General features: G+C 53.6%; 1 protein-coding gene across 3 annotated transcripts; it reads left to right on the forward strand.

Annotated features, from left to right (window-relative positions):
• Nucleotides 1-29,419: 29,419 nt before the first annotated feature.
• SHF (Src homology 2 domain containing F) lies at nucleotides 29,420-103,128 on the forward strand. Of its 3 annotated transcripts, none has more exons than XM_073363257.2 (7): nucleotides 29,420-30,004; nucleotides 58,562-58,691; nucleotides 72,158-72,376; nucleotides 75,822-75,959; nucleotides 86,778-86,851; nucleotides 88,343-88,527; nucleotides 102,026-103,128. In XM_073363257.2, the coding sequence occupies exons 1-7, from the start codon at nucleotides 29,582-29,584 to the stop codon at nucleotides 102,210-102,212; spliced, it is 1,356 nt and encodes a 451-aa protein (XP_073219358.2). In that variant the 5' UTR covers nucleotides 29,420-29,581; the 3' UTR covers nucleotides 102,213-103,128. The 3 variants fall into 3 exon arrangements, with proteins under 3 accessions (XP_073219358.2, XP_073219359.2, XP_073219357.2); XM_073363256.2 differs by having other exon boundaries at nucleotides 29,435-30,004; nucleotides 86,778-86,931; nucleotides 88,408-88,527; XM_073363258.2 differs by lacking the exon at nucleotides 75,822-75,959 and having other exon boundaries at nucleotides 29,430-30,004; nucleotides 86,778-86,931; nucleotides 88,408-88,527.
• Nucleotides 103,129-121,896: the final 18,768 nt, after the last annotated feature.

Raw genomic sequence — 121,896 nt, forward strand, 5'->3', positions numbered from 1 at the left:
AGTCATGCCTGACCAACCTGATTGCCTTCCATGATGAGATAACTGGCTCTGTGGATATTGGGAAAGCAGCAGATAGGATATATCTTGACTTTAGCAAAGCTTTTGACACGATCTCCCACAGTATTCTTGCCAGCAAGTTAAAGAAGTATGGATTAGATGAATGGACTATAAGGTGGATAGAAAGCTGGCTAGATTGTCGGGCTCAACGAGTAGTGATCAACAACTCAATGTCTAGTTGGCAGCCGTTATCAAGCGGAGTGCCCCAGGGATTGGTCCTGGGGCTGGTTTTGTTCAACATCTTTATTAATGATCTGGATGATGGGATTAATTGAACCCTCAGCAGGTTCACAGATGACACTAAACTGTGGGGAGAGGTAGGTACGCTGGAAGGTAGGGATAGGGTCCAGAGTGATTTAGACAAATTGGAGGATTGGGCCAAAAGAAATCTGACGAGATTCAACAAGGACAAGTGCAGAGACCTGCACTTAGGAAGGAAGAATCCCATGTACCGCTACAGGCTGGAGACCGACTAGCTGAGCAACAGTTCTGCAGAAAAGGACCTGGGGATTACAGTGGGTGAGAAGCTGGATATGAGTCAGCAGTGTGCCCCTGTTGCCAAGAAGGCCAATGGCATATTGGGCTGTATTAGTAGGAGCGTTGCCAGCAGATCAAGGGAAGTGATTATTCCCCTCTATTTGGCACTAGTGAGGCCACACCTGGAGTATTGTGTGTTTTGGTCCCCCCACTACAGAAGGGATGTGGACAAATTGGAGAGAGTCCAGCAGAGGGCAATGAAAATGATTAGGGGGCTGGGGCACCCGACTTACAAAGAGAGGCTAAGGGAACTGAGGTTATTTAGTCTTCAGAAGAGAAGAGTGGGGGGAAATTTGATAGCAGCCTTCAACTACCTGAAGGGCGGTTCCAAAGAGGATGGAACTAGTTTGTTCTCAGTGGTGGCAGATGACAGAACAAGAAGCAATGGTCTCAAGTTGCAGTGGAGCAGGATCTAGGTTGGATATTAGGAAACACTATTTCACTAGGAGGGTGGTGAAGCACTGGAATGTTACCTAGGGAGGTGGTGGAATCTCCATCCTTAGGCCTTGGCTACACTTGCAAGTTAGAGCCCATTAACTCAGCCCCGGACAACCTATCTTCTGAGGTGTCCACACTGGCAAGGCACGTAGAGCACCTGGACTGTGCAGCTGGAGCGCTCCTGGTAATCCACCTCCATGAGAAGCATAAAGCTTGCTGCGCCCTGGCTGAAATGCCCGGGTGTCAGTGTGAACGATGTGTTGCATTACTGTGCTGTGATTGGCCTCCAGAAATGTCCCATAATCCCTTGAAGTCAAGTGGCCACACTGGTCATTGTTTTGAACTCGGCTGCAGGCATGCGGATATCCCCTTTCAAAGCTCCATTTCTGATAGCCAGCTGCTTCTCCGCTCTGGGACAAAGCAGCCATTACTGTGGAATGCTCCTGCTGCAGAGGCAGGCATTTGTGCGTGTATATGTGAGAGAGAGGGGTGGGGGTGGGGGCTGATGTCGGGGTTTCCCCCTTCCCTCTGTCGCTGTCTGAATTTACAAGACAGCCTGCTGACACAATCTGCCCCCCAAAACACATTCTCTCCCCCCACATACACACAGCACACTTCCTGTCACACGCCACCCCCCCCGATTTGAAAAGCACACTGCAGCCATTTGCACACTGGGATACCTACCACAGTGCACTGCTCTCTGTGCGCTTGCAGCTGACAGTGTGAACACACGGCAGCGTTTTCCCTGCTGCAGTCTCCGAGGCCTGGTTTAACTCCTGGCACTCTACATATGGAAGTGTAGCCAAGCCCTTATTGGTTTTTGAGGTCCGGCTTGACAAAGCTCTGGCTGGGATGATTTAGTTGGTGCTGGTCCTGCTTTGAGCAGGGGATTGGACTAGATGACCTCTTGAGGTCTCTTCCAACCCTAATATTCTATGATTTTATGATGGTCATCCAGCCTGATCTTTTGCATCACATGGGCCTGAGAATCTCACCCAGTAAATCCTGCATCGAACCCATAACTCCTGGTTGAATGAGAATATGCTCTTTTTTCATCCAGTCTTGAGCTAAAGACAGAGACTTCCTCACTGTCATAAATATAAAGGGAAGGTATACCACCTTTCTGTATACAGAACTATAAAATCCCTCCTGGCCAGAGGCAAAACCCTTTCACCTGTAAAGCGTTAAGAAGCTAAGATAACCTCACTGGCACCTGACAAAAAGGACCAATGACGAGACAAGATACTTTCAAAGCTGGAGGGGAGGGGGGGAACAAAGGATCTGTCTGTCTGTGGGATGCTTTTGCCGGGAACAGATCAGGAATGCTCTTCATAACTCCTTAAATTAGTAAGTAATCTAGCTAGAAATGCATTAGATTTCCTTTTGTTTAATGGCTGGTAAAATAGCTGTGCTGAATGGAATGTATATTCCTGTTTTATTGTCTTTTTGTAACTTAAGGTTTTGCCTAGAGGGATTCTCTATGTTTTGAATCTGATTACCCTGTAAGGTATTTACCATCCTGATTTTACAGAGGTGATTCTTTTACTTTTTCTTTAATTAAAATTCTTCTTTTAAGAACCTGATTGCTTTTTCATTGTTCTTAAGATCCCAGGGTTTGGGTCTGTGTTCAGCTATGCAGATTGGTGAGGATTTTTATCAAGCCTTCCCCAGGAAAGGGGGTGTAGGGCTTGGGGGGATATTCTGGGGGGAAGACGTCTCCAAGTGGGCTCTTTCCCTGTTCTTTATTTAACACGCTTGGTGGTGGCAGCATAGGGTTCAAGGACAAGGCAAAGTTTGTACCTTGAGGAAGTTTTTAACCTAAGCTGGTAAGAATAAGCTTTGGGGTCTTTCATGCAGGTCCCCACATCTGTACCCTAGAGTTCAGAGTGGGGAAGGAACCTTGACACCCACACTCCTAGGTAAATCATTCCAATGGTTAATTATTCTTATTGTTAAAGATGTGCACCTAATTTCCGAGCTCTGTTTGTCTCACTTTAGCTTCCAGCCTTTGGGTCTTGTTATGCTTTAATCTGTTAAATTAAAAGAGCCGACTACTGTCAGGATTCCTATCCTTGTGTAGTTACTTACAGATGGAGATCAAGTCACCTCCTAACCCTGTCTTGGGTAAGTTAAATAGATTGAGCTTCTTTGGTCTTTCCCTGGCAGGCTGTTTTTCCAGCCCTCCACTCAGTCTTGTGGCTGTTTGCTGCAGCCTTTCCAATTTTCCCAGCCTCCTTCTTGTTTTGTGGACACACCAGAATGGGATGCAGTATTGCAGCAATGGTCTCCCCAGTGCTGCATATGAAGGTAACATCACCTCCCCTGCTCACACAGCCAGGTCAGGCTGGATCTGTCTAGGTGCCGCTGATGGATTTCACCTCTTTCTGCTCAGGAATAGCCCAGGACACCTTAGGACTTTCTCAGATTGACTCATTATTCAAAGTTATTTGCCCATAAGTTTGTGGAGAATTCTTGCTTTGCTGGTTTCCTCTGACCCATGCCTGTTCCATGAGTTGTGGAGTCCTCCCAGGCCAGAGAAGTGGGGGTTCCATAGGGGACTAGATCGTATTTGAGAAGCGATGCTGTATGTCACAATCTCAAGTGAGGAGTAAATCTGGGGGCTGTGGGGCAGGGCTGAGCAATCAGATCAGCAGCTCTTGGCTGAGCTGCAGCCTTTGGGGAGGGGCTAAGGGCTCCCCAATTCTCACCCCACATGATCCATGCATCCTTCCATTACCCCAGCTTTCCAGATGCTCACTGCCCTGCTCCCCCACACACACACCTGACACTGCTGTCCCAGTGGTCTTCATCAGCTGCTCCCCATGCTCCTAGCTCTGCCCCATGCTCCCCTAGACACCTCACCCCACAGACATCCTCTGCTGCTCCCAAGAGCACTCCCTGTTCTGACCAGCTCTGCTCCCCCACAGGCCCCTCAGCACCACATCCCAATAGTGCAGCCTCACCTGTGCCTCATACCTCATACCCACCCAACCTGCTACTTACATGCTCAGGATAAACCACTGCCTGTACACATTCTGCACTGGCCCACTGTGTGACATAACACACCCCAAACCCCATCCTACATGTTCACCCATGGACCTTCCCCACGCTCCCTGAAACAGCTCCTCACAGCATTGGTCCCCATGTGACACTGGGGCTCACCCTAATCCTTGCCCTACACGCGTGACTTTAGGGCTCTGTCTCGTGCTCACTAGAAAAGCTCGCCTGTGGCAGAGGGCTGGATAGCTGCAGCTGAACCAGCACGCTCACCACAGCTCCAGTGACAGGGCCTGGAAGCAAGGGCGTCAGAATAGCGGGGGCCATGGCCCTCCCACTTTTTACCAGTCTTAAGGGCGAGCAATGGGGGAAGGGAGCAGAGAGGAGAGAGTGGGGGTGGGGTCTTGGGGGAAGAGGCAGAGCAAGGGTGGGGCCTTTGGAGAAGGGGAGACACAGGGGGTGTGGCCTCAGTTCAGGTGCCAGTGACCCCCCCACTTTTAGGAAACTTCTAACACCCCTGCCTGGGATTAAACCTGAGGATGACGGTTGTGCTTAATTGACAGGGTGGGGATGGGCTGGAGTGAGCTGCGAGACTCATTATCTCAGAGCTAGTCCCAGGAGAGGGCTCCTTCCACTCCTCTCCTTGGTCTAAGGGGACAGGAATTATGTCCTATTGTAGATAAAGCGCTGCACACAGCTGCAAAGGCGGCAGGGAACGGTAAGTAAACCACAGTAGACAGTCTCTGGGTGGTCTGTGCATGCACAGAAGACAAAGGCATGGAGGTAGGATGGGACTGCCTACAATGGCATGTGGCCCATCTGCAACTGATGGTAGCAAATATCCCCAATGGCCAGTGATGGGACAGTTGATGGGGAGGGCTCTGAGTTACTACACAGAAATCTTTCCTAGGTGTCTCGCTGCTGGGTCTTGCCCATATGCTCAGAGTCTAACTGATCACCATATTTGGGGTTGGGAAGAAATTTCCTCCTGGGTCAGATTGGCAGGGACTGTTGGGATTTTTGCCTTCCTCTGCAGTGTGAGACACGGGTCACTTGCAGGTTTTCACTAGTGTAAATGGTGGACTCTCTGTGACTTGAAGCCTTTAAACCATGATGTCACCAAGCCGGCTAGGTCCAGAGGCCCCTGCTGGGGACTTCACGGCCCTGCCACACTCCGCCCCAGCAGGCAGCAGCCAATCGGGGCCCACCTGGCTAGTATGAGAAGAGCTGCAGACTCGGTGAGATCAGTTCCTTGCTGGACCTGGAGAAGAGTGGATAGTGTGCTTGGCCGGCTGAGGGAGCTACAGGACCTTGGACAGAGCAGTGCTGGTAGAGGCCCGGGGAATGGGAAGGCGTTCCGGGCTGGCTGTTGGGATTGCACCAGGACAAGGCCCTAAACCCTGAGGGGTTGGCAACCTTTCAAAGAAGAAGAGCCATTTTTTTGTGTGTGTGTGTGTCTTTGACCAAAATATTTTGAGATCCGCATCAGACACAAAACTACTTGTACACATACACAAAGATAGCAGATATACTGCAAGGGACAAACAAATTCTGACTTAAATAAACAAAATAGGTGATGAAATAAACTGGCCTCTGGGAGGAAGTTTGGTACAGGAGGGGGCTCTGGGCTGGTGCAGAGGATTGGGGTGCAGGAGGGTGTGAGGGGTGTGGGCTCTGGGAGGGAGATTGGTACAGGAGGGGGCTCTGGGCTGTGGCAGGGGATTGGGGTGCAGGAGGGTGTGTGGGGTCTGGGAGGGAGTTTGGGTGCAGGAGAGGGTTCTGACCTGGGTCTGGGGGTTGGGGTGCAGGATTGGGTGAGAGTTGCAGGCCCTGGCTGGGAGTCATTTACCATAAGCGGCTCCCGGTGGGTCGTGCAGCAGGGCTCAGGCAGGCTGCCTGTATGCTGTGGCCCTACACTGCTCCCGGAAGCATCTGGCTGCTGGCATGTCTTGGCGTGCTCCTTGGTGGGGAAGAGGGCAGCGGGTCTCTGTGTGCTGCCTGCTTCCGCAAGCACTGCCCCCGCAGCTCCCATTGGCCAGGGACCAGCCAATGGGAGCTGTGAGGATGGTGCTGGGGGCAGCTCATGGAGCTGCGTCCCCCCTGCCAGGGGTGCGCAGAGACATGCCAGCAGCTGGCCACTTCTGGGAGCGGCATGGGGCCATGGCATGCAGGTAGAGCCTGTGAAGAGCTGCAAGGGGGCAGCCTATAAGCCGCATGCAGTTCCAGAGCCACATGTTGCTGAGCCCTGCCCTAAGGGAAGGGTGAAGAATGTGCTGGAGCCACGGGGAAGTGGCCCAGGGAATTAGAGCAGTGGGTGCGTCTTACATAAAGGGACATGGCATGGCTGCTATCTATAGGATCCTTGGGCTGGGACCTGGAGTAGAGGGCAGGCCTGGGTCCCCCTTCCCCCCAGGTCACTGGGAAAGTGGCTGGGACTTTGATATACCCCAGAAGAGGAACTGAACTGTAGTGGCCCTGCTGAAGAGATGGGGCCAGAAAGGCCCTGAGAGGGTGAAGACATTGCCTCCAGGGACGGAGCCGTGGGGCACCGCTCTATACTGGAGCAGGGACAACTTGAGAGAGACATTAGAGGGCACTGAGAGAGGCCCCTATTGAACTTGTACCCTGGAGGGGGTTTGCTTTGCATTTACCTCACTGACAGACTGTGTATGCCTTGGCTGGGGAGGGCTGAGTCAGTGAAGACCCACCACAAACAGAGCAAGAGTGCAGGCACACGCACTGAGAAAGGGGGCGCTCGTGAGAGGTCAGTGCACCCCATTACATATGATTTGAGGCCTTCCGTAACTCTCCAGAGGTTAGAGGTCTATTAAAGGAGTGGGAAGGTGAGGGTCTGTGGCCTGCAATGTGTAGGAGCTCAGACTAGATGATCATGATGGGTCCCTTCTAGTCTCAAAGTCTATGAGGACCTGCCCTGTTACATCCCCACCACCACCACACCACACACACATGCTGAATAGCTCCTCACCCTTCACTGTGCTCCCACAGCTCACCATCCACAGAGTGCCCCCTCCGTTCATGCTGATCTGCCCCTTGCATTCTCTCCAGACCCTTCCCACACCTCCTAACCCCCCTTGGTCAGTGCTCACTCTAAACTCTTCCCCATGTGCTCTCCCAAGACTGGTCCCTTGAGGCTCCCCCTGGACAATTCCTCACATGCTCACCTGATTGCAGTACTTCTGCCCATGTGCTCTCCCTCATGCACCTCCCGGCCCCTCATGCTCAGCTTAGCACAATAGCTCAACAGCTCACCCTAATCTGCTGTCCAGGAGCTCTCTGTGAATGGCCTCCATGTTGCTTATCCTAGAGTATTCCCCACATGTTCAACCCACACCAACAAGGACAGCAGTGAAAGGAGATGCAGCTCCAGGTTGTGACGTTGCACTCTATATGATTTTATGAAAGTATGCTGATGAGTGTGAATATAATGTAACTAAAATATGCTTCATGCAAAAGGTCTCTTGTAAGGTGTCATTACAAAGCTTATAATCTGAGTGTGGTCATCCTATTTGTATAAATGTATCACTCTTGTATCTGAAACTAGAAATATGAAATATAACTCTGAAGGCCTATTGCAATTATGCAAAGTGTGGGCCATTAATGGTGGTTTGGAATCTTGATGGCTCCCATCAACCAGGACAATTGACTGTGGTTGGCTCTGTTTGCAGGCAGGCCTCCCTGTGAGTCAGGCTGGGAGGAATGAAGGCTTGGGGTCCTACAGCGACATGTGATCATGTCACCTGAACTGGAATCCATCTTTAACCTGGTGTTTTTCCATTGAGAAGGAGGGGTGGGAACAGAGGGACAAAGGATTCCCTCCTTGTGCAAAAGATATATAAGTGGGTGGAACAGAACAAATGGGGCGGCCATCATGAGAAATCCCCTAGCTACCACCTGAGCTGGAACAAGGGTTGTACCAGGGGAAAGGATTGTGCCCAGACTAGGAGGAAGGTGTCCAGTCTGTGAAAGAAACTTATTGAAACATCTCTGAGGGTGAGATTTTATCTGTATTCAGTTTTATTACTGTACTAGACTTAGACTTGCATGTTTTATTTTATTTTGCTTGGTAATTCACTTTGTTCTGTCTGTTACTACTTGGAACCACTTAAATCCTACTTTCTGTATTTAATAAAATCACTTTTCATTTATTAATTAACCCAGAGTATGTATTAATACCTGCAGGGGCAAACACCTGTGCATATCTCTCTATCAGTGTTACAGAGAGTGAACAATTTTTGAGTATAAGCTTTAAACAGGGTAAAACGGGTTTATTTGGGGTTTGAACCCCACTGGGAGTTGGGCATCTGAGTGTTCAAGGCAGGAACACTTCTTAAGTTGCTTTCAGTTAAGTCTGCAGCTTTGGGGCATGTGGTTCAGACCCTGGGTCTGTGTTGGAGCAGACTGGCGTGTTTGGCTCAGCAAGACAGGGTCCTGGAGGCCCAAGCTGGCAGAGAAAGCAGGGGCAGAAGTAGTCTTGGCACATCAGTTGGCAGCCCCAAGGGGGTTTCTGTGATCCAACCCGTCACACAGGTTTCTCCCTTTGTAGGAGCCTTCATCCTGGATCCCCAAAGAACTCCATAGCAATTAGCCTGGTAGTCTCAGCACATTACATCAAAATGCCTGGATAAGCTCTGCTTCCTTCCAGCCTGATGTGAGCCAGTGAATCTCTGTGGCAATGATTATGGAGCTCAGAATACTGTAAAACTCACAATTTCCTAACTACTCTGCTGTATGGATCAGAGTGAGGGCTTTGTAACTGTCAGAACACAGGAGTAAAGAGACCCTTCCAAATCCCACAGTTCTCCACGGAAGACAGAGATTAGCTGTAGGCAGATTTGTTTGCAGGTGCCCTGAGAGAGAAATTAATGGGAAGCAGAGAGCTGAACACCTCCAATCAATGCCCGCAGTTTAGGGGATCAATGTGTCACCTCTCCATGGATCTAGTGTGATTAATGAAGCTCTCTGTTTATTATCAATTAATCCAAATTATAACCATCATCTTGCGCCTCAAGGAATGGCATTAAGCTTCCTTCATTGGTTTGCAGAGAGCAGTTATCCCTGCATGCATGAGCCAGGTTTAGCAGCAATTACAGCAAAGCCTGCATGCTTTGTTGCCAGAGGAAATCTGGCTAATGGGGCTTTGTCAGCCACATTCCCACCATGTGGTTGTCCTCCTGCCTGGTCATAGGAGTGCATGGCTCAAACTGCTCCTTCCCCTGGCTCCACCATTGCTGGGCTAGGTTTGTGTCTGCAAAATCCAGGGGTCCGGTCCAGGGGGCTTTACACCGAATTCCCTGCCTCATGTTTTCTTCTGCTGCACTGCTGAGAACTCGCTGCTGAGATGCTGCCACCATATTTCATTAACAAAGAGTGAAGCCGAATGCAGGTTGTCATGTGGGCTGGTAACAGAGCTTCCACCCCAGAGAAAGATTCATGAAGGTGTGTTCTCTTTAAGAGCTCTTTAATACACTGCGGGCTCTAGCTCTGAGCAGCTCAGATAAGGAATGCTACACAGGGCACCACCTAGTGGCGAATGGTATTATACAGTTTAGCGTGTCATTACATCCTCCCCCTTAAGTTTTACATTACTGCCATAGGTGGCAGGTATAATAGGACAAGGGAGGCTAAGCGTCCCCTCGTGTACCTGCTGCCGACCCGCTGCCAGTCACCTGGGCCATGGTGGCTCTGCCTGCACTCCGCCTCTTCCCGTCCCTGCTTCGCCCCTTCCCCAAGGACCCCCCGCTGCCTGGCTGAGTCCCTCCTCTCCTCCACTCCACCCTACCCCTCACCTTTCGAGGTCCCCGCTGCTTGCCGCATCCCTCCTCTCCTCCATCCCCCTCCCCCGCGAGGCCCTGCTGCTCACTGAGTCCCTCCTCTCCTCCACTCCACCCTACCCCTCACCTTTCGAGGTCCCCGCTGCTTGCCGCATCCCTCCTCTCCTCCATCCCCCTCCCCCGCGAGGCCCTGCTGCTCACTGAGTCCCTCCTCTCCTCCACTCCACCCTACCCCTCACCTTTCGAGGTCCCCGCTGCTTGCCGCATCCCTCCTCTCCTCCATCCCCCTCCCCCGCGAGGCCCTGCTGCTCACTGAGTCCCTACTCTCCTCCATCCCCTTCCTCCATGAGGCCCCACTGCTTGCCATGTCCCACCTGCTGCCCATGATTCCTACAATTTACAAAATTTTTCAAAATGTACACTCATGCTATCTTTGAAGTTCAGTATGTATCAGTCTATTAAGTGTCTCTGAATCATACTGGTTTTCTAATTACACAACCAGAAAGTGTAACAACTTTGTCATCTGGCTGACCATTAGTTGCAACGATGGGCTGTGGTCATTTTGGAATCTTTGAATCTTCTTCTTCTGCATCCATCATCTGTAGAGTTTGCTCTGATGGTTCTTTCTGAGGAACAAACTGTAGATGTGGACAGTTTCTGCTGAATTCTCCACTCTTGGTCTCAATCACATATGATCTGGATGATGAATTCTTTTTCGTTGTGACAAAGCTGGTGTTCTCCCTCCATTTCTCCGTCCAATTTGACATGAACACAGTCACCAGGTTCTAGACCCGGCAGCCCTCTGACTGACGTCTGTTGTAAAAGTGTTCATATGCAATTTTTGCCTTTTTATCCAATTTGGCTACACTCTTCGTGTCTGGCCACTTTGGAGATAGGTTCTTGTCCCAAATCGGAACAGTAGTTCTGAGCTGTCTTCCCATCAGGAACTGTGCTGAACTATACTCAGTAGCTGTTATCGGTGTTGATCTGTAGCTCAGAAGAGCAAGGAATGGCTCTTCCTGTCGTAGGATTTTCTTGGTTGTCTGTATACCTCTCTCAGCCTCTCCATTTGCTTGTGGTTAATGTGGGCTGCTAATAATATGATCAAAATCATATTTCATTTGGAATTACTTAAATTCCACTGCAGGGAATTGTGGTCCATTGTCCGTCACTAGTTGTTGAGGAATGCCGAAGTGAGCAGAAGTGCACTTCAGTTTCTCTATAACACAGTGATGTGTTGTGTGTTTCAAGTACATTATTGCTATATACCTGGAAAAACAGACCAATGTGTTCAGGTAATGATGTCCTCTGAATTCACTTACATCTGCAGTTGGTCTCTTCCAACATCTGTCTGGTAAAGGTGTTGTTTTTAAAGGTTCTTCGTATTATGTTGATTTGTTAGTTCTGCAGATTCTTTATGTCCTTGCTGATGCCTGGCCACCACACTGACAGAATGGCCTGTTCACAGCAGTCAGTTAGTCCTTGATGTCCTTCATGGAAGACGTTTAGGATTTCTCATTTAATTTTGAAATTTATGAGGCACTTGCCTTTAATCATGAGTCCATTTGACTTGCTTAATTGTCCATGTACCGCAATTGTCACTTCCTGAGATACTTGGGCCACGCGGCTCTAATGTAACTTAGAACTTCTTGAAGTTGTGTGTCAAGGTTGTTTGTTGTACAGTAACTCCTCACTTAACGTTGTAGTTATGTTCCTGAAAAATGCGACTTTACGTGAAACAATGTTAAGTGAATCCAATTTCCGCATAAGAATTAATGTAAATAGGGGGGGTTAGGTTCCAGGGAAATTTTTTTTTGCCAGACAAAAGACATTATTATTAAACAAGCAATTTAATACAGGTATTAAACAGGCTGGCAGCCCCCCTATCAGTTCCCCAATGCCCCCCCAACGCCTCCTGCCCGCCGGCGGACCCCGTGGATCAGTGCCTTCCCCCTGCTCCCCCCACCTCCTGCCCGTGGCAATCAGCTGTCTTGCGGCATTGGGGAGGCTGGGGGGAGGAGTGAGGACGTGGCGTGCAGCCTCCCCCCTGCCTCCCGCCCATGGCAATCAGCTGATTTGCGGTGTTCAGGAAGCTGGGGAGGGATGGGGGAGGCTGTGCTCCACGTCCTCGCTCGTTCCGCCAGCCTCCCCAACGCTGCAAGACAGCTGATTGCCGCAGGCAGGAGGCAGGAGGAGCAAGGGGAAGGCGCTGATCTGCGGGGTCTGCCGCTGGGTGGGAGGCGCTGGGGGTGGGGCACGTGGGGGCTGCCAGCCAGGGACAAAGCTGGCAGCCAAATGACATTATAGGGGAACATTGCATGTTCTGTAATGGAGCAGGGACATAAGATGGAAACAACGTTAAGTGAGAAGACGTTAAGTGGGGAGTTACTGTAGCTGGTGTAGTGTCTTTTGTGACACTAGTCTGGATGCACCTACAGCAGCCACGTGTCTTCATGTCATCTTCGAGCTCACAGGTAATTGAGTGCAATGTTGGGCTCTGTGACAATGTCTGCTATTACCATATTTTCCCCAGGAACATATTTAGCAATTGGGTTAAATCACATTAACCTTATTGATAGACATGGGCATCTTAGGACGTGGCTCAAGCACTGCTTTCCATTGATGAAGGTGATAAGCAGTTTATGGTCTGTTGTCAGTGTAAAGGAATCCAGTTCACACAGATATCTGTCAAAAGGAATGTATGCCCTGTGCTTGACAGGCACTCCTTTTCAACCTGTGCATGTTGTATTTCTGTTTCTGAGCGCGTGCGGGAGCAAAATGCAACTAACTTCCACTCAGATCCATGTTGTTGCAACAATACACCACCTAGGCCATAGCTGCTTGCATCCGCACCAACAATTGTGGGTTTGTTCACATCATTGTACTTGAGAACTGGAGCTGTTTAAATCATTTCTTTTACCTTTTTGAAGACAAATTTTTCCTTTGGCCCCCATAGCCATGATGCGCTGGACTTCAACAGATCATTCAGTGATTTTTGTCACTGTAGTAAGTTCTTGTAGATATTGACCAATGTAATTTACCATCCCCACTACTTGTCTCAGTTCTGGTATATTCGTTGGTGCATTCAATTCTCAAATTGCTTTAACTTTCTTGGGGGCTACGACTAATTCCATATTTGTTTATTGTCTGTCCTAAAAGCTCGATTTGGTATAGGTAGAAAACACACTTTTCCTTGTTTAGCTTCAGTACAAACTGACCGATTAAGCTGAGAACTTTGAGGGTTTTGTTCTGTCCCCTGGAACAGCCCAGACATAAGAATGGTTGTACTGGGTGAGACCAGTGATCCATCTAGCCCAGAATCCTGTCTTCTGACAGTGGCCAGTGCCTGACGCTTCAGAGGGAATTAATAGAACACGGCAATTTTGAGAAATCCATCCATGTTGTCCAGCCCCAACTTCCACTAGTGGGAAGTTTTAGGGACATCTGCAGCATGGCCCTAATCACCTTGCCTATTAGCCATTGATGGACTTATCCTCCATGAACTGCTCTATTTCTTTGTTGAACCCAATGTCATGAATGCACAGGATCTGTGCTATGCCCAGATTTTAAACAGCCTCTGGGAGGAACCCCTTTAGTGTGCCAAGGAGTCTCACACTTCCTTCACGGTAGGCCACCCCTGCCTTCTAGACTTTGCTATAGGGCTCCAGCATCCCTGCTTCATGCCATGAACTCTGTTCAGCAAGTCCAGCTGAGACAGACTTCTGGTAGAGTCTTGTACACTCTTCAGGGCTTAATTTGTGCCAGGGCTTAGCCCTGGGACCTCTAAGCTTGGCAGTTCCTAGCCCTGGGACCTCTAGAATTTGCGCTTGCCTTTGGGCTTGCCACATCAGTTATGAAAGTAAAAAAACTTGCTTGAGCCCCGGCACCTCTTTCGTTACAAATTAAGCACTGGGACTAACACCCAGGGCCCGCTCCAGTGTTTTTGCCGCCTCAAGCAACAAAAAAAAACAAAACAAAAAAACCTTGCCACCGAACACGGAGGCGAAGTGATGGTGCGGCCGCCAAATTCCCGCTGTCGCCGAGGGAGGATTGCCGCCCCAGAGCCCGAACTCCTGCCTCCCCTTTACATTTGCCGCCCCAGGCACCTGCTTGGTTCGCTGATGCCCAGAGCCTGCCCTGCTAACGCACCCAGCCAGTATTTTCAGTGACACTCAAACACCATTTTCAAATCAGAGTAGGATTTATTAGTCCGCTGGAACATGGCACTGGAAGTCCTTAGGTTAGGATAGAGAAATGAAGGTTAAAGCATAAGCCGTTCTGGTCAAACCAGAGCAAGTCACCAGCAGCTGTAGTGAACTCCATTTTCAAGTTCTGTGTCTCTCTCTGACTTCCTTAGTCAGTCCAAAAAAGAGCAACCTATTTCTTCCAGAACCCATGTTTTCACTGCTGGACACATCTGCCCTTTGCTCTCCAGGCAGGGCCATGCTGAGTTCACAACCCCCCTTGGCCAGAGCATCCCGCTGTTGAGTGTTGATTCATGAGTCATTGGAGGTTGCATTGTCTCTCTGGACCACTTGTTGATCTTGGTTGATTTCAGCCAGTTCTTTAATGACTCTCTTCATTCCACCCAGTCAGGGAGGCAGGTGACACCCCCCCCACGCCTCTGAGACTTTGTCTACACTACCAAGTTTTGTCGACTACACTTATATCGACACCCAAAAGTCGACTTAATAAAAATCGGAAAAGCTTGTTCACACTACCCCCTCTGGCGACAGATCACGTTCACATTGGGGGCACCATCATCAACAGTGTGAGTAATGCACTGTGGGTATGTATCCCACAGTGCAGGGTGACACCTTCTGTCGCTAAATGTTGTGGGAAGGCGGAGTGGATTGCAGTACATCTTGGAACCGTGCTAAATGTCCCATCATGCATTGCTTTGTGTCTCAGCCCTCCATTGGCTTCTGACTTTCTTTTGTGCCAGTAGACGGCTTTGCAGAGATGGATTTCCCTAACTGGGGAGGGGCAATAGATGGCACAATAGATGTGACTGGGGTCCTAGTGGGGAGCCAGCTGTGGTCACTCAATTAGGGTGAACTGCAAAGAATGGGGCACACAATCCCCATAAAGCTGGTGGATATTCCAATACTTAGATTCACCAAGCCAGCATAAAACAGCTTCTTTATTACATTACTGGTTACTCAGAAGTCCAAACAACACAGTTCCCTTAAAGTGATCCAGCCTCAGGCCTCCATACAGGTACCCACGTCAAACATGATGAAAATTTCTGTAAATCTTATTTCATCATATAAAAGAAAAGGTTCTACCAATCCCAAAGGATCGGACACATTACATCCCAGATTAATGAATGTTTCAGATTTTACCCAAATACGTGCTATAGCCAATTCTTATTAACTAAAATAAAAGTTATTAAAAAACAAAAGTGAGAGTGTATGGTTAAAAGAACAATATACACACAGACATGAGTTCAGTTGACTGAGGTTCATATTCACATTACAGATGATGAGCTTTGTAGTTGCAAAGAGTTCCTTTAGAATTCAGTTCATAGGTCATAGTCCAATGTCCAAATCTCATATTCAGGGTGTACCAGCATAACCGGGACCTCAGTCTTGCAACTCAAACTTCCCCTGATGAAGTCTAAGCAGTCTGAGATGACAGACTCAGGACTTAAGGATCTTTTATACAATTTCATGTCTTTTGACAAGTTGAAATTCCTCAGGGAACAAAAGGTAATTAGGACGACTCTGAAGGAGATCCATCACTCCTACTTAGCTATACGAATTAACATACGGCCATTTGCTTGTTCCTCCACCATTCACAATACATTTCAAAGAGAGAAGAATACCAAGATATCCCATGTTTACAATTCATTTAAATGATAGGATGTTCTTGTGACCTCTGAATTATCAGAATACAGCATAGACAGGGACTGTTGATTACACTGTCGACCCTACTCATACATATGTAAATACACAAAAACAAACATTATCTCCCCACATATCTTTTGAGGGTTATTTATTTTGCAGGATGTTTAGCCCTTTCTAGCCATGCTTCTCTCACACACATATTCCAATTTTAGCACCAGACCACCTTGCAATAGAGTACATCAGTAGGAAGCGTACTTCTCCATGGTGTTGCAGGTGTTTGTGGATTATCGTGGGCATTTCACAGACATCAATGCGAGGTGGTCTAGATAGGTGCATGGCACATGCATCTTCAGGAACACCGGCCTGTACAGAAAGCTGCAAGCGGGGACTTTCTTTCCAGACCACAAGATTACAGTGGGGGATGTAGAAATGCCCATAGTGATCCTGGGAGACCCAGCTTACCTCTTACAGCTATGGTTCATGAAATCTTACTGGACAGCAGTAAGGAGCATTTCAACAACAGGCTGAATAGGTGCCGGATGACAGCTGAATGTGCCTTTGGCAGATTAAAGGCACGCTGGCGCTGCCTTTATGGCAGGTTAGACCTTAATGAGGAGAATATTCCCATAGTTATAACCACACGCTGCACTTTGCATAATGTCTGTGAATCTAAGGATGAAATGTTTGCTCAGGGGTGGAGCGCTGAGGCAGAGCACTTGCCTGCTGGGCTTGAGCAGCCAGATACCAGGGCTGTCAGAGAAGCCCAGAGGGTGGCAATTGAAATCAGGGACACTTTGTGGAAGCACTTTGACAATGAGCAGCAGTAAAGTATATCTTTCTTAGAGTAGCTTACATGGTGCATTCCATGTTTTTTTCCTAGGAGGCTATGCTGACATTTGGGGCTGCATATCCCAGTAAGAAAATGATTAAAATGCCTGTGCATGTACTCGTAGTGATTGCAATGTGAATTTGTAGAAAATAAAATAAAGATGATTTATCATTATAAAACTTTGCCTTTATTGATAAAAAAAAAAGCACAGTGACATTCACCAAAACACAGATACTTGCTGGGAAAAGAGGAATTGGGAAAGAACAGGCCCTCACAACTGTGTGTAGGTCCAGCTATCATTGTGAAAGTAGTGGAGTGAAGGGGAAACTGAGGAGTCCCAGAAAGTGGAAAGGAATGTGCAGGTGGACTGGGGGGGTGGGGGCTGGTAAAAAATTGTGCATGTGCTGCAGTGGAGGCCGAGTCCAGACCTGCTCACTCTGCAGCATTTTTAAAGACTTGAACATTTCTGTTTGCTCCTCATTACTTTTATCATCTGCTCAGTTGTGTCCCTAGCAAATGCTTGATTGTCTTTTCTGTCCTGCTTTTTGGCTTCCCAGCACTCCTTTCGTTCCCTTTTCTCTGTACTGGAGCACTGCAGCACCTCCTGGAACATGTCTTCTTTGCTGCATCTTGGTCTCTCTCTTATCTGGCGGAGACGCTCGGCAGGGGTGCGTGAGGTGTTCTTCAAGGCCACATCTGGTGATGCACAGGGGACAATGCACAGAAGTAGGATTGTTAAATTCAAGCACATCATTGAAACGTTTCACTTATATGCACCTTTTGCAACATACCAATCACTTTCTCATGGACCCTTGCCAGGCACATATCTCTGCAAGCACTCAAAACCTAGTGAGTGTTGGCCAGGGGAGGGAGGAAAGGGGTCTGGACCCAGACAGAAGAACATACAGGTGTTGTGGTGGTTTTTGCAGGGGTTGCAGTGCAGCTTTACAGGGAAATAATTTTAAAATTATCCCACACTTTTCCACAGGCAGGGATCATTCTAGCAGACATCTCACTGCTGGGGGTAAGCAAGGAAACCAGAGTATATCTACTGCATGTTTGTGGCTTCCGTCCCGCTCTATATGCAGCTAACCTATGTGCTGCTTTGGTCCTTGCACAAGTGATTGCTGAATGGCATGGGACAGCATCCTACAATGGGGGAAGGAACAAAACTGCACTGCCATGCAACCTGCGGCGGAGAATTACCAAGTACTTCCAGGAAAGTTTCCTGGAGATCTCTCTGGAGGATTCCCGTGAGATCTCAGCATGCATCAACACCCTGTTTCGTCATACCAATTAGCTACACAGGGAAATGTCCAGCTCACAGAAACACAGCCAGGCTCTCACATTTCTATGCCCTGAACCCACCTCTGCACTACACAAGCCACAGCCACTTAACAGGTGTCTCCTCTCCTGCTTCTTGCTCACCGGAGAGCAACTGCTGAGACTGGTTGGGCACCTCTGAAATGGAGAACAGTTCCTGGCTGCCTGCCCCACCGGGCGACCCCACCGGGAGCTCCACATCCTTGTCTAGCTCCACCTCTTCATCAATAACTTCATCCTCCAGGTTAGGTCCTCTTTCTGCCACCTCCAGGCCCGCCGAAGTATCCACGAGGCTCTTGGTGGTGGAGGTGGGGTCACCACCAACTACACCATCCAGCTCCCTATAGTAATGGCAGGTCTTAGGTGCAGCACCGGAGCGACGGTTTGCCTCCCTTGCCTTATGGTACACCTGCCGCAGCTCCTTTATCTTCGCTCTGCACTGCAGTGTGTCCCAATCATAGCCCTTTTCGCACAAGCCTCAAGAAATGTGTCCATAGGTATCCCAATTCCTATGGGTCAAGTGCAGCTGGGACTGCACAGACTCCTCTCCCCATACACTGATCAGATCCAGCAGCTCCGCGGTGGTCCAGGCAGGAGAGCGTTTGGTGCCGTGGTCATCTGGAAAGACACGATGAGATCTTCCCATGCCGAGACAGCAAGCAGGAAATGGAATTTAAAATTCCCAGGGCTTGCAAGGGGGAGGGGTGGATTGTTGTCTACCTGGCTGCAGGGCAGTGGAGTTCAAACTGCTGACCAGAGCAGTCAGGATGGGCATTGTGGGACACTTCCTGGAGGCCAAATAAAGTGATTAAAGCAGGTGTGGTGTCTACACTGGTTCTTTGTCAACATTAAGGGAAGGGAAAAGAAAAATGTCTCTCATAGGGGTGGAAGTATTTTGTTGCTGAAACCGGGCATTTTTCCCAACAAAAGTTGCATCGCAGTGTGTATACATTCACTGTTTTGTCACCAAAAGGCAGTTTTTGGCAACAAAACTTGGTAGTGTAGACAAAGCCTTAGTCTGCCAGGAGAGCAAATGTAATCCTTTTTTCCCACACTGGGTAGCAATGCAAAGTAATGGGGAGAAACTAAGGCATGCATAGGATTCATAAAAATATTACAAAAAATTCCCACTTTGTCACACCCAGTTATAATTTTGGCCTTGGCTACAAGGCCAACGGTATCAGGTATATTTAGGAGACAGAGGTGAACTAGAACATTAACTAATGTCTTAACACAGGGCCTACACGGCCAAACAATGAAGCTAATTTAGCTCCCAGAAAGGGATGTAGGAGGTGTGACATAAACAGACTCTCACATTTGTGAGCCAGCCTATCACTCCCAGTTCAATGTCTTTGATTAATGGAAGTCAAAAGGACTTAGTCCCTGATCTGAAAGCCAGACACTGTTAGTGGGGCCGACAACTCTGTCAGAGATGCAGCAGAGATACAGGCCTTCCTACCTGCTGGAGCTGACCTACGTGTATGGTGCACCCCGCCACTAAATACAGCTGCTACTTCCTGAGATTCGGCAAGCAAGGCTGGCTGCTGATAGACATCACCCTGGGCATCTAACTGGGGACTGCAGGGAACCAGAGTCCAGGGGCCCCAGAATAGGTCCATGGGGATCACCAATGCCTTTGTGAGCCAGACCAGATCTTAGCCACTAATGTGGGCCAAGCCCGAGACAGACAGAAACAGAGCTATGACAGACACGCTGGAGCCGGGCCACAGGCACTGCGGGATCGGATCCTATTCAAGTAGCAGAAACGCTCCAAATTGTGTGCAGCCTGGGGCCGCAAACCGCACGCTGTCTGTGGGATCCCTACCTTAAATGGCCGGTATGCAGGACCCGAGCAGAGGCTGCAGCTAGGCCGGAGACAATGGTCCACTGGAACATGCTCAGGCTGTGCCACTTTGACCCCAAGCCAGAGAACAGAGTCAGGGAAGGAGATTGTAGTCACAGTCACCAGGAGGCAGGGCCAGGAGTCACTGGACTCCCACTAGTGGGGTGGATTACCCTGGAGGGATCCCACCAGAAGCATCCTACTCTGATTCTGGCCCTGAGGTGGGGGAGGAGCAGAGTAGGCAGGAGGCAACCAAGCCTGACCATGGGGCAGAGGCAGAAGAGAGCAATGAAGCAAGAGCACTCCATGGGGCATGCCCACTACCTGAGGACAGTGGTGGCAGCTGTGGAGCTGGCGAGAGCGCCCCTTCCCCCTTTTCTGTCTCCACAGCAGGCTATGGCACACTTGGCCCTATGCGGGGTGCTGTCCTAGTCAGGAGGTTGGATTGGCACCCCTGGCCTGGCCCACTGTGGCAGTTTGGTCCAACACTCCCACGTCCCTTCTGTCCCTCTGCAGCCAGAGGGAATCCATACCCTTTCAAAGGAGATGACTAGATGGCACCTGCTCAAGCCGCCACCTGGGGGTGCCACTCTCCACTCTGGTTTGGTCACTGTGGAGAATCGGGACACGTGCATTTTCCTCCAGCAAGTCTGGAGTCATCCCTGCCCTGTTCAACTCCCACATGTCCAGAGCCCTGGCAGCCTGGTCACTCCAGTGCAGCATTGAGGCCCCCTGGTGCCATCTACGCTTTCTTGTGTGTCATTATTTATAAACCTCGTTCATCAGGCCCACGTCAGGGCACCCATTAGCTCTTGGAAAGATACGGGGGGGTGTGTGTGAAAGAGGGATTGGGTGGCTGGCTGGCTGGTGAAGCAGGCAGTAGCCTAGTGGTTTGGTGGGTGAGTGTGATGGGGTGGACTAGGTCCAGAGAACCCTGCTGGAGTGGGGGCCTGCCTCACCCTGCCCCAGAAAAGAGCAAAGGGGAAGTCCTCCAGGCAGCCTAGAGTGGCTGCAGAGGAAGCAACTAATCAGAAAGGCTGCAGGGAGCAGCCAGTCAGGGCCCAGGAGGGCCCTATGAAAGGGAGCTGCAGGGCTAGCATAAGATCAGTTCCTTGCTAGAGCTAGAGGAGTACAGCTGGTGCTCCTGGCTGGCTATAGGGAACTGCAGCACAATGGACAGCTCAGTGCTAGTAGGGACCAGGGGAGTGAAGAGGGAGGGAGGGAGTGCCTGGCTGGCTGCTGGGCCTGAGCTTAGAAAAGCCCTGAGTTAAGGGTAGGGCATCAGTGAAGGCTGGGCCTATGCGGAAGCTGCCCAGGGAACTGAAGACAGTTTTGCTAGGTGGACATGGTGGTGCACAGCTGCTATTATTAGGGTCCCTAGGCTGGGACTCAGAGGAGTGGGCAGGCCTGGATTTCCCCCCTGGCCATAGGCCTTTGGGGAAGGGCCTACAACTGGACAGTAGTAACCAACACCCTCTCCACCCCTGTGAAGGGAATGAAACCGTCAGGAGGCCCAGCTGGAGAGCTGGGGCCAGAATGGACTAAGAGGGTGAAACCACTGCCTCCTGGGATGAAGCCCTGGGGGTATAGCCTGAGACCAGGGTGGGGACTGGTTTAAAGACTGCAGATACACGTGATGAGAAGGGATGCTTGTGGCAGGTGTGTGCCATGCTGTTCCAGAGGGACAGTGTGTGCGCAGTGGGTCTGTCTCAGTGGGTGGGAGGGGAAGCAAGCAGCAGAACTCTGAATGGGAGAAGAAGCGGCAGAGCCCAGGGAAAGCCCATCTGGCCCTGGGGGACAGTGTGCCCATGCAGAATTCCTCAGCCATGGGCATAGAGTCACAGATTCTAAGGCCGGGAGGGACCATTGTGATCATCTAGTCTAACCTCCTGTATAACACAGGCCAGAGACCTGCCCCCAGATAATTCCGAGAGCAGATCTCTGAGAAAAACATCCAGTCTTGATTGAAAAATTGTCAGTGATGGAGACTCTACCACTACTCTCAGTAATTTACTCCAATGGTTAATGACTCTCGCTGTTAAAAAAATGTACACCTTATATCTAGTCTGAATTTGTCTAACTTCAGCTTCCACCCACTGGATGGTGTTAGACCTTTGTCTGCTAGATGGAAGAGCCCATTATTAAATATTTGTTCCCCATGTGGGTACTTAGACTGTGATCAAGACACCCCTGAACCTTCTCTGTGTTAAGCAAAAACAGACTGAGCTCCTTGAATCTATCACTACAAGGCAGGTTTTCAAATCCTTTAACCATTCCCATGGTTCTTCTCTGAACCCTCTCCAATTTGTTAACATACTTCTTGAATTGTGGGCACCAGACCTGAACACGCTATTCCAGCAGCTGTCACACCAGAGAAAAAATATGGAAGTAAAATAACCTCTTTATTCCTACTCAAGATTCCCCTGTTTATGCATCCCAGGATCCCATTAGCTCTTCTGACAACAGCATCACAGTGTGAGCTCATGTTCAGCTGATTATCCACCACTCCCCTTTAATCTTTTTCAGAGTCCCTGCTTCCCAGGATAGAGTCCCCCATCCTATAAGTATGGCCTACATTGTTCCCAGATGTATACATTTACATTTGGCTGTGTTAAAATGCATATTCTTTGCTTGTGCCCAATTTACCAACTGATCCAGATCCTGTCCTCTTCTCTAATTCCCACTGCCCCAATTTTTGTGTCATCTACGAACTTTATCAGTGATGATTTTGTTTTCTTCCAAGTCATTGATAAAAATGTTAAGTAGCACAGGGCCACTAAAAACAGACCCATTAGATGACAATTCCCTTTTACATTTTGAGACCATCAGTTATCCAGTTTTTAATCCATTCAGTGGGTGCTATTAATTTTATATTCTAGTTTTTTAAATCAAAATGTCAAGTATGCCCCCATCTTTTGCTGCAGTTGCTCTGGGGAGAACACACGGCAGTGGGTTTGCCCCGTGTGAGCCGGGCTGTGTTCTTGGCTATGTGCTGAATGATGCCTGTCTCTCAAGGGATGGGGGTGGTGTGAGCATGGGAAGATGAGGGGGAGGTGCCGTAACAGGAAGGTAGGAGTGCTCCCTTACCCACATACATGCCTCCTGGGGCCCTGCAAATCCTTGTTCCCGCGTTCCTCCCTCCCAGCCAAGCTCCAGAGACCTTCATAGTCTTACCTATCCTGGGGTGCTGAGCCTGGGGAGACAGGGCTCACCAGCTGCCTGGAGCGTGGTTTTCTCTCTCTTTGCACCCCCACTGCTGGCATTGGAATGAGCATGTCCTCTCAGCATCTAGAATCATAGATTCATAGAAACAGAGGGCTGGAAGGGACCTTGAGAGGACATCAATTCTGGCCCCCTCACTGCCTTCTCCTGGCTCATGGCCACACACCAGGTCCTGTGCTGGAGCAGGCTGTGCCCATGTGGAGCCGGCTGACTCAGGGCTTCTCTCTGCTCAGGCTGTGGAGGTGCTAGCTTCATCAATGCATAAGCACAGTCCCTGACCATAACCATGCAGGGCTGGGTGGTGCGTGGCAGGTCCCAGGGGAAAGTCTCTGCACCAAGCTGCCCTCTGCCTGGGCTGGGGCAGGTGCAAATAAGGATGCCTGGACCTGGCAGAGAATGGAAGTAGGTTCTGCAGTCAGTGCAGTCTGGTCCCTCCATCTGATTGGGGCATTAGTGCTCCTCAGTCAGGCAGGGAGCACAGGCAGCCTCCTCCTAGTCCCTGATTACCCGGCCCATACCGCTCCACCTTGCCCCACAGGCCCTTCCGGATTCCCTTCTGCTCCAAGCCTGGTGCGGAGACTGTCTCCCCCCAGCCAAGTCTGTTAGTGGGAGCTATTGCAGCCTATCCCAGATGCCTGAGAGCTGAGCCCCCTCCAGGGGAATGAACCACTGCCAGCAGCACCTCCCCCTTCTGGTGAAATTGTACTGCCCTGGCATTGGGAATCGTGCCCCTGAGTATCCAGCCAGGTGGGGAGGGCATTGGAATCCAGGCTATCAAACCCGTTATCAAACGGGGAAACCTGTTATCAACCCCGCACCAACCCCAGCTCCACCAGTCTCACTGAGCAGCGATGCCTACTGCTTGGTGCCAACGGTCACCCTCCCCAGCAAAAGGTGGCCACTGTGGGGCCCCTCGGACTCCCCACAGGGGCTCAGATATCCAGTCACCCTCTCCCCATAGGCTCAGATACCCGGCTGTCCCCGCCCCTTCTGTGGGCTCACCCAGCTGTCCCCCTGAGGGGGAGGCAGGCTCAGATACCCAGCTGTCCCCATGAGTGGGAGGGGGGCTCGGATACCCAGCTGGGAAAGAGGGAGGGAAAAGCAAAGCAGAGAGGGAATTCGGGAGTAGGATGACGTGGGGTTTGTGCCATATCAACTCTCCTGGGACCGCCTCAGCCAGAGCTGCACGCATCCCCTCCACCGCAAAGTTCCCACCAGGGGATCAGAAACTGAGTGACCCATTCCTGTATCATCGCTGATTGCTTCCTGTGTCCCACAGGCCCCAGCCAGGATGCAAGCAAGCAACACCAAAAGGCGCCTGCCAGGCCAGGCCAGGCCAGGCCAAGCCAGTACCTCAACCATCCACGCAGGAGTCACTCAGGACAAATCCAAAGCAGTGACCGGCACCAGGTCACTACTCAGAGCTGTCACCTTGCCCCAGTGATGGGCAGAACGGAGGATGGCACTCACCAGATAGAGACTCAGGGATACCCCAGAGGTGGGAGAGGGAGACACAAAGTGCAGCACAGGCCCGGGGAGCCACTGCGCAGGCAGGGCCACTGAGACCGAGACAGCATCCCAACGCAAGGCACTGCAAGATGTCTCAGTAAAGAGGGAGCAGGAAAAGCTGCATCCAGCCTTGGCATGTGGTGCTGCACTAGGGGTCACCTGCTGCCAGGTGAAGGACAGAGGCCAGTGACACCTGGGCTGGGGATCAGCCTCCAAGGGCAGCAAATGACCAAATGGGGATAGCGGAGGCTGACAGAGGGTCTCTTGCTTTGGCGGCACTTGTCTAGTTTGCTTTGCAGTCAATACAGTCCCTCTGGGCTGAGTGAAATTGGCCAAAAGGTGGCAGTGTGACAATGTCACCTGCACACGGGGTTTCCTTGCACCTCTTGGGTCTGTCTCAGGGTGGGCTAGTTACTCTTGAAATGCTTCAGTGTAGACAGTATCTTGGCTGACAGGAGGGGCTCTCCCATTGGCATAGGTAAGGCACTTCACTGAGAGACCGTAGCTAGGTGGATGGAAGAACTCTTCTGTTGACTAGCGCTGTCTACACTAGGGATTAGGTTGGTTTAATTAACTCAGGGGTGTGGATTTTTCACATTCCAGTGACATAGTTTCATTCAATTTTCTAGTGCAGACCAGGCCAGTATGGTTAGGCTTCAAGGTGGAGGTGTAATTTCCAGCTCAAGTAGATATACCCACTAGCTTTGATCAGTACCAGGTTTACCGTGGCTCCATGGCGCCAGGCCCACACTCAGAAGTGGCCCCAGTGTCCGGACTTTGGTCCCACCTCTCCAACCCGCTCTGCCTGGGTTCTGCCCAGACAAGGCCCCACCCACCACTCACTCCTCTTCATCCCTCTCTCTCCCACGTAACCCCTGGGGTGTGAGTGGTGGGCTGGGCCTGGGCCAGGCCCCTCCAGGCATGTGGGTCCTGAGGGAGCCTGGCTGGGGCAGGCCGGGCTCCCGCTCTGTCCTGGTTCGTTGAGCCGCTTCTGAGGGGCCAGAGGGATCCGTGACCGGCCCTAGCAGTGCTGCAGGCTCAAGTAGTCGCTTCCAGCAGGCCAGTGAGTGTGGCTGGGTGGCAGGAAGGGTGTGGGGGAGCGGGTCTCTGGAGGGTCTGTGGGGGAGGAAGGGGCACTGCGTAGTGGGGTACTCCTGGGGGAATGAAAACAGATCCCCTGCAGATTTCTTTGCTTCCCTTTCAAAAGTGACGGAGAAGCAAAGGGATGGGGATGGCAGCTGAGAACGCCCGTGAGCTTAGTTTGGGGGGCAGTGCCCTCGAACAGAAGCAAGGCATGGGGGCACATGGAGTCACATGCCACTGCCTCCCCCGCTTTCTGCAAGCAGCTGAAAGAAAGAGGGTGCTGCTCAGAAAATGCCACTTTCTGGGTCCTAGTGCTGGTTGAGCTCCCCTTCTGTGTGCTGGGAACCATCCTGTTTTCTGTACAACAGTGAGTGCCTATGGTGGGGAAGGGCTGGGGCTCAGGGGAAAGAGGCAGTGGGGAAGGAAGAGGGTGGGATGGGGAGGAGATGGAGGGTGGGGAACGGGCATGGGATGGGGAAGAGAAGGGGACAGGGGAAGCACGGGCAGGGGGGAAGGAAGAGGATGGGATGGGGAAGAGATGGAGCAGTGGGGAAGGGGCATAGGATGGGGAAGAGCAGGGGATAGGGGAAGCAGGGGCAGGGGGGACACTGGAGCCCAGCATGCAGCATCTCCTTGGCAGAAGCTGGGGCTCCCCTGTTAAGCAGGCCCATCGAACCCTCACCCTGACAAGCCCCACCACCCCTGCATCTGTACGATCCTGATGAGACCCCCCCAGACACCCTCCCCACTGAGCCCTAACCACCTGCACCTGGACCCCCACCCAAATGAACCCCACCTCCCCTGCCTCTTGACCCCCTCCCCCCCACTGAGCCCCAAACACCTTAACCTGGATCCCCTGCAGAGTCCCATTGCCCCTGCACCTGGAACCCCGCAATGAGCTTCTGTGCATCCAGATCTCCCACTGAGCCGCCCGCACCCAGATTGCCCCACAGAGAACTCTCTTACCCCCACCTGGATCCCCCCACATGAAGTCCCTCTGCACTTGGATCCTGCTCCCGGGCTGAGCCTGCTCACCCACACCTGGTGCGCCTGGCATAGGGGGGCAGGGCCCCAGGGTGTTTCTGGGGCAGGCCTGGCCCTTGCACTGTGTCAGGGTCGAGTGCAGCCTCACTGCCGAGTCCCTGTCCCAGGGTAGGGTTGGGGGAAGCTGCAGGGTGATCTCCCACCTCCATGCAACCAGTGGCCTGTGCTCCCCACTGCCATGGGGGAGCCTCCACATTTATTTATTGACAAATAAAATGTGCAGAATTTTAAAATATTGTGCACAGTATTTTTAATTTTTTGGTGCAGAATCCCCTCAGGAATATGGGGTATTGTGCAGCTGTGATGGCGGGACTGTGAGGAAGGTGGTGGGAAGGTCTATGGGTGGGGGGCTCTGGGCGAGCGGTGTGGTGTGCAGGGTGCTGAGCAGTTGTGGTGGGAGGCCAGCGGGGGAGGTCTCTGGGAGGGGTGGGGGCTGGGCATAGAGATCTGTGGTGGAGGTCTCTGGGCGAGGAGGCACTAGGCTAAGGGTGGGGCACTGGGCACAGGGGAGGTGTGGTGCGGGCCTGCCCTCAAGGGGAAGGGGCTTGCTGGTAGCACAGGGCTGGGCAGACCAGTGTGCCTCTGGCAGCTGCAGATTTGTAAACCGTGCCCTCCTGCTGGGCTGCGCAGAGCGGGGCTGCTCCCGCTGCGCTGTGCTTCATTGCCCCCAGCCCGCCCTTCACTCTGGAGACCGACCATCCCACCCCCCCTGCACCTTGCCCCATGAAGGCCCACAAATATGTTTGGCACCGGGCCCACAAAAAGTTAATCCGGCCCTGGCTTTGATGGAGGGGGCACACTAAAAATAGAAGCGTAGCTGCTGCGGCACAGCTGGTGGGAGGGACTAGCCACCTCCAGTATGATCCTGACTCGAGCTGCGAGCCCCTCTCCTGAGAATCAGGGGGCTCTGGCTGTGCAAACTACCCCGGAATAGCTCTACTCAGTCCAGCTCCTCCACTGGGACAGTGACCAGGGAAGGGGACTCAAAGGAGGAGTTTCCCTGGAGGGTCTGTAATAGCAGCGCCTCACTCCTGAGCCAATTCTTTTAATCTCTGCCCTGTATGCATTGCCTGCCCTCCTACTCCAGCCCTAGGCTCCCATCCATCCAGCTCTGCCAGTGCTCCTCAATCCAGATCCACACCCCCTCTATTATTCCAGCCCTGGGCTCCCCCTCAGCTCCGCCAATGCCCCTCAAACCTCCCCCACAGCCCCCCCCTTGCAACCCTAAAATGCTGCTGATGCCCCATCTTCTGCAACATCTGCTGTTTCAGTTCTGGGTTTCCCTTGTGGGAAGACGCCATGTGCCACTGGTGGCAAACAATGGTATTCTTGCAGACACCAAGCAGAAGGATGCCATCAAACTGATTTTCAATTGCGTCTCGAGAAGCACTTTTAAGGCAGCTCTCCGGAGAGGCACACCCAAGGGAGTTCTGCTGCAAGCCAGTGCTTCTGCAGAGCCCCACCGCAAGACTGTGTGCCTTGGCAGGTGGCCACAGAACCCATTTCAAAGCAGTTAGCTATTGTGTCTGTGTGTGTGCATGCATGCTCCATAACTCCTGCATTCTAGAACTGAAGGAGAGACAGGGACCCTGTACTCTGTGGCCAATGTGACTTCTGTAGTGGGACCCTTGGAGTCTATATTCTGTGGTGCTCCCGAGCAGCAAATGGCATGCAGCTTTGGGCAAGTCCACAGCTGCACGTTGTGGTCGAACTAAATATGCAAGTGACTGATGCAGTCATGAGACTTCCCTGGTGTAATCTGATATGCAAGGCCAATTATTTTGATGCTGCTCCCACATTTTCAATGTGTGGCAGATTTATACATTGAGGTGCAGCATGGTACAGGGGGCGGCCCTGGGAGGCTGTTTGGGGTTGTGGGAGAAGCATGTTCTGCTGTAGTGTTCAGCAGCGAACTGCTAGTTAACTCGGTTGACATCTCCATCATTAGGTTTCAGAATAAACACCCATCAAGGTGACTGACAGCGTTTGCTAGGCTGTTGGCAGACTCAGGTAGGCATCACTGGAGCAGTTACAGAAGCCCTTCCAAGTGAAAACTGAGTGTGATTCAGAGACCTACATTCTTGGTCCCTCACTCACCAGCATGTTGGGCAAGTTAGGTGTTTTCCCAAGGATTAGGGAACAGCGTCATGTCTTGTCTGAGTCACCAGCCCTGCCAGCTCCCCAAGGCAACAGCACCTGGAGTAACAGTGACCACCTCCGGGGCAGGGGACAGAGGAGTGGCCCAGCCAGAACCAGGACCCTTAGATAGCAGCTCCGGTGCCAGCTGCCCTGCATGGGGCACACAGTGGGAGGGCTGTTGTGGCGGAGGGAGCATTTCTAACACTGTGAGTGATTGCACCCCACCCCCTAGCACTGTCCTTGACCCTGTGTGGCCCTGGGTAGCCAGTGACCCTTGTGCCAGGGCTGCACCAATCATTGTTTAGATGGGGTGCTTTGGGTTGAGGGGAGATGTGGAGGGGGCGCCAGGGTGCCCAGTGTACTTGGATTCAGGCAGGGGGCACACAGAGCAGTATTTGAGTACAGAGCATGTAGGGGGGTACAAGAAGCCGGGTGTTGGCGGGTGCAAGGATGGGGCACAGCAGGGTACACGGGGACGAGAGGGTTATAGGTCAGAGGTGGTAGTGCGAGAAATGGGTGTTGTATAGATAGGACACACCCAGAAACTTGGGGAGGGGGCAGGAGAGTGCATTGGGGTGTATGGCATGCAGGGACCAGTGTGGGGCACAGGTGAGCCTGGGGGTACAGTACGGAGGTGCAGGGAAGTACCGGGGTGTGGGAGCACAGGAGAGGGGGGGTGTTAAGGGTGCAGCAGAGGAGCGCGCGGGAGGCACTGGGGGGCGCAGGAGCCTGGGGACGCAGGAAGGGCTGTGCGGGATACGAGGGCGCAGCGCAGGTCGGTGCAGCAGGCGCCACGGCTCCGGCAGGTGGCACTGGCCGCCTCCCCTTGGCCGCCTCCCCCGCTCTTCCCCCTCCCCGGCCGGCGCCGGGCTCCGGGCTCCGCCGCCACCGCCTCGGCGCTCTCAGTCCGCCCGTCCCGATGCTGCTGAGCGGAGCCGCGGCCGGCTCGGAGCGCGCCGGGCCCGGGCCCGGACACGGACCGGGACCCGGGGGGGCCCCGCAGTGCGTGGGCAGCATGGCCCGCTGGCTCCGGGAGCACCTGGGCTTCCGCAGCGCCAAGCCCGCGCCGCCCGCGCCGCCCAAGCCCGACTACCGGGCGGGCCTGCCCCAGCCGCCGCCGCCGCCGCCGGGGGGCGCCCCCGCCGCCCCGCTCTGCCCGGCCGCGGCCCAGCCCGACATCCTGGCCGCCTACAAGCTGCAGCGGGACCGGGACTTCGAGGACCCCTACACGGGGGCTGGCCCGGGGGGCCTCGCGCCCGACGCCCGCTACGGCTCGCCCAAGCACCGGCTCATCAAGGTGGACGCGGCGGAGAAGGCGCCGGAGGAGCCCGCCCCGGAGCAGGTGAGAGCCCCGCGCCCTGCCCAGGATCGTCCCGTCCCCGGCTGGCTCGCCGCTGAGTGCGGGAGCGGGGCTCGCTGGCTCGGAGCCCCTGGCCAGGGGCCAGGCTCGTGGGGGCGCGGCGCCCGTGGCTTCCCGCAGCCAGCCTGCGGTGCCGGGGGAGTGAGCCCCTCGCGGCGCCCTGCCCAGGGACGGAGAGTCCCTGCAGCGGGATCCGGCCCGAGCGAGCGCCCTTGGGTGACCCCGCTGCGGTGCGCGGCCGGCGGGGAGCTGCGGGAAGGAGGCCGAGCGGGGGGCACGGGCTAGGCCACATGTTGCTCTGCGCGTTTGTTTACTCCGCTCCTGCTCCGGCACTGCCGGGCGGCGGGGTCCCGTCAGAGACTGCAGCAGCGGCAGGATTGCTTAACCCTTTGCTCGCCAGGCAGAGCCGCTCTGAAGCAAAGACCTAGGAGCTCCACCGACCTGCCAGGTGCTCCTAGCGTGCCCGCCCAGGGCGCTGGAGCAGTTTGTCTAGTGGGGGTGCTGAGAGCCATTGACCCAAACTGTGAACCCTGTATATGCTGGAAACCACTTCAAGCCAGGGTGTGTGGCTGCACCCCCAGTTCCAGCACCTATGTGCCCGTCCTGGAGCCAGGCTCCGCCAGGGACTCAGGTCTTCTGGCAGGGGCAGAGTGGGATAGGTGCCACACATGGGTAAGCCATTAATGGCTACTTGATACCGCAGCCTGCAGCTGATCTTGCACAGAGGGGCTTTGCCAAATAGGGGCTGAGAGTGAGTCATTGCTTGATGACATGTGGGCTTGGTGGTTGGAAGTGATGCACGGGTCTGCCCGTGGAGGTGGGTCCGAGAAGGGATTGCAACAGCCCCTCCTTATCAGCTTAACTCCATAGTTGCTGACCAGTCACACCTCTTCATTTTCTTTGAGGTCAGCCCTGTTTTCTCATGGGCACTCTGTGAAAGTAACTTTTCGAGCTGCCAGAGCCCCCTGTGCCTGCTGGATGCTGCTGAGCGCAGCCTGGAGTACAGGAAGGTGGTGGAAGGGGGCATGGCTTTGTCTCTTTCAGCTGCTGACCTGAGGGCTGTTGCCCTGGCAGAGAGCCTTCTCCTGGCCAAGTGGGGTTCCTTTTGGCAAGCTGAGAGCTGCCTTTCCACAGAGGGATACTACCTCCCATTGTTTGAGATCTCATTAAGAGCTGCACTTGTGCCGAAATAGCTCACAGATTATGTGTGAGCTAGGGCTGGAAGTGTCACGCCTTCCATCCATTGTCCTGACAGCAAGAACATGCCACTCAAATGTCAAACAGCAGCTCCCTGTATGAGGCAGAAGCGGCTCTGGCAGCCTCCACCACCTCCTCGCCTTAAACGGGTAGATTCCCCAGAAGGGTAAGTGTGCTGGATGAAATGCAAGTGCCTTGGGCCCGTGGCCCCCTTGCTTAGTGCGGTGGCAGACGAAGCCTCGATTTTTGCATGTGCTGGTCCCCTTTACCAGCCCCACTGTATTCTTGTTTGTTTCCGGCAGTGTGCTCAGTGTAAGGACAGGCACTGTCCCTGCCTGAGTGTTGGTTTCCACCCTAAGCAGGCTCAGCGCCGCATGGTTCGCTCTGTTAGCATTGTCCCATGCAGCGAGCCAAGTGGCCTGTCACACTTTGGTTTTCCTTTAATCTCTGCTCGGTAGCACAAGAGCTTCCCTGTTATGTCTGTGTCATGCCCCATCTGCCGGTGCTGTGGGGCCATGTTTGATCCTGACCGGGAGGGTGCGTTAGTGCTCTGTCCAGGCAGGGTGTCAGGGGCGCGAAGCAATGGACAGCCTCATTCGCTACATTGTCCTGTGTTGTACTTCATGGCATTTGTGCTGGTTCCTCAGGGACTGGAATTAGGCAGGACGTCACCACTATCCCACCCTCTTCACTCTGCCTCCTTCTACATACGCTCCCCAGCAGTGTGTTGCCACTGCCCAGAGGGCAGCCTCATCTATTTCTGATCTTGCAGGGACTGCCCAGGCTTCCATCATTTTCACCCTGCTCTGCACCATGGTGCTCAGCAGGAGCTTAGTGCAGAGCCATCTGATGCCACAGCAGGAGCAACAGAATAACTCTTGGGGTAACATGGGAGGGAGCAGAGAGGCTGGGTGTGGGAGAAATAATCCCAGGCTGGGGAAGAGAGAGCCTCAAACTCCTGGGAGAGCACGGGAGGAGACTTGCTGAGACTGGCCACAGTCATGCCAGTATTTAAGAAGGGTAAATGGGACAGGAGCTGGGCCAGCCTGCCACCAGTCCTGGGCTACAGAGTGGAACCGCTCACACGGGATTTCCCCCACTAAACGGAACTAAAGCCAATCAGCACAGCTTCACGGGAGATAGCTTTTGTCAAATGAACTTGATATCTCCCTTTGACAGGATGACAAGTATGGTTGATAGAGGTAACTGTGTGGATGTAATAACATGCTTGGGTTTAGCACCACATGCCATTTGGATTAAACAAGCACTCTACGAAATCCAGAGGGTGTATTTTAAATGGAATAAAACTGGCTAATTGATAGATCTCTCTAATTGGTTGTTAACGAACAATCAGCAATGAGTGCGAAGTTTCTTGTGGGTCCCTGCAGGGGTGTGTTCTTGGCCTGGGGCTGTTCAATTTCTTTATCAATTATCATTGCTGGGGAAGTTTGCAGACACACAAAGTTTGGTTGGGTGGTAAATGACAAAGGGGACCAGTCCCTGTGACAGAACCATTTGGATTGCTTAGTAAAGCAGGGTGCAGTCAAACAGCATGCATTATAATCCAGCCTAATGCAAGATCGGGCTTCTAGGACAAAGGGGTGCAGGCCATATACCAACAGGATGGGGACTGTATCCTGGAAAGCAGGGACTCTGGAAAGGACTTAGGGGTCATTGCAGATAAACAACTGAACATGAGCTCGCCATGTGAATCTGTGGGGAGAGGGGTGGATTTTTTTAACAGAATACTGAGAAGAGATCGCCTCTGTATGTGGCACTAGTGAGACCATTACTGTATTCTGGTTCTAGGAGCTACACTTCACAAAGAAAGTTGAAAAATTGGAGAGCGTTCAGCAAAGAATATCTGCCTTATAAAGCAAGACTAAAGCGCAGTCTGTCTTCTCAAAGATAAGGGTATGAGATGATTAACTCATGGTCTATAAGCACCTGTGCGAGGAGGAGACTTTCACTAGCAAAGGGCTCTTTAATCTAGCAGCCAGAGGCAGAGCAAGGCTGGGAGTTGAAGCTGGACAATGTCAGACTGAAAATACAGTGCATATTTTTAGTGGTGAGTATAATTAACCATGGGAGCAGGGTTGTGGTGGATTCTCGATCACTTGGAGTCTTTACAGCAGGTTTGGGTGTCTCTTGCTAAAAGATCTACTGTCACTCACCCACCAGCTGTTGAGCTTGATACAGGGTTCACTGGGTGAGGTTGTCTGGCCTCTCGATGCAGGAAGTCAGAGTGAATGATCAGAGATGTTTCAGACTGCCGCTGTGGCTGTGCTCGAAGGCCAGCGCGTGCAGGACTGTATCACGTGACGGCATGGCTGCAGCGTTGCCCGGAGGCCAGCGCATGTAGGACTGTATCACGTGACGGCATGGCTGCAGTGTTGCCCGGAGGCCAGCGCGTGCAGGAGTGTATCACGTGACGGCATGGCTGCAGCGTTGCCCGGAGGCCAGCGCGTGCAGGACTGTATCACGTGACGGCATGGCTGCAGCGTTGCCCGGAGGCCAGCGCGTGCAGGACTGTATCACGTGACGGCATGGCTGCAGTGTTCCCCGGAGGCCAGCGCGTGCAGGAGTGTATCACGTGACGGCATGGCTGCAGCGTTGCCCGGAGGCCAGCGCGTGCAGGACTGTATCACGTGACGGCATGGCTGCAGTGTTGCCCGGAGGCCAGCGCGTGCAGGACTGTATCACGTGACGGCATGGCTGCAGCGTTGCCCGGAGGCCAGCGCGTGCAGGACTGTATCACGTGACGGCATGGCTGCAGCGTTGCCCGGAGGCCAGCGCGTGCAGGACTGTATCACGTGACGGCATGGCTGCAGCGTTGCCCGGAGGCCAGCGCGTGCAGGAGTGTATCACGTGACGGCATGGCTGCAGCGTTGCCCGGAGGCCAGCGCGTGCAGGAGTGTATCACGTGACGGCATGGCTGCAGCGTTGCCCGGAGGCCAGCGCGTGCAGGAGTGTATCACGTGACGGCATGGCTGCAGCGTTGCCCGGAGGCCAGCGCGTGCAGGAGTGTATCACGTGACGGCATGGCTGCAGTGTTGCCCGGAGGCCAGCGCACGCAGGACTGTATCACGTGACGGCATGGCTGCAGTGTTGCCCGGAGGCCAGCGCACGCAGGACTGTATCACATGACGGCATGGCTGCAGTGTTGCTCGGACTGCAGGTATCACAGGTTGTTCTCCTGAATCTGAGCTTTCTTTTTAATAAACTAACCCTTTTTAGTCCTGGTTGTGAAGAGAACCTTGACAAGGTACCCTGAGTGCTACGTGTTCAGTAACATCTGCCTGACTTTGTAGAGAGCCTGACACAATCGCTCTGAGACGGGGGAGCTGCTTCATGTCTCTAGATAGTTTAAGTCTCTATCCTAAAGATGACAAATTAATTGTCAACATTAACTATTTTAGTGCTGGTCATTGTAGCAGAAACATTCAGCTAAATTTCCTCCCTGGTTACCCCATGACAATTGCTGCGGTGTAGTTAGGCTGTGCAGTATGAATGTGTGTGTGTGTTTGGAGGATGGGGAGACACAGGGTAAGAAGCATTCAATTTAATATCCAAATAACATGAGAGAGTGCTCTGCTGATTGCATTATTCACCCTCCTATTTAATTAAAACCTGGCACTTTGATTTAAATGAACCTGCCACAGGCTCCCTGGCCTGGTACCCCAGAGCGCTGCAGAGTCTTGCTGCAACATGTAGGGCTCCTCTGCTTGTGGGGATGAGAGGGGAGTCCCTGATGATAGGCTAGGACGAGGTCCATTTGTCTACGTTTCCTGGGTAGATAAACCCAGAAACCAGCTGGAAGATTGGAGTGGAAAAGTCTCCTCCATGCATTAATGAAAATGAAATCCCATCCTTCCCAGGCTGGTTCGTTTATTAAGGAGGAGCAGTGGCGACATGGCAGGAAAGGAGGCAGCAACGTTTCCGCTGAAAGCCCAATTTTCTCCCCACTTCCAATCTGATGTTGCATGTCAGCTTCAGTTAGCAAGTTGGTGTGGGAGCCCGAGGGCTGGGACAGGGAGCCATGTGAATTGGGGTTGTTTGGTCAAGGGGGTCCTGAAATGCAACATAGCCCCCTTCCCTCCTCCCCGATTTGTTTTCTAAGTTACAGCTGCCTGTGCGGCTTTCTTGGGGACACGTAGGGCAGCAGAAGGCAGTGCCCACGGAAGGCGCTGCCTTTGCTGAGATCCAGTGCCAGACACCAAGAACCAGCTCCAAGACCTTTACAGTGAAAAGCTGTTGACTCTGCAGGGCCAGCTGGGTTTGTAGCCACACAGAGCTCTGTGAGTGCCAGCAAGACCAGTCTTGCTCTACCAAACACCCGGGAAGGTGCTCCAGCCTGGGAGCCCGGAGAACATCAGGTCAAGTCTCCTCTTCCCCTCTTCTGTACAATCACAAGCTTTTATTAACCAGAGCCTCCCGTCCCTCTCTGTGTGCCACTCCTGGCTTTGAAATGCACGGCTGGTGCCAGCACTACGGGACTCGCGTGGGTCATTGCATATCGTGTCAGAAGCCCCAGATGAGAATTTCTAAGTAGAAGTCCTGTTTGAGGTGTGTTCTCGTTGTGACTCCTGGGCCACAGTCCATCACAGGAACCAGCAGGGGTTAGGAATGCAGGAAGACATTACCTGGATTTCAGAGACTGGGAAGCTGCAGGGTTAATGTGATGCGCCCCACAGCATCAATGCTGCCCCATCCACTCTGACGGATCACAGCACCCCCACTGGCTCTTTCACTGCAGATGAGGGCTGGGAGTTAGGACCTGTACTTAGGGCTGAGGAGAAATGGGAGATTCCTTCATGTCTTTGGGAGGAGGGGTCCTGCCTGAATCCTACTCTCTGGAGCACAGTGTTACCAGTCACAGGAATCCCTGGAGGGTCACTCCAGATCCTCTCACTAGACTTGGTCACTTGGGTACCTGTCCAGCACAGCAGCTTCTCACCAAGGCAAGACCACGGAATATGCTTTGGTGTGGGTCGATCCCCTGCACAGCTGAGCCCACTGCCCAGGGCTCTGACCCCAGCTCTCTCCTCTACAGGGAGAAGACGCTGTAAAGCCATGTGAGACACCAGGCAGACCAGCAGGAATAAGGGAAATGGGAAGCCAGCAGGGGATGGGGCCTTGGCATGGATCCTGGGACCACGTTCCTCCTCTCAGCTTCTCCCTGGACTGATAGGGCTTTGCCCTCTGGTCAGCAGGCAGGCTCAGATCAGTGTGACTGTAATCCTGGGTGGGGGTGGAGGCAGTGGCAGGATCTGTCTTGGAATTGATGTAGTGAAGGCTCTGGGCTTTCTGTTTCTGGAAGGTATTTATCTGCCCTCATTCTCAAAGTGTCTGAGCTGTGCACAGTCTTTATGCATTTACCATTGTATAACGCTGCCCTTCCTCCCAAGGCTGGAGTTCCCATTTCACAGATGGGAACTGAGCCCCAGAGAGACTAAGTGACTTGCCCCAGGTCATGCATGATGTCTGTGGCAGAGCTGTGAACTGAACCCAGGGCTCCTGTGTCCCAGGGCAGTGCACTGGTCCATCCTCCTTGTCTGCCAATGGAAGTGTTCCTTGGTGTCCTGAACGGTCAGTGCTGTGTCTGGCTCCAGGACTTTGGCTCAGAGGCGAGGGAGCAGGAACAGGCTGAGAAGAGCTGCTCTGGCAGATGGAGTCCAATCAGCTGGCCTGCAAGCTTAGAGGTGGGATGAAGCCAGCACGGTGCTAAAGGCAATGCTTGGCATTCACTTGGGGCGAGCTGCTGCAGAGGTCGCATGGAGCTCGCTTGGGGCGTGTTTGTTAAGGATTCGACAGCGCGAGCTGCTCGGTAATGAAATTCACAGGTCTGCTGAGCAGGGAGGACGGGAAGGGACCTGAGGAGGAAGCTGGGCTGCGTGTAGGGAGTGATAATCACAAGCACAGGTGGGAGCGGGGCTGAGAGGCCTGGCTAAGCATGGCCAGTGCAGCCGCTTGCAGTGCTGGGGCTGCAGGAAGAGGCCTACGTGGTCTGGGAGCTGTGCCTTGGGCAGGTTGGTGAGAGCACTTTGGCAGCACTGGCTCGGCTGTGATTGCATAGGGCGCACTGTGCCACCCTAGGGGCCATGAGCAGGAAGTGCTGGTGGGGAGGGACAGAACAGCTCAGGAGCGCCGTGTGTCGCTAGCTAGTGAGTCACTCTGTGGGTCACTAGTGATGGCGTGTGTGTGCATCAGCAACAGCTATGCCCATCAGCCCTTGGGGTCAGGCAGTGCTTAATTTGTAATGGAAGAGGTGCCGGGGCTCAAGCAGTTTTTTTACATGGATAATATGCAGCAAGCCCAGAGGTGCTGAGGCTCAGTGCTGGCACAAATTAAGCACTCGGGTTAGGGGCTTCCCAGGAGCCACAGGGCGAAGGGAAGAGAGGGAACTGGAAAAGTTACTGTTCGGGATGTGCGTGGGGCCAGGGGGTTGTGTCTGCAGGGCAGGGCTGGCACCCCCAGTGCTGGAGGTGGCAGAGATTTGGCTGGAAGGTGTGTAGTTGGTAGTGGTTATAGAGAGGCTTCTTGGGCCTTAAGGTATCTGCTTCCCTGTGGAGGTTGATGGGGAGAGGGCACCAGCGTGGCAGCCTCTCTGTGCCCAGCATGTGCTTTTCCAGGGAATGCGGTAGCTCGCCCACTCTGCCTGGTGAGCTGGGAGCAGGGTGCAGTTTCCTGTCCCCAGGCGAGCCGCCTCGCCTCCCTGCATAATGCAGAATTACCGGTAGGACTCTGTGCTTGTGTGGGATGCAGCCTGTCCTCTGAGCTGCAGGGCGGGCTTTGCAGGCTGCTTCCTGCTCTGCAGCTCGGAGCAGGCCCTCACCCTCCCTCAGCTCTGCATGGTCTGCCAGAGACACCTTCCATGCAATGGGGAGGGGGAGCAGGGGGCCTGGCTCGGCCCAGCTCCAGTAACAGAGGGGGAAATTTTTCTCAGAAACACATGAGGCCTTTGAGATGCTGGCTTCCTTGGGTGCTTGCTGGGCTGCTGACAGCAGCTGCCCTGGTAGGCTGTGAATAGCAGCTTGGCTTCTTGGTGCTGCCCACAGGGGACGACTCTGCCTGTCTGCAGGGACAGGTTTATTCTGCTTGTCTCTAGCCCCGCCCCACTGAGGATCTCAAAGTGCATTGCAAGCGTTCCTGCAATCTCATCGTGCTATGGGGCCAACGTCATGGGCCCCTTTGTACAGATGAGGAAACTGAGGCACAAAGGAGTGAAGTGCTGCACCCAGGGTTACACAGTGAGTCACTGGAACAAGTGGGGATAGCACCCAGGAGTCCTGACTCCTTCTCCTAGCATTGGTCTATTCTGTTTCCCTTGATGGCTTGTGGTCTGGTGGCTCTGTTGGAGAAGCTAAGTCTCGATACCCCGCTGAGCACTGGGGATGCCTGCCCTTGGGGAGCGGGGCCCTCCCAGGCTTGTCTCCACTAGACCTATTTCTGTGAGGTCTTCCCTGAGGGCAGCTCCCTGGAGGTAGCAAGGGTGGGAACGCTCTTGTAGACAAGGGGCTGGCATCTCTCACACTGCGTTGTGCAGACCGGTGCTGAGCAAGCTTAGAGAGTGCTCTGGCGGCTGCTAGAGCCCTGTCTGCATTAGGACTCTGGTGCTGGGGGGATGAGCACACATTCCCCTCTGTTCTTGGCTTGGAGCAGAGCTCACTACAGTGCTGCTCCCTTTCTGCCCCTGCTGGGGAACTTGGCTGGCTGGATTTGCCTTGGTCACCTCACTGAGCTCAGCCCCTAGCAGAGGGGCCAGGACTGGTCCTGGAGCCATGCAGAGAGGGAGGGGGATAAGGGCCTCTGGCTGTCCGGCCAGTCTCTCTTGTGTTGCCCCGGGGCCCATGGGTGCCACAGGTGAACAGCTGGAGTGAGGCCCAGCTGTGCAGGGATCCTTGTGACTGGGTATGCAGGGATGACAACAGTGTGCTGTGAAGGACCTGCTTGGGGAAGACCCAGGCCCAGTCATAGGGACCTGCCAGGTCATCACTCCCATTCCACCCGTACCCACTTCTGTGGTGGCTTCATTTTAACCGATAGGCTCATGTGACTTCATCGGCTGATAGCTGAGCCCCACCTGTGACTTGTGGTAATGGTACCAGGGCAATGCTCCTCTGCACCCTTCCGCTCTAGAAGCCGTGTTGTGTGGAAAAGCCGGTGTCAGGGTTACCTCCCCACTCTGAACTCTAGGGTACAGATGTGGGGACCTGCATGAAAGACCCCCTAAGCTTATTTCTACCAGCTTAGGTTAAAAACTTCCCAAAGGCACAAATTCTTCCTTGTCTTTGGAATGGTATCGCTGCTACCACCAAGTGAATTAGACAAAGATTTAGGAAAAGGACCACTTGGAGTTCCTGTTCCCAAAAATATCCCCCCAAGTCCCTTCACCCACTTTCCTGGGGAGGCTTGAGAGTAAACAAGGTGAGCACAGACCAGAACTTTGGGGTTTTAGGACACTAAAAACCCCGGTCAGATTCTTAAAAACAGAGCTTTTATTATAAAGAAAAAAAAGTAAAAGAAACACCTCTGTAAAATCAGGATGGAAGATAATTTTACAGGGTAATAAGATTTAAAACACAGAGGATTCCCCTCTTGGCAAAACTTTAAAGTTACAAAAAAACAGGAATAAACCTTCCTCTAAGCATAGGGAAAATTCACAAGCTAAAACAAAAGATACTGTAATGCATTTCCTTGCTATTACTTACTATTTCTGTAATTTTAGATGTATCATTCAGTAGGAGCTTGATTACTTGCTTGGTCTCTCTCTTTGTCTCCGGAGAAAACAACAAACGCCCAAACAACCCCCCCCCCCATTTCAAAGTATCTTCTTTCCCCATTGGTCCTTCTGGTCAGGTGCCAACTAGGTTAATGGAACTGATTAACCCTTTACAGGTAAAGGAGGGATTTTATGCTACCCTTAGCTGTAAATTTATGACAGCTGGCCTCTGGCCTCCTTCACAGCTGAGCTTTACCTGCCCCCAAAAGTGAAAAGCTGCAGTTCCTATGGCTCCCCTGCCCTAAGCGTGTGTTCACTATGTGATCGCATAGCACACGCAGGAACACTAACTGCTCCAGGGGGACCACTGCTAGAGACATGGCCTTTGGAGCAGACAGCAGCTTGGGCTTACGTTTCCCCAGCTCTGAAAAGCTCAGCGGCTTCTCTTCCGACTTGCCCCCGTGGTTCCCCTTTGGGCTAAGGCTGACAGTGACAAATGTCAGCCCCAAAAAGGAAGTGTCGGAGACAGTTCTGAAGAGCCCAGGGCACTCTTGCCCGTTCCCCAGGGATATAAAGCTGTGGGAGTTGCTTGGTGGTTAGTGCTGTGTGCTGATCCCCTGACATTACAAATCTGACTGCCCACCCTGCTGGCCAGTGTCCTTAAAACAAAATCCTGCTTTCCATGCGAAGCGTGACTGTATCCGGGGCTGCCTGGACTGGGCGCCAGGTGGGTGACTGTCTATCAGGGAACTGGCACGGACTTTTGGAGGTATCAATAATTCCTCAGAGAGCCGGCAGTTAGAACATTTGTAGTTCAGATTCTACAAGCAACCTTACCTCTGACCTCTGCCGCTAGGACACAAAGGCCCCTACTCAAGACAGCTGCAGTCCCGTGCACCCCTGCATGATCTGCAGCCACTGCACGCTGGCGCTCTTCAGCCCACTGCTCCGTATCCCCTCTGCAGGCCAGACTTTCACACAGACCACTTGTTCACAATTAATGAGATTCTTTTATTTGAGCGTTTGCATAAGTTTGTATGTCGGGGTATGTGCACAACCCTGGTGTGTGTTGAATGTAGTGTGTGTGTGTGTGTGCACACGCACATTAGGGTGCTACAGTATACATGTACCGGTGTGTTTGGGTTGGATTGTGCCTGTAACCGCCTGGTGAACGCGTGGTCCATATCTTGCTCTGTGCCGATCCACACAGGATGTGAGTTATTAAAGCCCCAGCTCAGGAGACCAGTTCTCCAGCTCAAGCTGTAGCAGCTCTGGAGGTTCCTAGTTCAATTCCCAGGTATTGATGAAAATAGTGCCCGTCACATGCACAAACCAGCCTGCTTGTGTGTGTTAGGGTGACGGGATGTCTGCGTTGTCATGTGCACCGGCCCAGTGTGTGTGTGTGGTAGTGTGAGCCTGTGCATTTGTGTCAGGGTGCATGTGTGTGTGTGAGATACACATTTAATGTTCAGTCTCGTCTCTCTCCATCTGGTTTGGTTTGTTCTTGCACACGGTGATCATAAAGTACCCCAGCAAGACGAGGCTGCCCGTTGTGCTAACGGAGCTGAGCACACGCACGTTTATACACCATAACATAGACTGTGTGTGTTGTTTAGAAAGTGCCCGAATGACATAGGAGCCCAGCTACTTGTCCTGTGGTACCCTGCGGGCTTGTCTGCACATGGGGCTGTCCTGGAAAAGCCAGTGTGCTTTAAGCGCACCCTCGGCCTTAATCCCAATAAACGTGCCAGTAAACAATCCTGAGACCCAAGGGGGCTCTGTGGAGAGCGGGCGTCACCTTCTTGGTCCTGTCTGCATCAGGGAGGGGCAAATCCTGCGCGCCGCCCAGAACCCGGTGTTCTCCCTGCTTGGCTGGGAGCCGGATTGGGTGTGAGGGCATCATGTTGCCCTTGTGCAGCTTTGAGCAGCTCCCATGTCCCTGCCGCTCAATGACTGTCTTAGCTCTGCCTGCAGCCGTGCCGTCCTGGGGCCAGCCCTGTCCCTTAGCCCAGGAGCTCCGTGGCCGGGCCAGCTCTGGGCATGCTCCCTGAATAGTGGCAGGGCTGGGCTCAAAGAGGAGCATGGGACTGTTCTAACCATGTGTTGTGTTGGGGAAGGGCTGGGGCTTTTGTGAACTCCCACAGAGCCTCCTCAGCGTACTCCAAATCATGGGAGCTTCTTGGGCCAAGACAGCATCCCAGCACCAACAGGAGCTGAGCCTCATGCCACCATGTACCAATAACAGGAGGTAGTCGAGTGTGGTGGCCACTTGGGAGCTGAGCTATCTGGACCTCTGCCATCCTGCGCGGCTGGTCAGTGGAGTGACAGCTCCGCTCCAGTTCTTCGTGTCTGCATGATGTCTTACACGCCAGCAGTGCCGCATGCAGGAAAGAACGCCCTGCCAGGCACAAAGCCCTAGGGAAAATGCCAGTTTTGCAGTTATCCAGGCAACCTTCCTTTGACCCCCTTGTGTGTCAGAGTTGTGATATGGTCTGTAACTGGTGGGACCCCTACCTCATCCAGCACACAGGATGGGCGGCTCTCAAGGAATGGGGCTGCAGCTCAGGATTTCTTTGGATCCTTGACATGTGACATAAGACCCCTGCTTTGTGTACTGCACCCCCTGTGAACCCTGCATAGAATGGGGGATTGTCATCCATTGTCTCCTGGGCTTCTCTGGGTTGCTGCTCATCTGTGAAGGATCGGAGGAGCTCAGGTGTTAGTGGATGTAACTTCTCAACACCCGTGTGCGCGTGTGTGGGTGCGTGCACGCGCACACAAAGGGGGGGTGGGTTTGGATTCCTCCAGATGGGACACTGGCAGAGGGAGATTCAGATGCACGTTTTCACTAAATTTGGGACCCTCAGTGACTGAGTACCCAATGGGTGGCATTGAGGGCCTGGTGTCAGAGCAGTGAGCAGTTCCACGCCCTATATAGGCAGAGACTAATTAACCCTCGCATCCCCAGAGGCAGGTGAGGAAGGGCCATCTTCATTTGAGAGAGGGGGTGCGGATAGATAGGCAAAGTCGAGTGCATGAGGCCACAGAACAGGCCAGTGAGAGGTAGGATTCGAACTTGGGGCCTCCTGACTCCAAGCTCTGTGCTTGTTCCTGCAGACCTCCCAGGTGTCTTGAGCTGGATGCCCATAAATGAGGCGCACACAACCAGGGGTGCTAAAACAGGGGGAACCAGGGGGTCATGGTCCCCACACACTTTTACTGGCCATAAGAGTGAGCGATGCTGGGGAGGGGACAGAGAGGAATGAGCGGGGAGCGGGGTCTTGAGGGGAAGAGGTGGCATGGGCGCAGGGCCCCGGGAGAAGGGGTGATGCTAGGGTAGGGGCTTAGGGAAAAGGGGCAGCACGTGGGCAGGGCCTCAGGGCAGTGTAAGCACGGGACCTCAGGGGAAGGGGCAATGTGGGGGCCAGGGCCACAGTTTGGATGCCAGTGCCCCCTCCACTTTTAGGGACCTTCTGCCACACCTGCACACAACTAGTGATCACCTGTGAAAAGTTTGGTGCAAGTGACTTGCCCAGCATCGCACAGGAGCTCTGTGGCAGAGGCAGGGATGTGGTCCAGTTCTCATTAGCATTCATCTGCCACAGCCATGAGGCCATCCTTTCTCTTCTTCAATCCCGCACTTGGTTCACTACATGCCTTGCAACTTCTGCAACAGATGTGGCAGGGGTCCTACAGGACACAGCCTCCTTCACGACACAGCCCTGATTCATCCCCACAGCAGCTCCAGCCTGCGTAGTGAATGAGGCAGGGGGCCTCTGCAAAGAATAGTCTGTGATCATGTAATTACAGGGTGTCATAATGCATGCAAGCAAGGCTTTTGAATTAAAGTTCAATGGGCAACCTACATTCTGGCATTTCCTAACTGCGAATGCTTGGCTTTGCAATTTAAATAACTTAACAGATTTTGTGAGTAATTTCCTAGTTTAAAAAAAAAATCCCCCCCAAAACCAAATCAGTTTCTGTTGCAGCTGTAATTCCTGCTCCCATCAGTAAGGCTGGTCCTTCTGGACCTTCAGCATAGACTTCTTACCACTGGAGATACAGCACGGACTCCAGTAGCTGGACGCAGGAGTAGACTGTTATCCTCTGTGGATCAGCCGCTTCAGGGGAGGTGCACAACACATTGACTGGGTTACATCTGCACAAGTAGCCCTCTTTTACCTGCAACATAGCCCCGCCCTTAGATTTGCTGTCTGAGACACAGGGTGGTTAAGCCGCAGAGAGTGGGCTGCTGTATTAGACTCCTGGACTCTCTTCCCAGCTTGGTAACTGCTCAGTGGCCTATGAAGACTTTGCTCAATTATAAGGGTTATGAAGAGCTCCGGAGGTGCTCTGTGCAGCTCAGTGACCGTGTGTGTGCACAGGTGTGCGTATGTGTGCGGGGTTATAGCGTCCAGGGGTTTTGGCCGCAAGCCAAGTCCAAGTTACAGTGGGCACAGTGCAGATGAGAAATGGTTATTTTCAGCAGCTGGTAACTCAGTCCAATCTGTTTGGATTTAGGTGGGCTCAGCAAATGGCACCTCCCTGACCCCAGGGCTATCCCTCTGCTGAATTTCATAGCCATGGAGGCATCAGAGGTGTTCAAAAATACTGCCTGAGGAGTATTTACAGTGAAAGTGTTAGACGGCCACTCCTCTAGTCACACTTAACTTCAGCAGTGACTTCGTGTGCTGTCCTGTCAATGATATCGACCGACTGCCCCACCGTCTGTGCGGTGGGGAAGTAATTCTTTCTCCTGCTGCTGAGGGCGCTGCTACAGTTTTACCTTGGAGTGACAGTGTGCAGAAGATGGGGTCCGGATTGCCATTGGGGATGAAGTGGAAGGGCTGGAGTGTGCCCTCAAAGGGGGTGAGGAAGCCACAGTCTTTCTCCTTATATTTATGTCTCCCTGCTGTTGAGGTTCTGGGGCGGATGGGGAGTATCATGCCACGGTTGCTGTGTCTGAAGATTCTGGAAGTGAATCGCTGGCCGGGTGAGTGGTGCAGGGTGAAGGACTTCGGGTGTGTGGGAATTGACCCACTTTCTAGGGGAAGGAGGCTGTATAGGTTGGATGGCCTCCACCTCAGTAGAAGCGGGACCAATCTCCTAAGAGGCAGGCTATCTAGAGTAGTCAGGTGTGGATTAAACTAATAGCAAAAGGGGAGGATAAAAGAGGGAAGAAATGGGCACTCAGCACAAAATCAAGATGTTGAGAACAAAATTAAGGAACCAAAGGACACAAAGAGAAGAAATTCTTGAATTGTGTGTATGCCAATGCCAGGAGCCTGGGTAACAAACAAGAGAAATTGGAATTGCTCATTTATGAGCATAAATTCAATCGAGTTGGTATTGCTGAAACCTGGCAGGATGATTCGCACAATTGGAATGGTCAAATCAATGCTTATAACCTATTTATGAAGGATCAAGTGGACAAAAGGGGAGGGGGAGTGGCACTCTGTGTCAAAAGTGGCATCACCGTTTCCAAGTCAGTGATAACTTGAAAAAAAAACGATCTTGAATGTCTATGGATCAATGCCCTGACAGGTAAAGCACAAGATGGTGTCCTGGAAGAAAGCTGATGATGTGCCAGGGTTTTAAAAGGGTAAACAGGATGACCCAGGTAACTGTTGGCCTATCAACCTGATGCTGATCCTGGGCAAGATAATGATGCGGTAGGGTCGATTAATGGTGAGCTAAAGGAGGGTGATGTAATTAATGCAAATCAACATGGGTTTATGGAAAATAAATTCTGTCAAACTAACTCAATATCTTTTTTTTTTTTTAATGAGGTTTGGTTGATAAAGATAACAGTGTTGACGTAATAGATTTAGACTTCTGTGAGGCGTTTGACTTGGTCCCACATGACGTTCTAATTAAAAGAGCTAGAACGATATAAAATTAACACGGCACACATTAAGTGGATTAAAAACTGGCTAATGGATAGGGTTCAAAACGTAACTGGAAATGGGGAATTGTCAACGAGCCTTTGTGTTTCTGGTGGGGTCCCACAGGATTGGTTCTTGGTCCTGTGCTATTTAACGTTTTTATCAATGACCTGGAAGAAAACTGGTAAAGTTTGCAGATAACACAAAAATTGGGGGAGTGGTAAATAATGAAGAGAACAGGTCTCTGATTCAGAGCGATCTGGATTGCTTGATCAACTAGGCACAAGCAACCAATGTGCGTTTTAATACAGCTAAATGTAAATGGATACATCTAGCAACAAAGAATGTTGGTCATACTTACAGGATGGAAGCTCTGTCCTGTTTCAGTGACTATGAAACAGACTTGAGGGTCGTGGTGGAGAATCAGCTGAACATGAGCTCCCAGTGTGACCCTGCGGCCAAAAGAGCTAAGGCATCCTGGGATGTATAAACAGGGGAATCTTGAGGTGGAGTAGTGCGGTTATTTTACCTCTGTATTTTGCACTGGTGGGACTGCTGCTGGAATGCTGAGTCCAGTTTTGGTGCCCACAATTCAAGAAGGATGTTGATAAATTGGAGAGAGGTTCAGAGAAGAGCCATGACTATGATTAGTGGATTAGAAAACCTGCCTTCTCGAGAGAGACTCCAGCAGCTCAATCTATTTAGCTTAACAAAGAGAAGGTTAAGGGGTGACTGGATCAAAGTCTATAAGTACCTCCAAGGGCAACAAATATTTACTAGTGGGCCCTTCAGTCTAGTAAGGAAAGGTCTAACACCATCCAATCACTGGAAGTTGACATTAGACTAATTTGGACTGGAAATAAGGTGTAAATTTTTAACAGGGAGAGTAATTCTGGCCTTTGAATCTGTGTACCTCCAAGTCTGCTGTGGTTTGCATTTGCCAGTGACACTCGATGCTCATGATGGGTTTGAGGCTGGTGGGCCTGTTCAGAGCAGCTGTCCAGGACATCCCTGAGGGGATGGGGGTTCTGAACCTTATTGCTTTTAGGTGGGCCTGGAGCCTGCCTGCCTAGACACTGCATCCCCTCCCCCACCCTGCTCACAGCTAAGCCCCTGGCCTGCCTTCCTGGCTTTCGCAGCCCAGCTCGTGGTGACCCAGCTCGTGGTGAAAGGAAAGGCTTTGAACTTTCAAGAAAACAGATGTGGCTCCTCTCCCTGCTAGGAAGCTGCCGTATTGGCTGTAACTTTACTGCCACCATAAAGAGCTCTGAGGTGCTGCTGTGGCCTGGGTGAGCCAGACAGCCTGAGCATCTCCCACAAAGCAAATGCAATGCCTGTGCTTCAGAGCCCCCAGGGCGCTGGGAAACCCCAGCCCTGCGCTTCCTCCCGAAGGCTGATCAGGGAAGATTCACTCTCTAGGAGCACAGGCAGAGTGCGGGTTGTGTGTAAACGCTTGCTTCTGGGCGTGTCTGTGTTTGTCCCTGGCCACCTGTGTGGTGTGCACATGTCTGTATGTCTGTTCATGTCCACACGTATGCCTGCCTGTTAGAGCGTGTGCGTGAGTGTGTGCACACTGCAATCGGGGTGCATGATTACAGCACGGGTAGACATCTCGTGTGTGTGTGTAACAGAGGGAGGGGGATTGTGTCTGGGTCTCTGTGTATTTGCACATCTGATTTGAACGGGATGCACGTTTATAAGATATAACTCCCCACCCCTGAATCTCAGCCCTGTTTCTAGGGCTACAGGAATTGCCAGACTGGATCCGACCCGAGGTCCATCTAGCTCAGTGGCCTGCGCCAGCAGCTGCAGAGGGAGTGCACCAGATGTGGGGTAACCTGCCCCCATGCTTGTCTCACTGGCCCCTGATGGTGAGAGGGTGGATCAGCCCCTGCGTGTTCTTTAAGGATCTGTGCTCACGCATCCTGTGTGGCTGGCAGGTCTCCCCACCTCATGCTAGTGACTTGGGCTTTGGCCTCCAGGGGTCAAAGTCTGACCAGCACCGGGCTTTGTCCTGCTGACTGCGAAAGAACCAGCACCACCTCAGGCCACCCCTTGTCTGTGGAGCAGAGGCAGGGACACGCAGGCTCCTCTGTCTGGACACAGTTCCCTTTGCCCTGGGTTCTAGGCACTGCTGAGTACCCATGGTGCTTCCTGTGCAGTGGCTGGAAGCTGCTTGACTCTAGCAGTTTCTAGTTTGGCTGGGGAATGCGCCCTACGGCCCATTTCTGCCCTGCCCCCATAAGCTAACAGTGGGCCCTACTCCAGCTCTGACTGTGGTGAGTCTGTGGCTATGGTCCCAGGGCCCAGCAGCTGTGGTAAACCCGGTGTCTTCTTAGTGGCAAGCTGAGCCATGGGTTTCCTCCCTATGTTGCTTTGAGCTGTGTGCTGCTCAGCTCTGTGGGCTGTGCTCAGCTCTGTGCTGGTTAGCCAGCTGGGAGCCCAGCGTTTAGGAAATGGCTGTAAATAGAGCGTGGCTGGGCAGGCGCTGTGCTAGGAAGCGCCGTACGCTGCTTGTTCCTAGGATGGCTTTGAGCTGCCAGAGAACAATGATAGCAAATTTCCTGCCTCCTGATGCAAGCCAGAGGCTGGCTGTTCTTGGAGAGCTAGCTCAGCTTGCTGGCAGAGGGCCAGGCTGGATTGATTTAAATCATTGTTTCCATTTGTGCATCAGTTACTTGAATAAAGTTATTTTCTAAAGAACGGTGCATGCTCAATGGTTGCTGTAACTCTCCAAATGTGTTGACTTACAGCAAAATAGAGCCTTTACGCTAGATTTGATACAGCTTTTTACTACGTAGGGGAGTACACTATAACTATATACATTTATTTAAGCAATTATATAGCTTCATATTTTCATTCTTATTAACTTTTTTAGTTATTTTTTAGTATGTTAGGAAATGGTATATTGCTTATTTACTAGATAATGAACTTTTTGCTCATGATATCACATCTAGCTGCATTAGCATGGTAACTGGAATTTAATTAAACACACAACACAGCATATAAAATGTATTTTTAAGTAAAACAACCTTCAGTGTTTTGGATACATGGACTTCTCTTATCAAAACATGTTTCACATTTACAACTAAATGATTTATGAAACAGAGGGGTTAACTGTAGTCAGTGAATTAAACTGATTAATTGAGGTCAGCCTGGGCAAATGTTCAAATATGCCAGAGTGAAAGTGACTGGAGCTTAAATTCCTAGTCTCATCAAAGTCTCTTGAAAATGAGACAGACTGCAAAGTTATGTAGGCTGACCTATGCGCCCTGTTTATGAAGCTTGACCTCAAAAGTGAGGTGTTTCCCCCCAATTCTTTCTTTATATAGAAAAGCAGCTTTCAACTCAGTGTTTTCATAGAGGCTCATGGATTCGTTTTTGGTTTTTTTTTAATTACATGTTTTAAGGGGTTATAAGAAGTTCAGGCCAAACCATATTTTGTATTAAATTCTGATTTCATTTTAAACAGGTTTATTTTTAAAAAGAAAAAATTATTAGCATTTAAATGACAAAATAAAAAAATCTGATTTAATTTTTTTTTAAATCATTGATTTTTATTCCCCCTGCAGAGGGCCCTGTGTGCTCAGGACCAGGAGGTGCAAGCTGCTGGAGATTTCCCCTTCCCCTCTCCTCCCAGCAAAGTTGCTCTCAGCCCCAGAACTGACTGACTGGCCTTGGTAGCTGTGTCTGCTTGTCTCTGTCACTGGGGGAGTGGGTGATGGGCCAGGCACAAAGGGGGCTGGGAAGTGCTGGTGTCTGAACATGGGGTGGCTCCCTGGGCAGGTGGAGTCCCTTCCCCTCGGGCTTGTGGCTGCTTTGCTCTGAGGACTGCTGGGTAGCTCCACCTGGACAGTCCAGCTCCCTCCTTGGGGGAGAGGCTGGGTGAGGCTCCATGGTAAGTTGCACCCCTACTGCTTTGTTTCCAGTCAGGCTCTTGGAGGGCTGCAGGGCCTGGGGGTCAGTCACTTCCACTTCCTGGCACCCGGGTGGCCTGTGCCAGGCAGGGTGTTTGCCTTGAGGCAGGGGGGCAGCTTTGAGATCAGCCTCAGCTCCTCAGGCACTCAACCTGCCCCTTCCCTCCTGGCCTGGTCCTGCCTGCTCGGCCTAGCTTCAGGCTCCCCAGTAGAGCAGCTGCTGTGGTGCCCCCGCCCCAGGGACCCTTGGTGCATCTGGGGTTCATAGCCTGGCTTGTGCAGGCACTGCCCAGGGCAAATGGAGCCCCGTGGGCCTAGACAGGAGGCGCCCTGCAGTGGCGGGTGTGAGGATTGCTCTGCCTTTGGCTTGCCCCTCCGCTAGTGTTGAAGGCAACAGGCAACTGCCCTGCCGAGCACCTATAACCCTCTTTACTCTCATGCTGTCTCGGCTGTTGCTCCCAAGTGCGGTGGCCCTGATGCTGACGCAAAGCATCCCTTCACTGGATGCCTGCTCACACCCCACTCCCTGGCTTTGCTTGTGTAAGGGACTGGGGCATAGGCAGTCTGGCCTAGTAGGCACAGCTGGGCTGGTGTCCACAAGTCGAAGGCCATCACGAGGTGGCAGTAAACAAGCTGGTAATTGCTAGAGCCAGAATCAATAGGCAAGAGTCAGGCCAGGGTCAGAGCTGGATATCTGAAAGTGAGGTGAGGTCTGGCATTGCTGCAGACTAGAAGTCTGCATGGATGCCCAGACAAGTCGTTTCCTCCCCCTCCCTCTCCCCCCCCCCCGCGTTAAATAGTGAGTATGGGCCAATCGGAATGCCACATGGTGCTATCCCTCTGGATTCTTTGGGCAGTACTTCCTGCAGCGCCTAATATCACAGCACTCCTTGGATGCGGCTCTTCATGGCTTCCTCGTGGTGATGTGGGAACATCAGCTCTGCCAGGTTCGGAAGACCCGGGTTCTAGTCTCACAGATCCTTGCTTTACTCACTCCCTTCAGGGTTGCCTTTCCTCTGGGTTGGCCCCAGGCCTGGTTTCGCCAGATGGTCTTGATAAAACCTTTTTACCAGGTCCGGTGCATGGACATGGGCAGCAGGTTCCCAAGAGCACTCTTCACTCTTCATCCCTCCCAAGGGATGAGGTAGTAGTCTCCCTCTCTGCAGTTTAGAGTCTAGCATAGTATGGACTATGTTCCTCATGCCCTTGGACATAGTATGGCAGGGGTGGCTGTTGGAACCAGCTGGGAAAGGAATCCTCCATGTAAGGCTTCAGAAGGAATACATGAAAAGCAGGATGTAGCTTAAGGAACCGAAGGAGCTGCAGTTTGAAGGTGACAGTGTTGATTTGTTGACAGATCCAGAATGGTGTGAGGAACAGGTGGTCTAGTTTGCATGATGGCCTGTTTGTAGGCCAGTGTTTGGCTGCAAACAGCCCACTGTAAGGGCCTTCCCGGTGTTAACGGTTCACCTACTGCTTGTAGTCCTTTTTCGCATCTTCGAGGTTGTCCATAAGCACCTGAATATGATGAATTCATTGGATCCAGTTGGTGGCTGCTAGGTTCGGGGAGGCTTCTGGCAAGGCCGGGCGGAAGCCATAGTGGAATCTGTAATTTGCAAAATAAAATAAAAAGAAGATGACGACTGTTCTGCTCCTTGGAGGCCTTGTCAGCATTGTTGTATGAGAACTCGGTACAAAGCAGGAGGGAGAACCAGTTATCTTGATGGCAGTTGATAAAGCACGTTAGGTATTGCTCTAGTGCTGGTTTCTCTCTGTGTCCATCTGTTTGGAGGTGGTATGCAGAGGATTTTCATGCCAAAAAGCTTGAGACAAACTGGATCTCGGTCCAAGTTGTCATGGCAGAGAAGTGAACAAAGCCGAACTACTAGGTAATGGTGATCATAATGTAATTAAATTTAACATCTTTGGGCAAGGGAAAATACCAAAGAAGCCCACCACAAATGGCTAGTTAAATGGAAATTAAAAGGAACAGTCACAAGAGCGAAATGCCTGCAAGCTGCATGGAAACATTTTAAAAACACCATAATAGAGGCTTAAATTAAATGTTTACCTCAAATAAAAGAAAAAACAGTAAGAGGACTGAAAAAATGCCACCATGGCTAAATAACAGCATGAAAGAGATGGTTAGAGGCAAAAAGCCATGCTTTACAAATTGGAATGTGACATTCCTTATGTAAATATGGTTATGATATGAATGACATAACTGAGATATACTTCATGCAAGATGGCTCATGTAAGGTATCCTTGGAAAGGTTATGATTTACTGAATGTGATTATCCAATTATCCAGCCTGTATCATTTCTGTATCTGAACTTAGGAATATTAACTACATATCAGTATTTCAAATGTGTTACTTTGGGTGTCAACCCCAACCAGCCCTTCAGGTACAACAATGGAAAGCCAGACTGGGCTAATGTGCCATTAGCAGAGACAATGGACTGTGAAAGAGCTTAGTCTTCCTGTGGACGCTGGAGACAGTCTACGAGCAATGGCTGCCACGGCCATTCAGAGACCAGGGTCCAAGTCACCTGGTACTGGATACCCCTCCTCCCCTTTTGGAATGCCAGTGGTTTTCCACTAGAAGACAAGGGGTTCCCACCTTACACAAGAGTTATATAAGGCAGGGGAGTGACATCATCGTGGTTCTTCTCTGCTTCCTCATCCAAAAAGACACTGAAAAAGACCTGGAAGCAAAAACTGAACTGAGGGGTGAAGGGTTGAACCCAAGGTGGAAGGGCATCTAGCTTGTGAATAATAATATCTGAGGTCTCAAGAGGGAGACCAGTGCAGCTGCCTTTCAGGACCTTCTGTAATCTGCCTGCAACAATATCTAGGGTGAGAAAACCTGGATTTGTGCTGGAAATGGCCCACCTGTTGATCACTTTAGATAAGCTATTACCAGCAGGACAGTGGGGTGGGAGGAGGTATTGTTTCATGATTTCTGTGTGTATATAAAGTCTGCTGCAGTTTCCACGGTAAACATCTGATGAAGTGAGCTGTAGCTCACGAAAGCTCATGCTCAAATAAATTGGTTAGTCTCTAAGGTGCCACAAGTACTCCTTTTCTTTTTGCGAATACAGACTAACACGGCTGTTCCTCTGAAACCTATTTATAACCAATTTCTTTAGTGAAACTAGCTTAGTTTGTGGGTTTGGTTTCATTTGCTTAGTAATCTGCTTTATTCTGTTTTCTACCCCTTTTACCACTTAACATCTGCCTTTTATAGTTAATAAAATTTGTTTTGTTTATAATATAACCCAGTTTCTTTAATTTCTAACTGGGGGAGGGGGAGGAGGGGAAAAATTGTGCATACCCTTCCTTCACATTGAGGGAGGAGGCAGATTTCATAATATACCTTTGGGTCTGCACTCCAAGGGAGGTGGACACTTAGTAAGTCCCTTAAGCTGAGTCTTCCCGGAGCTGATCTGCAGCTGGGTTGCGTGTGTGTTAGAGGAGGCTTTAATAGCCTGGCTCAGCAAGACAGGTTAAAGGGGGTCCATGCTGGAAGAACAGGTAGACTCAGTGCTATCTCAGCACATCAGATGGCTTCCTAAGGGGCATAACCTGTCACATGGAAGTCAAATCCTACTGAGGAAAATAGGAAGGAACATAAACTGGCAAGTATAATTAGGCAGGCCAAAAAAGAATTTGAAGAGCAACTAGCAAAAGACAAAAACTAACAGCAAAATTTTTTAAGTACGTCAGAAGCAGAAAGCCTGCCAAACCAATCATGGGGGCCAATGGACAATCGAGATGCTAAAGAAACCCAAGGCCATTGCAGGGAAGCTAAATGGATTCTTCGCATTGGTCTTCACTGCAGAGGATATGAGGGAGATTCCTACACCTGAGCCATTCTATTTAGGTGACAAATCTGAGGAACTGTCCCAGATTGAGGTGTCATTAGAGGAGGTTTTGGAACAAATTGGTAAATTAAACAGTGATAAGTCACCAGGACCAGATGTTATTCACCCAAGAGTTTTGAAGTGAAATCGCCACTTCAGTCCACCAACAAACAATGGGGGTTCTTCCTGCCAATGTTGCTTCTCTGGATAGAGACAGAGTGAGTCACGGATGCTCTAGATCCAGAGCCTGTCGCAGCTGCAGTTCCATCCGACCACTTTTGGCCATGCGGCTGAGCCACAAGCTTCCATTCTGATGTACGTGTGGCCAATTATTCAGAAGTGTTGTGCGCTGCTAAAGAGTGGCTGTGCTCCTCCCCAGGCACGGCTGCATTGCAGCAATGATAGCTGCGAGTAGAATGATTCCTTACTGTTCTCTGTAAAGGGCTTTAGGATTGTCTGGCAGGGAAAACACTAGAGAAATGTAAGATATTGTTTATAATCATAGTTAATTGTCAGTCTTCTTTTTGTTGTGTTTTGCCACATCACGGACAGAACATGTTTGCATGTAAATATTCCTGCACTGACAGAAAACTCATTTCCTGCACTAATGCGGATGTCCCCATGCGCTCTGGGGCGGGTGAATCCCATGGTGAGCTGGGGGCCCTTTGTGAGGAGGGTAGGAGCTGCATGGCTCAGAATGGACAGCATGGGAGGTATTCCCATCTGCGGGGCCCTGCTCACTTTCCTGCTGTGTTCCTAGGCTCTGGCTATTGTTGCTTGGTTCACAGGACAGGAAGGAGGGAAAGGGTTTGTTTTAAACAGATTATAATGAATGGACTGTCATGCAGTAAGTGACCGTGGGATGGCGCTGTAGCACCCAGGGGCCTCATCCACATGCATCCTCTGAATGCAGCATTGGTCCCTAGGGAGAGAACTGTCTGAAGTCGAAATGCTGGAACAAATATGACACTGCACACAAGGGGCAGGGGTGACTGCACAGTGCTGATACTGCTGGAGATCCAGTGAGCGTTGCGGGTCTGGGATGACAGCACAGAGCTTATACCGCAGAAGATCCAGTGAGCGCTGTGGGGCTGGGGTGACTGTGCAGTGGTGATACTGTAGGAGATCCAGTGTGTGCTGCACCTGGAGATGAAGATGAGAAGTGGAAATGAAGCACATCATGCTCGGGGGACCAGTGGAGGTGGCAAGGCAGGTCAGATACTGCTCTGCACAGCTCGCAGGGGACAATGGAGAATCAGGGAATCTGGAAGGATGGGGGCACAGTCCCTGAGGTGGGAGGCGATGGGGTTTGATCTTCTAGAGAGGGAGGACAAGTCGTATTCATGGTGTGGGAAGATGAGGCAGGTTTGGGTCAGGGTGGGGTTTCAAACTGATGTTGGGGCTATCTGGGCTCAGGATTGTGTGGCCCTTTGGCCCTGGGACTGGTCACTTTATGTTGGGCTCTTCAGAGGCATCTGGTCATGGGACAAAAGGGGCCATGGTCCTGACAGTGCTGAGCGTGGGCTTCTGACTGAAGGAAGGCTCTGCAGGAAATGGGACTCTGAGCACAGAGCCCTGGCCTGTGCTCAGCCCTGGAACGAGCCAATGCAGCATCGTGTGTGGACAGGTGTGACCCCTGTTTCCAGCCTCTGCCTGGGACGATGGAAGATCCCAGTGTCAGGTGTCTGAGGAGGGGGGACTGCGCGCCAAGTCTGGGGGCACTGGCTGGCACTGCCAGCCCAGGGTGGATACAGGCTGAAGAACCAGAGTTGGAATAGACCCATCAGCTCCCACCCTGGGTCCTGGGCAGGCCTGGTCCTTACAGTGTGTCACTGCAGGTCTCCTGTGCTGGGGACCTGGGTGGGGGCTTCAACCCTTTCCTGGGCGGCAGGGTGGTGGTGGTGGTGGTGATTCCACAGCCCAGCCCAGTTCATTGTCAGGGCTTGGCTTCAGCCTGGCTAGGCTAGAGTTTGGCGGAGGGGTGTAGTTGAGTTGCCTAACACCATTTTCAGTGCCAGTCTGGATGCGCCACAGATATTGGATTCTGCTCTGGGCTCAGCCACACCCACTGAGGCTATAGCCCAAGAGGGTGTGGCTGCTGCTCAGGCCCCATGTGCAGGGGCTAAGCGGATGAATCCGCCTTCCCATCCAGGGCTGCTCCAACTCGCTTCTTGGCTGTGCCTGCCCCTGTGGTCCTTAGGGCCCAGGGCCTGGGCCCTGCCCTCCACCCTGTAGCCCCCCCCTCTCCCCCCCAGTTCTGTCTCTTGGCAAAGGCCTCTGTGGCGGGGGAGTTCCCAGTGGGCCTGTTGCTCCATGCAGCAGTTTGCCGACAGACCTTGGCAGGGGGGATCCTGTCTTGTGTGCGCTGGGTGGCGGGTTCTGCCAGCCTGTGAGGAGAGGGAGATGGGGGGTCTGCAGCCTGCAGTGTCTGGAGCAGAACCGCATGTCTGCAGCCCCTCATTCAGCTCGGGGTTTCCCTGCCCCAACCCAGGCTGCATGTGCCAAGGCACGGATTCCTCTGTCTGCTCTGTGCAGCGTCCCTCCCATCAGGTGCAGTGTTCAGCGGAGCTCTGCGAGAGCCTCGCCTGTAGGAGAGCGGAGGGGACAGCCAGGGCTTTCAGCCCCAGCCAGGAATAATGCTGGGGCTCAGGCTCCTGTCCCCTTCCTCACACTAACATAGCATCTCCCCTGTCTCTGCATCCAGGAGCGAGGCTTGTGGCCCCCACGCCCTCAGCTCTGCCTGGGCTTGGCAGCTATTGGTTTTGTTGTGCAAGCGACAAGCGGTGGCTGGCCGTGTTCCACAGCTGCCTGAGGGGCTAGTGCGGTGGAGCCTGCTCTGAGTAGCAGGTGATGCCTGAGCTGGCCAGAGCCCAGGGCAGAATCCGGCCTCACAGCACACTGGCTTGTCTGAGTTTAAGAATCCCAAGCCTTGGGGCTTCCATTACTTGCCTAGAGCAGTTTGTCTGCAGCCTCCTGGCACAGAGCGCCCCTTGCTAATTAGTCTAAAGGTTCCCAGCTTCAGATCCATCCCATTAGTCCCAGTTAACCCCCTTGTAATTACCCTATCTCTTGGCTGTTTTTGCCCTTCAGGTACTGCTAGCAGTGCTCTTTGGCCAGGCTCTGTCTATCTGGTTCTTTGGCTCTGTCCCTGTAATTTGGCTCCTGGGTGTCTCGCCATCTCTTCTGTTGCTGATAAAACTCTCGGACTGTCTTTGTGAATACCTCCCCTTGTGGGCTCTCTGGTCTGTGTTATCCAGAACTCAGGGTCTGGGAGCTCCCACATCTCCCACCTTCTTGCTGCCCAGGGACGCAAATAAAAACACATTCATGGGCTCTGCTGCCTTTGTCATGAGGCCTATTCATACCTACTTGTCCCAAAATGGTGCAAATGCTGGGATATTCATAGCTGATCTGGAGGGAGCCCTAGAAAATACCCAGTGAGAACATTGTTGACCTGCCACCTCTCCTAACCGGTGTTTACAGTATTCTTGTTTTGGAGCTGCCTGTCCCACAGTGTGTGCAAGAGGAGTGTGCTCTGTGTCAGTTGTGGGGCAGCAGCAAGGTGCGTTTGCATATGATAAGTTGCACATAATAACTCTGGGTAGTCCCTGGGAAGCAACTTGCCCAGCTCCTGGTGCTGCAGCCCCCCATGGTAGGTCAGTCAGTAACCCAGCCTTGTGCACCCCCAGGCAGGTAAGCGCTGTAGCGAGTGTGCTCGGGAAAGCCCAGTGCTGGTGCTGTATGATTGACAGTTATATCATTAGTGAGCATCTGATTAATAAAAGTGCCTTAATCTGTTTGGACTCCCAAGTCCGAATGCTGAGGGACAAAGACTGGATGGTTCCCATGGGTGGGGCCTCTGGCTGGCATCTGGGAATGCAGTCTGGCTACAAGGTGTCCTGATCTGCCCTGCCGCTTGGTTCATGGAGCCAGCCCGGCTCCTGGCTCAGAGCCAGAGACAGGTGGGAGCGCCCCATTTGCCCAGATCAGTGGGTGATAGGCGTATTCTGCCCACAAATGTACCTGTGTTCTCAACAGTTCCTGATCTGTGACCTGTTAGCTCCCTGATGCGCTGAGCACTTTGCTGGCCATTCTCCAGGCCATGCATCCCTGCCCAGGCCCCCTACCACCTTTCATTCACCAGCTCACTCCTTGCTGGGCAGAGGTTCAGTCTGCTCCAAGTAGGGCTTAGGGACACTCTGGGCATTTGGCCAGTGACTTCCTTGGGGCCAGGATCGTGGCTAGTGGTGTGAGCCAGGGCCTCTTTCAAGCACGGCTCCCCACATCACTGGCACAGGGGCGGCAGAGCCAGTGGGAGCGACCCAAGCCCTTGGGTAGAAGCTCGCTGGATTTGCAGGGATGGAGAGAGACATACACATTAATGTTCATGAGACAGGATGTTCCAAGGCTTTTCCTCTGTCCCCATCCCCCTGTGGGCACTGAGATACTGCAGGGAGGAGGTTCACTCTGCTGGATACTGACCATTTAGAGGCCAGCCCCTATCCCTCCCCCTTCCCAGGGGCCCTCCCCCGGCAGCTAGCTGCCTGATCCCATGTACCGTCAGCAGGGCTGGTATGAACCACTGCTGGCAGCATCTCTCATCCTACACTGCACATACTGCCCCACCCTGCTCGGTTCCCATGGCGGTCAGGAGACCCTGTGGGCTTGAGGGGGAGGGGCAGGTTGCGATCTTCAACAGGGAAATGCCAGGCAGCTGGAATGGAGCAGGAGAGGGCAGCTGCCTAGCTGCCCGGAACTGACTTGGACATTTCAGCAGCTTGCTGACCAGTGGCCTATGAGTGTATTCTGTGACCTGTGCAGGCGTAGAGAGTTTACCCAGCCTGAGGGTAAACCCCACCTGGCCTCTCCTTGGGGAGTGTCCATGCTAGGTAGAGTGGAGCAGGCTGTTGCAGAGTCCTGGTCTCTAACCCTTCTTGTCTTCTCCCTGCTGGCAGGTGATTGTCCTCGAGGACTATGCGGATCCCTTCGATGCCAAGCAAGCAGCCAGCTGCCAGCCAGGGCAGGAGAAGGTGGCAGAAAACGATGGGTACATGGAGCCCTATGAGGCCCAGAAGATGATGGCCGGTAAGGGCAGTGTTTTGTAACACTGGAGCAGTGCTGCTGAGCTTTGCTGGCTGCAGGCTGTCCCCGCTGACCTCTCTTCACGCAGCCTGGGACAAGGGCCTGTGCTGGGCTGTAGGGGAGAAGGGTCCTTGGCATTGCATAGACTTTGGCCCTCGCTGCAGGGACGTAGGCCTGGCTGTGCAGCGAGGGCTGCACTGGTCTAGCGCACGGCTTTCCTATCATGGCTATATCTAGCCTGATGGGCAGAGCCCGTGCTGCCAGGCATGCCCTGCTCAGCTACTCTGCACAGGGACTGCTGTGTCCATGCAGTGCGGTGCTGGTTTGGTAGGGGCACAGGGCACTCGGAGTGGGGGGGGGGGGGCGCGCAGGAGGCTGCTTCCAGGCTGTGCGTTCTGGGTGGTTTTCACACGTTCGGGGGTGCTTGCCGGCGCTGTCTGGGACTCTGAGACAAACTCCCATTGTTCCTCCTGCTGCATCCCATCATTCTTCTGGTTCCCAGCAGCCCAGGCCATGTTCAAACAGCTGCAAGCAGCACACAGGAGTCTCTGCTGGGCACTGGGATGCTGACTCCTGCCAATCTGTAGCTGGGTGGCATAGGGTGAGATTGTCGATCACCATGACGGTGCCACCCCAGGCAGCTACCCCCAGGGGAGACACATGCACCCAGGCAGATGCTCCTTGATGTATTCCTAGACCAGCTGCAGTTGGTGGAGCAATGTTTCTTGGCCTGGGTGACAAGTAGGGGCGGGCTTGGCAGGCTCATGGGGCAGAGCTGGGATGAGCAGCAGGGGCGGGGCGGGCTCATGGGGGCAGAGCTGGGATGAGCAGCAGGAGCGGGGCGGGCTCATGGGGGCAGAGCTGGGATGAGCAGCAGGGGCGGGGCGGGGAGGGCTCATGGGGGCAGAGCTGGGATGAGCAGCAGGGGCAGGGTGGGGGGGCTCATGGGGCAGAGCTGGGATGAGCAGCAGGGGCTGCAGAAGGCCACTGCCCTGCACGGCTGTGCTGTGCAGTGTCCCTTGCCCCGCCCCACCCCACCCCACCCCGCCTCGGAGCTGCAGCTCCAGGCATCAACACAAGGGTCCTCCTCTGTGAGGGGCTGCGCATGGCTGTTACCGTGATGAAGCCCCAGCTCCCAGTTGCTCCTGGTCAGTAGCCAATTGCTTTGATGTTGGTAAAACAGGTATCGGGGCTGCTGGCGGGGAGCATGGGCTGCTGCCCAAGCAATGCACAGGAGGGTGGCAGCTGTGAGCTCTTGGGGTTCCCAACATGTGTAGGGGAGTGACACAGACCTGCCCAGGCGGGTATATTACCCCCGGATCTAGCTGTGTTTTCAGTGTGTGACTGAAGGGGCTGGATGGGGTCTCTGCTGAAAGCTACAACAATTTTAGAGGTATGTAACGTAGAATATCTCCCCAGTCGACCTCGGGTTGAAGGACAATGGTCCGTCACTGTGTCAGAGGAGACAAAGAGCACAAGGCGGTATCCATTGAGGTGACTGTGGCAGCGAGGGCCATCTCAGGAACGGTGGCTCCCAGCCTCCTCGCCGGACAAGCGCTGTTTAGAACCGGTTGGGGTGAGAAATCCCGGAGTATACAGGAAAGGAACTTGTTAATAAGAGGAGGCGCTAGTGTGTGTCTTACATTTTTCTTTTACTTGGAACCTGATTTGTCCAGATCTTTTCCTCGCCTTTATTTTGAATCTGCACTTGGAGCTCTCTTAAGCAAATGTCACTAGAGACATGTCTGAGTCCCTCATGCTGAGGAGACGTTGAACTGAGCTGAAGTTGGTGAAGTGGGGTGCACTGCTTCTGCGGAGACAGCGGGTCGGTGTACCTTGCGGGCGTCCAGAAGAAGGGGGACTGGCCACGCGAGTGTAACAGAGCGAGAGCAGGTGTATATTGCTAGCCTGCAGACAGAAAGAGTCGGGGTTAGCAGAGCCTGGAGAGAAGTGCCTGTGTTGACCACAGCCAATGGCTGGGGAGAGTTTCCTTGTGGGGGGCACAGACGGGCTCCCTCCTGCTATGAGCAGATGGTAGCAGTTCACCTCAGATCTGAAGTAACCCTGACAAGTGTCACACGGGGCCATTGCTGGGACCCAGATGCATGTTATTTTCTCCCCCTCCAGGCTTTGGAGTTCATTTACAGAAAGGGGTGTTGCTCCATGTCCTACCAGGCGTGGCAGGTTGCCTGGGCAGGGTCATTAACATGCATTTGGCCCCTGATGCCAGGAGCTCAAAAACTCACCTGCTTCATGCCATGAGAAAGGGCAGTGGACGTTCCCGTGGACATTAATGGTGTCGTGGTTCCAGCTGTGGTCGCTTCCACCGGATAGGGCCCCTCGTGTGGCCAGGAGAAGGCGCTGTGAAGGGACCTGCAGAGCTGCAGAATTGCTGGCGAGGGAGAGGTATCTGAAAGGAAAGTGAAGGTGTCTCGTCACAGCTGGAGACCTCCAAGAGTTCTGCCCTGTGTGACTGGCACTGGGTGTGTCCCACCCGATGCTGCCCCGCTGGCAGTGGCAGCATCTCCTTTGGACTGGCGAGGGACGGGTGCTCAGCAGAGACTGAAGGACGAGGTGCAGCAGGAGGAATAATGGCAGTTTGACCCTGAGTCCCACAGTCACGGGCCACTGCTGGCTGGGGTTGGAGGTGGATGGACCCTCCTGCTCCTTCTGAACAGCCAGAAGAGGGGCCACCAGACCCCCAGGAACAAGGTTCAGGGAGGCTTATAGTTTGAGAGCAGGGTTCAGGAGAGGCCAGTGGGTGTGAGACCCCTTATGGACAGTGCTCATCACATGCTGGGCCTGCGCACCAGAGTATATTCCAGCCCTCCTCACTGCACTGCAGTCAGGTGGCTTCCTGGCCCCCCCCAGATTGGGAACAGTTGAGCTGCTCCTGGGAGGGGAAATTGTTTTGTACTAGTGCTGGCGAGATGCAGCGGGGGTGCAAGGATGGGACCTAGAGGGGGAATTCTCTTCTTGGCAAGCGCCCCAGCATATGTTCCTCCAGGGAAGCGCCGTCTGCTCGCGTTCTCTGTTTCCAAAGCGTTGGCCCTAGCTTTTCAGGAAATGGGACCGCATGCCAACACAGGCAGTGACTAGGGCTCCTCGAGCGGTCTCGTTTGCACAGATCGCCCTTGAGGTTCAGGCAGAGCGGGCGCCTCTTGAGTGGGAACCAAGCGGACGCAGGCTGAAAGAGCAGCATCGTCGGCTATTTCACTGGGTCAGATCCAAGCTGTGCAGAGAACCAGCGCTCTCCTGGTGCTCCCGTGATGCCTCCTGCACCGTTGGCGTGACCGATGCTCTGGCAAAAAGGAAGAAGAGAATTTGCTCTCTCCTGCCCTCCCAGCCAGCTCTGTTCAGCCAATGGCTGGGAGCGTGCCACCTTCAGAGCAGCAACATGCCACAACATGGGGGTGTTTGGGTTCTAATTGTCCTTGCAGCGTTGGATGGGGGGCACTGTCTGCCCTGTGTGGTTGTGGGAGTGACCAGGGGCACCTGGTACCCACTGCGCTTTGTAGCAGCTGGCTTGTTTTGGGGGCTGGGGCCAGATCAGAGAGCCCCGTGTCCTCCAGCAAACGGGTCTGTCTGGGTCACTTCCAATGTCCTTTCTGGCACGTCCCTGTTCACCCCTGCCTGGCCCTCCACCTTGGTCCCCCGTCCATCTGTCGCTCGTGCCTGTCTGGTCCCATGAGCCCTTTCCTCTAGTCTTCTGCCCTCTTTGCCATCTTCTGGGATTGTTCACTGCTTCGCTGCCTTCCCCACTCCGGGAACTGGCCAATAGGAGTGCGGAGCCGGTGCTCAGGGCAGGGACAGCCTCGTGGCTCCCACACCTATGAGCCGGACCTGCTGGACCCTTCCAGGGTGCAGCACAGAGCCGAAGCTGGAGGTTGGGACTGGCCTGCCTTCGCACCATAGCAGCACCAAACGGACTTTTAACAGCCCAGTTGGAGGTCCTCACCAGAGCTTCCCAGGTCCCTTTTGGACCAGGTGTTCCCAATGTCACAGTCAGCAGTGACACTCAGCCAGTGTTGTAAAACAGAAGGTTTATTAGTTGATGGGAACACAGCGTAGAACAGATCTTTTTAGCACAGAAATCAGACTGACCAGTTTCCACCAGCCCAGCCTCAGTCATGCCCCGCTGCCCCGCCTTCATCCTTTGTCTCTTTCCAGGGCAGCCAGGTGTCACGGAGTGTGGGGGAGTCCAGGCCCTGCACCCCTCTTCCCGGGATCCACTGAGACTCTCAGCCAGCCAGTAAAACAGAGGGTTTATTGGACAACAGGAACACAGTCCACAACAGAGCTTGTGGGTACAACCAGGACCCCTCAATCACGTCCTTCTGGGGGAGCAGGGAGCTTAGACCCCAGCCCTGGGGTTCCCTGTGTTCCTCTCCCCAGCCCCAAACTGAAACTAAACCCACCCAGCAGGTTCCCTGCTGCAGCCTCTGTTCACATTCCTGGGCAGAGGTGTTACCTCCCCCTCCCCCTCCTGGCTCAGGTGACAGGCTCTCAGGTCTCCCATCCCCAGGGCACATTCCCAGGTCAACACTCCCCCCTCCCTGCTGAGTCACATCGTCACATCTCTCCCCCCTTCGAGACTGAACTGAGCGGGGTCACGCTGACCAGTGACCTGGGGAAGTTCGGGGCCCCCTCTCCAGGACAGCGCATCCGCTATCAGGTTGGCACTTCCCTTCACGTGGACCACGTCCATGTCGTAATCCTGCAGGAGCAGGCTCCATCTCAGGAGTTTGGCGTTGGCTCCTTTCATCTGGTGCAGCCAGGTCAGGGGAGAGTGGTCGGTGTAGACGGTGAAGTGTCGCCCGAAGAGATAGGGCTCTAGTTTCTTGAGGGCCCACACCATGGCCAGGCACTCCTTCTCGATGGCCGCGTAGTGTTGCTCCCGGGGTAGCAACTTCTTGCTCAGGTACACGATGGGGTGTCTCTCCCCCTTTTCATCCTCCTGCATTAACACCGCCCCCAGTCCCGTGTCGGAGGTGTCGGTGAACACCACAAAGGGCTTGTCAAAGTCTGGCTTTGCCAGAACTGGGCCACTGACCAGAGCCTCCTTCAGCGCCCGGAAAGCCACCTGGCACTGCTCGGTCCAGACCACCTTGTCTGGCTTCCCCTTCTTGCATAGCTCAGTGATGGGGGTGGCTATGGCGCTAAAGTGGGGCACAAATCTTCGGTAGTATCCTGCCATCCCAATAAAGGCTTGGACCTGCTTTTTGGTGTGGGGAGCGGGCCAGTCTCTGATCACCTCCACCTTGGCTGGTTCCGGCTTTAGGCGGCCGCTCCCCACCCGATGGCCCAGGTAAGATACTTCCGCCATCCCCACCTTGCACTTCTCCGCTTTTACAGTCAGCCCAGCCCCCTGGAGTCGGTCCAGCACTTGTCTAACCTGAGACACGTGGTCCTCCCAGGTCTGGCTAAAGACACAGATGTCATCAATATACGCCACGGCAAAACTCTCCATCCCCCTCAGTAGCTGGTCCACCAGGCGCTGGAAGGTGGCCGGCACTCCCTTGAGGCCAAAAGGCAGGGTCAGGAACTCATAGAGCCCCAGAGGGGTGATAAAGGCCGATTTCAGTCGGGCATCTGCATCCAGCGGCACTTGCCAGTAGCCCTTTGTAAGGTCCATGGTGGTAAGGTACCGAGCTCCTCCCAGCTTGTCTAGGAGCTCGTCCGGCCTGGGCATGGGGTAGGCATCAGATACAGTGATGGCATTGAGCTTCCGATAGTCCACACAGAACCGGACCGACCCGTCCTTTTTGGGGACCAGCACCACCGGCGAGGCCCAAGGGCTGGCAGATGGCTGGATCACCCCCAAAGCCAGCATGTCCCGGACCTCTCTTTCCAGGTCCTGAGCAGTTTTCCCTGTGACTCGGAAGGGGGAGCATCTTATCGGCGGGTGCGACCCTGTCTGCACCCGGTGGACAGTCAGATTAGTGCGTCCAGGCTGGTTGGAAAACAGCTGTCGGTACGGATGCAGCACCTCCCTGACCTCAGCTTGCTGGGCAGGGGTTAGCTGATCCGAGAGGGGAATTGTTTCCAGCGGGGAACCAGCTCTGGTCCCAGGGAATAGATCTACTAAAGGGTCATCTCCCTGCTCTTCCCACTGTCCACACACGGCCAACACCACATTCCCCCTGGCATAATATGGCTTCATCATATTCACATGGTACACCCGGCGGTGGTGCGCCCGGTTCAACAGCTCCACCACATAGTTTACCTCATTGAGCTGCTTGACGACCTTGAAAGGGCCCTCCCAGGCGGCCTGTAGTTTGTTCTTTCTCACTGGGATGAGAACCATCACCGGATCCCCGGTGGCGTAGGCACGGGCCCGCGCCGTGCGGTCATACCAGACCTTCTGCTTCCTCTGGGCTCTGGCCAGATTCTCCCTGGCCAGGCCCATGAGTTCAGCCAGTCTCTCTCGGAAGATCAGGACATACTCCACCACTGACTCTCCATTGGGAGTGGCCTTCCCCTCCCACTCGTCTCTTATCAGGTCCAGGGGGCCCCTCACCCTCCTTCCATACAACAGTTCGAAAGGCGAAAATCCGGTAGACTCCTGGGGCACCTCCCTGTACGCGAACAGCAGGTGAGGTAAGTACTTGTCCCAATCCTGCGGGTGCTGGTCCATAAAGGTTTTCAGCATCATCTTTAGCGTCCCGTTAAACCTCTCCACCAGCCCGTTGGACTGTGGGTGATAAGCTGATGCCCAGTTGTGCCGGACCCCACATTTCTCCCACAAGCACCGGAGCAGGGCCGACATGAAGTTGGAGCCTTGGTCTGTCAAGACTTCCTTGGGGAACCCCACTCGGCTGAAAATGGTCAGGAGTGCATCGGCCACGGTGTCTGCTTCAATGGAAGCTAAGGGCACTGCCTCGGGGTAGCGGGTGGCAAAATCTACCACGACCAGAATGTATTTCTTCCCCGACCGGGTCGTCCTGCTGAGAGGCCCCACGATGTCCATGGCCACCTTCTGGAAAGGCTCCTCTATGATGGGCAAAGGTCTCAAAGCCGCTTTCCCCTTGTCCCGGGCCTTCCCCACCCTCTGACAGGGGTCACAGGATCGGCAATACTGCCGGACCGTGGTAAAGACCCCGGGCCAGTAAAAGTTCTGTAGCAACCTCTGCCGGGTGCGCCGGATTCCCTGGTGCCCTGCGAGGGGGATGTCATGGGCCAGGTACAGGAGCTTGCGGCGATACTTCTGGGGGACCACCAGCTGCCTCCTGATCCCACAGGACTCTACTTCCCTTGTGGGAGCCCATTCTCGGTACAGGAACCCCTTCTCCCACAGGAACCTCTCCTGACAGCCTCTCCTCATGGTCCGTACCACACTGAGGTCAGCCAGATCCCTGAGCTTCCGCAAGGAGGGATCTTTCCTCAACTCGGCCTGGAACTCAGCGGCTGGGGAAGGGATGGGGACCGTTTCCCCCTCAGTGGCCAGGTCTGAGGCCTCAGCCTCTCTGAGCCGTGCCCCTCGGCGCTCCCTCCCCACCAGGGTAGGATCCTGCGCCTCCGGTGTGGTACCCTCCCCGAGGTCAGGGAGCAGTGCCCCTCGCCGGCTCTGGCTACGCGTCACAACCAGGGCGGTCTGGGGCTTGCTTGGCCAGTCCTCTAGGTCTCCCCCCATCAAAACCTCAGTGGGCAAATGGTGGTATACCCCCACATCCTTGGGGCCCTCCTTGGACCCCCATTTCAGGTGTACCCTTGCCACGGGCACCTTAAATGGGGTCCCACCCACCCCTGTCAGGGTCAGGTAGGTGTTGGGCACCACCCGATCTGGGGCCACCACCTCAGGCCGGGCCAGCGTCACCTCCGCGCCCGTATCCCAGTATCCATTGACCTTCCTCCCATCCACCTCCAGGGGAACAAGGCACTCTCTCCGGAGGGACAGTCCCGCGCCCACCCTGTAAACCGAGCACCCTGAGTCCAGAGCCTCCAGCCCTCTGGCGGAGTTGGCCTGGGGTACTCTTCCCTCCTGAGCAGGTGGTAAACTGGCAGCCCCCCTTTTCTGGGTCATCTGCCCCTCGTCCAGCTGGGTCCCTACCCAGTTAACCCTGGGTAGGTTGGGTCTGCTCAGTCTGTCCCTGAGCCTGGGGCACTGGGACCATACGTGGCCTCTCTGGCCACAGTGATAGCAGCTCAGGTCACGTTGGTCCCCTCGAGCAGGTCGGAGGGGCCCGACGCCAGGCGTTCCCCGTGGGAGGGGGTTCTCCCTATTTCCCCGCTGGGAGGCCCCCTGGTGACTCTCTCTCTGCATCGGGGGGGGCCTGTTCTTTTGGGGCTCCTCCCGGCTACCCCCTGACCGACTGTTCACAAACTCGTCGGCCAGCTGCCCTGCATGCTGGGGGTTCTCTAGCTTTTTGTCCACCAACCACAGCCTCAGGTCGGAAGGGCACTGTTCATACAGTTGCTCCAGTACGATTAGGTCAAGCAGGTCCTCTTTAGCTCGGGCCCCAGCTGTCCACTTGCGGGCATACCCCTGCATCCGGTTGACCAGTTGTAGGTAGGTGACCTCAGGCGTTTTACGCTGACTCCGGAACCTTCTCCGGTACATCTCGGGGGTCAGCCCAAACTCACGGAGCAGGGCCTGTTTGAACAGTTCATAGTCCCCTGCCTCCGGCCCTGTCATCCGGCTGTACACCTCCACGGCTTTGGGGTCCAGTAAGGGGGTGAGGAACTGGAGCCTGTCTGCAGGGTCAACCCTGTGCAGCTCACAGGCATTCTCAAAGGCCGTCAGGAAGCTATCTATGTCCTCCCCCTCCTTCCGCTGGGCCAGGAAGCACTTATCAAAGCTCCTTGCAGTCTTGGGTCCCCCCGCACTCACCACAGCCGGGGCCCCACTGCTCCTCAGCCTGGCCAGCTCCAGTTCATGCTGTCTCTGTTTCTCCTTCTCCTGACGCTCCCTCTCCTTCTCCTGACGCTCCCTCTCCTTCTCCTCCTGCTCATGTTGACGTTGTTTCTCCTTCTCCTCCTGCTCATGTTGACGTTGTTTCTCCTCATGTTGACGCTGTTTTTCATGATCCTCCAGCTCCCTCATTTTCATCTCCCTCTCCCATTCCAGCTGCATCCGCTCCAGGGATGGGGAGCTCCGCCGGAAGGATCCCCTGCTGGGTGCCGGGGTCAGGGTGCCCTCGGTATTCACTGGGCTTCCCCCAACCCCTTCCCCAGGCATAGGTAGGAAGGGTCTCGGGATGTCCTCGGCAGCAGTCTGACCCCTCCCAGCCCGGTCAGGCCCCAGGGCCCATGCTGCGTCTGCCGGGCGGCTTCCCTCAGGGACAGGGATCGGGTCATCCAAGCGATCCCTCTCCTCCAACTGGGCAATCAGCTGTTCCTTGGTGGACCTCCCGATGCGCAGCCCCCGCTGCCTGCACAGCTCCACCAGGTCGCTCTTAAGGCGTTTAGCATACATCTCCCTGCTGGCCACTCGCAGGCCGGGCAGCTTCCCACGGTTTCCAGGAAAAGCCCTTAGTGTGCCAGTCCTTCTTGAGGTCGCCACCTCTTTGCCAGGGTCAAGCTGCAGACTCCTCCGCCCCTGGGACCGCTCGCTGCAATCCCCCGGGGGACCCTGTTACTGCAAAAGTCCTTCTCTCTGGTCACACATTCCCAGGGGTTAACCGCCCCCCGAAACCGTCTCTCTCTGAATCTTCAGCACGCCTGGTCCCTGTCAATTCCCCTTCGTTTTACTGTTCCCCAGTCACTTACTGCAGGAAGCGCCGTTCACGGGGTGCAGTACATCCCACCGCTGCCACCAGTTGTCACGGAGTGTGGGGGAGTCCAGGCCCTGCACCCCTCTTCCCGGGATCCACTGAGACTCTCAGCCAGCCAGTAAAACAGAGGGTTTATTGGACAACAGGAACACAGTCCACAACAGAGCTTGTGGGTACAACCAGGACCCCTCAATCACGTCCTTCTGGGGGAGCAGGGAGCTTAGACCCCAGCCCTGGGGTTCCCTGTGTTCCTCTCCCCAGCCCCAAACTGAAACTAAACCCACCCAGCAGGTTCCCTGCTGCAGCCTCTGTTCACATTCCTGGGCAGAGGTGTTACCTCCCCCTCCCCCTCCCGGCTCAGGTGACAGGCTCTCAGGTCTCCCATCCCCAGGGCACATTCCCAGGTCAACACTCCCCCCTCCCTGCTGAGTCACATCGTCACACCAGGTCACCTGGTCTTTTTGTTCTCCAACACCTTCCGCTGGCTCCTTGCAGAGGAGGGGGCGGGCCATTAGTTGCCGGGATACACAGTGTTGGCCATTCTCTGTGCCCAGGCAGCCAGTCAGCATCACACCTGCTCTCTTGGGGTCTCTGCAAGGATCACACCCCCTTATCCCACCACAGATACTTGAGTAATACATAGGGGAAACTGAGGCACACGCAGGATTCAGAGAAAACGTTAAGAACATTCCCACTTCGTCACAGGGCCCCATGGACCGATACGCTGCATTGCGATGTACCAGGATGGTGCGGCAATGAGGGAACCCCATTCCATGGGTAGCCCTGGTTGTTATGCTTACAGGAAGCACACCAAATCTTTTTAAAAAGGGAATAAGGCAATACACCGGGACTGGCATCTTATTTTCTCACTCCCTTCTTTTTGCGATTAGGCCCATCTGCTCAGCTGGCCTCTCTTATTTACTCACACCCTTGCATACCTCACTCATACAAAGAACAATGATACATCCGTCTACTAAGCAATTAGAGGAAACAGCACAGAGACTGTTGAATACTTGTCTAACAAGCAGCCCTGTAACAGCGCATTATGATTTTGAAACAAACCCATCTCATTTACTCCTTTAATTCATAAGACAAATTACCACTAACTTAATAAATCAGGGCAACTTCATCAGCAATTTTTATTGGGGACATGGTCAGTCAGCGCTGCCTGGTGACATGTGGGGCAAACTCGACTGTTGCCTTCGCCCGCAGTGCTCGGGTAGGGAACCAGGGGAGGGAGCTGCATTTGGGGAACTGCCTGGCTGGCGATGGAAACTGCTGCTCCGTGTTCATTGGGTCCCTCTCACTTGTACACACAGGCCTTTTCTCACCTGCTGCCCTTACTCAGCCTGTCTCCTGCAGCCCAGACGCACTCCTGGTTCCACTGGGGTGAAGTTGCTCCGGCAACTGCAAGCGCGCTGGGGACATAGGCCCCTCTCCTCCTCCCTGGCAGAGCTCTGCCCCTTTGCCCCTTTGCGCTGTGCTGAGCAGCCTGGGCTGGGGGCCTGCTTGGCACTGTTTGCTCCTGGGTCACTGTGCCCCAGATGCCCTGGAGATGGGGGCAGCCTCTACACGGGGACTTTTGCTCTGCAGTCTGAGGCCTTGCTGTGTTGCTGGCAGGTCCAGAGTTTCCTCCCTGTTTGAACCTGCAGCCGCTCCTGGGTCTAGCGCGGGGTAGGGAAAGGCAGAGGTGCACTTTGCTCAGCACGGCTATGCCTGCCCACCCCGCGGCTGCCCACACTCCATAGTGGGTGCATGTGCCATCTCTGGCCTCAGGGAGAGAACTAGGGCCAAGGGCCACAAGTGTATTTCAAACCCCGGTAGCTAGCATTTGCCCTGTGTCGCAGGCAGATGCTGGAGCTCGAGCTGTGCCCCTGGCCCTGTTCCCAGCGCCACAGACAGGTGGCACGCTCTGACACGAGTGTGTCATTCTGCATGGAGTGACGCCAGGGCTGTCCCATGCTTCCGCCTGGAGAGCCAGGTTCCGATTCACTGACACTGGCGAGGGCTGGGGATTGCTCACCGGGTAATATAACATGGGTTTATGGGAAATAGATCCCTGTCATACTAGCTTGATATCTTTTTTTTTTATAAGATCATAAATTTGGTTGATGAAGGTGCCAGTGTTGACGTTAACGTGCTTAGACTTCCATAAGGTGTTTGACTTGACATCACACGACCTTTGGATTAGAAAGCTATAAAATAATATGGCACACATTGAATGAATTAAAAGCTGGCCAACTGATAGGTCTGAAAAAGTAACTGTAAACGGGGAATCGTCATCAGTTGGGTGTGTTTCTAATAGGGTCCCTCAGGGATTGGTTCGTGGCCCTTGGCCCTACACTATTTATCATCGTTATCAATAACCTGGAAGAAAACATAAAATCATCATGGATCAAGTTTGCAGATGACACGCACATTGGGGGAGTGGTAAATAAGAGAGGACAGGTCACTGATACAGAGGAATCTGGGTTGCTTGGTAAATTGGATGCTAGCAAACAATATGCATTTAATAGGGCTAAATGTAAATAGATACATCTGGGAGCAAAGAATGTGGGTCATATTTATGTGATGGGGCCTCTATCCTGGGAAACAGTGACTGAAAAAGATCTGGAGGGTGTGGTGGATAATCCGCTGAACATGAGCTCCCAGCATGATGCTGTGGCCAAAAGGACTAATGTCCTTCTTGGATGCAGAAATGGAAATCTCAGGTAGGAGCAGAGGGGTTATTTTGCCTCTGTGTTTGGCACTGGTGTGACTGCTGCTGGGATCCTGGGTCCAGTTCTGGTGCCCGCAATTCAAGGAGGATGTTGATAAATTGGAGAGGGGTTAGAGAAGAGCCGGGAGAATGATTACAGAATTAGAAACCTGCTTTCTAGTGATAGATGGAAGGAGCTCAAACTGATTAGCTTAGCCAAGGGATGACTTGATCACAGTCTATAAGTATCTACATGGGGAACAAATATTTAATAGTGGGCTCTTCTATCTAGCAGAGAAAGGTCTAACACCATCCAATGGATGGAAGTTGAAGCTAGACAAATTCAGATTGAAAATAAGGTGTAAATTTTTATCAGTGAGAGTCATTACCCATTGGAACAATTTACCAAGGGTCGTGGTAGATTCTCCATCATTGTCAATTTTTCAGTCAAGACTGGATGTTCTTCTACAAGATGTGCCCTAGGAACTATGATGGGGCAGGTCTCTGGCCTGTGCTATACAGGAGATCAGACTAGATGATCACAGTGGTCCCTTCTGGCCTTAGAATCTATGGGGAAAAAACCCTGTATCTTCTTCCAGGGCCAGTCGTTCCTCTCTACGGTTCCTGGCTTCTCTGGAAGGTGTGTACAGGGTTCTTTACCTTGCAGGCTGGGGATTATGGGAAGCAGAGTTGGAGCATGGGAACCCTGGGATCAGGGGCTGGGATGCAGGGCACAGGGATATTCTGGGCATCCCACTAGGTGGGGCCCAAGCCCGACACATCACAGGTAACTCTCTTATGTTCTGGCACTCAGTCTTGTTTAGCGAAACGTCTCCAATGCTCCAGAGAGCCTCTCACGCCGCCTGGGTCTCTGTATCCAGCCCCAGCCCTGGCACTGCAGGTGGCAGCCCTGGCCCAGCGTGGAGGGAGCTTGGCAAGCTGTGACTGCAGCTGGTGACGGAGCCCTGAGCCATGCGGGGCAGGGGGCTCAGCCGCTCAGTGACATGGTCAGGATTTGGAAAAGAGCTCATGGTGTTCTCCCTTCTCCCTCCTGCCAGAGATCCGCCTGAAGGGCTCCCTCGAGGCCCCTGCCCAGCCGCTGCCCCTGTACGACACACCTTATGAGCCGGTGCCCAATGGGCTACCCCCAGACAGCGAGCGCCCATCCTGTGCCCGGCCCAGGGAGTCGCGGCTGCCCCAGGACGATGAGCGCCCACCCGAGGAGTATGACCAGCCCTGGGAGTGGAAGAAGGAGCGCATCTCCAAGGCCTTTGCAGGTGAGGGTGGCAGGGGCAGGGTCCTGGCATAGCGTTCAGCTGCTTTGGCCTGGCAGGGGCAGCCTTGCTGGGTCAGCCTGGAAAGGCCTCACATTGCCAGTACCCCCCTGGGTCTCATGCTCCAGGAACCCCATTCTTAGGGGCTCCCTGTGGCCCCCCCTTCCGTGTGGCATGGGGCAATTCCAGCCTTCCCTGCCCTGCCCCGCCCCTGGGCTCACATGCGCACTCATTGCCTTCTGCTGCCTGACTCAGTGTCCAGGCTTCCTGGTGTGGCTCTGAGCCCTCCAGCGGTGGGGCATGGGCACCCATGCCGCTCACATGGGAATTCTGGACTTGGGCCCTGGCAAGGAAACTTTTTGTCAGTCTCTGCGGTGAAGCTGCCCGTCTGCTCTGCGCCTCCCTGGGAACCAACTCCTGTCTGTTCTGCCTGGCTGATCGTGGACCCCAGAGTTTCAGCCCCTGGTGTTGGGGGTCGGGGGGGATGGCAGATCCCTAGGGCCCTGCTGACTGCCATGTTATTGTTCCCTTCTTCCCTGCATAGTGCTCCTGCCCCAGGGACAGGACCTCCACTGCTCCACCTCCTGGGCTTCCCTGCCCTGGAGCCGCTGCCCTTGGCTGTCTCTGGGCCTTCGGCTTGGGAGTCCCAGCCCCCTTCCCCCCAACCATTTATCTCCCTGCTGGGGATTGATCACGTTTGGGCTGGCTAATGGGGAAATCCATGCAGCACATTAGCGCCTGGCTCCCCCAGCAGCGCTCGCTAATTGCCCAACTCTTATCTTAGCTGCAGTTTAATTGCAATAGCTCAGCTGTGCCAGGGCATGTGAGTGAGTGATGGGGACCGAGGCTGCCTGGGCCTGGGCACCCGTCTCTGCTGCAGGGTGCCAGTGGCATCGGGCATGAGCCAGGGTTGGGGCTCAGCACCAGCCTCACTGATTCCTGATTCCTCGGCTTCGCTGGAGGCTCCCCAGCTTCCTTGGGTTTGCCTGAGAACCCCATCCCCTTCCCTCTGGGTCCACACAGCCCATCTCCCTGGTGGATACCCATTCTTTGTCCAGACCTTGGGGCAACGCCCTCCCATTAGCACTGGGCTTGCACCCTTCCCACTCCCCATAGCATGGGGCAGAACAGGTGCCTCGCTGCATGCCCTACCCTGGAGCTCCTGGCTCCTGCTTGGGGTGGGGATCTGCTCTGCTGGTGCCCAGCAATCACAGCCCTCTGCTGTCACAGCTCTGGGCTCCCGCTCTACCTCCCAGCTCTGCCTGGGTGGTCTCAAAGCCCTGTCTCGCCATCTTTCCATCAGGCAGCATGCGTCCGTGGGGCAGGGCCCAACCTCACCAAGCTGGTACCAGTGCTTAATAAATCAATCCTGGCAGCATGTGACCAGCAGTGAAGCATCCCACAGGCAGTGTCTGAGTGGCCATTGTTAAGCACCACAGTTAACATGCGGTCAAGGCCGGGATCTCACTCCTCAGGCAGGTGCTTTCTTATAGGTATTGTTAAGAGGGGCATCAGGGGTTGAGTCCCACAAGTAGGGGGAGGGGGAAGGCTGGCCTGCTACTGAGGATATAACCTAGTGCCTGTCCTGCCCAATCCCACACCCCAAGTCAGGCACTTCCTGCAAGCACCTCTTCCTGTGCACTGCGTCGGGGTGGGGGACATGGGGCCTCTCCCTCCCGACCAGCCAGCCATGGCAGTGGAGCTGGGTGTGGCCTCCATGTCCCTTGCTCATCATGTCAGCTGCAGCCAGGGGGCTGGGCGAGTGCACGCCACCGCTCCCCGCAGTCCTGTCAGCCCAGGACTGTACACCCAAGCCCCAGTGTCCTGGAGCAGTACCCCCCCCAGGAAAGCCCCCTGCAGAGATGTCAGTAGAAGAGGTGGGCGGTTTCCCCTGTGCACAGGCTGTGCAGGGGCTGGCCTCCTGGGCATGGGCTGGCTTGCTGCTGTCCCTGATTATCTGGAGGAGTGATGTGGGGCTGGCATGGCACATTGTAACAGCACCCTGGGGTGGCAGGAGGGGATTGGTCCCGTGCTATGCAGAGTCCCCCGGGGCTCTGCTCACTCAGCTGAGTTCGGTGTGTGTGATAACGGTTGCTCCGTGCTCACTCCCTTAGCACCAGGCTCTGCACCCCCATGGAGCTGAGGGCTTGGCACTAACCCCGAGCCATCCCACGGGCATGGCCCCATTTCCTGGGCCACTGCGCTGTCTCTGGAGGCGGGGCACCATTCGGGCCTGGGGTGCAGCGAATTCTGCTGCCCACTCTGCTGGCCCGCAGCAGCCATGCACCAGCCATGAGCACCACAGCACAATCCCCCTTGGCCATCTGGGAGTGCTGGGGTAGGAAGAGCCTGGGAAAAAGGGAGACCAGCCAGGAGATTGAGGAGAGGGGGACATGGCCATGCTCTGAGGTAGGATTCAAGAGGTGCTGAGATGGAATTGAGCGGGACAGGCCAAGGAGAGGGAGCCCAGGGAGTCAGGTGCCCCCCCCTTTCCTCTCAGCTAGGAGCCAGGGACCAGCCTGGGCTGCAGGCAGGAGGGGCAGACAGGGGTGCTTCAGGGGCTGGCAGAATTGGGAGCTACTGAGCTGTGGAGGGGGCAGGACCCCAGGAGGGGGAGCATGGTAGGAATGTGGATGGGTGCCAGCCAGGTGGGAGGAGAGTGGGCTTGTGGGAGTCTGTGCAGAGCTCCGGGAGAGGTCACAAGGCTGTCATGGGGAGCTGGAGAGCACCTGCCAACGAGGACGGGGTGATTGGGAGGGGTGGGTGCAGCACTGGGGCTATCCAGAATGGGCTTTAGGTCTGGGTGTCCCCTGCTCTCTGGCAAGAGCCCGGGTGGATGCGGGGGCACAGCTGGGAGCACTGAGTCTGGGTGGCCAGACGCTCCCGCCCAGGGGCCACAGTGCTGCGAGAGCCAGACGTATGGTGTGCTGGGATGCTGACGATCTGTCCCTGTCTCTTCCCTGGCCCAGGCAGCCCCCTGCGCTGGTCTGTAGTGGGGCAGCTGCTGCCAGGCTGTGGGTGCAGCAGGGCTGTTTGCTGAGGGCTGTGCCCCCAGCAGAGCTCCTCTCGTGTGTAGCGCTGCCCTAACAACTGCCTGGGCCCTGGCCCCACGGTGCAGCAGGAAGATCCAGGTATTTCCCGTGACTCACCTTGTGCCTCTCACCCTGCCCCATCTAGGCACTGCCCTGCACACTGGCATCTAGGGCAGGTGCTGGTTTGCAGCCTTGACCAGCCTGGGAGTGCCAGCCTGCAGAGAGGAGCTGGAAACCAAGTGTGGGGCTGGGCACGTGGGGACTCAGCATCTCCCCCCATCCTCCGCTCTCCCCACACCACTTCCTGCCTACCTCCTCTGGACCCTGGGTGCTGGGACAGCTTCAGCCAGCTCACGTGCGCGTGCTCTCTCTCTCTCTCTCCCCCCCACCTCCCCGCCTCTGCTGCTTCTGTCCAGTTGAGATCAAAGTGATCAAAGACTTGCCGTGGCCTCCCCCTGTGGGACAGCTCGACAGCGGTACAAGCCCCCCCGATGGCGAGGCCCATGCCCCTGCGCACCCCAGCCAGCCCCAACACAACCACGAAGACATGAACGGTGAGTCGCCCTCAACTGTGCCCAGGGCCACACGCTCCCACAACCTGGGGGGCTGCTGGGAAGCTCCAGCCAGTGCAGCGCATGGCTCCCTGCCCCACATGGGCAGCTGCGTGGGTTCCCCTAACACATACCCATTCTCAGGGGCTGAGCGGCAGCAGCTGCCTGGCATAGGGGCTCGCTGGACGTCCTTAATGGTGCCAGCAAGAGCAGGGCCGGATTAATCTTTTGTGGGCCCGGTGCCAAGCATATTTGTAGGCCCCCATGGAGGCAGTGGAGCATGGCACGGGGAGGTCCCCAGAGCAAGGGGCCAGCCAGAGGCAATGGGACATGCATGGCAGGGGCGGCCCTGCTCTGCCCAATGCAAGGGCACTATTTATAAACTGGCAGTTGCCAGACGCACAGTGGCCTGCCCAGCCCTGTGCTGCCAGCATGCCACTTCCCCTCTGGGGCAGGCCCTGCCACACCACACAGCCCCCCTCTCCCCTGCCCAACACCCCCCGACTCCCTATGGCCAGAGACCCCCTGGATCCACTATGCCGAGCACCCCACAGCTCCACCCACAAATGCACAGCACTCTGCACAACACCACCCCTGCCCACAGCCCCACCACAGCTGCCCAGCACCCCACAGAACCCCCATTCCCTAGTGCCCCAATGCACACAGATCCTCCCTGCCCCTTCACAGCCCAGCACCCCCCCCCAGATTTCCCACAAACCCACTCCCCCAAGCCCTGCCTCCTGGCCACACTCACTGGCCCTGCTGGGAGGCGACCTTGTCTTCCGGGCTGAGCCGGCAGCACAGCCAGGGCTGGTCCCTTGGGAATGGCGCGATCAGCCAGGCCAGGACCTGCCTCGTCCAGGCTTCCTCAAAATGCACTGTCCGAATCCCCCAGAATGCACTGTTCTGGTAGCTGTGCTGGGAACTATGGGGTCGGTACCCAGAGGGCATGGCAGCGGAGATGGATTAGGGCAGCTTGAGCGTGGCTGCAGGGCCCTGCCATGAATGAGGCGGGCTGGTGCAGAGTGAACCCCGGTCGCGCTAGGCAGTGTGGACAGGGGCAGTGTTTGTCCAATGCCCCAGCAGAAAGGCAGGAAGCGGGGGTTAGTTCCTGCAGGGGGGTGTGGGGAACCTGCCGTGCTGTGCTGGAGGATGGCAGTGATGGAGCAGGCTTCCCAAACCCCGCTCCAAGTGGTGGTGGAGGAGGCTAATCCTGTGAGCAGTCCCACTTCCTGTTGCTCTGCACCACTGGTGCGGCTGCCAGGACCAGTGTGTCAGGACAGCACAAAGGGGAATCTTGCCATGGCTGGGTGATCAGCAGGGCACTTGTGCAGCAGGGCTGTGCTGCTAAGTAACGATAATGAACCCTCAGGAGGAGAGGGAAGCAAGAATCATCCTGTGAGGAAATAATATCCACCAGCAGGCCGATCTCTGAGGTGGCTCTAAGCTCATTCCTGCCTCTCTGATGCCCAGTGGGGCTGTCAGAAAAGTAGGCAAAAAGCTGGCTTTGGGCTGCAAGGGGCAGTGGGTGCAGAACAGCTGCTGTACCCACCTCCCCCACTCCCCCCCCCACACACAGAAGTCATGGAATCATAGAATATTGGGGTTGGAAGGGACCCCAGAAGGTCATCTAGTCCAACCCCCTGCTCAAAGCAGGACCAATTCCCAGTTAAATCATCCCAGCCAGGGCTTTGTCAAGCCTGACCTTAAAAACCTCTAAGGAAGGAGATTCTACCACCTCCCTAGGTAACGCATTCCAGTGTTTCACCACCCTCTTAGTGAAAAAGTTTTTCCTAATATCCAATCTAAACCTCCCCCACTGCAACTTGAGACCATTACTCCTCGTTCTGTCATCTGCTACCATTGAGAACAGTCTAGAGCCATCCTCTTTGGAACCCCCTTTCAGGTAGTTGAAAGGAGCTATCAAATCCCCCCTCATTCTTCTCTTCTGCAGGCTAAACAATCCCAGCTCCCTCAGCCTCTCCTCATAACTCATGTGTTCCAGTCCCCTAATCATTTTTGTTGCCCTTCGCTGGACTCTCTCCAATTTATCCACATCCTTCTTGAAGTGTGGGGCCCAAAACTGGACACAGTACTCCAGATGAGGCCTCACCAATGTCGAATAGAGGGGAACGATCACGTCCCTCGATCTGCTCGCTATGCCCCTACTTATACATCCCAAAATGCCATTGGCCTTCTTGGCAACAAGGGCACACTGCTGACTCATATCCAGCTTCTCGTCCACTGTCACCCCTAGGTCCTTTTCCACAGAACTGCTGCCTAGCCATTCGGTCCCTAGTCTGTAGCAGTGCATTGGATTCTTCCATCCTAAGTGCAGGACCCTGCACTTATCCTTATTGAACCTCATCAGATTCCTTTTGGCCCAATCTTCCAATTGGTCTAGGTCCTTCTGTATCCTATCCCTCCCCTCCAGCGTATCTACCACTCCTCCCAGTTTAGTATCATCCGCAAATTTGCTGAGAGTGCAATCCACACCATCCTCCAGATCATTTATGAAGATATTGAATAAAACCGGCCCCAGGACCGACCCTTGGGGCACTCCACTTGTTACCGGCTGCCAACTAGACATGGAGCCATTGATCACTACCCGTTGAGCCCGACAATTTAGCCAGCTTTCTACCCACCTTATAGTGCATTCATCCAGCCCATACTTCCTTAACTTGCTGACAAGAATACTATGGGAGACCGTGTCAAAAGCTTTGCTAAAGTCAAGAAACAATACATCCACTGCTTTCCCTTCATCCACAGAACCAGTAATCTCATCATAAAAGGCGATTAGATTAGTCAGGCATGACCTTCCCTTGGTGAATCCATGCTGGCTGTTCCTGATCACTTTCCTCTAATGCAAGTGCTTCAGGATTGATTCTTTGAGGACCTGCTCCATGATTTTTCCAGGGACTGAGGTGAGGCTGACTGGCCTGTAGTTCCCAGGATCTTCCTTCTTCCCTTTTTTAAAGATTGGCACTACATTAGCCTTTTTCCAGTCATCCGGGACTTCCCCGGTTCGCCATGAGTTTTCAAAGATAATGGCCAGTGGCTCTGCAATCACAGCCGCCAATTCCTTCAGCACTCTCGGATGCAACTCGTCCGGCCCCATGGACTTGTGCACGTCCAGCTTTTCTAAATAGTCCCTAACCGCCTCTATCTCCACAGAGGGCTGGCCATCTCTTCCGCATTTTGTGATGCCCAGCGCAGCAGTCTGGGAGCTGACCTTGTTAGTGAAAACAGAGGCAAAAAAAGCATTGAGTACATTAGCTTTTTCCACATCCTCTGTCACTAGGTTGCCTCCCTCATTCAGTAAGGGGCCCACACATTCCTTGGCTTTCTTCTTGTTGCCAACATACCTGAAGAAACCCCTCTTGTTACTCTTGACATCTCTGGCTAGCTGCAGCTCCAGGTGCGATTTGGCCCTCCTGATAACATTCCTACATGCCCGAGCAATATTTTTATACTCTTCCCTGGTCATATGTCCAACCTTCCACTTCTTGTAAGCTTCTTTTTTATGTTTAAGATCCGCTAGGATTTCACCATTAAGCCAAGCTGGTCGCCTGCCATATTTACTATTCTTTCGACTCATCGGGATGGTTTGTCCCTGTAACCTCAACAGGGATTCCTTGAAATACAGCCAGCTCTCCTGGACTCCTTTCCCCTTCAAGTTAGTCCCCCAGGGGATCCTGGCCATCCGTTCCCTGAAGGAGTCGAAGTCTGCTTTCCTGAAGTCCAGGGTCCGTATCCTGCTGCTTACCTTTCTTCCCTGCGTCAGGATCCTGAACTCAACCAACTCATGGTCACTGCCTCCCAGATTCCCATCCACTTTTGCTTCCCCCACTAATTCTACCCGGTTTGTGAGCAGCAGGTCAAGAAAAGCGCCCCCCCTAGTTGGCTCCTCTAGCACTTGCGCCAGGAAATTGTCCCCTACGCTTTCCAAAAACTTCCTGGATTGTCTATGCACCGCTGTATTGCTCTCCCAGCAGATATCAGGAAAATTAAAGTCACCCATGAGAATCAGGGCATGCGATCTAGTAGCTTCCGTGAGCTGCCGGAAGAAAGCCTCATCCACCTCATCCCCCTGGTCCGGTGGTCTATAGCAGACTCCCACCACTACATCACTCTTGTAGTGGCAATGTGCTGGCAGGGAAAAGTTATCGTTCTGATTTGTGTTGCCCTAGTGCCAGTCACGGGCCAAGACCTCGTTGTGCTACTTTCTGTAACCCGGTCTCACGCTTCAGGGCTTCAGCCAGTCGCTGCCAGGGGTGAGGAAGGAATATTTTCCCCACATGCACAATTGGCTCCATGTATTCTGGATTTTATTTCACTTTCTTCTGAAGCACCAGAGATTGGCCACAGCTGGAGATGGGGCACAGGATGGGGTGGACCAGCATTCTGAGGTGTCACAGAGAATCTTCTTTCTTAGAAGATAGCGGGTCTTGCTCACATGCTCAGGGTGATCAGATTAGGGTCAGGAAGGAATTTCCCCCCAGGTCAGATTGCAAGAGACTTTGGAGGGGTTTTGCTCTCCTCTGCTGCATGGGGTGTAGTATCATCTGAGCATATCCCGCCTAACCAATTTCATGCCATTGCAGGGGTCTTAGGCACTGTTTCACCTCAGCACTCCTGTTCTCTGCCTGTGGCTCACAACCGTTGAGTCTCCTGAGGGCTGAAACGTTTCGATCTAACTATAGTTCTTGGGCTCAGTACAGGGGTAACTTTCTGTGTGTTATACAGCAGGTCAGACTCGACAGTCTAATGGTCCCTGAGATGCTGTGAAAGTAGGAAAAGATGGTCCCTATCCTGCACAGTTACAGACTAAGACAGGAGGTGACGGATTTGTGGATTCATAGCATTTAAGGCCAGAAGGGACCATCCAATAGCTAGACTGACCTGCTGTGTAACACCAGCCATTACATTTCCCCCTGTATTGAACCCCATAACTTGTGTTGGGCTAAAGCATCTCCCAGAGGCCCCAGTCCGGATCTAGAGACCTCAAGAGATAGAGACACCAACATTCCTGTGCTGGTTTGTTCCAGTGGCTAATCACTCTCCCTGTTAGCAATTTGTGTCTGATTTCTGATTTGAATTGGTCTGGTAGCTTCCAGCTATTGGTTCTTTTTCTGCCTTTGTCTGCTAGATTCTAGGGCCAGAATATCCAGTCTTTTCTCCCCAGGAAGGTACTTATACACCATAATCAAGTCACCTCTCAATCTTCTTTTTGATAAGAAGATTGGGATCTTTAAGTCTCTCCTCGAAGAGCATTTTCTCCATCCCTTTTGTGGCTCTTTTCTCCCATTTTTCAGATGTGGGCTCTAGAACTGGATGCTGTATTCCAGTGTCTGTCTGACTAATGCTGCATATGGAGGTAAAAATCACTGCCCTACTCATGCTTACTACTCCCCTGTTTATACATCCCAGGATCTCATTCACTCTTTTTGCCACAGAATCACACTGGGAGCTCACATTCAGTTATTGTCCACTACGATCTCTAAATCCTTTCCAGAATCACTGCTTTCTAGGATATAGTCCCCCATTCTGTAGGCATGGCCTGCACTCATTGTTCTTTGATATATAACTTTCATTCAGCAATATTAATCATCCCATAGTTACCTGGCTCATCCTGCTTGCCATTTTTGAATATTGGAACATTAGCACTCTTCTAGTTTTCTGGAATTTCCTCAGTATTCCAAAATTTATTAAAAATTATCAGCTGGCCAGAGATCCCCTCAGCCAGATCTTTTGGAACTCTGGGGTTCAAGTGATCCAGACCTGCTAGTGTAATAATGTTTATCCCTAGTAGAATCGTAGCACTGGAAGGGACCTCAAGAGGTCTTCTAGTCCAGTCCCCGGCACTCAAGGCAGGACTATGTAGATATTCTCTAACATCCTCCTAGATTACTAATGGACTAGAAAGTATTTGGTGATTCTGCTTCTTTCCAAAGAGAGAGAGCAGCAATATTTGTGGAAAGCTTCTGCCTTTTCTGCATCATTATAAAGAATGTTCCCATCTCCAGCTAACAATGGGCCCATACCAATGCTAGGATTTCATTGTTGCTAGTATAGTTTAAAAACTTATTGTCCTTACCCCTGCCAGCCATGAATTTTTCCCTAATGCCCTTAGCTTCAATTACTAATTTTCTGCCATTGCTGATTTCTAATTGATATGGATTGCTGTCCATTTCCCCCCACTTACTTTGGATACTAACAGACCAATGAGGGAGCACAAAGAAACAGTGAGATTGTATTGGTCAGCACAATGGGCAGTGAGCTCAGCACACCATGGCCTGGCTGTTGTTTAGTTTTCTGTAGGCATACGGCAAAGGAGAGTTTTCAGGAGGGATTTGAAGGTGGATAATGAGGGAGCTTTGGGGGATGTTTATGGGGAGCTACTCTGTGACAGCCAGACTAGTGGGAGGCTGTGTCACCCCTGCCCTGCAACCTGGGGTGCCTTGCTGAAGTGGCTTCCACCTGGGCCACTCAAACAGCCTTTCAGCGTGCAAGCCACACCCTGAGTGCCTGTGTGTAACTGCAGCACAACACACCCCACCCCCAGTCCCAGATTTCCCCCCAGAAATATATGTCCTGTATTGCCCAGCCCTCTGCTAGACAGTATACATATTTCAAGTCTGTTATTCGTTTAAGGGAATAATATATCAGTTTATTATTTTAAATAGTGTTACCCACATACTTCAGTTTAAACACACTGGATTAGATAAAACAGTAACACAAGTTTGTTAACTACAAAGAGAGATTTTAAGTGAGAACAAGTCATGAGGCACAACAATCAGAAGTTGTACAAGAAAAATAAAGATAAAATGCTTCCTAGGCCCTAATTTAACAAACTATATTAAATTCAAGCAAAATTTCTCACCACATGCTTCCATCAAGGTTACCGACCAAACTCTTTAAGTCAGAAACCACCCGCCTCCAAGTCGAATGGCTGTTTCCTTTTGTCTTCTCAGGTGCAGAGAATGCAATGGGCAGGGAGTGGGAGGGGTCTCTTCGGATGTTTGCCCCATCTTTTAATAGATTCAGTCCCTCTCTTGAAAAAACATTTCCAGCTGGGCACTAGAAGACGGAGTCGGAAGGATGTTCCCTGTTGTTTCTTTTTCACCTGTTTTGAGCTTGCCTTGCTTTGCTTTCCCTTCCTGCTTGGTGACTCTGTTTAAATGCAAATTAAGGCAAACACACACTCCTCTGGCCAAGACAGGCCTGCGTGACCAGTTTGGTGCTGCATGAGTTTTGAACATCACACTGGGGAATCTTAGAACATCACATACAATGTTGCCACACACATTTTATTGGAGTGATAGTTACCAGGAAATGAGTTTTCAAATGCTACCATGTGCAAAGATCATTGTATTGTTGTGAACACGGGGGTGCAATTCCATCACAAACTCCAAAGAAAGAGGGGCACCAAGAGGCTTGTGTGAAAATGTAACAAGTGGTGCGATGAAGCCTGGCATCATGGAAGCAGGAGCTGACATCTTGCTAGAGAATGAGACCTTTAGGTGGTGCAGGGCCTTGAAAGTGAAGACCAGTAGCTTATTTTTCATGCGATAGAGAAGGGGCAGCCCGTGGAGGGATGCAAAGATGGGTCAAACGACAGGCTGGGAAATGATCTTTGCGGGGGCATTTGGAATGGCTATGGGAAGGGCAAAGTTGCATGTGGGGGGGGAGTGAGTGAGGCCGCGGGGAGTGGGATTGCAACGCTGTGGCATTGAGCGTGGCTGGAGGGGACTGTGGGTGGTGAGCACGGCTCAAGGGGGCTGTGTGGGCGAATATGGCTGGAGGGGGCTGTGGGGAGGATGAGCCATGGGGGCTGAGCACGGCTGGAGGGGGCTGTGGAATTGAACTGTTCTGGGGAAGCTGTCAAGACCAATACCCCACTCTGGCACTCCGAGTGCAGGAGGTGGGGGCCTGCAAGAATTCTAAAAATTAATACTGGCCACTCCAGGCTTGTATTAAACTCCCAAGGTTACAGCTTCTCTCTGACCTTGGATGGGTAGATGCTGCCACCACCCAAGTGCAAAGAAACCCTTTTAGAACCCAGGAAGGCGCACTTGGGAATTCCTTCCTGTGGGGTACCCTCAAGCCCTTTCACCCCCCTCCGGGGAAGAGCTGAGAAAGAAAACAAAGGAAATCAGCTGTTGCCATCAGCTAATTAAACAACATATGCATAAACCTGTTACGTAAATTTTATTTAAAACAAAAAGGAAAGAAAATACATTTGGAACTTAGACTTTTTGCTCGGTTTTAAAAAAACAATTACAAGGATTAAGCATCACGATAGCTCTCTTGAGGTCCAGCTTAAAGGTTACAAGCAAAACAGAAGCACCTGGGGTTAGCACAGAGGAGTCCACAAGCCATAAAGAAATAAAAGAGATATACCTATTTGCGTCTTCCTAGACATTTCCTGATCTACTTACATACCTGGGGTTTCAAATGAGTAGTTTCTAGGTATGATCTGGTGATTTCATACCTGGCCCACAGCTTTTTACAGCATCGCTCCAGCCCTGTCTCTGCTCTGTCCCCTCTCTCTGGAGAAAAACAGACAAAGGGGAAGTTTTTTCCCAATTTTTAAAAGTTCTAGCCTTCCCATTGGCTCTTTTGGTCAGGTGCCCACTCCCTTCCTTTTACCTATGGCCTTTTTTAACCCTTTACAGGTAAAGCAAGTAGAGAACAGCCACTAACAGGGATTTTATGGCTGGCTGGGTGTCCATAAAATGGAGCTACCCTCCCCCCCTCCATTTAGGGGGGTGATGGGGGGCTCAGTGTGTCCCAGTGTGTCCCAGGCAGGGAGCTAGTGAACATTTCAGGGGAGGGGGGCTGATGGCTCTGGCAGCTGCAGATCCCTACAGTGTTGTGCTATCGCCATGCCCTGCTCTGTGCTGTGGGGGCTGCGCCAGCCCTGGCCACAGGTCTGTTCTGCACACTGGCTTCGTCAGAGCCCGGCATGGGACACTCAGGGGTGTGAGGGCAAATTAGCTTCTGGTGCGGTGACCGCGCCTCAACCCTGTGTGGATGCTACAGCAAATTATGGCTGCCGACTGCTGGCAGAGAGCACCCCCCAGGGTTACTGTGCCCTGACTGCACATCACCAGGCAATGCCGCTCAACTTGCCTGAGTGTCCCATATAGACAAGCCCCATGGCAGACCTCTCTGTGGGGCCTGGTGGGCATTGCCATGGGGCTGCGTGGAGCTCAGCTGGGCGGGTGTCGCCGGGGCGCTGCGTGGAGCTCAGCTGGCCGTGGGGCTAGGCGGGTGTTGCTGTGGGGCTGCGTGGAGCTCAGCTGGCCGTGGGGCTAGGCGGGTGTTGCTGTGGGGCTGAGTGGAGCTCAGCTGGCTGTGGGCTAGGCGGGTGTTGCTGTGGGGCTGCGTGGAGCTCAGCTGGCCGTGGGCTAGGCGGGTGTTGCTGTGGGGCTGCGTGGAGCTCAGCTGGCGTGGGGCTGTGTGGAGCTCAGCTGGCCGTGGGGATGGGTGGGCGTCCCGGTGAGGCTGCATGGAGCTCAGCCAGGATGCACTGTTCTGGGTGTGACCGTGTTAAGAGGCCGGGAGGGCAGAGCGCTGCTCATGCGTAGCCCCTGGGGTTGTGGGCAGCACTGGGCAGGGAGATTCCGACGTTGGGACGCTGGTCCAGATCCTGGTTCTTGCTGTCTGTGCCCAGGGCCAGGGAGCCTGTGCTCTGAGGGGGGTGAGTTGCAGACTGCCCAGGTTGCCCTGTTGCCACTTGGGTGGGCCTTGCAATGGGCAGGAAACCTCCCTGAAGAGCACTGGAGAGTTTTAATGATTGTATTGGGACTATTTCCTGTGTTCCGCAGCCAGGCGCCCCAGTGAGGCCTCGTGGGACCCTGGGAAATATTGCCTCTGTGCCCCAATCCATCTGCCACACTCCCTCCCATGCCCCCTCTCCTGAGCCAGCCACACTCTTTCCGCCTTCTGAGCCCTGGTTTGAGCTCACCACCCAGCCCAGGCAGCGTGAGCACTGATCTCCCTGCTCAACAGCCTGCGTTCCCCTGCACCCCACGCTGCGCCTGCCCTCTGCCTGCTGGAGCCGGGCTGCGTGGAGCCGATGCCCCTCAGACTGCAGCCTCTCAGCAGCGATATTCCTTGGCACGCCGCACTGTGCCATGCTGCCCACGTGCTGACACGGCACCGCTCAGGCTGCGGGAGCTCACTCCCTCGCTCCAGTGCAAACTGCGATGTGGGCGCAGTGTGAAACCAGAGCAAGGGCACGCCTGGCCTGGCACGGGGGGCAGCTGCACTGCACCCCCTCAGTGGTGCGCTGTGCAGGGTCTGTGTCTCCCCTGTGCCTGCAGGGAGGCTGATAATGGCAGCAGGTCCCTCCACCCCAGACAAGGGGAGCAGATGTCCCGATTTTATAGGGACAGTCCCGATATTTGGGGCTTTGTCTTATATAGGTGCCTATTACCCCCCCACCCCCTGTCCCGATTTTTCACATTTGCTGTCTGGTCACCCTACCTCCACAGCACATCTCCATGGGAACTGGCATGCATGCGCCCCAAGGCCTGTGTGGGGTTCGTGCCCCCAGGCCCAGTGCAGCACTTGGTGTGTAGGGGACGCCCAGCAACGCTGTCCCCACTGGGGCCTGTGAGCCAGAACTGGCAGGCTGGCTCAGTGCCCCAGCTGTGGGGAAGCCGGGCAGGGTGGCGGGACGCAATGGGGGGGAAGCTGGGCAGGGCAGCGGGACGCAATGGGGGGGAAGCTGGGCAGGGCAGCAGGACGCGGGAGGGGAGCAGTACCCAGTGCCTGCCAGCTGCCCCTTGACACTGTGTCTGTCTCTCCCAGGCCATTGTGAGGGGCCAGGGCACGGCCACTCGTCGCCCAGCAGGGAGGAGAAGGCCCGAACTGCGAACAGACACGTGAGTGGGAACCCCAAGACAGAGCCCAGCCCGGCCCTCGGGGAGAGGATCAACCCCACCCTGCCTCTGGAGAGCCAGTGGTGAGTCCTGTACCGGTCAGGGACGCCACCAGCCCCCCAACCAGCCCTGCTCATCCTGCGGGCCTGGCCTGTGGGTACTGGCCAGGCCATTAATCCATCACACTGCCCCTAGCGCCCCAGGCCATGGGACCATGACTGAGCACAAGGGAACCATAACAGTGCCCTTCCACCATGCTCCATAACCTCCCCTGCCCCCTGTGTCCAGCCGCCCTGCCCTGCTTCCTTCCTGCCCCGCTTCCCCCGCCACCCTGCCATGCTCCCCACCACATCCTGCCGCCCTGCCTTGCTTCCCCCGCAGCATCCCAGCACCCTGCCCTGTTTTCCCCCCCTGCAGCCCACAACCCTGCTTTGCTCCCCCGCTGCATCCTGCCACCCTGCCCTGCTCCCCTGCTGCATCCCACACTCTGCCCTGCTTCCCCCCCTGCGTCCAGCTTACCTGCCCTGTTCCTCCCACCGCCCTGCCCTGCTCCCCCCCCCGTGTCCCGCTGCACTGCCCCACTCCACCCCACCACTCTGCCCTGCTCCTGCCCTGCCATGCTCCCCCCCACCGTCCTGCCCTGCTTCCTGCCCCATTCCCCCGGCCCTGCCCTGTTCCCCCCCACTGCCCGACCGTGCTGGCACTCCTGCCGCCCTGCCCCACTCACCCCCTGCATCCTGCCGCCCTGCCCTGCTCCCCCGCCACGTCCAGCCACCCTGCCCTGCTTCTGTCCTGCTGCCCTGCCCTGCTCCCCCCACTCATCCCGCTGTCCTGCCCTGCTCCCCCCACCTTCCGCTGCCTTATCCCGCTTCCCACTGCCCTGCCCTGCTTCCCCTCTACGTCCCACTGCCCTGCCCTGCTCCCCCGGCTCATCCCACCGTCCTGCCCTGGTCCCCCCCACCTCCCGCTGCCTTACCCCACTTCCCACCGCCCTGCCCTGCTTCCCCCCTATGTCCCACTGCCCTGCTCTGCTTCCCCTCCAATGTCTTTCCATAGTCCCTTCACTTCCTTTCACGCCCAGCCCCACTCCATGTTCTTCTCTATTTCTGGGAACCCCAGCAGTCTCCTTCACCCCTCTTCACAGCCTGTCCCCTTCCATGCGTCCTTCCCTTCTGCCTCCCTCAGCCTGTTGTGAGTCTAGAGAATCCCGCTGCCAGCCACCCATCCATCCTTCCTGGAGCTCTGCAGCACTCTCCCTAGCCTTTCCCAGTCCGCTGCCCCCCCAGCTCTCCTCTCCTTTGCGCAGCTCACTACACGGGGCCTGGGCATCAGCATGCTTGAGAACCCACCAGGACACTCACTGACATGGCTGCTGCAAGTTCCACGCAGAGAACCACAGTGTTCTGCAGCAAATTGTTCCTGCTACTTGCTGTGGCTTTGGCTCGCCTGCCATCACTGCTGGCTGATGCCTCCTGCTCGCTCCTCTCTGGATAGACGTTGCCGCTTGATGCTCCATGCCCGGGCAGTGCCCCTGAGCCAGCCTCTGTCTCCCCTGACAGCTGGTACCATGGGGCAATCAGCCGGACGGACGCTGAGACCCTGCTGAGGCTGTGCAAGGAGGCCAGCTACCTGGTGCGCAACAGCGAGACCAGCAAGAACGACTTCTCTCTCTCCCTCAAGTGAGTGTGCTTGGCCAGGCCATCGGGCAGGGCCTTCCCCCACTGGAAGTGCTGGGGCAGGGCACGGGCGGGGGTGGGAGGCTGCAGGACCAGTGGCTGGCCAGGCTGCTGCTGTGTGTACCAGGCTGCATCCGTCCCCTGTGCGGGGAGGCAGCAGGCTGAGGGCTGCGGGAGGGGAGGGGAAGCGAGGCTGTTGTTTCCCTTTCCCGTGATGATGTCCTTGCCCTTTGCTGGCAGCTGTCCCCAGGGTGGCGCTGTCTCCCAAGTGGCTGGGTGTGTGGAGACACGTGAGAGCAGTGCTGTCAGCACGTGGCTCAGTGAGCTCCCAGGACAGTTGCTGCTTCATGCCTGCAGGATGGGCCTTTCTGCACAAATACCGCCAGCGGCACCTAGCGCCTCTGGCAAGCCAGCAGTCACACCTGCCTCTGCAATGATCACACACTCTCATCCCACCACCTAAACACTTGAGTAACACATAGGGGAAACTGAGGCACGCACACAGTATTCAAAGAAGACATTAAGAACATTCCCACTTTGTTACACACATGCACACCCCCCGGGATACTGCTTCCTAGGTTGGGAACGCTGCTGCTCTGGGGAGTGAAGGAAGCCCCAGAACAGATGGAGGTATGGGTGTAAAGAGTAGGGAGGGATCAGAGAATGACACACTCAGTAAAGCAGGAGGCACGAATGAATGAGCGTGTATTGTTGTTATTGACACGTAGTTCCACATGGAGACACGCACGGATACGCATGCACACACGCATAGACACATGGATGTGCACACACAGACAGCTTTTTTAACCATCCCTGGCATCCCTCCCCCGCCTTCCTCGGGCCTTTCAGTTATAATGGCCCCCTCCACCCACCCCGGCTTTAGCCATCCTGAGGGGCAGTGAGCTCAGCCCTGTGCTGGGTGGAGAGGGGGCCATGCCAGGTGGCTTTTAGAAAAACATCCAGTCGTGATTGAAAAGTTGTCAGTGATGGAGAATCCACCACACCCCTTGGTAAGTTGTTCCGATGATTAATTATTCTCACTGTTAAAAATGTACCCCTTATTTCCACTCTAATGACGTTGGGATCCGGGCAGGGCCTCCGACAAGACAGCCAGGGCTAAAACAGCTCTCTGGATCTGCCTGCTTAGGGGGCTTGCTGAGTTCCCTTGTGACTGGACCAATCACACGCAACACGCACTCCATGAATGGGGTGGAGAAAGTGCATGAGGAAGTGTTATTTACCCCTTCACATGACACACAAACCAGGGGTCACCCAGTAAAATTAATAGGCAGCAGGGTTAAAACAAAAAAAGGAAGTACTTCTTCACTCAGCGCACAGTCACCCTGTGGAACTCCTTGCTAGAGGATGTTGTGAAAGCCAAAACTATTACTGGTTTCAGAGTAGCAGCCGTGTTAGTCTGCATTTGCAAAAAGGAGGACTTGTGGCACCTTAGAGACTAATGCTCAAATAAATTTGTTAGTCTCTAAGGTGCCACAAGTCCTCCTTTTCTTTTTGCGAAAACTATTACTGAATTCAAAAAAGAACTCAGTAAGTTCACAGAGGCTAGGTCCATCAATGGCTATTAGCCTAGATGGTCAGGGATGCAAAACCATGTGCTGGGTGACTGCCGGATGCTGGGAATGGGCAACAGGGGATGGATCACTTGATAATTACCTGTTCTGTTCATTTCCTCTGGGGGACCTGGCATGGGGCACTGTCAGAAGACAGGGCACTGGGCTGGATGGACCATTGGTCTGACCCACTCTTATGACAGCTGGCTGTGGTATTTTAACAGCACGTCTCTGAAGTGCTCAGTTCCCTCCCTTGCATGCAGCCCAGGGCAGAGTGGCCAGCACATGGTCTGTTGCACCCCTTGGCCTCACGGGGGACTGAAGGGGGTGCTTCCAGAAGTAACTCACTGCCGTCAGTGTTTGGGCTTCCTATTTCCACGCCAGCATCCCTGCCTGTGGGCTGGCTTTGCTGCTTGGATCAGGGTCTCTGGTGCCACCAGCCATGATGGAGTCTGGGCAGGGTAATCTGAAGCACAGTACTGGCTCCCTTGGGGAGGGCTCCCTGCCCAGCCTCGCTCCCCATCTCTACAGCAGGTGCTTTCGCAACAGTGTTTTCCCCAGGAATTGAGATTAGGGGGGTGTTCAAATTTACAGCGGGGCGTGGGGGTCAGGGCCGATGAGGGGTGAGACTGTGAGGGTGAAGGTGGGCTGTATGGGACCATAGTAAAAACTGAAAAATGTTTCATGACCATTTTATTTGATTTTAAAATCATCACACGAATTAAAGTTGGCTACTCAAGCCTTCTATGAAGCACTACATCTACATCCTTCTTGGTTTCTTGTTATAATTTTGCACAACTCTGTTAATGAACTTCTTGAATGCAATGCATTCATCTTTGGTGGCTTCTTGTATGTCCAGTACTTCCATTCCTTCAATTGATATGCTCATTAGTTCATTCACATGATCAGGCAGAAGGTGACTTCTTTCAAAATGCAAAATTCTATTCAATGATGAAAAAGAATGCTCAGCTGTAGCTGTTGTGACTGGGAGTAGCAAGAGATGAATTCCTACTTCTTTCAGCCCAGGAAACATAAACACAAAGATCCATTCAAGCCACTAGTGATGATAAAAAAGAAGTTGAAGTCAAATCTTCATTCATTCATTTGTTGTAGGATATTCCACTCTGTGTTCAAATTCTCTATTCTGTCCTGATCCCATGGCAGCCTCATTGCTGGTAGTGCCTCACTCCACTCAACTGTTGCTGTTTTATAGGACAGGGATCTGTAAAAGCTACATAGAGATTGAGTAGAATCTAGAAGTCGCTGTTGTAGGTTTTTAAGACTCAAGTGTGTACTTTTTCAGTTGTCTTAACTAACACTTCTTGTCCACTTCACGTAAGGATTCAGTATAAATGCCTTCATTAGTCAACTTCTGGACTCAAATCTTTGCGTCTTCCAGTACTTTTTCAATGGATAGCTCTCTGATTGATCCAAATGTAGCTTCTATTTCTGGACAAAGATCTACTACTGTTGTAGCAGATACCTGGATGGCATTGTTTAATGACCCAAGTGGTTTCAACAGTAGACTTACAAGAGAGAGAATGGCAATAGTCTTCTCTGAACATAGTAGCAAAAGTAATCCACCAGCCTCACTACTTAGATCCATCCCATCTTGGTAGATACTTTCCAAAGCCAGTAATAACGGCTGGAGTAATTTTAAGACAACAGCCAAGGATCACTCATGAGAAAGCTAGAGGGTTTTCCCAGGTTGGACTAATTTGAACTTCAGTCCCAGTGTATCTTCTATATTTTCCAAGATATTCAGTCTTTTTGGACTCTTGCTGAAAAAAGAATATAATGAAGACATTAAATGTATAGCTTTTTAATGTCTTTTGAAGAGTCTGCAGCTCGTACTAGCGCTAGTTGGAGTAGATGGCCTCTGCAGTGTGTATAGGAGAGATTAGGGTTACGCTTTTCGCTGAGTAAAGACTGTGCTCCACCATGTCTTCCAGAGAAGTTTGCAGCTCCATCAAATGCACAAGCAGCCCTCTGTTTGGGGTCCCATTGACATGCATTTAACTCTTCTAAGATGTGGGTTGTCACAGATGCAGCCAATCTGTCTTCTATAACTTGACCATCTAGAAATGCATCCACTGGCCTACCACTGACATCAAGATAACGTACACAATGACTTAATACTTGATGCCCATTTGCATTGGTGCATTCATCAGCGATGTATGCACATTTTTTGAATGTGGTGGGAGAGTTCTTCACTTTTTCAACTGTCGAGACTTTCACTGTTGCACTACATGTGTCTAGCCAGTCAGTTGAGTTTCTTGCAGAAAGCTAGTGAGCATTTGCTGGTCTTGTTCGGAACCAGTGTTCAACTTCAGGATGAACAAGTGACAATGGACTTAACATTGGCCTCCAGTTTGTAGTGTGTGGTATCTCTTGCTTAAACAGAAAGTACGATGCCACGGCCATGTTTGTTCACATGAACTGTGTTGTGTCTCCAACATTCTCAACAGCCTCATTAACACTCACCGGTGTTGTCCTTGGTCAGTGGAGACTCAGAGGTCAGAGGTGCTTTCGCATGAGTTCATCTCCCAGGTGGGGGGCAAGAAAGCACCTTGCTCGTTCCTCCAGCTGTTCACTGTTCGCTCTGGCCACTGTTGTTCGTTGTGCTGCCGTTCACTCCATTGATCTGTTGCCAATGGCCCTGCAACGTCACCTTCTGCTGCCACCTGCCACTGTGACCTCTGCGAGTTGGTCTCTTGAGGTTCCAGCAGCTCTCAGTGATTTCAGCTGAGCTCTCAGTGGGGGAACCTCGCTGCTTGTGCAGACTGGGCCATCTCTGCCACAGAAACACTGTCCCACAGCAGGTCATGATCAGTGATTTCAGCTGTAGTGGTCACTTAACAGAACAAAGACTATCTATGGATCCTAATCAGCTCTGTCTTTAAACAGTGGAGAGGGGCAGGTTTAATAGTACTTGTGACTCAGGCAGACCATCAAGCAAAACACCTGTCCCCACCCTCTCTCTCTCTCTCGATGCCCTCCATCAGCACAGGCTAAGTACAGTTCTGCTGTCCTTTACTCGTACAATAAGAATAACAACATTTCGTTACCCTCCCCCCACCCCCACCCCGCATTCAAGTGATTTGTAACCCAACCCCAGCCAAAATCTATCACTTGGGCAACACAGCTCTGTTTGCTGGATACCTAGGTAGATTAGGTGTGAATGTAAATACAATCTGGTCCTGAAGCCTTTTCCCCCCCAACCCCCAGCTCATCACTAACTGTCAGGGAGAGCTCATTTAGACTTTGCTTACAAATCATAATTTGAAATTATTAGGTTGGCCAACATCACCGAAATGAATGCACTGACATTGTCATAAACTGCTGTACAAGGAAGCTAATCGATGTTCATACTTTTCAAATCTATTACACTTTTTCAGATACATGTATTTTATCATACACTGTATATGCTTTTAAAGTGTGTATTAATGTTTCAATTTCAATTCAGATTTCCAAACAATCACTAAATTGGCAACACTGCATGTAACTAGTTCACAAAACTGAGGGGGGGGAATTCAGGAGGGGTAAACACCCCCATAGGGGGGTGTAGGGAAATTCCTGTTTCGCAACCTCGTGGCACCGTGCAAAGTAGCTCTGGCTCCACGACCTGCCTCCCCGACCCATGGCTGCTGTGCCTCATGTCAGGGAAAGCAGTGGGACTGAGAGTTCTGCCGGGTGGACAGCAGAGAGAGCAGAGCAGCACTGGACCGGTCTACCAAAGAGCAAACAAACAGGAGACATTGGAATTGCTCATTTATGAGCATAACTTTGAGTTTAGTTGGTATTACTGAGACCGGGTGGGATGAGTCACACAATTGGAATGTTAAAAATCAACAGTTATAACCTATACAAGACGAATCAAGCGGGCAAAAGGGGAGGGGAAGGGACACTCTGTCAAAAATGGTATTATCTGTTTCCGAGTCACTGATGACTTGGAAGAAAATTATCTTAAATGCGTATGGATCAATGTCCTAACAGATAAAGCACAAGATGCGATGTTAGTTGGTGTCTGCTACAGACCACCAAATCACACTAGAGAACAAGAGGACCAGCTCCTTATGTACTTATCTACAATGTGTAGGAATAGCACTTGCTGATCATGGGGGACTTCAGTTTGAGTGACAAATACTGGAGGTTTCATGGTCCCAGTACTAAAACATCCTTGGAATGTCTAAACATTATAGATGATAATTTCTTAACTCAGAAATTATTAAAGCCAACAGGGGGGAATTCTGTATTAAACCTCATCTTGACAATTCAAGACAAACTGATCACAGAACTGAGACTTAATGGTAGCTTAGGTGTAAATGACCGTGACTTGATCACGTTTATAATGATAAGCCAAATAAAGTCCAGACAAGTGATATATATATTTGGTGCTTTAATAGGGTCAGTTTCACAGAGCTGAAAACAATTATGAGCTGAATCAGCTGGGAGGAAGAATTTAGTCAGAAAAATATGACTGATAATTGAGAATCATTTAAAAACACCTGACTAGATGCTCCAAAAGCCACAATCTCACAACTGAGGACAGAAGGCTGAACTGGTTTAAAAAATAACCCAGTTTAGAGGGAAAGTGAAGGCAGCTGTAAAAAATTAAAAATATTTTACAACTGCCTATATAAAAAAAAACAAATGGAAGAAAGGAGTAGTTGATAGTAATGAATATAAATCAGAAGTTAGGAATTATAGAAAATTGATAAGGGAAGCCAAGAGACGCAAGGAAAAATCTATGGCCAGAAGAGTTAAGGACAATAAGAAAGAGGTTGTTTTAAAACAATATTCGGAACAAAAAGAATCCTGACAATTTTCAGAGTAACAGCCGTGTTAGTCTGTATTCGCAAAAAGAAAAGGAGTACTTGTGGAACCTTAGAGACTAACCAATTTATTTGAGCATGAGCTTTCGTGAGGTACAGCTCACTTCATCACATGCATACTGTGGAAACTGCAGAAGACATTATATACACAGAGACCATGAAACAATACCTCCTCCCACCCCACTCTCCTGCTTGTAATAGCCTGACAATGATATTAGTCCATGACTAGGTGGAAATGGTAGAATTATCAATAATAATGCAGAAAAGGCTGAGGTGTTCAATAAATATTTCTGTTCTGTATCTGGGGAAAAAACATGATATAGTCTCATAATGTGGTGGTGAGAACACTCTTTCCATTCCACTAGTATCTCTGGAGAATGTTAAACAGCAGCTACTAAAGTAAGACATTTTTAAATCAGCAGGTCCAGATACTGTGTATCCAAGAGTTTGAAAAGAGCTGATTCAGGAGGTTGCTGGATGTTTAATGTTGATTTGCAATAAATCTTGGAGCATAGGGCAGTAAGCTGATGTTGTGCCAATTATTAAAAAGGGTAAACAGGATGACCCAGGTAATTACAGGTCTGAGAGTCTGAATTGATCCTGGAGAAGATAATGATGTGACTGATACGGGACTTGATTAATAATGAACTAAAGAAGGGTAATGTAATTAATGCAAATCAATATGGGTTTATGGAAAATAGATCCTGTCAAATTAACTTGATGTCTCTTTTTGATGAGATTACAAGTTTGGTTGATAAAGATATTAAAGTTGACATAATATATTTAGATTTCTGTGGGACGTATGACTTGTGGCTGCATAACATTTTGATTTAAAATCTAGAATGATATAAAATTAACAGGACACATTAAATGGATTAAAAACTGGCTAACTGATAGATCTCAAAATGTAACTGTAAACGGGAAATTATCGAGCAGATGTGTTTCCAGTGGGGTCCTACAGGGATCAGTTCTTGGCCCTATGCTGTTTAACATAGTTATCAATGACCTGGAAGAACACACAAAATCCTCACTGATAAAGTTTGCAGATGGGACAAAAATTGGGGGAGTGGTAAATAATGAAGAGGACAGGTCACTGATACAGAGCGATCTACATTGCTTGTTAAACCAGGTATCAACAAATGATGTGTTTTAATACAGCTAAATGTAAAAGGATTCATCTAGGAACAAAGAATGCAGGCCATCCTTACAGGGTGGAGGATTCTATTCTGGGAAGCAGTGACTCTGAAAAAGATCTGGGGGTGTGGTGGATAATCAGCAGGACATGAGCTCCCAGTGCGGCGCTGTGGCCAAAAGATCCGATGCAATCCTGGGATGTGCAAAACTGGGAATCTTGAGTAAGAGTTGAGAAGCTATTTTACCTCTGTATTTGGCACTGGTGTGACCACTGATGGCATCCTGCGTGCATTCTGATGCCCACAATTCAAGAAGGATGTTGATAAATTGAAGAAGGGTTCAGAGAAGAAACATGAGAATAATTAAAGGATTAGAAAACCTGCCTTCTGTAGATACAAGGATCTTAATCTCTTTAGTTTAACAAAGAGAAGATTAAGGGGTGGCTTGATTACAGTCTATAACTACTTACATGGAAAACAAATATTTAATAATGGTAGTCCGATCTAGCAGAGAAAGATCTAACACCATCCAATGGCTGGAAGTTGGCTAGACAAATTCAGACTGGAAATAAGGCGTAAATTTTTAACAGTGAGAGTCATTAACCACTGGAACAACTTACTGAGGGTTGTGGTGGATTCTCCATCATGGGCAATTTTTCAAACAAGACTGGCTGTTCTCAAAGCTCTGCTCTAGGAATTATTTTGGGACTGGTCTCTGGCCTGTGTTGTACAGGTCAGACTAGATGATCACAATGGTTCCTTTTAGCCTTAGATCTATGACTGTACTCGTAGGGCAGGTGGGGCCAGTGTGGTGATGGGAGCATGACAGAGCTAGGGGGCCTCATGTGTGAGGCGAGGGACTCCGCATGCAGTGTCTATTGGGCCCCATGCACTGTGCCATTGGCAATACGCTGCAGGGCTAGTGCTGCCAGCTCCTGCAAGATTGCCTGCTTCTCATACTGCCTCAGTGCCCCAAGTCAGGGGAAACTCCCAGCTCCTGCTGAATGAGGGATACGGGCTGGGCCATCCCTAGACATTTTAGTGCCCTACGCAGCACCAGGGAGGGGGCTGGCCCCAGGCCTCCGCAGGGGAGAAGGGGGCTGCACCCTAGGTCTGTGAGGGGCAGGAGCAGGCTTGGGGGGCAGGGGGGAAACCACCCCCCAGCACGAGCCGGCAGAGCAGAGCGGGATGGTGCCGGGTCACTCCACTTCCTGCTGCCCGGTGATTGCAGGGCGGGCCCGACCCCACGCTCATGAGGCGGTGGGAAGTGGAGTGACCCGGCCGCAGCCCACTCTGCTCCCCTGGCTCCCAGCCTTGGGACTTGGGAGGCAGGGGGGAACCACCCCCTCCCCCCCCCCGACTCACCGGCTGCGACTGGGAGCCAGCGGAGCGGAGCATGCTGGAGCTGGGTTGCACTCCACTTCAGTGAGTGCAGGACGTGCCCAACCCCTGCTGCAGGCCCCCGGGATGTAGCTTAGGGGAAGGGGTGGAGCGGGGCAGGGCTGGGGCAGAGCAGGGATGGGAAGAGGCGGGGCGGGGGCAGAGCAGGGGCAGGGGCAGCTTTCCTGGCCTGCTCAGCCAGCTGGGTGATGGCGCTGGCTGCTGGAGCAGTACACAGCTGCATAGGGCACCAGGAAATTTGGGGCCATTTGGTGCCCTATGCAGCTGCGTAGTTTGTGGATGGGTAAGGAAGGCCCTAGATACGGGGTCTGAGTGTGAGCAAATGGCACCGAGCACAGGCAGCCCCGAAAGACCCGCCAATTGTGGCCTCCTGAGCCTGAAGCCAATCAAAGGGTGCGGGGGCTACCTCCGATATTTGCATGGGGCAGCGCAGCTCCCCAGGCACTCACCCCGCTGCTCCTCCAGGCCCGGCGTGGTCCTGCGAGCGGGGAGTGAATTGGGGTGGGAGCGGAGCTGGTTAGCGTCAGGAAGGCTGCAGGCCTGCCCAGCCCCATCCAATGCTGGGGGATGGTGACATAATGCAGGCTGGGGAGCAGAATAAAGCCACCCTGCCAAGCTGCATCGTTCTGTTCTGGCTGTTGCGGGGCAGGCAGGGGAAGGAGCTCCCCAGAGGGGTTGAACTCCAGGTCACTCCCTCCCTGCTCGGCTGCTTGGAGCATCAGAGCTGGCCACAGTGTGCCCACATACCAGGAGGACTCTGGTGTCGTTCTGATCTGCTTGCTTTGGTGAGTCAGCATGATTGGCAGCAGCAGGGCTGTGGCATGCCCTAGAGAAGGGCCCAGATCTGCTCCAAGAATGGATTTGGGGCAGGCCCTGTGGCCTGTATTGGGCAGGGCTCGGATAAGGTGGTCACAATGGTGCTTGCTGGCCTTGGAATTGCTGAGTCTGAGCCACCTGGGGCCCCCTCTAGTTCCTCCCAGCAGGCCTCGTTCGGGATCTCTGCCTGAATGCCCATGTCATCCGGTCAACACAGGCCCGTCGCTGCAGGGCTGGGTGCCTCTTCCTCTAGCTCGGTGCCCTGAGTATCAGAAGCAGTCTCCAGTGTGTGCCCTGGATGTGTTACCCTTCAACATCTGGCTGTGGCTCCCTGCCTGCCCAGTGAAATCCCTTTCCTCCTGCCTGGAGTGCCTATGGCTGTATAGAGACCCCGGTGCTCAGCGCTGTCCAGGATCAAGGCCATGGACTCTGGCCACCTGCTTTCCAGGTGCACCACTCCTCTCCTCTGGCCTGACTCTTGCCTGGAGCCCCGGGGCATTCGGTGCTTGGATTTCCTTCTCCCCTCTGGCTCTGGGGTCAGTGGCAGGCTAGCTGAGCGGGCCCCTACCTGGGCAGTGAGTCTCTGCAGAGCCTGGCTAGGGACAGCGGGGCTGGTGAGGGTCTTCTGGCAGTGGGAGAGATGGGAAGTTGCTCTTGTGACCAATTAAATGGTCTCTAGTCCTGACCCCGGGGCATTCCTCCATGTGCCCCCATGCAAGGGATCACCAGGAATGCTCCCCCTGCTCAGCAGCCAGTGCCTGAGCCCTGCTCTTTGCTCCCTTTGTCAGTCCCCACGGAGGTATCTGGTAGTCATTGCGTGGGATGGCTGCCTGCAGGGCTAATCCATTGCCTTCCATTCCCCTCTCTCCTCCATCAGGAATTAAGCAAGCAGTTTGTATGAGCCATTTGGAATAAACCTTGTGGTTAGCAGGAGCCCATATTCTCTCTCTCTCTCTCTCTCTCTCTCTCTCACACACACACACACACACACACTCACTCTCTCTCTCTCTCTCTCTCTCTCCCACCCCCACCCCGTGCCAGAGGTAGGCATTGGTGCTGCCTGCCCATGTCCTGGGGACCCTCTGTGCCACGTTTGCCAGCAGGGATCCAGGCATGAGCGGACGGTGGTTGGGGTAATGTCTTTGCTGAGCCAGGCATTCTGGGCTGGATGCAGGGCTCGCTGGGGACAGTCTCTGGTTGGTCACAATGGTCGCTTCTGGCCTTAACATCTAGGAATCGGTTCCAGCTGCCGTAGGTGTTAGTAGGAGTGTCTCCCACACACCCGGGCTGGAGTTGGGCTGCTGTGATGGGAACCATTTCACCTCTACAAGTGGGTTTTATTGTCTGCCTCTGGGAGCCTCCCAAGGAAGAGGAAGGTCCATTCTGGAGGGAGGGTGGGCGGCCAAGAGCCTGCCCTTTGCCACCATGTGACCTGGCACAAGTCACTATTCTGCTCCGGGGTCAGTTTCCTGGTCAGGGTGGATCCTGGCTGCGAGGAGCTATTAGGGCAGGGATTGCTGCTGCCGGCTCCTGGAGGGAGCACCAGCGATTCTGCAGTTATGGCTGTGCTTTGGGCTCTGTCGTGGGTAAAATTCCCATACTCGCCTTTCAGGCTGATGTTGTCCAGGCTCGGCTCCGAGCAGCATTGGTTGGAAGCTGCAGCTGTTCTGACCTGCAGGAGAGTGGCAAAATACCCCTTTGCAAACCGAGCATCCCCTGCTGGCGGGCAGGGGCTGGGACTTAGCACCTTCCACCACACTGCTGGGCTGCTGCTGGGCATGCTCAGTGTGTTCACACGAGGCTCTTGCTGCTACACTCCCACTGCCCTGCCCTGCCGCAGCACCAGTGGTTTGCAGGAGAGTGGCTTGCCAGGTGCATGGGGTTGGGTTTCCCAGTGATGCCCAGACACCTCCCATGGTGCTTTGCATGGTCTAAGAGCCTGGCTAGGAAGAGTGGCTCTGCTCTGCCCTGCAGCATGGGTGAGTCCCCAGGTGGCAGGCTCTGCTTCCCCACCTCCCTCCTCACAACCCCTGCCCACAAAGGACTGCGGCAGTCCCCAGCTGGCACGCAGTCCCTCGGGGCCATGCCTAGCTGGCACAGCTCAGAGCAGCCCCCAGGCTGACTGGGGCTGGGCAGAGAGCAGCTAGCATCAGCTGAAGGCACTGCGAATGTGGACAGGCAATCAGTGCCTGGAGCACTGTAATGATCCACAAGCGGGCAGAGTAGAGGCTGGGCATTAGTGTTTCCTGCAGGACTGGTGCAGCCCCAGCTGGCCCAGCACATGGTACAGAGCTGGGCTTCACCTCAGGCCCTTCCTGCCTCCCCTCGCTGGGAGCTGCCTGCCTCAGCTCAGTCTCTGCAGCAGCACAGCCCCCACCCCAGAATGGCTCAGCTCCTGAGCTCGCAAATGGATTTGAAACCCATTCCACTAATGCAGCCATCAATCCATCGCGGGCACGGCCTCCGCTTGAGTCGCAGCTGCTGCACGGCAGCGGCAGGGGGGAGGGGACTGGCCGCAGCGCAGAGCTGGAGATGGCTCAGCCTAGCTGCCGAGGCTGCTCGTAAGCTATCAATATTTTGTGGTAATGTGCATTCCAGATGCTGCAGACAGGCTGTGGCGCTCCTCGGAGACACAAATTAATAGCAACAGGGCCATTAGCCCGTCACTTGGAATCAGCGGCTGTGGCATTATCTTCCCATGCGGCTCAGCCGGCGCTGGGCCTCGCTGCTCCTGAGGGAGGCTGATGGGATTTTGCACAGGCCTAGGCAGGAAGCGGAGTCGGGACGGGACCTGCTTTCTGGGTCAGGCTGAGGCCCAAAGAGAAGAAGCTGCTGCCCTGGAATGGGCAAGGTGTTCCTGGCATGCGGGTCTGAGGCTGGCAGTGACAGACTGCGCGCTCCCCACTCCTACCGGGCGGGTCGTGGGCAGCAGGTGAACGAGCTCGCAGAGAGCTCCCTGAATGCTAAGAGAGCGTGTGCCCGTCAGCGAGCTGTCCCACAGCAAGTCAGGACCCAGTGGTTCTGCCGCTGGGCCATACAACTGCCCGTGGGTCTGCGGAGCCCTTCTCACAACAGGGAGTGGTGTCTGGCCAGTGCCCAGGGCCTGGTCCTCAGTGGGGCCTCTGAGAGCTACTGTAATCCAATCACCAACGGGGGGGGGGGGAGCAGAGGGTTGTGGGAAGGTGCCAGGAGATCTTAGATTTCCCCCCCCCCCCCCCGCCCCGGGGATCCAGACAAGGGGATTTGCCGCTTTCCAAAGAGCTGCTAGCCCTGTGTTCCTGGCAAAGCCCTGCTCCCCAGCACCTGCTGGGGCTGCCTGGCCGCCAGGCTGTGCAGATTGTGCCTGAACCCAAAAGTCCTGTTTAGTGCCTTTGGCGCACTAAGGCACCCTTTGCTCAGACAGCTGCTCAGCAGGCCTGGCACGAATGAGGAGTGGCCCTTACTTGAACCCAGGACCCTGCTGCAGGGGGCCAGCAGGCAGGAGCTCCCGATAACTGGGATGTTTGTTTTCTGCATTAGTTTAGTGCTGCGTGGGGGCTGCAGGTGTAGCAGCCGGCCAGGGCTGAAGCAGCCTGGTGTGTGGAGCTCGGCACCCCCTTGCACTACGGTCCCATGCTGGAGGGCAGGGCCAGCTGGCTGGTGGCACTAGTGAGCTGTGTGGAGGGCATGCTGCGCCGGCGCTGGGCAGAGCAGGGGGGTGGCACTGCACCCCTCTAATCCTGGCTTTGTCTCTTTCTCCTGACAGGAGCAGCCAGGGTTTCATGCACATGAAACTCTCCCGCACCCAAGAGAACAAATACGTGCTGGGCCAGAACAGCCCCCTGTTTGACAGCGTGCCCAAGATCATCCACCACTACACCAGCCACAAGTTGCCCATCAAGGGGGCTGAGCACATGTCCCTGCTCTACCCAGTGGCTATCCGAACCCTATAGCCTGCTGCGCAGCAGGGAGGTGTCCATGGAGCACCCAGCCTGGGCCTGGCATGTGCGCAGCTCTCCCAGGGAGGCCCACCATCAGTCCTGGCTGGGGCAGAGCCAGGGAAGGGCTCCGGACAGCTGGCCAAAGTACAGACTCACTGGTACAGCTGGCTCTGGGCCCGGCGCTGGGAGTGGCCGGACCACTAGCTGCACTCTGGCTTCTTGCCAACACAGTAGGACGCTTCCCAAACCCTAGGGGATGCGCCCCTTCTCTGGGACCAGCTTGTGTACATACCCCCATGGAAAGACCCAGGTCCGACTACCACTGTGTCCACCGCCTCCTCGCTGGTCTCCTGCCTGCAGGCCTGGCCCAGCTGGCTCCCATGGTTCCCGTTGCCAGGGCTGGGAAAAGAACAGGGGCCTGGTGGAGTCCCAGGGACCAAGGGGGGAATTGGGAGATAATTTATTGCTAAGGCAGGTAAGTGGCCCCTTTCCAGAAGTGCCGAGACCCCTGGCAGTGCTGGCCTGCCCATAGGCAGTGTGAAGAAACTGAGGGGATGTGCCCATTGTGTATGCCTACACACACCCACACCCCGATATCACAGAAAATTCCTAACACATTTTTCCACAGCAGGAATAAGACCAGGGGCGGGGGGTGCTAGGCCTGCTCCTGACCTGACCCCGGCCCCCATTGCATTAGAGGGGGCAGTGAAAACCGGATTGAGCCTGCTGGGCTGCTGCTGTGAGACTGTTTCACCATGGAAGAGGTTGTTGGAAGAGGACCACGCCGCGGGACAGGCCAGGTGGCTAATTGGCACAGCTCACTGCAGAGCTGGGTCCATGGGCCCAGGACAATCCGCTACCCTCCTTGGCCAAATGTACACACTGAGTGTGCCGTACCAGCACCCAATAAAGTCATGCAAAGCTGTCAGCCACCCTCCCTGTGAGACGCGGTGCTCGCATGCACCTATGCAGCTACAGCTCATGGGGTCTCAAATGATGGGGCTTCCCGGGGAGCTGGGCTGGGAGGGGACACCTGTGAGAAGGTTGCTACCCCTCCCCCTGACATTGCGTGGCCGTCTGTTCCCCCAGTTTGGGGCTGGGGGGGATTTATTCCTGCAGCATCACCTGGCCAAGAGGGAGGCTGCCAGCCCTTCCCTTTGGAGGGTGGAAAGGCCTGGGTCACCGTCAGTGCACACTCGGCCCCGTAGTGTTGAGGGTCCTCCTCCCCAGGACCGATGGCCAAGCTCCTCCAGCTGTTCCCGTTGTGAGGATGGAGAGGAGCCAACAGGCTGTTGGCTAGGAGACCCAACTCTGGACAGGAGGCAGCCTGGACACCTTGCAGCCTGTCAGTGGGATTGAGCAGGAGCTAACTCCAACCTTGGGCCGAGCCAGACTCCAGCCAGGTCCATGCTGAGGAGCAACCCCCAAGCATGGGGCAGAACTGCAGGTATGTGCATCTGGTGCAGGATTTGCCCTGGGTGTGTGCCCAGCCTGGCCTGGGGAGACAGGGCCCAAGCTGCTGGCTGCTGTGGAAGCACCTGACCACATCAGCCTGACCTCTACAGACAGCCCCCAGTGAGTTCTCAGGGCTGGAGGTTGGGGGGCTGAGCCCAAGCTTTGCAACAACTGAGACCTCCTTGCATCTGCTGGCTCAAGGGTCCCACTCCCCATCCCTTGCAGCACTGCACCTCCAGACACCCCTCAAGATGGGCTTCCCACCCCATGTCCAGCCAGGGTCAAGATGGCACAAATGGGGGTGCACTGGGAGGCTAGGGACAGTTGGGGGTGAACTCAGAAGGGAACCCACTCAGTCTCTGGGTCTGGGAGATGCAAGGGGGTTTCTGGCCTGTCTCCTGGGCCGGGCATTCCTGGGCTGGCAGATCCCAGGGCTGGATACATCAGGGGTCTCCTGGCTGTTGCACTGCTGCCAGTCTCCTCGCCACTGCAAGCTTGACTCTGCATGCAAAGTCACGGGCAGTGCAGGGGTCCAGGAGGGGCTGTCTGGTACTGACCCCTGCCCTGCCAGAGCCCTGTGCTGGGTCAGGGGGTTCTCTGCCCACCCCACCCCCATCCTGCAGCCACCCCCCACAGGGCAACGAGTTAGCCCTCACAGTGCTCTCCAGGCTCTTCCTCACCGCCCCGCTCAGCTAGTGCTCCCTGCGTAGGAAGCTGATGAACGGCAATGAAACTGTCTGGCTGATGGACCATGCTCCGATAGCTACACAGTCAAGATGGGCAGCTTGCTCATCACTGGTACAGCAAGCAGTAAAGCCGATGATTGTTTCTGAACACAAGCATTCATCTAACTGCTGTGCAAGGACCGGACAGAGACCGTGTGGCCAGGGGCACACCCACATCCACTACTATGAGCCCACCGGGACAGCTGGTCCATCATCACCAGGCCTGCCACAGGGCCTGCATCCTTCTTCACTTACTGTCCAGGAGCAACTAAAGTTTGTGGGACGGAGCATGCACGACTGCCTGCTGAAGCAGCTGACTCCAAACATTGTAGCCCATGTTACCTGGAATAAAAGCCAGCTGAGAGATCCCCAAACGTGGCCAATGGGGAATCGTCAGCCGGGATGTTTCTGGTGGTGCCTCCCAGGGATGTGTTCTCAGCCCAGTGCTATTCAATATCTTCATCGATGGTCTGGAAGGAAACACCAACTCATTGCTGGCAAAGGGCGCAGCTGATGCCGAGGTGATAAATAACAGCAACAGCTGGCCAGTTCTACTGAGCCCAGCAAGCGGGACGCAAATGTGTCTCAATAGGGCCAAATGCCAGGTCATCCATCTAGGAACACCAGCCATCCCTGCAGAATGGGGGCCTGTAGCCCAGTCACGAGGGACAATGGAAAAGAGCCATTGTTGCAAACAGCTGAACATGAGCTCCCACTGCCGGGAAAGCTGGCTGCACTAACAAGGGAATGCTGAACACCAGCAGGGAGCTGGTGTGGCCTCCAACCAAGGGGTTAGGGAGACCAGTATTGGGGCGGGCTGCTTGGAAAATAAGACCGCTGCTTCACAAAACACATTGAGGTTTTGTTCTGCATCAGAATGAAGCAGCCCTTTCAGAATTTGTCACAGCAAACAAAAAAAAAACAAAACAAAAACCACAGCATGGCCACTAGCCCCGTGAACACCCCTGAATCAGGCAGAGGAGCGATTTAAACCTGCATCTTCCATATCCCAGGTGAGTGCATGCACCCCCAGGCTATAGAGCCAAATCTTTCTTGTTGAAGCTGTTTCCTGTGTAAATCACTCTATAGTCATTGGCCACAAGCAAAAGGCAGCAAGCAAATGATTCTGCAGCCCAGTACTTGCCTGGGACATGGGAGCCCCAGGTTGAAGGCCTTACTCCAAGTCAGGCAGAGCTGTTGGCTCATCTGCGGTGCATCTCTCTGGTTTTGCCCACAAATTCCACCCTGGCCCTGAGAAAGTTTGGTTGAAACAGAAAGTTGGTTTTGACGAATCACCATTTCCCAACGAGAGAACATTTTGATGCCAACCTCCATGCAGCTCCATGTGGCACTTCAAAGAGCACTGGGACAAATTGCTGAGGGAGCCGTGGGACTGAGAGGTGGTGGGAAACCAGATTGGATAGGAGGGACTAATGAAGCGCCAGTGGGTTAGCTCAGCAGAGGCATGTACCCACATAGGGAAGCTTTCTAGCAGCTGAGGGCTCTTTAATCTCATGGCCAGAGACAGAGTGAGGGCCAGCGGCTGGGAGGTGAAGCTGGATGGACTTGAACAGGAAACAAGGCCCAAATGTTGAACAGGGAGGAGAATTAAACACTGGAGCAGCTCCTCTAGGGACACTGGGAGTCTCCATCATGTGGGGGTGCTCAGTGAAGACTGGGCTTCTTTTTAGCACTTGGGGGGATGTAGGAATCTCTGGGGAGAGTCTCTGGCTTGTGCTGGGCACAGCCTAGATGATCACACTGGGCTTTCTGGCCTTGGTATCTAGGAAAGAAAATGGCAGAGAATCCCAGGCAATGTTCATGAGCCCCCTCCCGCGACCATGCGTTGTGGAGCTGTGCGGGCATTAGTGAATACTCATGGCAGCATAGCAACAGCTACGTGAGGAAGCAGCCAACCTCATCTGTGCTCAGAAATCCGTTAGGGACACGGGGCGGGGCAGCTGCTGGTGTTCTGCCTGCGAACGGGCTGTAGTGTGTGAGCAGGGCAAGTGTCCATGGCAGGCGCACTGCATGGTGGAGTTCTGCTCCATGTCCCGTGCACAGAGTCCTGCTCTGGTGAGGGTGTCACGGGGGAAGACAAGCAGAAATACAAGCGGCAGTCACAGCCCCCGCTGACCCCCCCTGCTGGGTGCCCAGCACATGGGGTGGGGGGCAGGACACCGGGACAGAAATGCAAACTCCCAGGCCAGTCAGTCCCTGACCCCCCACCCTCAACCTAGGCCAGTTAGTCCCTGATTTCCCTCCCTCCCCACCCCCATGTGGGCCAGTTAGTCCCTGATTCTCTCCTCCCCCCCGCCAACCTAGGCTAGTCAGTCCCTGATTCTCCCCCCAGCCAGGGCCACCCAGTTACTGACACTCCCTCCACCAAGTCACTGACTTGCTGACCCACTCCCACTCCCGCCACACACGCTCACAGCTGGGCCAGGCAGCTGCAGAACCCCACAAGCAAATCTTGCTGATCTGCCTGGCATTAGACACCCATGGCTGGCCCAGGCTAAGAAGCTGTTTAATTGCTGTATAAATGTTCCCACTTGGGCTGCAGGCCGAGCTCTGGGACTCTCCCACCTCGCAGGATCCTAGCGCCCGGGACTGAACTCGGCAATGAACCAGCCCCCTTAGCCTGAACCACCCAAGTCAGCTGGCACGGGCCAGCCATGAGTTTTGAACTGCAGTGTAGACATACCTTGGGTGTGCAGGGCCATGGGCCAGGCTAACAGAATGCCCCAGCTGTGGAGACTGATGGTTCCCTTTGCTCTCTGGTGGGAGTCTGGGGGTGTCGCTGCGGGAGAGCCCAACAGATGGCAATGTTGGGACACAAGCTATCGCCTGAACCAATATGCAAATACCGTTCCTGACACCAGTACCTGGATTTACTAGCTGATACTGAGTGGGCTGTGCTACTGCCCTGGCCTTCCCTGGGGGGCCAGCCAGTGCCAGGTGTCCCAGCAGCATAAGGGTCACCAGCCAGGCCATTCCAGAGAGGCTGAGCCATCACCAGCCCCAGAGCGCAGTGTTTTGGCCAAGCCAGTCCCTGGAGCTGCATGACAGATGCTGGTCTCAGGTGCTGTCTAGAGGCTGGGCACTGCTCACAAAACACCCAGCTGGAGATGCTGCCAGCTCAAAGGGCAAGCCTGCCCATTCTCCCGCATTGTCCTTCATTAACGTAGCATTTGCCCTCAGCACACACTTCTAGTCTTCTTGTAAAATGAAATCAGGGCGAAACCTCAGTGCTCATCAGCAACCCTACAATAACAAACCTGCGTGCACAACCTAGGGCTCCTCAGCATCCCTACAATAACAAACCTGTATGTGCAGCTTAGAGATCATCAGCAACCTTACAATAACAAACCATGTGTGGGATAAAGAGTGAACAGTTGGCTCTTAAAGGGCAGTGGACTCCAGCTGCCAGGGTGCACTGTCCCTGCCATGGCTGTGGCATTGGAGGGGCATGGGTTGGTGAATGCACCCAACCTGCAGGGAGAGGCTCAGGGAGCATGCCAGCAGGGGCAACACTTTTTCAGAAAAATAATTAGTCACTGAAAAATGCATCTGTGGCTCTCTCAAACTGTTGGCAAATTTGCTGCATAGTTTGGGCCTTGAGAACATGTTTTGCCAGGTAGTGGCCTCCTTGGGAGCCTTTAGCCCCATACTTAGAGCACTTACCTCACATGTGAAGCCACAGGTGTAATTCCGTCCTCTGCCTGCTGTAGACTAGCAGATTTGAACCTGGGTTTCCTACCGACCACCCGAACACACTGACCCCTGAGTGTGAGAATAACTTGGTGGCTTGTGGCCAAAGCTCGTGCTGCTGATCCAGGGGGCAAGGTCTTGAATTTGGGTAGACAGGGAGGCACAAGGAGGAATGGGCCATGAGCCATCCATGAATCGCTGGGTGTCCCCTATGGGTTCAGACCTGAGTGTTGGATTGGGTACTGGTGCACGCATGGGATGGGGTCTGGCTTTGGGAGTAACATAAGGGGGCCACTCTGTGATCGCCACAATCAAGGCAGCAGCTAGCGGGTGGATTTGCTGCAATTGCAGGGAAGAGAGGCTGACCTCACTGGGATGAGTCAACCTCCCCGCCCCAGGACCCACACCCTCCCAGGAACGGAAGCTGATCTGATGGCAAAGAGCCAAGGAGCCAACACAAAACCAGCATGTGGATGAATCACACTGCGCACCCCAGCTGCCATGCATGGACGTGAAGGGGGCCACGGGCTTGGCGCGGTGTGTGTGTGTGTGAGGGCTCTGGGTGCTGGGTAGAGACTGGGGGTCAGAGCTGCAGACACTGAGCAAGGGGCGGGGAAGAAGGAATCCCAGGGGGTTCTATGAGTAACTGTAAACTCATTCATCAGGACAGCAGGATCTTGGGGGTGGTGATGGGTCCTTGCAATGCAAAGTGGTCAGCCTAGGGCTCCACCCTGGGTGCCTGCAGAATGCTGTAACAACCCCCACTTCCTTCAGGGAGCATGGACAGACAGATGCTTTGGGGCCAAAATCCCTTGGGGGCCCAGGGAAATGGCTTTTGCCCACCCAGCCAGGTGCAGTCTGAGCCACAGGAGCTGCCATAGCATTTTGGAGGCTGCACAGGGAGAGGTCAGGTGTAGCAGGGTTTGTGCTAGGGCCTGCCATGGGGCCAGGGGACCAGCAGGCACCCCAGTATGTAACAACTCTCAGAGCAGCCCTCTGGTGGCACCAGGGCCCTTCTGCCTTCCTGGGGCAGATCCCAGCCTCAGCCACACAGAGGTGGATTATGGTTTCCTGTGGCCCTGGGCCAGAGCCCCTGGCCCCTCCCCACCCCTTCAGCCTATGGTCAGGCCCCCATTCCACCCTTTCTGCCTGTGGCCCCACCCATGGCCCCACCCCTTTCTGCCCCTTTCTGGGGCCTGCCCCTATTCCACCCAGTGTCCCCCCCATTCTGCCCCCCCTCACTGTGGCCCCAAGACCGTAGAAGTTCTGTCCCCACCCCCCACCCCCGCCACGGCCCCAGGCTGCAGCACGGATTGAGATCTCCCCCAGCCCTGAAGCTGCTGCAGGTAGAGAAAGATCCTCCAGTCCTGGGGCCACAGCGGGGGTGTGGGTGCTGGGGCTTCCCCTGCCATCCCCAGTGCTTCTGTTGGAGAGCGGGGTCGGGTGTGGGGGCTTCCCCTGCAGCCCTGCAGCTTCTGCTGGGGACAGGGTTGGGGGCACGGGGGTCCACACTGGTTAGTGCGTCAATCTGAAAAGAAAAGGCCCTGCACCTGCCAGGGCCCTTCAGATGAGTAGCAAACCCTCCCTGACAGCTGACGAGCCCCAGCCTGCCTGCTTCTTCCCTGATGGCTGCCAATGGGACAAAGTGCTTCATCAGGGGGATTCTTCGCAGGAGTGGGGAGCCCTCTGAGTCAAGGCTCTCTGAGCTCCTCCATGGCCAGCCCTGCCAAGGACACTCTTGGCCTCTCCGCGTCTTCCCCCAGAATCGCGCTGCAGTTGCGCATGGCCACCAGTGTGAGGCGAGCTGCTTTCATCCCACCTGAAGGACCGAACAGGACCTCTTAGCCTTGAGGTCAAAGGGAGCTGAACTGGAGCCCAGCCAAACTCCCACGGGCCGGGCTGGCCCGTCAACTTCACTGCGCAGCTTCACGGATAGGTGGCGCTGTGGCCATGAAGCTACCCAGCCCCGGGTGCAGGGTGTGGGCACACAGGGATGCGCCGCTTGGACTGGACAGAATCACATAATCCTGGAATCTCAGGGTTGGAAGGGACCTCAGGCGGTCATCTAGTCCAACCCCCTGCTCAAAGCAGGGCCGACCCCCAATTTTTGCCCCAGATCCCTAAATGACCCCCTCAGGGATTGAACTCGCAACCCTGGGTTTAGCAGGCCAATGCTCCAACCACTGAGCTCCCCCCCGCCACAGCTGGGGTTGGCAGCGGTCTTTTCCCTGCTCCCAGGGCTGAGTTGGGGCCCCAGGGCCGATTCAAAGCATTCTCGGTCCCCGGTGAAGTGCAGTGAATGGGGGGGGGGGCTGCAGCTGGCCTGGCCCGTTTCTCCCCCGCAGTCCGAGCGCGCCCCTGGGTTGCTCCTGGGCGCGGGGACGGTCCGGCCCATCCCGCTGAGGAAGCGTGTCGGCTGCTTTCGCGACGAAGCGACACGCACGCCCGGCGCCCCCGGCCCGGCGCCCGCGCTCCCGGGACAGCGGCTGCCGCGGCTCTGCCGGCCTGGAGCGTTGAGCCCCCTTCAGCAAACAGGGTCGGCGCTTGGGAGCCGGTGACGGAGCCCCGTGCTGGGTAAGGAGCCCCCGCCCGAGCGGGGCCGCGCAAGGGGCACGGGTCATATTGCTATGGCAAGGTGGCCGGTATAAGAGGAGAGGGGCGGCGAAGCCTCCCCTGTGGCCCCGCCGCCGCCCCGCTGCTTTTGAGCTCATGGGCGCCTGGGCTGCGGTGGCCCTGCCCGCGCTTCACCCCCAGCCCCCCGCCCCCCCCCCCAATGCCCAGCCCTGCTCCCCACCTCCGCTGAGGCCCCCGCCGCTTGCCGAGTCGCTCCTCTCCTCCACTGGGGGCTCGGGGGGGGGGAGGGGAGGAGGGATGCGGTTAGCAGCAGGTGCCGGGGGGGTCTCGGGGGTGCAGGGGTTGGAGCAATTCAGCGGGCGGGGGGGGCGGGGGGAGGAGGGGAGGGATGTGGCGAGCGGGCAGTTGCGGCCTTGCGGGGCGGGGGGGGGGAGCGATTCGGCATGCGAGGGGGCCTTTGCGGGAGGGGTTGGAGGGGAGGAGGGATGTGGCGAGGGGGGGCCGCGTGTAGATGCGGCCTGGGGCGAAGCGGGGGTGGAGTGGGGGCAGGGCCCCGGGGGGAGCAGAGGGCGGGGCCGCAGTGCGGGCGCGGGGGGAGCTTCGAGCCCTCGGGCCAGCCTCCCCAAATGCCGGAGCCACGCGCCACCCGCGCATGGCAAGCTCCATTCTGAACTCCCTGGACTCTGGCAATTGAATCCCTCTCTCCTACAGAACGGCTCTGGCTCCGGCTCCCTGGAGAGGGACGGGGAAATGAAGAGGAAGGAACTCAGCGGGCCTTCTCTTGGCAGGTGATGGGGGAGTGGCCCGTGGGGCTGCTGTGGGGACAAGGGCATTCCTCAGTTTCCACCGAGTATCTTTAAGCTCCTCACCAGTAACAACAGCTCCTGCTTGCATGAGCTACTCCTTCACTGTGTGCCTAGCCGGAGTCCCAGCTGGCCACGCTTTGGCCCAGAGTCCCAGCCCCACCTCTAAGCCTATGCTTGCATGTCTGAGCATGCAGAGTTTTGTGTATGCACAATCCTTGCATTTTCACATGCAAAGAACACTGCAGACTGGGAGCCAGCCGTCCAGCACCCTGGATCCAACGAGCTCCTACCTGTGCAAGCAAGGCCAGGACAGAGCGTGCAGGGTCACAAAGTGCTGTGCAGGCCAATGCAAAACTGGGCCAATCAGCTGTGGGCTCTCATCCAAAAAGTGTGTCTCTGTGTTCTTCCCCCCACTATTACCACGTTACAGACAGGGTGTCAGAGGGAAGGGTATGGGGAGATTTCTGTGGTGCACTGGGTTGGGCTCAGCAGGAGAGACAAATACGCTGGAAATTGCTTCTCCATCTCTCCTTGAATTCCTTAGCCACTCCATTGCTGTGGCTTGAGTTGTATGGAAGTGGAGTTGTATGGAAGTTGAGTTGTATGGAAGTGGAGACTGGGACATACACTCCTTGGACACAACATATCTGCCTCATGCCAGCTCAGGGCCATTATAGAACAGCTGACGCTTCTTATCTGCTCCTGTTGCGGATGTGCGGGTTATGAACAGGACAGGGTGCCAGGTCTGGCTCTTTGCGCACCAGGGTGGCATTTCCCATCAGTTAAATATCCCAGGGTGGCAGGGAGCGGTGCTCAGCAGGGGTCGCACAGCCACGCCCCAGGGATATCATCCCCCAAGAAGGGTGTCCCGGAGTTGGAAGACAAAGGGGAGAACAAAGAGAGCGAACCAGACCTGGAGTCCATCACAGCTTGGATGGCCCATCATGGCACTGGTTTGACCAGGCTGGACTGTGGCTTAACTTCTGCCTCTTTCTGCTAACCCAAGGGCCATCAGATTCTCTGGCTAGGTGACTGATAAATGGTTCCCATATTTTGCAAAAGCTTCCTGTGTTGCTGTAAATACTCCCTGAGAATATATCACCCCCTGAAGGGGGACCGTACATGTCTCCCGCAGGGGTCTGGCTTGGCTGGATTCGCTGCAGGGAATGCTGGTGCTGAAGGCCCAGTCTTGGAGGCCACCAGCCTGCCCTGGTGGAACCATAGGGCTAGAGGGGTCACTATCAGGAGACTGGTGACAGACTGGGGCATAGACCAGACCCTGTGACTCTGTGACAACAGATATGGCGGGCAGAACCCAGATCGTGTTGCTGGGATCCTTCTGCACTGTCCCTCTTAGACAGGTGTCAGGGTAGGGGGCCAAGGTAGATGGGGCTGCAGGAACGGTCATGGTCGAGCAAAGGAGGAAATGTGACTGGGGCGAGGCAGGAAGGGCTGTGTAGGCTGGAAGAGGATCTGGCCAAGCAGCTGGCCATCCAGATCTCAGGTAATTTCTAGGTAAATAAACTAAATCAAATCTGAGCTAGTTCCAGGGGACACTGGTCCCAGAGACCAGCTCTCTCATAAAATCCCCGTCCCCACCAATGGACTGGAAAGACCATGGTACTCATACACCACAGTGACTGAATGCACTCCTGTATTCACACTCTACACACTATTGCAATAATCATTGTACCAAATATGCTTCGTACATCATCATCTGAAAACTATCAACCCACTGGTCAATAATATCATGGTGAAAGTGCATAGCAACATTGTGTGTAAAGTTATGAAATCCCCCCTGTATAATGTTAAAGGGACATGTTCAAACTCATGTAGCCCTGATTAGGCACAACTGGTCAAGCAGGTCTCAAACAAAGGGATATGTGGTTCTCTCAACTGCCATACAAATTGTAAACAGAGTCCTGAGACAGCGAGAGAGAAAAGAAAGGAGACAAAGAAAATCCATACCGCGGCACACACCGGTGAAAGAAAACGGCAGGAAGCATCTCTCCTCACTAGACACCATGGCTCCTGCTCAGCAGGATAGAACTGTATGATGGGGCTGAACTATAAAAGTGAGCGGCAAACATGCCAAGGGATCACTCTCCCTGTCCACCTCCCTCTTTGCACCGACCACAAAAGAAACAGCTATTGGACTTTGGGGGAGGGGCCCTGGCCGAAAAAGTGTGGCCCATACTTTCAGTCAAGTATAGTTTGCTAAGTTATGCACTGGGAAGTGTTCTGTCTTTATTTTTCTTGTAACCATTTCTGACTTTTAGGCCTCATTCCTTGTACTCACTTAAAATCCTTTATTTTATGAATAAACTTCTTTTATTGTTTAATCCAATCCAGTGTTAAGTTAAATTGTCTGGGTCACCCCATTTCAGGTGGCAAGGTGTGTATCGTTCGCTTAGAGCAGTGGTGCTCAAACGTATTGGCAACCCCTTTCCCATGGCAAGCCTCTGAGTGCGAACCCAGTTATAAATCAAAACTACATTTTTTATATTTAGCACTATTTTAAATACTAAATGTATAACCCAATTGTTTAAAATGACATGACCATTTCTCACCAATTTTAAATTAAGACAAACACATTTTTATCAAATGATTGTTATAAGCAAAACAGTTACTGTTTAAACCAGTCAGTGCTTAATACTGGGACCCCATGAAGAAACTTTGTCAGTATCACTTTTCACAGGAGACTGAGCGCCCCATTGCCACCCTTCTTTCTGTGCTGCTGCTGGCTGCCGTGAACGCTGCACTAGCAAGTCTGCTTTGAAAAATGATACTTGTATGTTTGTTAATATAACTTTTCCCAGCCTCCCAACTCTGATGGGTTGGACAGGCAGGGTGAGGGTTTAGGGGGAAGAGGGTGAAGACATGGGATGGACATGGGCACGGGGGTCTGGAGGGACAGAGGGGTATGGGATGGGTTGGATGTGGGGACAGGGGTCTGAAAGCAGAGGGGTAAGAGATGAGTTGCATGTAGGGGCGGGGTCTCAGGGCAGAGGGGTGAAGGATGAGTCGGATGTGGGGGCGAGGTCTGGGGGCAGAGGGTGAGGGATGGGTGGGACATGGGGACGGGGGTCTGAGGTGCAAAGGGGTAAGAGATAGGTTGAAGGTGTGGGCGGGGCCTGGGGCAGAGGGTTAAGGGATGGGTTGAATGTGGGGTCAGGGCCTGGGGGGGCAGAGAGTAAGGGACAGGTTGGACATGGGGGCAGGGGTCTGGGGTGCAGAGGGTGGGGAGGTGGATTGGATGTGGGGGGTGGTCTGGAGAGGCTGAGGGGTAAGGCATGGGTTGGTTGTGGGGGTGTGGGGCAGAGGGGTGAGGGATGGGTTGGACGTGGGATGAGGGTCTGGGGGGCAGAGGGGTAAGGGATGGGTTGGACGTGGGATGAGGGTCTGGGGGGCAGAGGGGTAAGGGATGAGTTGGAAGTGGGATGGGGGGTCTATGGGGCAGAGGGGTAAGGGATGGGTTGGACATGGGATGAGGATCTGGGGGCAGAGAGGTAAGGGATGGGTTGGACGTGGGGCGAGGGTCTGGGGGCAGGTGGTTAAGGGGTGGGTTGGAGATGGTGGAAGGGGGTTTCTGGAGGGGTAACTGATCGGTAGGTAACAGGGGTGGAGCGCACATCGATCCCACAGAAATCTGATTGCCAATACACTGGCTCCTCAGACTCTGCCGCTTGCACTGCCCGGAGCAGCCTGCAGTGCGGCAGGCCAGTAATAAATCCTGTCCCTGCCTCAGGATCCCTGGTGTCAGGGGCCTTTTGACGCAGCTTCCTGCACTTCACGTGTCTTGGAAGAAGTTTTATTGACCAGGGACGCATCTTGAGCTGCATCCTCAGCCCCAGGCTCCAGGCAGTGGGGTCCGAACCCTCCACATCAGAGCAGATTCAGGCTAATGATTATTAATGCTCATGTGTCATTAGAATGGATGTTATTTGCTCTGTGCTTATCCCCTAAACCCTGGCCAAGGGGCGCCCCCTAGTGTCATATCAATGCAAAGGACTGGCACTGTGATAGCTGTTCACATTCTTTGTTCTTGTGGATTTTCATTGGCCTCAGGTCAGGCTGGCAGCATGCCTGGAGGGACGGTTGCCCACTGCATCCCATATAAGACCCTGGTTTCAGTTGCTTGTAACTTTGCCAAACTCTTAATGTTTGGGCTGATGTTTTCCATGCCTGGCATCCATCGGGTTGAGTGTGTATTTGGGGAAAGAGAAGGGCGGCAGGGGTGGGGGTGGGGTGTTGTGCCCTCTTCTGCTCTTTGTTCCTGGGGGAATTCTGCACTAGAAAAATTAAAAATTCTATGCTCAGTATTTTAAAATTCTGCCGCTTTTATTTGTCAAAATAACACAGTATAATCATGCCAGTTTCAATTATTTTGGTCATTTATTTCAAAATACCCGTCAGCAAGTATGTCTGTAACAATACAGATGACAAAACAGATTTAGGAAATATTTTTTGACAAATAGATTCTGTACGAGGCATATTAATACAGAGCTTTGAGTAATAATTAATTTAAACTACAATACAGAACAGGATTTCCCACACTCCTCAGAAGCAGAGCAAAGGCTTGGGGGAGTCAGGGGTAATGGAGGAACTGAGGGAGAGGGAATTAATTGCTGGGAAGGATCCTGGGCATGAACCTGGAGGGTTGCTGAGTGTGGGTGGGAGAAATATGGAACAGCGTTTTTGTTTGTTTTTTTGGGGGGGGGATTGTTAGGGAGTTGGGGAGCTTCCCCCATACAGACCCTGGCTGACTCCTAGCCTCTCCCATTCAGTCAGGCACATCTGCCCCTGTCCCCATGTGTCATAGAATCACAGAATCGTAGAATATCAGGGTTGGAAGGGACCTCAGAAGGTCATCTACTCCAACCCCCTGCTCAAAGCAGGACCAATCCCCAACGAAATCATCCCAGCCAGGGCTTTGTCAAGCCTGACCTTAGAAATATCTAAGGAAGGAGATTCCACCACCTCCCTAGGTAAGGTGTCCCTGCACCCCCCGCGATGTGTCCTTGCACCCCACTCAGCCACCCCTCCTCCCCCATGCCCATGTGTCCCTATGCCCCCTCAGACACCTCTCCCCCCCAGCCTCATGTGTCCCAGAACCCCCCTCCATCCATCCCAATGGGCCCTGCACCCCCACTCCCATTTTGCCCTGGCTCAATGCTGTCACCCCCACTAGTTCCTGTGACCCCTGCCCCAGTCTGTCTTCCCACATTCACCCTTCTGAACCCCGTCTATGTGATCCCCCAGCAGCACCATGTGTCCCGCTCTGTCCATCCGCCCCATATCCCATTCCTCCTCACCTGGCCCCATGGGCAGGGCACTATGAGGAATGCAGCCTCTCCTCCTCCTCCCTCCCCTCTCTGTGGCTGGCTGCTCTGGCCCCGGCTGCCCTCTGTTCTGGTGCCACAGCAGCCCCCAGTGGGTGAAAGGTGTAACTGCAGCACCTCTATGTCCGAATGCATTTTCTACTGAGAAAAAAAAAAGTCTGCCGGGGGCATTAATCCTGCACATGCAAAGTGGCACAGAATTCCCCCTGGAGTAGCTCTTGCAGTGAAGAAGCCAGTCAAAGACATTCTGTTGGCTCGCTGCTTTTAGCTAATAAGCACACTGGTTCAGTGTGGGACACAGTGTGGTCAGAGGCTGGACTGGCCAGTCACTCACTGGCAGGGTGATCATCCTTAGAAACCCAGGAGCATCAGTCTTCCCTGTTGACCCCCAAAGATGAAGTTCTTAACCTTTATCTTTAGTTTTTCCAGGGCACGGCTCTTCCCCATTCCCCTTTGAAGAAACTCCTGGCCAAGTCCTCTGGCAAATCCAGTGCAGGGCCCTGGTGATTCACGCAGCCCATCCAGCATGAATTAAACTATCTCTATGGAAAGCTTAACATAGCGGTTGCTGGCTTTGTCCTCGCTCAGCAGTTCCTGAGACACAGCAGATCTGTGGCACGGAGGTGTGGATTGGGTCACATTCTCCAGGCTGCTTGTCCAGTAGCCCCATCCAATGCTCAACCCAGAAAAACATTCTCTGAGCAGCTGGTACAAGCTTCTTTGGGTTCTAAGTCCAAAGGACACATTTTGAACTAAATCCAAATCAGAACCAGAAGCCCAATTTCACGATTCCTCTCCTGTGCCTAAACCACTAGCGCATGCGTCCACTCTGCATCACAAGGTGTGCTGTGCTGCCAGTCATGCTGGCATAGCCCTTTGTGTTGCCAGCTTTCCCACTGGCCTGGCTTGGCTTTTGCATCATGCCTGCCTAGCAGATCATGTCCAAGTTGTGTAGGGGGGCCGCAGCTGACACTCAAGAGCTGGTGAATGGAGCATCAATGCATTAGTCCAACAGCATTTAAGAATGTCCAGCTCAGTTTTCAGGGGCAAATGCATGCTCCCAGTCCTGGAAGGGGGTGGGGGGAGTTACACAGGGCACGGTGTCACTTTCAGTGTGATCTCTCCAGGAGATTTGAGTTTACTCCTGAGTTAATGGCAGCTGAGCATAGTGGCACCCTAATTCGTTCTCCTCAGATTCGCCTGAAGCAGCAAATATCTTTGTATCTTATCAACACAGCAGAGAAAAATTAGGCCATGTTTGCAAATAACTGTCATGGTGTTCGACCCACAGCAGGAGTCTCCCTGCCAGATAGGGGAGCAGGCAGATACTGGGCACAGTGTTGGTATATAATCCACAAATACTCTTTATTGCTTACAAAATAAACCATTCACTCCACATTCATAACCCAAGCATGCTACACCAGCGTCTGATGATCAGAACTGAAGTCCTGATGGCCAGTCGACGTTAGTCCGCTCACAAGACACGGGGATCCAGCATTACCACATCTTAATCCAAACAGGACCCTGGATCCATGAAGGACTCCAAATTGCGAGTGTATCAAACATCTCTTATAATCCACTCCCTCCCCTCATCAGTTGTCTGGGCAATTTCAAAGAGTACTGGGCAAATTGTCAAAACCCAAGATGTTTAGAAACAGTCCCAGGCCCAAGATGTTCCTCTTTCCCCAGTTCTTGTTTATAACTGCAGCACATAAATTGCAACAGGTACATTGTCATGGCAATGTCCCCAGTGTTATTGCCTTATCTGGTGTTTCTCCATCTTTCTCAGAACAAAGTTGTTTTTCACAAACCGCTCTTGATCGCTTAAAACCGCAAATGCTTGCTTCAGTTGTCAACACGCAACTCAAGTCAAGCACATTTCATCCTCACTAGGCCTCTAACATATTACATGGATGTATGGATTATGTATGGAGATAGCTAGATCTATGTATCCCAGCAATGGGTTACATAGAAAGGCAAATAACAGCTGGCCTGAAATAAACCACATGGATGAGGCCAATTAAAGAAAAGGTGCAGAGCGGAGGCTGTCACAGAGAACTAAATTCCTTGCAAGAACTGTTGGCTCTAGCAGCAGGAGTGCAGATGGATGGGAAGATGCTGTCCAGGATAAGTGCCGACTCTGTGGGTGCTTTGTGGCTCAAGCACCCATGGAAAAAAAAATAGGGCGTGCTCAGCACCCACTGGCCACAGCTGTATGGCGGGGCTGCCAATCAGCTGTTCAGCGGGGCTGATCAGCTGTTCAGCGGCTGGTGGGAGGCACTGGAGGGAGGGCAGCGAGTAGCAAGTGTGGGTGGGTGGGGCGTCTCAGGGGAGGGGGCTGAGCAGGGGCGGGAAGAGGTGGAGCGAGGGTGGGGCCACAAGGGAGGGGGAGGAGTGGGGTGGGGGCTACCGGGGAGCAGGGATGGAGCACCCACCAGGAAAAATAAAAGTCAGTGTCTGTGCTGTACCGGCAGCTTAGCAGCAGTCCCATGGGGAGTGCAGCCGGATACTGATGAGGCAGAGTGCTGCGCACGTCACTCCTGCTTTGTGCATGGCAGTGATGGGCCAGCATTAAGGCTCTGATTCAGCAAAGCACTTGTGCAGGCACTGAGCATTAGCCATGTGCTTACAACTGGCCCTGCTTAGCAAAGTGTCAGTATGTGCTTAAAACGAAGCACCCGCTCCAGTCCATTGCTGAGTTGGGGCTTGCAAGTACTGAGTTCCCTGAATGCAGTGCTCACCCAGAGACTGGTCCTGTCTGATAACGAAAGGCAGCAGCTCTGGGTAATATCTTGGGACAGCACTGCCTAGCCCGACAGCAGCCATTCACACAGCTCCTGTTAGAACAATAACCAGTCCATGTGTCTTTTGCCATGTTACATGGGACAGAGACAAAAGGTTTGTTATTTGGGAGAAGGGGTGGGATCTCGTCTACACTCATAGCAGTTATACGAAGCATGGGTAGGGTGACCAGATGTCCCGGTTTTATAGGGACAGTCCCGATTTTGGGGGCTTTTTCTTATATAGGCACCTATTACCCCCCCCATTCCCTATCTCGATTTTTTACACTTGCTAGCTGGTCACCTTAAGCATGCCCCCCCCCCTCCCCAAATGGTCCATTGTCCAGCATTTATTCTGAGAGCAAGTGCATGCAGGCCAGCGGACTGTAATGCCATAGAAGAAGGGACAGTCCTATGCATACTTTTTGTTACAGGAAGTTTATCCAGTTATGTTTGACTAGGCCTACTAGCACTTGCCATGCACACCCCAAACTCTGATTCATCTGAATGCAAAAGGCTAAAGTTTTCCCCCTCTGATTTGTTTACTCTTTCTGGAGTTTTTCCAGCTGTTTCATCTACTACATGCCATGGAGAATGAGGGGCTGAGACTACAGGATTCAGCGGCGTCTCAAGCCAAATGGAATGTAGGAATTAATTTGCATTTCCCTCTGGCATGAGCGTCATTTCATCTCAGCGCTCCTCCAAGATTTCTCAGAACACTGAAGGACTATTTTAGGCAACAGCTTCTGAGGTAGACTTGTTCAGTGCTTGTTTCAGGGGGAGGGTTTACATTTGCCATTATGTATTCACTGCTTTAAAATTAGGTGCCGATCGAGCTGCGCTGATTTATGCTGCTGAGAAGCTGGCCCATAGATTAAGGAAAACTAAACATGCTATTTTACACAAAGCCCCTTGTGACACATGGCTAGAAAGGGTTAAACATCCTGCAAAACAAATAACCCTTAAAAGATATGTAGGGAGATAATGTTTGTGTTTTTGTGTGTTTACATACTTATGAATAGGATCCACAACGTAATCAACAGTCCCTGTCTATGCTGTATTCTGATATCATTTAAATGAATTGTAAACGCGGGCTATCTCGGTATGCATCTCTCTTTGAAATGTAATGTGAATGGTGGAGGGAAAAGCAAATGGCCTTATGTTAATTCATATAGCTAAGTACCAGTGATGGACTTCCTTCAAAGTCATCCTAATTACCTTTTGTTCCACGAGGAAAGCCCAACTTGTCAAAGAGGACATGAAATTTTATAAAAGATCCTTGGGTTCTGATTCTATCATCTCAGATCTGCTTAGACTTCATCAGGGGAAGTTTGAGTCGCAAGACTGAGGTCCCGGTTATGCTGGTATGCCCTGAATATGAGATTTGGACATTGAACTATGACCTGTGAACTGAATTCTAAAGGAACTCTTTGCAACTACAAAGCTCATCATCTCTTCTGTGAATCTGAATCTCAATGAATTGAACTCATGTCTGTATGTATATTGATCTTTTAACCATACTCTCTTGCTTTTGTTTTTTAATAAATTTTAGTTTAGTTAGTAAGAATTGGCTGTAGCATGTATTTGGGTAAGATCTGAAACATTCATTAACCTGGGAGGTAATGTGTTCGATCCTTTGGGATTGGTAGAATCTGTTCTTTTATATGATGAAATAAGATTTACAGAAATTTTCATTATATTTGATATGGGTACCTGGATGGGGGTCTGAGGCTGGATCACTTTAAGGGAACTGTGTTGTTTGGACTCCTGAGTAACCAGTGAGGTAATAAAGAAATTGTTTGTGCTGGTTTGGTGAATCTAAGTACTGGAATATCCACCTGCTTTATGGGGATTGTGTGCCCCATTCTTTGCAGTTCACCCTAATTGAGTGACCACAGCTGGCTCCCCACTAGGACCCCAGTCACAGCCCTGAACTCTGAACAAAGCAGGGCAGGGCGGGAACACAGCACTTTCCCAAGAGCACTTTGGTGCGTGCTTCACAGCTGGGACAACACGCTCAGACTCAGTCCTGCCCTGCTTCTAGTGCTGGCCCCTCCCCACTTTTGATTTGCTATATTCCCTCCACCAGGTGGAGGGGTTATTGTCACAGGCTGCTGGCAAACAGCAGGAGACCTCATGTCCTGCAGTCGGCGGGCTGAACTGTTAGTCCCCTGTCCCCCTCCCCCAGCAGTGTTCCTCCAAATTTCAGTAACAGCTGACCCTTCCTAGGGGACAGGAAAATGGAGGATGAGAGTGGGGTTTGCTCTCTGTCAATGGCTTCCCCCAGTCTCTGACGCTCACTG

Source organism: Lepidochelys kempii, chromosome 10 (assembly GCF_965140285.1).
Source record: "Lepidochelys kempii isolate rLepKem1 chromosome 10, rLepKem1.hap1, whole genome shotgun sequence".
Classification (NCBI taxonomy): domain Eukaryota; kingdom Metazoa; phylum Chordata; order Testudines; family Cheloniidae; genus Lepidochelys; species Lepidochelys kempii.

What these genes read in the sequence shown, in the direction of transcription:
- SHF (XM_073363256.2), top strand. Translation starts at nt 29,582, where the DNA reads ATGCTGCTGAGCGGAGCCGCGGCCGGCTCGGAGCGCGCCGGGCCCGGG. An exon ending in AGGAGCCCGCCCCGGAGCAG is followed by an intron (nt 30,005 to 58,561) that starts GTGAGAGCCCCG and finishes CCCTGCTGGCAG; the next exon opens with GTGATTGTCCTCGAGGACTA. An exon ending in CAACCACGAAGACATGAACG is followed by an intron (nt 75,960 to 86,777) that starts GTGAGTCGCCCT and finishes TGTCTCTCCCAG; the next exon opens with GCCATTGTGAGGGGCCAGGG.